Source organism: Salmo salar, chromosome ssa24, assembly GCF_905237065.1.
Source record: "Salmo salar chromosome ssa24, Ssal_v3.1, whole genome shotgun sequence".
Lineage (NCBI taxonomy): Eukaryota > Metazoa > Chordata > Actinopteri > Salmoniformes > Salmonidae > Salmo > Salmo salar.
This window is the reverse complement of record NC_059465.1, coordinates 47,510,294-47,654,472: the sequence shown is the minus strand read 5'-3', so window position 1 is coordinate 47,654,472 and position 144,179 is coordinate 47,510,294. Positions and strand designations below refer to the sequence as shown.

The following is a 144,179-nucleotide window of genomic DNA, read 5'->3' as shown; positions in this document are numbered from 1 at the left end:
AAATTAGTGTATGTACAGGTAACTGACTGACTAAATTAGTGTATGTACAGGTAACTGACTAAATAAATTAGTGTATGTACAGGTAACTGACTAAATAAATTAGTGTATGTACAGGTAACTGTTCAGGTAACTGACAAAATAAATTAGTGTATGTACAGGTAACTGACTAAATAAATTAGTGTATGTACAGTTAACTGACTAAATAAATTAGTGTATGTACAGGTAACTGTTCAGGTAACTGACTAAATAAATTAGTGTATGTACAGGTAACTGACTAAATAAATTAGTGTATGTACAGGTAACTGACTAAATAAATTAGTGTATGTACAGGTAACTGACTGAATAAATTAGTGTATGTACAGTTTACTGACTAAATAAATTAGTGTATGTACAGGTTACTGTTCAGGTAACTGACTAAATTAATTAGTGTATGTACAGGTAACTGTTCAGGTAACTGACTAAATAAATTAGTGTATGTACAGGTAACTGACTAAATAAATTAGTGTATGTACAGGTAACTGACTAATTAAATTAGTGTATGTACAGGTAACTTTTCAGGTAACTGACTAAATAAATTAGTGTATGTACAGGTAACTGACTAATTAAATTAGTGTATGTACAGGTAACTTTTCAGGTAACTGACTAAATAAATTAGTGTATGTACAGGTAACTGACTTATTAAATTAGTGTATGTACAGGTAACTGTTCAGGTTACTGACTAATTAAATTAGTGTATGTACAGGTAACTGTTCAGGTAACTGACTGAATAAATTAGTGTATTTACAGGTAACTGACTAAATAAATTAGTGTATGTACAGGTAACTGACTGACTAAATTAGTGTATGTACAGGTAACTGACTAAATAAATTAGTGTATGTACAGGTAACTGACTAAATAAATTAGTGTATGTACAGGTAACTGTTCAGGTAACTGACTAAATAAATTAGTGTATGTACAGGTAACTGACTAAATAAATTAGTGTATGTACAGTTTACTGACTAAATAAATTAGTGTATGTACAGGTAACTGTTCAGGTAACTGACTAAATAAATTAGTGTATGTACAGGTAACTGACTAAATAAATTAGTGTATGTACAGGTAACTGACTAAATAAATTAGTGTATGTACAGGTAACTGACTGAATAAATTAGTGTATGTACAGTTTACTGACTAAATAAATTAGTGTATGTACAGGTTACTGTTCGAGTAACTGACTAAATTAATTAGTGTATGTACAGGTAACTGTACAGGTAACTGACTAAATAAATTAGTGTATGTACAGGTAACTGACTAATTAAATTAGTGTATGTACAGGTAACTGACTAAATAAATTGTGTATGTACAGGTAACTGACTAATTAAATTAGTGTATGTACAGGTAACTGACTAAATAAATGTGTGTATGTACAGGTAACTGACTAAATAAATTTGTGTATGTACAGGTAACTGACTAAATAAATTAGTGTATGTACAGGTAACTGACTGACTAAATTAGTGTATGTACAGGTAACTGACTAAATAAATTAGTGTATGTACAGGTAACTGACTAAATAAATTAGTGTATGTACAGGTAACTGTTCAGGTAACTGACTAAATAAATTAGTGTATGTACAGGTAACTGACTAAATAAATTAGTGTATGTACAGTTTACTGACTAAATAAATTAGTGTATGTACAGGTAACTGTTCAGGTAACTCACTAAATAAATTAGTGTATGTACAGGTAACTGACTAAATAAATTAGTGTATGTACAGGTAACTGACTAAATAAATTAGTGTATGTACAGGTAACTGACTGAATAAATTAGTGTATGTACAGTTTACTGACTAAATAAATTAGTGTATGTACAGGTTACTGTTCAGGTAACTGACTAAATTAATTAGTGTATGTACAGGTAACTGTACAGGTAACTGACTAAATAAATTAGTGTATGTACAGGTAACTGTTCAGGTAACTGACTAAATAAATTAGTGTATGTACAGGTAACTGACTAAATAAATTAGTGTATGTACAGGTAACTGACTAATTAAATTAGTGTATGTACAAGGTAACTGACTAAATAAATTAGTGTATGTACAGGTAACTGACTAAATAAATTTGTGTATGTACAGGTAACTGACTAAATAAATTAGTGTATGTACAGGTAACTGACTGACTAAATTAGTGTATGTACAGGTAACTGACTAAATAAATTAGTGTATGTACAGGTAACTGACTAAATAAATTAGTGTATGTACAGGTAACTGTTCAGGTAACTGACTAAATAAATTAGTGTATGTACAGGTAACTGACTAAATAAATTAGTGTATGTACAGTTAACTGACTAAATTAATTAGTGTATGTACAGGTAACTGTTCAGGTAACTGACTAAATAAATTAGTGTATGTACAGGTAACTGATAAAAATTAGTGAACAGGTAACTGACTAAATAAATTAGTGTATGTACAGGTAACTGACTAAATAAATTAGTGTATGTACAAGGTAACTGACTAAATAAATTAGTGTATGTACAGGTAACTGACTAAATAAATTTGTGTATGTACAGGTAACTGACTAAATAAATTAGTGTATGTACAGGTAACTGACTAAATAAATTAGTGTATGTACAGGTAACTGACTAATTAAATTAGTGTATGTACAGGTAACTTTTCAGGTAACTGACTAAATAAATTAGTGTATGTACAGGTAACTGACTAATTAAATTAGTGTATGTACAGGTAACTTTTCAGGTAACTGACTAAATAAATTAGTGTATGTACAGGTAACTGACTTATTAAATTAGTGTATGTACAGGTAACTGTTCAGGTTACTGACTAATTAAATTAGTGTATGTACAGGTAACTGTTCAGGTAACTGACTGAATAAATTAGTGTATTTACAGGTAACTGACTAAATAAATTAGTGTATGTACAGGTAACTGACTGACTAAATTAGTGTATGTACAGGTAACTGACTAAATAAATTAGTGTATGTACAGGTAACTGACTAAATAAATTAGTGTATGTACAGGTAACTGTTCAGGTAACTGACTAAATAAATTAGTGTATGTACAGGTAACTGACTAAATAAATTAGTGTATGTACAGTTAACTGACTAAATAAATTAGTGTATGTACAGGTAACTGTTCAGGTAACTGACTAAATAAATGAGTGTATGTACAGGTAACTGACTAAATAAATTAGTGTATGTACAGGTAACTGACTAAATAAATTAGTGTATGTACAGGTAACTGACTGAATAAATTAGTGTATATACAGTTTACTGACTAAATAAATTAGTGTATGTACAGGTTACTGTTCAGGTAACTGACTAAATTAATTAGTGTATGTACAGGTAACTGTTCAGGTAACTGACTAAATAAATTAGTGTATGTACAGGTAACTGACTAAATAAATTAGTGTATGTACAGGTAACTGACTAATTAAATTAGTGTATGTACAGGTAACTGTTCCGGTAACTGACTAAATAAATTAGTGTATGTACAGGTAACTGACTTATTAAATTAGTGTATGTACAGGTAACTGTTCAGGTTACTGACTAATTAAATTAGTGTATGTACAGGTAACTGTTCAGGTAACTGACTGAATAAATTAGTGTATGTACAGGTAACTGACTGACTAAATTAGTGTATGTACAGGTAACTGACTAAATAAATGAGTGTATGTACAGGTAACTGACTAAATAAATTAGTGTATGTACAGGTAACTGTTCAGGTAACTGACTAAATAAATGAGTGTATGTACAGGTAACTGACTAAATAAATTAGTGTATGTACAGGTAACTGACTAAATAAATTAGTGTATGTACAGGTAACTGTTCAGGTAACTGACTAAATAAATTAGTGTATGTACAGGTAACTGACTAAATAAATTAGTGTATGTACAGGTAACTGACTAAATAAATTAGTGTATGTACAGGTAACTGACTGAATAAATTAGTGTATGTACAGTTTACTGACTAAATAAATTAGTGTATGTACAGGTAACTGACTAATTAAATTAGTGTATGTACAGGTAACAGTTCAGATTACTGACTAATTAAATTAGTGTATGTACAGGTAACTGTTCAGGTAACTGACTGAATAAATTAGTGTATGTACAGGTAACTGACTAAATAAATTAGTGTATGTACAGGTAACTGACTAATTAAATTAGTGTATGTACAGGTAACTGACTAAGTAAATTAGTGTATGTACAGGTAACTGTTCAGGTAACTGACTGAATAAATTAGTGTATGTACAGGTAACTGACTGAATAAATTAGTGTATGTACAGGTAACTGACTAAATAAATGAGTGTATGTACAGGTAATTGACTAAATAAATGAGTGTATGTACAGGTAACTGACTAAATAAATTAGTGTATGTACAGGTAACTGACTAAATAAATGAGTGTATGTACAGTTATCTGTACAGCTAACTGACTAAATAAAAGTGTGTATGTACAGGTAACTGTTCAGGTAACTGACTAAATAAATTAGTGTATGTACAGGTAACTGATAAATAAATTAGTGTATGTACAGGTAACTGTACAGGTAACTGACTAAATAAATTAGTGTATGTACAGGTAACTGTACAGGTAACTGACTAAATAAATTAGTGTATGTACATGTAACTGTTCAGGTAACTGACTAAATAAATTAGTGCATGTACAGGTAACTGACTAATTAAATTAGTGTATGTACAGGTAACTGACTAAATAAATGTGTGTATGTACAGGTAACTGACTAAATAAATTAGTGTATGTACAGGTAACTGACTGACTAAATTAGTGTATGTACAGGTAACTGACTAAATAAATTAGTGTATGTACAGGTAACTGACTCATTAAATTAGTGTATGTACAGGTAACTGTTCAGGTAACTGACTAAATAAATTAGTGTATGTACAGGTAACTGACTAAATAAATTAGTGTATGTACAGGTAACTGACTAATTAAATTAGTGTATGTACAGGTAACTGACTAAATAAATTAGCGTATGTACAGTTAACTGACTAAATAAATTAGTGTATGTACAGGTAACTGTTCAGGTAACTGACTGAATAAATTAGTGTATGTACAGGTAACTGTTCAGGTAACTGACTGAATAAATTACTGTATGTACAGATAACTGACTAAATAAATTAGTGTATGTACAGGTAACTGACTAAATAAATTAGTGTATGTACAGGTAACTGTTCAGGTAACTGACTGAATAAATTAGTGTATGTACAGGTAACTGTACAGGTAAGTGATTAAATACATTAGTGTATGTACAGGTAACTGACTAAATAAATTAGTGTATGTAAAGGTAACTGACTAAATAAATTAGTGTATGTACAGGTAACTGACTAAATAAATTAATGTATGTACAGGTAACTGTTCAGGTAACTGACTGAATAAATTAGTGTATGTACAGGTAACTGTACAGGTAACTGACTAAATAAATTAGTGTATGTACAGGTAACTGTACAGGTAACTGACTGAATAAATTAGTGTATGTACAGGTAACTGCACAGGTAACTGACTAATTAAATTAGTGTATGTACAGGTAACTGACTAGGGTATGTAAACATTATATACGGTGGAATTGTTTAAATTGACTAGTGATACATTTATTACATCCAATTTTTAAATATTAAAGTGGATAGAGATTGAGTCAGTATGTTTGCAGCAGCCTCTCTGTGTTAGTGATGGCTGTTTAACAGTCTGATGGCCTTGAGATAGAAGAATAGAAGAAATAGATAGAAGCTGTTTTTCAGTCTCTCGGTTCCAGCTTTGATGCACCTGTACTGACCTCGCCTTCTGGATGATAGCGGGGTGAACAGGCAGTGGCTCGGGTGGTTGATGTCCTTGATGATCTTGTTGGCCTTCCTGTGACATCAGGTGGTGTAGGTGTCCTGGAGGGCAGGTAGTTTGCACCCGGTGATGCGTTTTGCAGACCTCACTACCCTCTGGAGAGCCTTACGGTTATGGGCGGAGCAGTTGCCGTACCAGGTGGTGATACAGCCCGACAGGATGCTCTCGATTGTGCATCTGTAAAAGTTTGTGAGCGTTTTTGGTGACAAGCCAAATTTCTTCAGCCTCCTGAGGTTGAAGAGGCGCTGTTGCGCCTTCTTCACCACACTGTCTGTGTGGGTGGACCATTTCAGTTTGTCCATGATGTGTGCGCCAAGGAACTTATAACTTTCCACCCTCTCCACTACTGTCCCGTCAATGTAGATAGGGGGCTGCTCCCTCTGCTGTTTCCTGAAGTCCACGATCATCTCCTTTGTTTTGTTGACATTGAGTGTGAAGTTATTTTCCTGACACCACCCTCCGAGGGCCCTCACCTCCTTCCTGTAGGCCGTCTCGTCGTTGTTGGTAATCAAGACTACCACTGTAGTATCGTCTGCAAACTTGATGATTGAGTTGGAGGCGTGCATGGCCACACAGTCATTGGTGAACAGGGAGTACAGGAGAGGGCTGAGAACGCACCCTTGTGGGGCCCCAGTGTTGAGGATCAGTGAGGTGGAGATGTTGTTTCCTACCCTCACCACCTGGGGGCGGTCCGTCAGGACGTCCAGGACCCAGTTGCACAGGGCGGGGTTGAGACCCAGGGTCTCGAGCTTAATGACGAGTTTGGAGGGTACTATGGTGTTAAATGCTGAGCTGTAGTCGATGAACAGCATTCTTACATAGGTATTCCTCTTGTCAAAGGTGGGTTAGGGCAGTGTGATTGCGATTGCGTCGTCTGTGGACCTATTGGGTCATGTTACCGGTCGCCTTGCCCTGATTAAAAGCTGTGGTTCGCGCTTTCAGTTTTGCACGAATGCTGCCATCAATCCACGGTTTCTGGTTGGGGAAGGTTTTAATGCAACCGCTGTGTCAGATTTCAAAATAGCTTTTTACGGCGAAAGCACATTGTTCAATATTCTGAGAACAGAGCTCAGCCATCAAAGCAAGCTATACAGTTACCCGCCAAGTTCTGGAGTCAACAAAACTCAGAAATAGTATTATAAATCTTCACTTACCTTTGCTGATCTTCGTCGGAATGCACTCCCAGGCTTCCCACTTCCACAAGAAATGTTAGATAAACTCCATATTTATGTCCAAATACCTCCCTTTTGTTTGCGCGTTCAGATCACTATTCCAAAGGCACAATGCGCGAGCGCAAAACCCTAGACGAAAAGTCAAAGTTCCATTACCGTTTGTAGAAACATGTCAAACGATGTTTACAATCAATCCTTAGGGTTTTTTTAATCATAAATCTTCGATAATATTCCAACCGGACAATAGCGTATTCATTACAGAGGAAAAAGAAGGAACGGCACGCCTGTGTGACTGCGGAGTAAACAACTCATTGGCCTCAGGCAGTCCACTGCTCTTATTCTCTCCCCAGTAACAGTAGAAGCATGAAACAACGTTCTAAGACTGTTGACTTCTAGTGGAAGCCTTAACCTCTCTAGGGTATGTGGGACGAAATCGTCCCACCTACTCAACAGCCAGTGGAATCCCGTGGCGCGTTATTCAAATACCTTAGAAATGCTATTACTTCAATTTCTCAAACATATGACTATTTTACAGCATTTTAAAGACAAGACTCTCGTTAATCTAACCACACTGTCCGATTTCAAAAAGGCTTTACAGCGAAAGCAAAACATTAGATTATGTCAGCAGAGTACCCAGCCAGAAATAATCAGACACCCATTTTTCAAGCTAGCATATAATGTCACAAAAAACAAAACCACAGCTAAATGCAGTACTAACCTTTGATGATCTTCATCAGATGACACGCCTAGGACATTATGTTATACAATACATGCATGTTTTGTTCAATCAAGTTCATATTTATATCAAAAACCAGCTTTTTACATTAGCATGTGACGTTCAGAACTAGCATTCCCACCGAACACTTCCGGTGAATTTACTAAATTACTCACGATAAACGTTGACAAAAAACATAACAATTATTTTAAGAATTATAGATTCAGAACTCCTTTGTGCAATCGAGGTGTCCGATTTTAAAATAGCTTTTCGGTGAAAGCACATTTTGCAATATTCTGAGTAGATAGCCCAGCCATCACGGCTAGCTATTTTGACACCCACCAAGTTTAGCCCTGACCAAACTCCGATTTACTATTAGAAAAGTTTGATTACCTTTGGTGTTCTTCATCAGAATGCACTCCCAGGACTTCTACTTCAATAACAAATGTTGGTTTGGTTCAAAATAATCCATAGTTATATCCAAATAGCGGTGTTTTGTTTGTGCGTTCAAGACACTATCCAAGGGTGACGAAGGTTCACGCGCACGACGCATTTTGTGACAAGAAAATTCGAAATATTCCATTACCGTACTTCGAAGCATGTCAAATGCTGTTTAAAATAAATTTTTATGCAATTTTTCTCGTAAAAAAGCGATAAAATTCCGACCGGGAGTGGTGGTTTTTGTTCACAGACGAAAGAATAAAAACATGGAGTCGACTCGTGCATGAGCCTGAGTCTCATAGTTCTGTGACCGGCCACTATCCAAACGCGCTACTGTTTTTCAGCCAGAGCCTGCAAAGCCACGATTCAGCTTTTTGCCGCCGTCTGAGAGCCCATGGGAGCCGTAGGAAGTGTCACGTAACAGCAGAGATCCCCTGTATTGGATAGAGATAAGAAGGCCAAGAAATGGTCAGACAGGGCACTTCCTGCATGGAATCTTCTCAGGTTTTGGCCTGTTATACTCACAGACACCATTCAAACAGTTTTAGAAACTTGAGTGTTTTCTATCCAAAGCTAATAATTATATGCATATTCTAGTTTCTGGGCAGGAGTAATAATCAGATTAAATCGGGTACGTTTTTTATCCGGCCGTGAAAATACTGCCCCCTAGCCATAACAGGTTAACAAACTCCATCCCTCCTGGCTGATCTTCCATCAATCTTGTTAGGAATTTCACCAGGCGGGCCTGGGGTATTCTCTTTGACCACTGCTGCTCACCCAGCGTGGTGCCTTCCTTTTAAAGACCAAGAGCCTGGTCAATCATGACCTCCTCATCTTCATCTTCCATGACCAGCTCAGTGATAACATCTTCTTTTTGGCCCGTCTGGCTCATTATCCAGAACTTCCTCTTCAGATGCTCCCACTTTTCTTAGTGTATTTCCTAATCTCACCAAGCACTCGGCTGCGCTTTCTCCAATTCTCTTTTGCGGGGTAAGCATGTCTTCAAAAATGTAATTTTGCTCATACCAGTTCCCGTTACTGGCCAGTCCTGGGTTATTTTCTCCATTCGGCCCTGAAAAAGAGTGCCACCTACTGGTGGTGGACTCTGATAGAGGGGCTGGTTTAGATATAGGTGCAACTGTCCCGGCAAGAGGACGGAATTTACCGGTAGAAGACAGGGATACAATTCACACTTTATTGCCACACTCAAGACAGGCACACACACACACACACACAGCAAACAGGAAGTGGACTAGGTGGAAGTGTTGTAGTGATAATGATATTAGTTGTCCAGAACAGACAAGAGAGCAGCATTTATTAAATCATGGCATTACATAATGACAATGTAATAGCAATGAGAATGACAACAGTCTACTATAATGGTTAGGTATTAGCATAGGCTAATGTGGTGCACATTAGGACACAATAGTACACCTATGGACATAGCTACTAGCATGAATTAACAGCTAAGCTAACAGTACGGTTTACACAGAGAAGCTAGGAGCAACCAACTAATGTAGCACACAAAATGACAGCATATACAGTACGGCTAGCATAGCATAGGGTAATACACAGGATACAATTAGCGGCTAGCAAGATAAACAACATATACAAAAGAAGCTAGCATGCTACGCTAGCAAGGCACAGCCTGTGGGTAGTAGCACAAAGTATATACAGTGGAGGCTAGAGTTCTAGGCTAGTAGCTCTCAGGCTATAGGTAATAGCATACAGTATATGCAGTACAATAGTGACCAACAAACTAGGCTAGTAGGCCAGGGCTAGTAGGCCATAGGCTAGCAAAGAGAGCTGTGGAACCCCATGCGCAGTACAGATAGCAGTAGGTGGCTAGTGGGGCTAATGGTTAGCGGTAGCATGCTCGAATGCTAAGATGTAAACTGGCCAAAGTAAAGTGGCCATTTTGGATGTGGCTAGAAAGTGACTGGGATGTGATGACATCATAGGCTGGCCATTTTGGTTGAGTGTGTCCAATGACTGGCTGGCAGCCATCTTGACCCATAGTAACTAATGGGAAGAGATTTTACCTAATGACCTGAATAGCTATGAGGGCCAGATAAACAGGAGTAAATAAAATGACTAATACCCAGGCATGAATACCAACATGCTAACATCAATAAAGCATGCAGAAACATGCAGTTATAGTAATATGGAGCTTATAACGTACAGACAGATAAAATATACACATGAACCCTCACAACGTCCTCTTACATGTTCAGTGACGCACTAACACACAGGTAGGACATCCAGGGTGGAGGATTGTCAAGGAAGAAATGTCCAGCTGATTAGTTGGTGTAGAGCCAGGGGTTTACAGAGGCTGTGCTCAACCTAGGCTCCAAAATGCAACTGAAGATTTCAGAGATTGTGTTTGGGGCTTCTCCTGCCCACGGCTAGGCCACTGATTGACTGACCAGGTTACATGACACGGGTTAGGAGAGAGTTGCTACTAGCAACAGAGTTTCCAAGGGCCAGAGGTGTGAATCCAGGAGATAGTAGCCTCTGCTGGGCTGGATAGTTTCTTTTTAAAGTTTGTGCATCTGTGTCCCTGGGCCAGAGAGAGGGTTTTTAATACTGCCTTACTTGTGTAGTCCTGGATTGGTTAGAGCTGTCACAACTATCGCCAAAATTGGTCCCTCTCCTTGTTCGGGCGGTGTTCGGCAGTCGTCGTCACCGACCTTCTAGCCATCGCAGATCCACTTTTCATTTTCCATTTGTTTTGTCTTTGTTTTACACACCTGGTTTCAATTCCCCAATTACATGTTCATTATTTAACCCTCAATTACCACCCCATCGACGGGGGATTGTGGGATAAATCTCCTGGTAGACGCAGCACTTCCCAGGAGTCACGTGTATCCCCTGCCACAGGAGGAGACGGCGGCTATGGAAACATGTCTCCGAATCCCTGGGGCAGGGATACATTCGGCCCTCCACTTCACCTGCCTCTTCGAGTTTCTTTTTTGTGAAGAAGGATGGAGGTCTGTGTCTGTGCCTGTGCATTGACTATTGAGGTATCAACCAAATCACTGTGAGGTACAGCTACCAGCTGCCTCTCATAGCCAGTGCGACAGAGTCAATGCACGGGGCGCGCTTCTTCACAAAATTGGATCTCAGGAGCGCTTACAACCTGGTGCGCATCCGGGAGGGGGACGAGTGGAAGAAAGCATTTAGTACCACCTCAGGGCACTATGAATACCTCGTCATGCCGTACGGTTTGATGAATGCTCCATCAGTCTTCCAGGCCTTTGTAGATGATATTTTACGGGACCTGCACATGCAGGGTGTAGATGTGTATATCGACAACATTCTGATATACTCCGCTACACGCGACGAGCATGTGTCCCTGGTGCGCAGGGTGCGACTGTTTGAACATGACCTGTACATCAAGGCTGAGAAATGCCTGTTCTTCCTACAGTCCATCTCCTTCCTAGGGTACCGCATTTCCACCTCAGGGGTGGAGATGGAGAGTGACCGCATTTCAGCCGTGCGTAATTGGCCGACCTGTCACGTCCTGACCAGTTTAGGTATTATTTGTATTGTAGTTTGGTCAGGACGTGGCAGAGGGTATTTGTTTTGGTTGGTTTGGGGTGGTTGGTTGTGTTTAGGGTGTGTGATTTGTTAGTTCTGGGTGTTGGGTATGTTCTAGGTTTTATTTTCTATGTTCTGTTTAGTTTTTCTATGTTTAGGTTTGGGTGTGGACTCTCAATTGGAGGCAGGTGTTTCTATATATAGGTATGTGTTTGGGGTTGTTAATTGTGGGTAGTTGTATTTCGCACTGCTGTTATTATTGTAGCCTGTGAAACTGTCGGTCTGTCGTCCTTTGTTTTCTTGTTTTCCGTGTTCACGTTTATTTAATAAATTATAATGATGAGCACGCAACCAGCTGCGCCTTGGTCCTCTCTCTCCTACGACAGCCGTTACACGACTCCCACCACGGTAAAGGAAGTGCAGCGGTTTCTAGGGTTTGCCAACTACTACCGGAGGTTTATCCAGGGCTTTGGTCAGGTAGCGGCTCCCATTACCTCACTGCTGAAGGGGGGACCGGTGCGACTGCAGTGGTCGGCTGAGGCGGACAGGGCTTTTGGTCACCTGAAGGCTCTGTTTACCTCGGCTCACGTGCTGGCTCATCCGGATCCCTCTTTGGTGTTCATAGTGGAGGTGGACGTGTCCGAGGCTGGGATAGGAGCCGTGCTCTCTCAGCGCTCGGGTACGCCACCCAAACTCCGCCCCTGTGCTTTCTTTTTGAAGAAGCTCAGCCCGGTGGGGCAAAACTATGAAGTGCTCTCACCACTGGTGTCCCCCAGGGCTCTGTTCTTGGCCCACTCCTATTCTCGCTATACACCAAGTCACTTGGCTCTGTCATATCCTCACATGGTCTCTCATATCATTGCTATGCAGATGACACACAATTAATCTTCTCCTTTCCCCCTTCTGACAACCAGGTGGCGAATCGCATCTCTGCATGTCTGGCAGACATATCAGTGTGGATGACGGATCACCACCTCAAGCTGAACCTCGGCAAGACGGAGCTGCTCTTCCTCCCGGGGAAGGACTGCCCGTTCCATGATCTCGCCATCACGGTTGACAACTCCCTTGTGTCCTCCTCCCAGAGTGCTAAGAGCCTTGGCGTGACCCTGGACAACACCCTGTCGTTCTCCACCAACATCAAGGCGGTGACCCGATCCTGTAGCTTCATGCTCTACAACATTCGCAGAGTACGACCCTGCCTCACACAGGAAGCGGCGCAGGTCCTAATCCAGGCACTTGTCATCTCCCGTCTGGATTATTGCAACTCGCTGTTGGCTGGGCTCCCTGCCTGTGCCATTAAACCCCTACAACTCATCCAGAACGCCGCAGCCCGTCTGGTGTTCAACCTTCCCAAGTTCTCTCACATCACCCCGCTCCTCCGCTCTCTCCACTGGCTTCCAGTCGAAGCTCGCATCCGCTACAAGACCATGGTGCTTGCCTACGGAGCTGTGAGGGGAACGGCACCTCCGTACCTTCAGGCTCTGATCAGGCCCTACACCCAAACAAGGGCACTCTGTTCATCCACCTCTGGCCTCTGGCCTGCTCGCCTCCCTACCTCTGAGGAAGCACAGTTCCCGCTCAGCCCAGTCAAAACTGTTCGCTGCTCTGGCACCCCAATGGTGGAACAAGCTCCCTCACGACGCCAGGACAGCGGAGTCAATCACCACCTTCCGGAGACACCTGAAACCCCACCTCTTCAAGGAATACCTGGGATAGGATAAAGTAATCCTTCTAACCCCCCCCTTAAAAGATTTAGATGCACTATTGTAAAGTGGTTGTTCCACTGGATATTATAGGTGAATGCACCAATTTGTAAGTCGCTCTGGATAAGAGCGTCTGCTAAATGACTAAAATGTAAATGTAAAATGTAAGTGGGGGACCAGGAGCTGTTGGCTGTTGTCAAGGCTCTGAAGGCGTGGAGACATTGGCTTGAGGGGGCTAAACACCCTTTTCTCATCTGGACTGACCACCGAAATCTGGAGTACATCCGGGCGGCAAGGAGACTGAACCCTCACCAGGCAAGGTGGGCCATGTTCTTTACCCGTTTTGTTTTCACCCTGTCCTACAGACTAGGATCCCAGAACGCTAAGGCAGATGCACTGTCCTGGCTGTATGACACAGAGGAGCGGTCCATGGATCAGACTCCCATACTTCCGGCTTCTTGCCTGGTGGCACCGGTTGTGTGGGAGCTGGATGCGGACATGAGCTCCTCTCCAGTGTCCAGCTGGGCGTCTGTACGTTCCACGACCGTTTGATCTATTGGACCACAACACGTCACCCTTCTCTGGTCATCCAGGCATCGGTCGGACGGTGCGCTGTCTTAGTGGGAAGTACTGGTGGTCCACCTTGGCCAGGGACGTGAGGGTTTATGTCTCCTCCTGCTCGGTGTGCGCCCAGTGCAAGGCCCCTTAACCCTGACCTGTTGCACCCTCGATTACCACTGTGATTATTATTATTATTTGACCCTGCTGGTCACCTATGAACATCTTGGCCATGTTCTGTTATAATCTCCACCCGGCACAGCCAGAAGAGGACTGGCCACCCCTCATAGCCTGGTTCCTCTCTAGGTTTCTTCCTAGATTCTGGCCTTTCTAGGGAGTTTTTCCTTGCCACCGTGCTTCTACACCTGCATTGCTTGCTGTTTGGGGTTTTAGGCTGGGTTTCTGTACAGCACTTTGTGACATCAGCTGATGTAAGAAGGGCTTTATAAATACATTTGATTGATTGGTGAGACAAAACCGCGTCTCGTCAGTGAAGAACACTTTTTGCCCGTCCTGTCTGGTCCAGTGACGGTGGGTTTGTGCCAATAGGTGACGTTGTTGCCGGTGATGTCTGGTGAGGACCTGCCTTACAACAGGCCTACAAGCCCTCAGCCTATTGCGGACAGTCTGAGCACTGATGGAGGGATTGTGCCTTCCTGATGTAACACAGGCAGTTGTTGTTGCCATCCTGTACCTGTCCCGCCGGTGTGATGTTCGGATGTACCGATCCTGTGCAGGTGTTGTTACACGTGGTCTGCCACTGCGAGGACAATCAGCTGTCCGTCCTGTCTCCCTGTAGCGCTGTCTTAGGCGTCTCACAGTACGGACATTGCAATTTATTGCCCTGGCCACATCTGCAGTCCTCATGCCTCCTTGCAGCATGCCTATATTTAGATTTTTTTCAAGTCTGGTGAATCAGGAGAATCTTCTCTTTGTAATTATGTAAGGCTGGGCAGCGAGCTCATTTGTCATCGATCGCTAGACCAGAAATGTAAGTTTGACATAAGCACAGTTGACACCGTCGAAGTGCGGATGTTTACTTTCTACACAAGTAGTTTTTTTCCAGTTTCGTCCGACGAACAGATTGTAGTGGTAAAATAAAAACGGATACATTCTTTTGTGCCATTTAGGCGAAATGGAATTCTAAGCATCCCTCCAGTGAAAACAGGCTCTGCGAACGTTTGATTCCATTCATTTGCTATGGGCTCGCTTAGCCAATGCTCTTATTAAGCCGTTTTTCAGCCTTGGGTGAATTTTGACTCGTTCTATTGTCCTGCCTGCCTATAGATAGCCAGAGTGAATTTACGAAAGAACCCGAATGTCCATTGAGAAAGCACAACGACTATACCATTTAGCTAAGCTAAGAATGACTGGAATAATCAAGTCAATAAACGTTGGGTAGTTAGACAGCCTATAGTTAATATACTGGCAAGTTTGATGTATAACTACTAACGTTAGGTAGCTAGCTAGCATACCGGTCCATACAGCTGTAATGATATGCTATGTGGTTCATTAGGACAGCGTAGCTAGCTAACATACCGGTCCATACTGCTGTAATGATATGCTGTGTGGTTCATAAGGACAGCGTAGCTAGCTAACATACCAGTCCATACTGCTGTAATGATATGCTATGTGGTTCGTAAGGACAGCGTAGCTAACATACCGGTCCATACTGCTGTAATGATATGCTGTGTGGTTAGTAAGGACAGCGTAGCTAACATACCGGTCCATACTGCTGTAATGATATGCTATGTGGTTCGTAAGGATAGCGTAGCTAGCTAACATACCGGTCCATACTGCTGTAATGATATGCTATGTGGTTCGTAAGGACAGCGTAGCTAGCTAACATACCGGTCCATACTGCTGTAATGATATGCTGTGTGGTTCATAAGGACAGCGTAGCTAGCTAACATACCGGTCCATACTGCTGTAATGATATGCTATGTGGTTCGTAAGGATAGCGTAGCTAGCTAACATACCGGTCCATACTGCTGTAATGATATGCTATGTGGTTCATAAGGACAGCGTAGCTAGCTAACATACCGGTCCATACTGCTGTAATGATATGCTATGTGGTTAGTAAGGATAGCGTAGCTAGCTAACATACCGGTCCATACTGCTGTAATGATATGCTATGTGGTTCGTAAGGATAGCGTAGCTAGCTAACATACCGGTCCATACTGCTGTAATGATATGCTATGTGGTTCGTAAGGATAGCGTAGCTAGCTAACATACCGGTCCATACTGCTGTAATGATATGCTATGTGGTTCGTAAGGATAGCGTAGCTAGCTAACATACCGGTCCATACTGCTGTAATGATATGCTATGTGGTTCGTAAGGATAGCGTAGCTAGCTAACATACCGGTCCATACTGCTGTAATGATATGCTATGTGGTTCGTAAGGACAGCATAGCTAACAAATTATCAGCCAACATAACGTGTAAGGTAACTTATTTGAAAAGTCATTACTTTATTACATTGGGTAGGAAGCTACCCCTTGGTCATTAGGGTAAATCTGGTCTGTGATAGGAGGGAGGGCTTTCACACCTAGCTCTGCTAGTAGACTATTCTTTAGTAAAGGTTGAATAATCTATTGTTCAGCTATTAGCCCCCCTCTCCAACTTGCAACACATTGTTGTTGTTCCTTTCCCTCTTCCACGTGTCATCATTCTGCGCCTGAGTGGCTCGCTTGTGGGCGTGCTGGCAGGATATGGCAGCATCATGTTGTTGTTCCTTTCCCTCTTCCACATGTCATCATTCTGCGCCTGAGTGGCTCGCTTGTGGGCGTGCTGGCAGGATATGGCAGCATCATGTTGTTGTTCCTTTCCCTCTTCCACGTGTCATCATTCTGCGCCTGAGTGGCTTGCTTGTGGGAGATATGGCAGCATCTTCGGTTGTGCGTCTAGAATTCTGCATTCAGTAGCACGTTTGTATGAAGGTGTGGTTATTGACAGGCAAATTGTCATATGCTATGGAGATACATTTGTGTCTTTTTGTCGAGAGAAAAACGTTTTTGTTATTTTCAATCAAAAATAATTGTTCTGAAAGCAACTTTTTCCGACACAAAGGCAGTCATAGCGGACACCTACGAAGAAGGACTGTGTGATGATGGCATCTCAGGTAAGCAGCACTTTTCTGTCCAACTTTTACATAGCTAGTAGTTAGCGCCTACAATACAGTGTCGTTCATAACATTCTACTATATTACACCTGTTCTCGCCAGAGGAAGCCTAGCATGATTTTTAGCCGTTTACAAAGTTCGTCAATATGCATTTTAAAAGACAGTTTATCATCCAACCATATCCCTAAGTATTTATATGCAGAGAAAATGTGTTTTCTTTGCATTTAAAACAAGTTTCAGCTGTATAAAAGACCCTTGTAATATCTTAAAATCTGTCTCCTATAGTGATAATGCTTGGTCAGCCATTGAAACGAATGAGTACATGACAGTGTCATCAGCATATAAATGAATTTGACACTTTCTTATCTCATCACCGTTATTGTTTATGTAGAAAGTGAACAGTAATGGACCAAGTATAGAACCTTGCGGGACCCCTTTAACCAACTCCAATGGCTCCGACTGGATGCTGTCGACTCTAACAGCCTGACTTCTATCCTTTAGATAGTCATGAAACCAACGACAGGCATCCAATCCCAGTCCTACTGACGACAGCTTACCCAGAAGTATCGCATGGTCTACAGTGTCAAAAGCTTTAGATAAATCTATGAACAAGGCTGCACAGTACTTTCTATTATCTAGGGCATTAGTAATATCATTTACCACACGTACAGTGGCCGTAATAGTACTGTGTTTAGGTCTGAAGCCAGATTGATTACTAGAAAGAGTATTGTTAACAGTTAAAAAAGATTGTAGTTGCCTATTCACCAATGACTCTAGAATTTTAGCCAAACAGGAGAGCTTAGAGATGGGCCGATAATTATCCAATTCACTACTATCACCTCCCCTGAGGAGTGGTAAAACAAAAGCTGTTTTCCAGGATTTAGGAATCTTTTCTAAGACAAATGTTTGATTTAAAGATATTCGTCACTGCACCAGCAACAATAGGTGCCGCACACTTGAGTAAATATGGATCCAGATTGTCAGCGCCTAGTGATTTCTTAGAATCTATAGCAGATAGTGCAGATAAGACCTCAGCTTCTGTGACTTTTTGAAAATAAAAAACCGGTTTACTGTTTTCCACATCAGCTGAAGGCCGAGGGGCTGAAACAATATGTCATAATCCGTGTATGTAGGCGGCAGGGAAGTCAGGCGCAGGAGAAACCAGAGTGGTTAAAAAAATGGTGTATTTATTAACAAAACTAACTCCAAAACCAACGTAGAAAAATAATCCGGGTAAAACAATAACCCGTCGCACACGGATACATCAACAACACGTACATAACATAACAAACAATCGCCGACAAGGATATGAGGGGAAACAGAGGGTTAAATACACAACATGTAATTACTGGGATAAGAAACAGGTGTGTAAGGAGACCAGACAAAACCAATGGAAAAAGAAAAACTGATCAATGGTGGCTAGAAGACCGGTGACGTCGATCGCCGAGCACCACCCGAACAAGGAGGGGCATCGACTTCAGTAGAAGTCGTGACACAATAGACCGGTCAGGATCATGAGGGACTGAAACAATAGACCGGTCAGGATCATGAGGGGCTGAAACAATAGACCGGTCAGGATCATGAGGGGCTGAAACAATAGACCGGTCAGGATCATGAGGAACTGAAACAATAGACTGGTCAGGATCATGAGGGGCTGAAACAATAGACCGGTCAGGATCATGAGGGGCTGAAACAATAGACCGGTCAGGATCATGAGGGGCTGAAACAATAGACCGGTCAGGATCATGAGGGGCTGAAACAATAGACCGGTCAGGATCATGAGGGGCTGAAACAATAGACCGGTCAGGATCATGAGGGGCTGAAACAATAGACTGGTCAGGATCATGAGGGACTGAAACAATAGACCGGTCAGGGTCATGAGGGGCTGAAACAATAGACCGGTCAGGATCATGAGGGGCTGAAACAATAGACCGGTCAGGATCATGAGGGGCTGAAACAATAGACCGGTCAGGATCATGAGGGGCTGAAACAATAGACCGGTCAGGATCATGAGGGGCTGAAACAATAGACTGGTCAGGATCATGAGGGGCTGAAACAATAGACTGGTCAGGATCATGTTGGGCATTTTTTCTTTCAAAAAGAAAACCAGCAGAAATAAAATGCTTATTAAAAACATCACAAATTTCTGTTTGGTCAGTGATGATCCCAGATTAGGATGTAATTTGCTTCGGCAGGGAAGTCAAGGAGTTTCCTCGTTTAAGTGAGTTGACAGTCTTCCAGAATGTAGAGGGATCACCAGCAGACTCTGTCATAGCATCAAGAAAATACCTAGATTTTGCCTTTTTTATTCCTCCGGTCCATTTATTTCTCAATTGTCTAAAAAGCAGCCAATCAGCTGTTTCACCAGTTTTCCTCGCCAAGGCCCATGCTTGATTCTTTTGCAGAAAAAGGATTTTGAAATCACAGGAGAACCAAGGATTAGTTCGATTTTTTTTAACCCTAAGTCGCTTTAACGGGGCGTGTTTATCATCCATGAAGGTAAACATTTATGAAAAGAAAGGGAACGCTGAAACTGGGTCCATTATGCAGTTTACGGATAAAAGCTCGGAATAATAAAGGTCTTGGATAAAGGCTCTGAGAAGTGTTTCTAGTTTCTCTTTAGAATTATACGGGGGTCAGGGTGTTTTAGCCTAGTGTCTCTGATACATGCAATAGGGCAGTGGTTACTGATGTCATTAGCCAATAACCCACTAGCTATATATTTGAGAGGTGTATTTGTTAAGATAAGGTCTATTAATGTAGATTTTTTGGGGGGGTCTTTTAGATTAGGACGGGTAGGTATAGTTATTAGTTGAGTAAAATTTTGTTCGTTACAAATGTCTGTTAATTGAAACGATGATAGCATCAGCCAGTCCAGATTGAGATCTCCGATAATCAATCATTCAGAGTTCGCATAATTAGACATTAACTCAAACAATTTGCATAGAGCAGATACCAGAGCTGAGGGCGGGCGATAGAGCAGATACCGGAGCTGAGGGCGGGCGATAGAGCAGATACCGGAGCTGAGGGTGGGCGATAGAGCAGATACCGGAGCTGAGGGTGGGCGATAGAGCAGATACCGGAGCTGAGGGTGGGCGATAGAGCAGATACCGGAGCTGAGGGTGGGCGATAGAGCAGATACCGGAGCTGAGGGTGGGCGATAGAACAGATACCGGAGCTGAGGGTGGGCGATAGAGCAGATACCGGAGCTGAGGGTGGGCGATAGAGCAGATACCGGAGCTGAGGGTGGGCGATAGAGCAGATACCGGAGCTGAGGGTGGGCGATAGAGCAGATAAACTCCCACTAGCGTTAATACTGCATTATGACCAAGGACCACATTTAGAACTAAACATTCATACTGTTTAGGAACAGCAGTTGAAATGGACACAGTGACATCTAGGTTGCATTTAACATATATGGCAATACCTCCACCTCTAGCCACTCTGTCTGGTCTGTAGACATTATACCCAGCTAACAGATCATCTGAGTCTGGAACAGAGCCAGGATTCAGATATCCACCTCTAGCCACTCTGTCTGCTCTGTAGACATTATACCCAGATAACAGAACATCTGAGTCTGGAACAGAGACACAGAGCCAGGATTCAGATATGCACCTCTAGCCACTCTGTCTGCTCTGTAGACATTATACCCAGCTAACAGATCATCTGAGTCTGGAACAGAGCCAGGATTCACATATAATCAGTATGTCAGCATGTGATTGTAAGACCAGTATTTCAATCAAATCTAGCTTTTGGATCAAGCTTCTAGCATTCAAATGAATAATTCCAAGGCCACTATTTCGAGAGCTCATATCAGATGGAGCATTAAAGGTAATATTAGATGAGTGATGCTTCCTCGTGTAGCTACTGTGTCACGATTCCCACCGATGGTGGCGCCCCCTCCTGCTCAGGTGGCGCTCGGCGGTCGTCGTCACCGGCCTATTAGCTGCCACCGATTCCCTTTTGCTTTTCCCTTTTTTGTGGTTTTGGACACCTGTGGTCAATTAGCCATTAGAGGGGCTATTTAGTTTAGCTGGCCCGCTCCTTGTTGTGCGGGATTGATTATTGTATGTCGACTTCTTGTTCGTGTCGGCTTTGCATTGTCGCTCATTGTGTTTATTCCCGTGTGCTTGGGAACTTTGTTTTTGCTTCAGTGTTATTAAAAACACCACTCCCTGTGTTCGTTGCTTCCTGCGCCTCATTCCTGCAACGCGACTACCAAAGCCCTTACATACTGACAGGCCTGAGTTGGACGGAGACGAGATTACTTCTAACAATACCCCTCTGCCTGTACGAGGAAGTGGCAACACGGGTACCTTGACAGTAGTGTAACAATAAAATAAAGTCCATCAAAAGTTTCATCCATGTTAGCAGAACCTGTAGAGAAATTTAAAGCTGTGGGGGGAGCAGTGAGTATAGTCTGATGGGGAAATCAACCAATCCCGAGTATCAACCCCCATGGCTATATATTGTCAGTTCTGACATGCCCTGTATGAGCTATAGTGAGAACCAGGTTTGAGGAGAGAAGGCTTGTACCATACCTGTTCAGATGCAATCCATCCCGGAGAAATACATTTGGTCGATGAAGTAAAGCAGGAAAATTGTCCACATATATTGTATGCTTATTGAACAACAATAACCTTTAAGCCAGATGTGTAGCTGGCGTATACGACTGAAATGATTATCCGTAGAGCGTAGAGACGGGAATGGACCTGAAATAATGCATTGTTTAACCTGATTTAAGTACAGTGAATTTAAAGTCCTTTTTTAAGTTGCTCAGATTCCTGTAGTTTAATATCGTTTGATCCTACATGGACAGTGATAGCTAAAGCAGTCGGGTGTTTACTAATAAATAGCAGGATCATACAGTCAAAGTCCTGGATCCGGGCGCACCCGGGAAACAGATGGTCTCTGCTTTCCTAATAGAAACATTTTTGGATCATAGATGAGCCCACAATAAGGACAGTGGGACTACTGCTTGGTAAACATTTTTTAAAGTTGCGTCTCTCTTGAGTTATCTTCCTCCTAGAAAGTTGTTTGGGGTTATAGAGCTGTTTCGTTTGTTTAGATGGCAGGGGTTCACTTGCTTCCGGGTAAAGTTGTTTGTTCCTTTGGGGCCAGCGGAAGAAATCTTCAACTCTTCCAAGACACGGAATCTGTTTCCCAGTTCCAAGGCATCAATTTGCTTTGGCGTTTTCCTGCCAAGGTTTTTTGGTTTCCGTTCCATGGCTCCTGAGGTAGAGCAGAGGGAGTGGAGCAGACCGGGTGCTCGAGCACAGCTCCTGGTAATGGCCAAGGCTCTTCCTGCGGGACCAAAGCACATCTCACAGCCTCCTCCGAGGCCGCGGTGACAAGCCAAGGGCAAGTGGCTTCGTTCACCACATTTTCGGCGGACTCAAGCAAAAAGTCAATCAGCTGTTCATCTTTTTTAATCTGATTAATCCAATTAAGCGATTTTTCTGGGTCAGTTGTTGACAATTGACATATGCAGGGGTGAGTTTGGTCATTATTCTGAGTTGTTAGCTAGCAACGCTAACTAGCTTTGGTGTGGGGGTAGGCCCAAAGTCGAGCTAACACGCTAGCAAGCGTTATGACGCTACCGCGAATCCAATGCGATTTTCTTTGCAGATAGTCTGTTTGTAACTCCACTCACTACTTGTTATAGCTAATACTTATGAAAATGTTGAGATTTTTGGTTCCAATCGCCGTGTCTTTGTGAGATGCAGAGTAGGTGACTATACATCTAACTATAGACCATTAGCATGTAGGGATGAGCACATAGATCTCATAGAGATTAGTCTGGGTATCTACCAGCTTTTTACATTAGCATGTGATGTTCAGAACTAGCATACCCACCGCAAACTTCCGGTGAATTTACTAAATTACTCACGATTAACGTTCACAAAATACATAACAATTATTTTAAGAATTATAGATACAGAACTCCTTTATGCAATCGCGGTGTCAGATTTTAAAATAGCTTTTCGGCGAAAGCACATTTTGCAATATTCTGAGTACATAGCCCGGCCATCATGGCTAGCTAATTTGACACCCACCAAGTTTGGCCCTCACCAAACTCAGATTTACCATAAGAAAAATTGGATTACTTTTGCTGTTCTTCGTCAGAATGCACTCCCAGGACTTCTACTTCAACAACAAATGTTGTTTTGGTTCCAAATAATCCATAGTTATATCCAAATAGCTCCGTTTTGTTCGTGCGTTCAGGTCAGTATCCGAAGGGTGACGCGCGAGCGCATTTCGTGACAAAAAATTTCAAAATATTCCATTACCGTAATTCGAAGCATGTCAAACGCTGTTTAAAATCAATTTTTATGCTATTTTTCTAAAATAGCGATAATATTCCAACCAGGCGACGTTGTATTCATTCAAAGGATGCAAGAAAAAAATTGAGAATTCACATGAACGCGCATCTCCACTGTTCTCAGCCTGACCACTCACAAAATCTCCTGCTGTTTTTTGCCCAGAGACTGGAGAGACGTCATTCCACTTTCTGGCACCTTCTGAGAGCCAATGGAAGCCTTAGAAAATGTCACGTTACAGCAGAGATGCTGTATTTTCGATAGAGATGCCACAGAAGGAGAACAAATTGTCAAACAGGGCACTTCCTGTATGGAATCTTCTCAGGTTTTGGCCTGCCATATGAGTTATGTTATACTCACAGACACCATTCAAATAGTTTTAGAAACTTTAGAGTGTTTTCTATCCAAATCTACTAATTATATGCATATTCTCATTTCTGGGCAAGAGTATTAACCAGTTTAAATCAGGTACGTTTTTTATCCGGCAGTGCAAATACTGCCCCCTAGCCCCAACAGGTTTTAAAGAGATGCTTTACATTGAAATACAGACAGAGATGTAGTTAGTCCCAGAGTTAATGATCCCAGGTCAGTTTATATTATACAGGAAGTATTATTAAAGAGATGCTTTACATTGAAATACAGATAGAGATGTAGTTAGTCCCAGAGTTAATGATCCAAGGTCAGTTTATATTACACAGGAAGTATTATTAAAGAGATGCTTTACATTCAAATACAGATAGAGATGTAGTTAGTCCCAGAGTTAATGATCCCAGGTCAGTTTATATTATACAGGAAGTATTATTAAAGAGATGCTTTACATTGAAATACAGATAGAGATGTAGTTAGTCCCAGAGTTAATGATCCCAGGTCAGTTTTGCATTTCACCTCCTGATGATTATGATGACTGACCGTGTTAGAATAAAAAACAAGGCTTAATCATGCTCTCTCTCTATCCATCTGTCTCTCGTCTGCAGATATGTTTTGATGTGAGAGAGGAAGCCAGTCTCATCATCGCCACCTCAACCGCTCTTAAGATAACCTTCGGTCCAACTGGGGGCTCAAGGCTGGTTTGAAGACACCGCTAGTGTAGGGCCATGCTACTCCCTCTCTCTCTCTCTGTCTCTCAATTCAATTCAATTTTCTTTATTGGCATGACGTAACAATGTACATATTGCCAAAGCTTACTTTGGATGTTTACAATATTAATATAATAAGAATCTAAATTATCAACGGGACAACAGTAACAACAGTAACCAAGGGTCAAAATAACCATACATTCAACAATAACAATAAGCATACTGTAACGGCGGTCGTCTGGAATGGAACAAGGCGCAGCGGGTTGAGTGCTCATAATTAACTTTAATGAAAACACTTACACAAACAAAACAAAACGATGGACGACGAATACAGTCTTGAAGGCAAACGACAGCAATTCAAGAGACAACCTCCCACAATTTACAAACACACCCTAATATATAGGACTCTCAATCAAAGGCAACTAGACAACACCTGCCTTCAATTGAGAGTCCACACCCCAATAAACTAAACATAGAAACAGACTAACTAGAAAGAACATAGAAATAGACTAACATAGAGACATAGAGCAAAAAAATACATAAATCAACTACCCTCTACATAATACACACACCCCGAACCACATAAACCAAATACCCTCTGCCACGTCCTGACCAGCCTACACTAACAAAATAACCCTCATGCTGGTCAGAACGTGACACATACACTAGAGGAACCTTGAATAAGGGTGTCAAATTTGGGGAAATGACACTCTCTAATTGTTTTCTATTTTTGACATTTTGTCAGGAAATGCAGCTCAGTCTCAGGTTCTGCTGTTGTGCAGTGGTTGCACAGCCTTTCCTCTACAGGGAGCCAGGTTTTCCTGTGTCTACCCTTCTCAATGGCAAGGCTGTGCTCACTGAGCCTGTACTTTGTCAAGGTTTTTCTAAGGTTTTGATCAGTAACCATGGTCAAATATTTAGCCATAGTGTACTGTCGATTTAGGGCCAGATAGCACTGCATTTTGCTTTGTGTTTGTGTTTCCCAAAACATAATGTAGTTTTGTTTTGACTGTGTTGTAATTTGGTTTATTCTGATTGATTGGATGTTCTGGTCCTGAGGCTTCAGTGTGTTAGTAGAACAGGTTAGTGAACTCAGCCCCAGGACCAGCTGGATGAGAGGACCAGCTGGATGAGGGGACGAGCTGGATGAGAGGACCAGCTGGATGAGGGGACTCTTTTCTTTGTTCAGCTCTTGGCATTGCAGGGGTACGGGCCTTGTAATCACTGCAAATCAGATTGTCTCAGGGTTCACACACCAAATAACCTCGTAACATCCCATCTGGGTTCACACACACACCAAATAACCTCGTAACATCCCATCTGGGTTCACACACACACCAAATAACCTCGTAACATCCCATCTGGGTTCACACACACACCAAATAACCTCGTAACAGCCCATCTGGGTTCACACACACACCAAATAACCTCGTAACAGCCCATCTGGGTTCACACACACACACCAAATAACCTCGTAACATCCCATCTGGGTTCACACACACACCAAATAACCTCGTAACAGCCCATCTGGGTTCACACACACACCAAATAACCTCGTAACATCCCATCTGGGTTCACACACACACCAAATAACCTCGTAACAGCTCATCTGGGTTCACACACACACCAAATAACCTCGTAACAGCTCATCTGGGTTGTCTATCATCTCCCACTGACTACTGCACTCTGCTGTTGTTTCCTGTGTTAGCCTGCTGAGCTAAAGCCTGGGACTAGGCATGCAAACCCTCGGGTCTCAGACAAACATCGGAGTCTGCGTTGAGTGAAAGCACGGAGGAGGAAAACTAAGCTTCGGACTTGAAAGATAATGTTGTTCGAGGTGTATGTGTGCGTACTGGCCTTGTGAGAGATGTGTGCCTTTTTTAATAATAATAAAATACATTTGAGATGGGATCCAGGCGTTGGGGATGAAGATGAGATGAAATTTGAAATATGTAGTGATGCAGTCTGGGTGAAACGGAGTGTGTGGGGGCATGAGGTGATGTGTGTGTGGCTGGCTGGCTGAGATTAGGAGATATGTGTAAAGGTGTCGATAGCTGAGATTAGGAGACATGTTAACACACAAATGTAATCAAAATGTATTTGTCACCTGCTTCATTAACAACAGGTGTAGACGGACAGTGAAATGCTTCATGAACAACAGGTGTAGACGGACAGTGAAATGCTTCATGAACAACAGGTGTAGACGGACAGTGAAATGCTTCATTAACAACAGGTGTAGACGAACAGTGAAATGCTTCATGAACAACAGGTGTAGACGGACAGTGAAATGCTTCATTAACAACAGGTGTAGACTAACAGTGAAATGCTTCATGAACAACAGGTGTAGACGGACAGTGAAATGCTTCATGAACAACAGGTGTAGACGGACAGTGAAATGATTCATGAACAACAGGTGTAGACGAACAGTGAAATGCTTCATGAACAACAGGTGTAGACGGACAGTGAAATGCTTCATGAACAACAGGTGTAGACGGACAGTGAAATGATTCATGAACAACAGGTGTAGACGAACAGTGAAATGCTTCATGAACAACAGGTGTAGACGAACAGTGAAATGCTTCATGAACAACAGGTGTAGACTAACAGTGAAATGCTTCATGAACAACAGGTGTAGACGGACAGTGAAATGCTTCATTAACAACAAGTGTAGACTAACAGTGAAATGCTTCATTAACAACAGGTGGAGACTAGCAGTGAAATGCTTCATGAACAACAGGTGTAGACTAACAGTGAAATGCTTCATGAACAACAGGTGTAGACGGACAGTGAAATGCTTCATGAACAACAGGTGTAGACAGACAGTGAAATGCTTCATTAACAACAGGTGGAGACTAGCAGTGAAATGCTTCATGAACAACAGGTGTAGACGGACAGTGAAATGCTTCATTAACAACAGGTGTAGACGAACAGTGAAATGCTTCATGAACAACAGGTGTAGACGGACAGTGAAATGCTTCATTAACAACAAGTGTAGACTAACAGTGAAATGCTTACTTACAGGCCCTTCCCAACAATGTAGAGAGAAATATTGGTTTTTTAAATAATAGAAAATGTAAACATTACAACCCCCTTCCCACCCTACTGTCCTAATCCCTCCTAGAAAGCTCATCTCCATCCTCAATCTCCCTGACATCACACAACAAACCAAATTCCTCCATTGAACCTGCCGGGAACTGGTGGAGGGAGACAACGTGGAGAAGCTGTGTGTCTCTCTGTGTGTGTCTCTGTGTGTCTTGCTCTCTGTGTGTGTGTGTGTGTGTGTGTGTGTGTGTGTGTGTGTGTGTGTGCTCGCTCTCTGTGTGTCTCACTCTCTGTGTGTCTCTGTGTGTTTCTCTCTCTGTGTGTCTCTGTGTGTCTCGCTCTCTGTGTGTCTCTGTGTGTCTCGCTCTCTGTGTGTGTCTCGCTCTCTGTGTGTGTGTCTCTGTGTGTGTGTGTGTGTCTCACGCTCTGTGTGTGTGTGTGTGTGTGTCTCTCTGTGTGTGTGTGTGTGTGTCTCTGTGTGTGTGTGTGTCTTGCTCTCTGTGTGTGTGTCTCTGTGTGTGTGTGTGTCTCACGCTCTGTGTGTGTGTGTGTGTGTGTGTGTGTCTCTCTGTGTGTGTGTCTCTCTGTGTGTGTGTGTCTCTGTGTGCGTGTGTGTCTCTGTGTGCGTGTGTCTCTGTGTGCGTGTGTGTCTCTGTGTGCGTGTGTCTCTGTGTGTGTGTGTCTCTGTGTGTGTGTGTGTGTCTCTGTGTGTGTGTGTGTGTGTTTGGCTCTGTGTGTGTGTCTCTCTCGCTCTGTGTGTGTGTGTGTCTCTCTGTGTGTATCTCTCTGTCTGTGTGTGTCTTTCTATGTGTGTGTGTGTGTGTCTCTCTGTGTGTCTCTGTGTGTGTAGCCCTCATCTACTCCATCTTGTCGTAGAGAGAAGCCAATAATCCGTGGTCAAGGCTTGAGCGGCGAGCGCAGCAGAGAGAGGTTGATTGACAGCTGGTGATATGGCGCTTCGCCTCACTTGACATTTCATCTTCATAAAGACCAGGAACAAGGAAGAAGGGATGAACTAATCACAGAGTGGAGCAGATCTGTGTATTCCTCCCTCTTTCACAAACCCCCCTCTCCATTCCTCCATTCCTCCCTTCCGCTCCGTACACCTCGTCGAAGCCTTGGGGGTCCCGGGCTGCGATATTACCTCGGAATGAAATCATAGAACGACACACGGAGACAGAGGGTCACTGAAGTCCCAACGTCTGCATGCCTCTGGCTTTACCAATATTAACCCGAGAGGGGAGGGGGAGGGAGGGGGAGGAGGGGGGGAGGTGGGGTGAGGGGGAGGTGGGAGAGGGAGGGGGAGGTGGGGGGGACTTCTGCAGAGGCCATATCCCTGTCAATGATGCACTGCCAATGCAGACGTCGGATTGGCCGTGCAACATCTTTTACCCCAATAGTTGTACTTCACCTCTTCAGGCAGACAGCTCCTAACAAGCGAGAGAGACAGAGAGAGACTCCACCGTGCTTGAACCTAACATCATCCTCTGTGCCCAGTGTACCAGTCTACCAGTGTACCAGTCTACCAGTGTACCAGTGTACCAGTGTGCAGTGTACCAGTCTACCAGTGTGCAGTGTACCAGTCTACCAGTGTGCAGTGTACCAGTCTACCAGTGTGCATTGTACCAGTCTACCAGTCTACAAGTCCATCAGTCTACCAGTGTACCAGTGCACTAGTGTACCAGTCTACCAGTCTCCCTGTCTACCAGTGTACCAGTCTACCTGTGTACCAGTGTACCAGTGTACCAGTCTACCTGTGTACCAGTGTACCAGTGTACCAGTCTACCAGTCTCCCTGTCTACCAGTGTACCAGTCTACCTGTCTACCAGTGTACCAGTCTTCCAGTCTAGCAGTGTACCAGTCTACCAGTGTATCAGTCTACCAGTGTACCGATCTACTAGTGTAGCAGTCTATAAGTCCAGTAGTCTACCAGTGTACCAGTCTACCAGTGTGCCAGTCACCAGTCTACCAGTGTGCCAGTCACCAGTCTACCAGTCTGCCAGTGTACCAGTCCACCAGTCTGCCAGTGTACCAGTCCACCAGTCTGCCAGTGTACCAGTCTACCAGTGTGCCAGTCACCTGTCTACCAGTGTGCCAGTCACCAGTCTACCAGTGTGCCAGTCACCAGTCTACCAGTGTGCCAGTCACCAGTCTACCAGTCACCAGTCTACCAGTGTGCCAGTCACCAGTCTACCAGTGTGCCAGTCACCAGTCTACCAGTGTGCCAGTCACCAGTCTACCAGTGTGCCAGTCACCAGTTTACCAGTCTGCCAGTGTACCAGTCCACCGGTCTACCAGTGTACCAGTCTACCAGTGTACTAGTGTACCAGTCTACCAGTCATTTCCCCCTGTGGACTGATTGACAGATTGATATGATGACAGGATGTTCTGCACTTTCACTCTCTGTCTCTCGGCCAAGGGATAGGACAGTGCCTAGAGGGATAGGACAGGACAGTGCCTAGAGGGACAGGACAGGACAGTGCCTAGAGGGATAGGGACAGGACAGTGCCTAGAGGGACAGGACAGTGCCTAGAGGGACAGGGATAGGACAGTGCCTAGAGGGACAGGGATAGGACAGTGCCTAGAGGGATAGGGACAGGACAGTGCCTAGAGGGACAGGACAGGACAGTGCCTAGAGGGATAGGGACAGGACAGTGCCTAGAGGGACAGGACAGTGCCTAGAGGGACAGGGATAGGACAGTGCCTAGAGGGATAGGGACAGGACAGTGCCTAGAGGGACAGGACAGGACAGTGCCTAGAGGGACAGGGATAGGACAGTGCGTAGAGGGACAGGACAGTGCCTAGAGGGACAGGGACAGGACAGTGCCTAGAGGGATAGGACAGTGCCTAGAGGGATAGGGACAGGACAGTGCCTAGAGGGATAGGGACAGGACAGTGCCTAGAGGGATAGGACAGTGCCTAGAGGGATAGGACAGGACAGTGACTAGAGGGATAGGGACAGGACAGTGCCTAGAGGGATAGGGACAGGACAGTGCCTAGAGGGATAGGACAGTGCCTAGAGGGATAGGACAGGACAGTGCCTAGAGGGATAGGGATAGGACAGTGCCTAGAGGGACAGGACAGGACAGTGCCTAGAGGGATAGGGATAGGACAGTGCCTAGAGGGATAGGGACAGGACAGTGCCTAGAGGGACAGGACAGGACAGTGCCTAGAGGGATAGGGATAGGACAGTGACTAGAGGGATAGGACAGTGCGTAGAGGGATAGGGACAGGACAGTGCCTAGAGGGATAGGGACAGGACAGTGCCTAGAGGGATAGGGATAGGACAGTGACTAGAGGGATAGGACAGTGCCTAGAGGGATAGGGACAGGACAGTGCCTAGAGGGATAGGGATAGGACAGTGCCTAGAGGGACAGGGCAGTGCCTAGAGGGATAGGGATAGGACAGTGCCTAGAGGGACAGGACAGTGCCTAGAGGGACAGGACAGTGCATAGAGGGATAGGGATAGGACAGTGCCTAGAGGGATAGGACAGGACAGTGCCTAGAGGGATAGGACAGTGCCTAGAGGGACAGGACAGTGCCTAGTGGGACAGGGATAGGACAGTGCCTAGAGGGATAGGGACAGGACAGTGCCTAGTGGGACAGGACAGGACAGTGCCTAGAGGGATAGGACAGGACAGTGCCTAGAGGGACAGGACAGAGCCTAGAGGGACAGGACAGTGCCTAGAGGGACAGGGATAGGACAGTGCCTAGAGGGACAGGACAGTGCCTAGTGGGACAGGACAGTGCCTAGAGGGATAGGACAGGACAGTGCCTAGAGGGATAGGACAGGACAGTGCCTAGAGGGACAGGGACAGGACAGTGCCTAGAGGGACAGGGACAGGACAGTGCCTAGAGGGATAGGGATAGGACAGTGCCTAGAGGGACAGGACAGTGCCTAGAGGGACAGGACAGGACAGTGGCTAGAGGGACAGGACAGGACAGTGTCTAGAGGGATAGGACAGGACAGTGTCTAGAGGGACAGGACAGTGCCTAGAGGGATAGGAAAGGACAGTGGCTAGAGGGACAGGACAGGACAGTGTCTAGAGGGACAGGACAGTGCCTAGAGGGACAGGGACAGGACAGTGTCTAGAGGGATAGGACAGGACAGTGTCTAGAGGGATAGGACAGTGCCTAGAGGGATAGGACAGTGCCTAGAGGGATAGGACAGTGCCTAGAGGGACAGGGATAGGACAGTGCCTAGAGGGACAGGACAGGACAGTGCCTAGAGGGACAGGGACAGGACAGTGCCTAGAGGGATAGGACAGTGCGTAGAGGGATAGGGACAGGAGAGTGCCTAGAGGGACAGGGTTAGGACAGTGCATAGAGGGACAGGGACAGGACAGTGCCTAGAGGGATAGGGACAGGACAGTGTGTAGAGGGACAGGGACAGGACAGTGCCTAGAGGGACAGGACAGGACAGTGCCTAGAGGGATAGGACAGTGCCTAGAGGGATAGGACAGGACAGTGCCTAGAGGGATAGGACAGGACAGTGCCTAGAGGGACAGGGATAGGACAGTGCCTAGAGGGATAGGACAGGACAGTGCCTAGAGGGACAGGACAGTGCCTAGAGGGATAGGACAGGACAGTGCCTAGAGGGACAGGACAGGACAGTGCCTAGAGGGATAGGGAAAGGACAGTGCCTAGAGGGATAGGGATAGGACAGTGCCTAGAGGGATAGGGACAGGACAGTGCCTACAGGGACAGGACAGTGCCTAGAGGGATAGGGAAAGGACAGTGGCTAGAGGGATAGGGACAGGACAGTGCCTAGAGGGATAGGGACAGGACAGTGCCTAGAGGGATAGGGACAGGACAGTGCCTAGAGGGACAGGGATAGGACAGTGCCTAGAGGGATAGGACAGGACAGTACCTAGAGGGACAGGACAGTGCCTAGAGGGATAGGGACAGGACAGTGCCTAGAGGGATAGGACAGTGCCTAGAGGGACAGGACAGGACAGTACCTAGAGGGACAGGACAGTGCCTAGAGGGACAGGACAGTGCCTAGAGGGACAGGACAGTGCCTAGAGGGACAGGACAGGACAGTGCCTAGAGGGACAGGACAGTGCCTAGAGGGATAGGGATAGGACAGTGCCTAGAGGGATAGGGATAGGACAGTGCCTAGAGGGATAGGACAGGACAGTGCCTAGAGGGATAGGACAGGACAGTGCCTAGAGGGACAGGGACAGGACAGTGCCTAGAGGGATAGGACAGTGCCTAGAGGGACAGGGACAAGACAGTGCCTAGAGGGACAGGACAGTGCCTAGCGAGACAGGACAGTGCCTAGAGGGATAGGGATAGGACAGTGCCTAGAGGGACAGGGCCAGGACAGTGCCTAGAGGGATAGGGATAGGACAGTGCCTAGAGGGACAGGGACAGGACAGTGCCTAGAGGGATAGGACAGGACAGTGCCTAGAGGGATAGGGATAGGACAGTAACTAGAGGGATAGGGACAGGACAGTGCCTAGAGGGATAGGGACAGGACAGTGCCTAGAGGGATAGGGATAGGACAGTGCCTAGAGGGATAGGACAGGACAGTGCCTAGAGGGACAGGACAGTGCCTAGAGGGACAGGACAGGACAGTGCCTAGAGGGACAGGACAGTGCCTAGAGGGACAGGGATAGGACAGTGCCTAGAGGGACAGGGACAGGACAGTGCCTAGAGGGATAGGGATAGGACAGTGCCTAGAGGGATAGGACAGGACAGTGCCTAGAGGGATAGGGACAGGACAGTGCCTAGAGGGACAGGACAGTGCCTAGAGGGACAGGGATAGGACAGTGCCTAGAGGGACAGGGATAGGACAGTGCCTAGAGGGATAGGGATAGGACAGTGCCTAGAGGGACAGGGACAGGACAGTGCCTAGAGGGATAGGGACAGGACAGTGCCTAGAGGGACAGGACAGGACAGTGCCTAGAGGGATAGGGATAGGACAGTGCCTAGAGGGACAGCGATAGGACAGTGCCTAGAGGGATAGGACAGGACAGTGCCTAGAGGGACAGGGACAGGACAGTGCCTAGAGGGATAGGACAGTGCCTAGAGGGATAGGGACAGGACAGTGCCTAGAGGGATAGGACAGTGCCTAGAGGGATAGGACAGTGCCTAGAGGGACAGGGACAGGACAGTGCCTAGAGGGACAGGGATAGGACAGTGCCTAGAGGGACAGGGACAGGACAGTGCCTAGAGGGATAGGGATAGGACAGTGCCTAGAGGGACAGGACAGGACAGTGCCTAGAGGGACAGGACAGGACAGTGCCTAGAGGGACAGGACAGTGCCTAGAGGGATAGGACAGTGCCTAGAGGGACAGGGACAGGACAGTGCCTAGAGGGACAGGGATAGGACAGTGCCTAGAGGGATAGGACAGGACAGTGCCTAGAGGGATAGGGATAGGACAGTGCCTAGAGGGACAGGACAGGACAGTGCCTAGAGGGACAGGACAGGACAGTGCCTAGAGGGACAGGACAGGACAGTGCCTAGAGGGATAGGGATAGGACAGTGCCTAGAGGGACAGGACAGTGCCTAGAGGGACAGGACAGGACAGTGCCTAGAGGGACAGGACAGTGCCTAGAGGGACAGGACAGTGCCTAGTGGGACAGGACAGTGCCTAGAGGGATAGGACAGGACAGTGCCTAGAGGGACAGGACAGTGCCTAGAGGGACAGGACAGTGCCTAGAGGGATAGGGACAGGACAGTGCCTAGAGGGACAGGACAGGACAGTGCCTAGAGGGACAGGACAGTGCCTAGAGGGACAGGACAGTGCCTAGAGGGATAGGGACAGGACAGTGCCTAGAGGGACAGGGACAGGACAGTGCCTAGAGGGATAGGGACAGGACAGTGCCTAGAGGGACAGGACAGTGCCTAGAGGGATAGGGATAGGACAGTGCCTAGAGGGACAGGGATAGGACAGTGCCTAGAGGGACAGGACAGTGCCTAGAGGGATAGGGATAGGACAGTGCCTAGAGGGACAGGACAGAGCCTAGAGGGACAGGACAGTGCATAGAGGGATAGGGATAGGACAGTGCCTAGAGGGATAGGGACAGGACAGTGCCTAGAGGGACAGGACAGTGCCTAGTGGGACAGGACAGTGCCTAGAGGGATAGGACAGTGCCTAGAGGGATAGGACAGTGCCTAGAGGGACAGGACAGTGCCTAGTGGGACAGGACAGTGCCTAGAGGGATAGGACAGGACAGTGCCTAGAGGGACAGGGATAGGACAGTGCCTAGAGGGACAGGACAGGACAGTGCCTAGAGGGACAGGGATAGGACAGTGCCTAGCGGGATAGGACAGTGCCTAGAGGGATAGGGAAAGGACAGTGCCTAGAGGGACAGGACAGTGCCTAGTGGGACAGGACAGTGACTAGAGGGATAGGACAGTGCCTAGAGGGACAGGACAGGACAGTGCCTAGAGGGACAGGGATAGGACAGTGCCTAGAGGGACAGGGTTAGGACAGTGCATAGAGGGACAGGGGTAGGACAGTGCGTAGAGGGACAGGGATAGGACAGTGCCTAGAGGGACAGGGACAGGACAGTGCCTAGAGGGACAGGGATAGGACAGTGCCTAGAGGGACAGGGATAGGACAGTGCCTAGAGGGACAGGGACAGGACAGTGTGTAGAGGGATAGGACAGGACAGTGCCTAGAGGGACAGGACAGTGCCTAGAGGGATAGGGACAGGACAGTGCCTAGAGGGATAGGACAGGACAGTGCCTAGAGGGACAGGACAGGACAGTGCCTAGAGGGACAGGGACAGGACAGTGCCTAGAGGGATAGGACAGTGCCTAGAGGGACAGGACAGGACAGTGCCTAGAGGGACAGGACAGGACAGTGCCTAGAGGGACAGGACAGGACAGTGCCTAGAGGGATAGGACAGGACAGTGCCTAGAGGGACAGGACAGGACAGTGCCTAGAGGGATAGGACAGGACAGTGCCTAGAGGGATAGGACAGTGCCTAGAGGGATAGGACAGGACAGTGCCTAGAGGGACAGGACAGTGCCTAGAGGGACAGGACAGTGCCTAGAGGGATAGGACAGTGCCTAGAGGGACAGGGATAGGACAGTGCCTAGAGGGATAGGGATAGGACAGTGCCTAGAGGGATAGGGATAAGACAGTGCCTAGAGGGATAGGGATAGGACAGTGCCTAGAGGGATAGGGATAGGACAGTGCCTAGAGGGACAGGACAGGACAGTGCCTAGAGGGACAGGGACAGGACAGTGTCTAGAGGGATAGGGATAGGACAGTGCCTAGAGGGATAGGGATAGGACAGTGCCTAGAGGGATAGGACAGTGCCTAGAGGGACAGGACAGTGCCTAGAGGGACAGGGACAGGACAGTGCCTAGAGGGATAGGACAGTGCCTAGAGGGATAGGGATAGGACAGTGCCTAGAGGGATAGGGATAGGACAGTGCCTAGAGGGACAGGGACAGGACAGTGTCTAGAGGGATAGGACAGGACAGTGCCTAGAGGGACAGGACAGTGCCTAGAGGGATAGGGACAGGACAGTGCCTAGAGGGACAGGGACAGGACAGTGCCTAGAGGGATAGGGACAGGACAGTGCCTAGAGGGACAGGACAGTGCCTAGAGGGATAGGGATAGGACAGTGCCTAGAGGGACAGGGATAGGACAGTGCCTAGAGGGACAGGACAGTGCCTAGAGGGATAGGGATAGGACAGTGCCTAGAGGGACAGGACAGAGCCTAGAGGGACAGGACAGTGCATAGAGGGATAGGGATAGGACAGTGCCTAGAGGGATAGGGACAGGACAGTGCCTAGAGGGACAGGACAGTGCCTAGTGGGACAGGACAGTGCCTAGAGGGATAGGACAGTGCCTAGAGGGATAGGACAGTGCCTAGAGGGACAGGACAGTGCCTAGTGGGACAGGACAGTGCCTAGAGGGATAGGACAGGACAGTGCCTAGAGGGACAGGGATAGGACAGTGCCTAGAGGGACAGGACAGGACAGTGCCTAGAGGGACAGGGATAGGACAGTGCCTAGCGGGATAGGACAGTGCCTAGAGGGATAGGGAAAGGACAGTGCCTAGAGGGACAGGACAGTGCCTAGTGGGACAGGACAGTGCCTAGAGGGATAGGACAGTGCCTAGAGGGACAGGACAGGACAGTGCCTAGAGGGACAGGGATAGGACAGTGCCTAGAGGGACAGGGTTAGGACAGTGCATAGAGGGACAGGGGTAGGACAGTGCGTAGAGGGACAGGGATAGGACAGTGCCTAGAGGGACAGGGACAGGACAGTGCCTAGAGGGACAGGGATAGGACAGTGCCTAGAGGGACAGGGATAGGACAGTGCCTAGAGGGACAGGGACAGGACAGTGTGTAGAGGGATAGGACAGGACAGTGCCTAGAGGGACAGGACAGTGCCTAGAGGGATAGGGACAGGACAGTGCCTAGAGGGATAGGACAGGACAGTGCCTAGAGGGACAGGACAGGACAGTGCCTAGAGGGCCAGGGACAGGACAGTGCCTAGAGGGATAGGACAGTGCCTAGAGGGACAGGACAGGACAGTGCCTAGAGGGACAGGACAGGACAGTGCCTAGAGGGACAGGACAGGACAGTGCCTAGAGGGATAGGACAGGACAGTGCCTAGAGGGACAGGACAGGACAGTGCCTAGAGGGATAGGACAGGACAGTGCCTAGAGGGATAGGACAGTGCCTAGAGGGATAGGACAGGACAGTGCCTAGAGGGACAGGACAGTGCCTAGAGGGACAGGACAGTGCCTAGAGGGATAGGACAGTGCCTAGAGGGACAGGGATAGGACAGTGCCTAGAGGGATAGGGATAGGACAGTGCCTAGAGGGATAGGGATAAGACAGTGCCTAGAGGGATAGGGACAGGACACTGCCTAGAGGGACAGGACAGGACAGTGCCTAGAGGGACAGGGACAGGACAGTGTCTAGAGGGATAGGGATAGGACAGTGCCTAGAGGGATAGGGATAGGACAGTGCCTAGAGGGATAGGACAGTGCCTAGAGGGACAGGACAGTGCCTAGAGGGACAGGGACAGGACAGTGCCTAGAGGGATAGGACAGTGCCTAGAGGGATAGGGATAGGACAGTGCCTAGAGGGATAGGGATAGGACAGTGCCTAGAGGGACAGGGACAGGACAGTGTCTAGAGGGATAGGACAGGACAGTGCCTAGAGGGACAGGACAGTGCCTAGAGGGACAGGACAGGACAGTGCCTAGAGGGATAGGGATAGGACAGTGACTAGAGGGATAGGACAGTGCGTAGAGGGATAGGGACAGGACAGTGCCTAGAGGGATAGGGACAGGACAGTGCCTAGAGGGATAGGACAGTGCCTAGAGGGATAGGACAGTGCCTAGAGGGATAGGGACAGGACAGTGCCTAGAGGGATAGGGATAGGACAGTGCCTAGAGGGACAGGGCAGTGCCTAGAGGGATAGGGATAGGACAGTGCCTAGAGGGACAGGACAGTGCCTAGAGGGACAGGACAGTGCATAGAGGGATAGGGATAGGACAGTGCCTAGAGGGATAGGACAGGACAGTGCCTAGAGGGATAGGACAGTGCCTAGAGGGACAGGACAGTGCCTAGTGGGACAGGGATAGGACAGTGCCTAGAGGGATAGGGACAGGACAGTGCCTAGTGGGACAGGACAGGACAGTGCCTAGAGGGATAGGACAGTGCCTAGAGGGATAGGGATAGGACAGTGCCTAGAGGGATAGGGGTAGGACAGTGCCTAGAGGGACAGGGACAGGACAGTGTCTAGAGGGATAGGACAGGACAGTGCCTAGAGGGACAGGACAGTGCCTAGAGGGACAGGACAGTGCCTAGAGGGACAGGGACAGGACAGTGCCTAGAGGGACAGGGACAGGACAGTGCCTAGAGTGACAGGGATAGGACAGTGCCTAGAGGGACAGGACAGGACAGTGCCTAGAGGGATAGGACAGTGCCTAGAGGGATAGGGATAGGAAAGTGCCTAGAGGGATAGGGATAGGACAGTGCCTAGAGGGACAGGGACAGGACAGTGCCTAGAGGGATAGGGATAGGACAGTGTGTAGAGGGATAGGACAGGACAGTGCCTAGAGGGACAGGGACAGGACAGTGTCTAGAGGGATAGGACAGGACAGTGCCTAGAGGGACAGGACAGTGCCTAGAGGGACAGGACAGTGCCTAGAGGGACAGGGACAGGACAGTGCCTAGAGGGACAGGGACAGGACAGTGCCTAGAGGGACAGGGATAGGACAGTGCCTAGAGGGACAGGACAGGACAGTGCCTAAAGGGATAGGGATAGGACAGTGCCTAGAGGGACAGGGACAGGACAGTGTCTAGAGGGATAGGACAGGACAGTGCCTAGAGGGACAGGACAGTGCCTAGAGGGACAGGACAGTGCCTAGAGGGACAGGGACAGGACAGTGCCTAGAGGGACAGGGACAGGACAGTGCCTAGAGGGACAGGGATAGGACAGTGCCTAGAGGGACAGGACAGGACAGTGCCTAGAGGGACAGGGACAGGACAGTGCCTAGAGGGACAGGGACAGGACAGTGCCTAGAGGGACAGGACAGTGCCTAGAGGGACAGGGACAGGACAGTACCTAGAGGGATAGGACAGTGCCTAGAGGGACAGGGACAGGACAGTACCTAGAGGGATAGGGACAGTGCCTAGAGGGATAGGGATAGGACAGTGCCTAGAGGGATAGGACAGGACAGTGACTAGAGGGATAGGGACAGGACAGTGCCTAGAGGGATAGGGATAGGACAGTGTCTAGAGGGATAGGACAGGACAGTGCCTAGAGGGACAGGACAGTGCCTAGAGGGACAGGGACAGGACAGTGCCTAGAGGGATAGGACAGGACAGTGCCTAGAGGGACAGGACAGGACAGTGCCTAGAGGGACAGGACAGTGACTAGAGGGATAGGGACAGGACAGTGCCTAGAGGGATAGGGATAGGACAGTGCCTAGAGGGATAGGACAGTGCCTAGAGGGATAGGACAGGACAGTGCCTAGAGGGACAGGACAGGACAGTGCCTAAAGGGATAGGGATAGGACAGTGCCTAGAGGGACAGGGACAGGACAGTGTCTAGAGGGATAGGACAGGACAGTGCCTAGAGGGACAGGACAGTGCCTAGAGGGACAGGGACAGGACAGTGCCTAGAGGGACAGGGACAGGACAGTGCCTAGAGGGATAGGACAGGACAGTGCCTAGAGGGACAGGGACAGGACAGTGCCTAGAGGGACAGGGACAGGACAGTGCCTAGAGGGACAGGACAGTGCCTAGAGGGATAGGGATAGGACAGTGCCTACAGGGACAGGGACAGGACAGTGCCTAGAGGGATAGGACAGGACAGTGCCTAGAGGGACAGGACAGTGCCTAGAGGGACAGGACAGTGCCTAGAGGGACAGGACAGTGCCTACAGGGACAGGACAGTGCCTAGAGAGAGTTTGTGATAATTGCTGAATAGAGCCCAAGCATCAGAATTCAATACTTACCCACTGTACCTCCCTAACTACCATGTTAATAACCAGGTATAACACTGTACCTGCCTAACTACCATGTTAATAACCAGGTATAACACTGTACCTCCCTAACTACCATGTTAATAACCAGGTATAACACTGTACCTCCCTAACTACCATGTTAATAACCAGGTATAACACTGTACCTCCCTAACTACCATGTTAATAACCAGGTATAACACTGTACCTCCCTAACTACCATGTTAATAACCAGGTATAACACTGTAGCTCCCTAACTACCATGTTAATAACCAGGTATAAAACTGTAGCTCCCTAACTACCATGTTAATAACCAGGTATAACACTGTACCTCCCTAACTACCATGTTAATAACCAGGTATAACACTGTACCTGCCTAACTACCATGTTAATAACCAGGTATAACACTGTACCTGCCTAACTACCATGTTAATAACCAGGTATAACACTGTAGCTCCCTAACTACCATGTTAATAACCAGGTATAACACTGTACCTCCCTAACTACCATGTTAATAACCAGGTATAACACTGTACCTCCCTAACTACCATGTTAATAACCAGGTATAACACTGTACCTGCCTAACTACCATGTTAATAACCAGGTATAACACTGTACCTCCCTAACTACCATGTTAATAACCAGGTATAACACTGTACCTGCCTAACTACCAGGTATAACACTGTACCTGCCTAACTACCATGTTAATAACCAGGTATAACACTGTACCTGCCTAACTACCATGTTAATAACCAGGTATAACACTGTACCTCCCTAACTACCATGTTAATAACCAGGTATAACACTGTACCTCCCTAACTACCATGTTAATAACCAGGTATAACACTGTACCTCCCTAACTACCATGTTAATAACCAGGTATAACACTGTACCTCCCTAACTACCATGTTAATAACCAGGTATAACACTGTACCTGCCTAACTACCATGTTAATAACCAGGTATAACACTGTACCTCCCTAACTACCATGTTAATAACCAGGTATAACACTGTACCTCCCTAACTACCATGTTAATAACCAGGTATAACACTGTACCTCCCTAACTACCATGTTAATAACCAGGTATAACACTGTACCTGCCTAACTACCATGTTATTAACCAGGTATAACACTGTACCTCCCTAACTACCATGTTAATAACCAGGTATAACACTGTACCTCCCTAACTACCATGTTAATAACCAGGTATAACACTGTACCTCCCTAACTACCATGTTAATAACCAGGTATAACACTGTACCTCCCTAACTACCATGTTAATAACCAGGTATAACACTGTACCTGCCTAACTACCATGTTAATAACCAGGTATAACACTGTACCTCCCTAACTACCATGTTAATAACCAGGTATAACACTGTACCTCCCTAACTACCATGTTAATAACCAGGTATAACACTGTACCTCCCTAACTACCATGTTAATAACCAGGTATAACACTGTACCTGCCTAACTACCATGTTAATAACCAGGTATAACACTGTACCTCCCTAACTACCATGTTATTAACCAGGTATAACACTGTACCTCCCTAACTACCATGTTAATAACCAGGTATAACACTGTACCTCCCTAACTACCATGTTAATAACCAGGTATAACACTGTACCTCCCTAACTACCATGTTAATAACCAGGTATAACACTGTACCTCCCTAACTACCATGTTAATAACCAGGTATAACACTGTACCTCCCTAACTACCATGTTAATAACCAGGTATAACACTGTACCTCCCTAACTACCATGTTAATAACCAGGTATAACACTGTACCTGCCTAACTACCATGTTAATAACCAGGTATAACACTGTACCTCCCTAACTACCATGTTAATAACCAGGTATAACACTGTACCTCCCTAACTACCATGTTATTAACCAGGTATAACACTGTACCTCCCTAACTACCATGTTAATAACCAGGTATAACACTGTACCTCCCTAACTACCATGTTATTAACCAGGTATAACACTGTACCTGCCTAACTACCATGTTAATAACCAGGTATAACACTGTACCTCCCTAACTACCATGTTAATAACCAGGTATAACACTGTACCTGCCTAACAACCATGTTAATAACCAGGTATAACACTGTAGCTCCCTAACTACCATGTTAATAACCAGGTATAACACTGTACCTCCCTAACTACCATGTTAATAACCAGGTATAACACTGTACCTCCCTAACTACCATGTTAATAACCAGGTATAACACTGTACCTCCCTAACTACCATGTTAATAACCAGGTATAACACTGTAGCTCCCTAACTACCATGTTAATAACCAGGTATAACACTGTACCTGCCTAATTACCATGTTAATAACCAGGTATAACGGACAAGAATCCATCAATCATATCCGTCCGTCACTAGCCGTCATTCAGCACTGCAATTATTCTGCAATTACTGTGTCCAAAATACTACAGTCTTCTGCAGTTACTGCACTTTCACTGCAATTTCAAAACTTCTATCTTATTTTTGCAAGGGCCCAGCTGCTCAGTCAGAAAGTCATTATCACAGCGGCTAGTTGGAGCAAAACAACAGGCATCTCTGTCATCATTACGCACAGGTGTGTCTCTCTCTGTGTGCGTGTGTGTATGCGTGTGTGCGTGTGTGTGTGTGTGTATGCGTGTGTGTGTGCGTGTATGGTGTGTGTGTGTGTGTGTGTGTGTGTGTGTGTGTGTGTATGTGTGTGTGCGTGTGTGTGTGTGTGTGTGTGTCAAAGAGGGTGAAGTCATCTAAAGCAGACATCTAGCAGTAATTAGCGGTGATTCTGCAGCACGCAGACAAGCAGAACAAAGCGGAAGATAATCCACTTAACGTGTTCACCAGCAGCCTGCAACACACCACCACGTTATTTTGATTGACAACTAAACTAACCTTTCCCTTGTCTCCTCGTTCCTCCGCAACACGTCAGACGGGAAGGGCGTTTCTTCTCCGGGAGGGGCGTGCCCATCGAGAGATCATTGGATGCGTCTTGACGTCAAGCTACGTTACCCACGTGGGGCGCAAGACGTAAAACTCATTCTTCTAGATGGCGATTGGATAAGATGATGCTGATTGACATCATAATGGGACGCGCTCAGTGCTCTTCAATAATCTTATTGGTTGCTTATAACGGCTACTGCTGCTTGTGACCATCTACTCCTTCCTCGGGTCTGAGGTGCGCCGAGACGCATCAAGAAACTGTAGTTTTTTTTTTTATACATAACCTAAAGTATTCATCACTGGGTTGCTGTGTATTTTGGAACTACATATCCCAGACACACGAGATATCGCTTTTCCTTGTTCTGAATATATAATAAGAGTTCTTACGACTGGTTGTTTCTGAATGTGTTATCCGAAGGTGGTACCAAGACAGGGCTGGTCAGCGGGACTTGGAGCGGATGTACGGAAGGGATTTAAACTAAACGGACATAACGTTTCTGACAGGATGCGCTCATAACCACATCTTCTGCAGCTGTATTCAAAGAAAGACGGAGCATCCTCCCAAGACATGCAGTATAGGAAACTGCAAATGAATTAAGCTGCGTGATTGAACAGGATGTAGGATCCAGGATATAAGGTAGAGAAAGTGATTATGGAAACCTGATGAAGGTGAAAGAAAATACATCTTAAAAGAAAGCAGAGAGAGAATAGGCTACATTAATCCGAAACAAAATATATTCTTAGGACAGGAGAAGAGCCAACGTTATTGTTGCCTATCCAAGCTTCAGCATCTGAACACATTCTACGTTGGTTGCTCATCTTCTACACATGGAAGAGAGGCGAGAAACCCCGGAGCTTGTCACTTGAAGGGAGGAGTTGTATCCTATTTGACTGGTTAATTAATAGAATGTCTTTTTTTTTTTTGGTTTCAGCGGAGGTTTCCCGGCGGTTGTCTGCAGAGATAGTGGCTCTCACCCCCCCTCTACCTGCCCGCAGGTAGCTCCTAAAGCCGGGGTGGATCTGTCCGTGTTCCCCGTTTGTTGGTGGATGAACTTCAACATCTATTATTAAATGATTCGGGACCTGAGCAAGATGTATCCGCAGTCACGGCACCCGGTGAGTCTCTCTGTCAGAACAACAACACCAACAACAGACCCGCAGCCAAAGACAGGGGGCTGTGCGGGGCGTGATGCCGCCCTACCCGGGCCAAGTATAATCACTTTGGATACGTTTCCGTGCCATCGCGCGGAAACTGGACAAATCGCTGGCATTGTCAAATTGTCAAGCCGCTGAAAATGAGAGAAGCAATGTGGGTGAATGTCTTGTGTGTATTTGAGAGTGACAGAGGGGGGCAGAGAGAGAGAGAGAAAGAGGAGAGCGAAATATAGAACATATTTCTTCATCCCGCTTCCCACCTGCAGCTTTTCATACCACACCTGTCCGCCCGCCAACTTCTTGTCCGACTTTTGGCAATATCAAAATGGGCATAAATAACCTTAGAGATAGGTTCAATAACCAGATATTCTCACTTGGCCGGTTATATTAAAATATCGGTATTACTGTGCTATATCAGCCAATAGGATAGACGGAGTTTGAAAATAGCAGAATTAGAGAGAGAGAGAGAGAGCGGAACCTTGCGCTTTCTCTTGAGCTACGTTTTTCATATAGCCCATCTTTTAGGAGCGGGACGATTTTCAGACGGGAGAGAAATATGGGTGATCAATATTTATTTCCAGGCAAAGTAGTAGAAGCATTTACAGTGACATGGCCTCTGCAGAAGTCAGGGCGTTCAAACGTCTTGCGCGTTGCAGAGCAGCGTAGACCTGTGGTGAAGGAAGTTTTTGGAGCGCTCCGCATTGTTGCAAAATTTGGGAGGCACACGGCGATGCAATACAGAGCTCAATTTGGCCTCCATATGGTGTCTCCGACCACATGTCGGATCAAGTATAAATTGTCTTTAAAGCTTACCCTACGCTTCCCAGTCAAAACAGTTGGTGCATATATTATGACAGAATTTACACTGTTTGGCAGAATTGTTTTCGGCTGTTCTAGTCGAAGTTCTGTAGCTGAAGTCTGTGATTGGTCAACAGTAGGGATTCTTTAATGAAGTGTTTGTTGTTATTAAACGAGAGAGGAATTGTTTCCATTCCCACGTTTTTTCACTTGAGAAATACGGCACCAAACATTTTAATTAGATGTGAAATTGCGGGAATATGACATCCTCAGCAAAATGTTTTAAATTGATTACAGATTTCTTAATTTATCTTAGATTAATTCAGACTATATGAGGCTATTTGTTGCTGCAGATAATAATTTATTTAAATAGATAATATTTGTTACAAACAGTAAGGGGGCTGCTTTTTTTTCTTGTTTTTCAACCGAAAGTCTTTTAAGATATTCACTTCACCAAGCGAGTTCTGCTAGGAGAAAACCGAACCTTGCATACAGACGCCATAAAGTTTGGTTTGCTCCTAGTACAGTCGTGGTCAAACGTTTTAAGAATGACACAAATGTTAATTTCCACAAAGTTTGCTGTTTCAGTGTCTTTAGATATTTTTGTCAGATGTTACTATGGAATACTGAAGTAGAATTATAAGCATTTCATTGTATTTCCAATGTCCTGTCGTGTCCCTTATATATATCTTTTTACATCTTTTTCTTCGCATATCTTTTAAAAATATTTTCCTAAACCTTAACCTCTAAATACTCTCCTGCAACCAGCTTCACCCAATGTGGCATGGATCTTTTTTTGTTTGTTTCTAAAGTATTTCTATTTACTTCGGATCTGGAATCCCTCAGCTGAAGCTAGCCAGCTAACTAGCTACCAGCTATCAGTCAGCAAACCATTGCTAGCGGTCATCAGCTAACCTTTAGCTCGGAAAGCTCTCGCCAGTTTGAATAACGTGACTCAAACCAGAACATAACGGACCTATTATTATTTTATATATTTTTTCCCCCCCATATCCCCGGATTCCTATCGTAAACTCTGAACATTTTCATCTGGATCGCAACTAGCTAACCGCAATCCCGGGTGACTACACCTGGCTAGCGTTTCCATCCCGGAGCAAGCACCAATTAGCCTGAAGCTAGCCCGGCCAGGGCTCCTGTGCTACCCACTACTGGGCTACAATATCCGGACCCCTTCTACTGCCGGTACAGGGCACGGAACCCCGCCGATCCTCTACGACTGAAATACCGACATAATCTGCCCGAAGATTCTAACAGGCCCCTCAGGCGCGACGTCTGCTGAAGGCCCATTCTGCTAACCGGCCTTCTAGCTATCTAGAGCTACTTGGAACCCTACTAATTCCACGACTGGTCTATCGACGACACCGCACGAAGAGGCAAAAACAGACTTACCCCCATCGCGACGTCCCCCGAAAGCTAACTTGCTAGCCCAGGTCTGTTAACTTGCTAGCCCCTGTCTGTTAACTTGCTAGCCCCGGTCTGCTAACTGCTATCTTGCCTGCCCCGGTCTGCTAACTGCTAGCCCCGGTCTGCCAACTGCTTGCTTGCTAACCCGGTCTGCTAATTGCTAGCTTGTTTAGTTAACTTGTTTAGCCCCGGCCTACTAACTGTTAGCTTGTTAGCATCGGCCTGCTAACTGTCTGAATCGCCGTGTCCCCAGTCAGCCCAACCAATCACTGGACCCATATGTTCACTTGGCTACGCATGCCTCTCTCTAATATCAATATGCCTCGTCCATTACTGTCCTGGTTAGTCATTACTGTCTTATTTCACTGTAGAGCCTCTAGCCCTGCTCAATATGCCTTAACAAACCATGTTGTTCCTACATATGCGATGACATCACCTGGTTTAAATGTCTCTAGAGACTAAATCTCTCTCATCATTACTCAATGCCTAGATTTACCTCCAATGTACTCACATCCTACCTTACCTTTGTCTGTACACTATGCCTTGAATCTATGCTATCGTGCCCAGAAACCTGCTCCTTTTCCTCTCTGTTCTGAACGTGCTAGACGGCCAGTTCGTATAGCATTTAGCCGTACCCTTATCCTACTTCTCCTTTGTTCCTCTGGTGATGTGGAGGTTAATCCAGGTCCTGCAGTGCCTAGCTCCACTCCCACTCCCCAGGTGCTCTCATTTGTTGACTTCTGTAACCGTAAAAGCCTTGGTTTCATGCATGTTAACATTAGAAGCCTACTCCCTAAGTTTGTTTTACTCACTGCTTTAGCACACTCTGCCAACCCGGATGTCTTAGCCATGTCTGAATCCTGGCTTAGGAAAACCACCAAAAACCCTGAAATTGTTAACTATAACATTTTCCGCCAAGATAGAACTGCCAAAGGGGGCGGTGTTGCAATCTACTGCAAAGATAGCCTGCAGAGTTCTGTATTACTATTCAAGTCTGTACCCAAACAATTCGAGCTTTTACTTCTAAAAATTCACCTTTCCAGAAACAAGTCTCTCACTGTTGCCGCTTGCTATAGACCTCCCTCTGCCCCCAGCTGTGCCCTCGATACATATGTGAATTGATTGCCCCCCACCTATCTTCAGAGCTCGTGCTACTAGGTGACCTAAACTGGGACATATTTAACACCCCGGCCATCCTACAATCTAAGCTTGATGCCCTCAAACTCACACAAATTATCAATGAACCTACCAGGTACAACCCCAAATCCGTAAACATGGGCACCCTCATAGATGTCATCCTAACTAACCCGCCCTCCAAATACACCTCTACTGTTTTCAATCAGGATCTCAGCGATCACTGCCTCATTGCCTGCATCCGTAATGGGTCTGCGACCAAACGACCACCCTTCATCACTGTCAAACACTCCCTAAAACACTTCTGCGAGCAGGCCTTTCTAATCGACCTGGCCAGGGTATCCTGGAATGACATTGACCTCATCCCGTCAGTAGATGATTCTTGGCTATTCTTTAAAAGTGCCTTCCTCACCATCTTAAATAAGCATGCCCCACTCAAAAAATGTAGAACTAGGAATAGATATAGTCCTTGGTTCACTCCAGACCTGTCTGCCCTTGACCAGCACAAAAACATCCTGTGGCGTTCTGCATTAGCATCGAATACCCCTGTGATATGCAACTTTTCATGGAAGTTAGGAACGAATATAGACAGGCAGTTAGAAGAGCTAAGGCTAGCTTTTTCAAACAGAAATTTGCATCCTGTAGTACTAACTCAAAAAAGTTCTGGGACACTGTAAAGTCCATGGAGAATAAGAGAATAATAACCTCCTCCCAGCTGCCCACTGCTCTGAGGCAAGGAAACACTGTTACCACCGATAAATCCACTATAATTGAGAATTTCAATAAGCATTTCTCTACGGCTGGCCATGCTTTCCACCTGGCTACTCCTACCCCGGTCAACTCCCTGGCACCCTCCACAGCAACCCGCCAAAGCCCCCACCATTTCTCCTTCACCCAAATCCAGATAGCTGATGTTCTGAAATAGCTGCAAAATCTGAACCCATACAAATCAGCCGGGCTAGACAATCTGGACCCTCTCTTTCTAAAATTATCTGCCGAAATTGTTGCAACCCCTATTACTAGCCTGTTCAACCTCTCTTTCGTATCGTCTAAGAGTTCCAAAGACTGGAAAGCTGCCGCGGTCATCCCCCCTCTTCAAAGGGGGTGACACTCTAGACCCAAACTGCTACAGACCTATATCTATCCTACCCTGTCTTTGTAAGGTCTTCGAAAGGCAAGTTAACAATCAGATTACCGACCATTTCGAATCCCACCGTACCTTCTCCGCTATGCAATCTGGTTTCTGAGCTGGTCATGGGTGCACCTCAGCCACGCTCAAGATCCTAAACGACATCATAACCGCCATCGATAAGAGACATTACTGTGCAGCCGTATTCATCGACCTGGCCAAGGCTTTCGACTCTGTCAATCACCACATTCTTATTGGCAGACTCAACAGCCTTGGTTTCTCAAATGATTGCCTCGCCTGGTTTACCAACTACTTCTCTGACAGAGTTCAGTGTGTCAAATCGGAGGGCCTGTTGTCCGGACCTCTGGCAGTCTCTATGGGTGTGCCACAGGGTTCAATTCTCGGGCCGACTCTCTTCTCTGTATACATCAATGATGTTGCTCTTGCTGCTGGTGATTCTCTGATCCACCTCTACGCTGACGACACCATTCTGTATACTTCTGGCCCCTCTTTGGACACTGTGTTAACTAACCTCCAGACATGCTTCAATGCCATACAACTCTCCTTCTGTGGCCTCCAACTGCTCTTAAACGCAGGTAAAACTAAATGCATGCTATTCAATCGATCACTGCCCGCACCTGCTCGCCCGTCCAGCATCACTACTCTGGACGGCTCTGACAACTACAAATACCTGGGTGTCTGGTTAGACTGTAAACTCTCCTTCCAGACTCACATTAAGCATCTCCAATCCAAAATGAAATCTAAAATTGGCTTCCTATATCGCAACAAAGCATCCTTCACTCATGTTGCCAAACACACGCTCGTAAAACTGACCATCCTACCGATCCTCGACTTCGGTGATGTCATCTATAACATAGCCTCCAACACTCTACTCAACAAACTGGATGCAGTCTATCACAGTGCCATCTGTTTTGTCACCAAAGCCCCATACACTACCCACCATTGCGACCTGTACGCTCTCGTTGGTTGGCCCTCGCTTCCTACTCGTCGCCAAACCCACTGGCTACAGGTTATCTACAAGTCTCTGCTAGGTAAAGCCCCGCCTTATCTCAGCTCACTGGTCACCATAGCACCACCCACTCGTAGCATGCGCTCCAGCAGGTATATCTCACTGTTCACCCCCAAAGCCAATTCCTCCTTTGGCCGCCTCTCCTTCCAGTTCTCTGGTGCCAATGACTGGAACGAACTGCAAAAATCTCTGAAGCTGGATACTCATATCTCCCTCACTAGCTTTAAGCACCAGTTGTCAGAGCAGCTCACAGATCACTGCACCTGTACATAGCCCATCTATCTACCTACCTCATCCCCATACCGTATTTATTTATTTATTTATCTTGCTCCTTTGCACCCCAGTATCTCTACTTGCACATTCATCTTCTGGACATCTACCATTCCAGTGTTTAATTGCTATGTTGTAATTATTTCGCCACCATGGCCTATTTATTGCCTTAACTTACCTCATTTGCACTCACTGTATATAGACTTTTTGTTTTCTTTTGTTCTACTGTATTATTGACTGTATGTTTTGTTTATTCCATGTGTAACTCTGTGTTGTTGTATGTGTCGAATTGCTACACTTTATCTTGGCCAGGTCGCAGTTGCAAATGAGAACTTGTTCTCAACTAGTCTACCTGGCTAAATAAAGGTGAAATAAATAAAAAATAAGTGTCAAAGGCTTTTATTGACAATTACATGAAGTTGATGCAAAGAGTCAATATTTGCAGTGTTGACCTCTGCAATCCGCCCTGGCATGCTGTCAATTAACTTCTGGGCCACATCCTGACTGATGGCAGCCCATTCTTGCATAATCAATGCTTGGAGTTTGTCAGAATTTGTGGGGTTTTGTTTGTCCACCCGCCTCTTGAGGGTTGACCACAAGTTCTCAATGGGATTAAGGTCTGGGGAGTTTCCTGGCCATGGACGCAAAATATCGATGTTTTGTTCTCCGAGCCACTTAGTTATCACTTTTGCCTTATGGCAAGGTGCTCCATCATGCTGGAAAAGGCATTGTTCGTTACCAAACTGTTCCTGGATGGTTGGGAGAAGTTGCTCTCGGAGGATGTGTTGGTACCATTCTTTATTCATGGCTGTGTTCTTAGGCAAAATTGTGAGTGAGCCCACTCCCCTGGCTGAGAAGCAACCCCACACATGAATTGTCTCAGGATGCTTTACTGTTGGCATGACACAGGACTGATGGTAGCGCTCACCTTGTCTTCTCCGGACAAGCTTTTTTCCAGATGCCCCAAACAATCGGAAAGGGGATTCATCAGAGAAAATGTCTTTACCCCAGTACTCAGCAGTCCAATCCCTATATCTTTTGCAGAATATCAGTCTGTCCCCAATGTTTTTCCTGGAGAGAAGTGGCTTCTTTGCTGCCCTTCTTGACACCAGGCCATTCTCCAAAAGTCTTTGCCTCACTGTGCATGCAGATGCACTCACACCTGCCTGCTGCCATTCCTGAGCAAGCTCTGTACTGGTGGTGCCCTGATCCCGCAGCTGAATCAACTTTAGGAGACGGTCCTGGCGCTTGCTGGACTTTCTTGGGCGCCCTGAAGCCTTCTTCACAAGAATTGAACCGCTCTCCTTGAAGTTCTTGATGATCCGATAAATGGTTGATTTAGGTGCAATCTTACTGGCAGCAATATCCTTGCCTGTGAAGCCATTTTTGTGCAAAGCAATGATGACGGCACGTGTTTCCTTGCAGGTAACCATGTTTGACAGAGGAAGAACAATGATTCCAAGCACCACCCTCTTTTTGAAGCTTCCAGTCTGTTATTCAAACTCAATCAGCATGACAGAGTGATCTCAAGCCTTGTCCTCGTCAGCACTCACACCTGTGTTAACGAGAGAATCACTGACATGATGTCAGCTGGTCCTTTTGTGGCAGGGCTGAAATACAGTGGAAATGTTTTGGGGGGGATTCAGTTCATTTGCATGGCAAAGAGGGACTTTACAATTAATTGCAATTCATCTGACCACTCTTCATAACATTCTGGAGTATATGCAACTTGCCATCATACAAACTGAGGCAGCAGACTTTGTGAAAATGTATATTTGTGTCATTCTCAAAACTTTTGGCCACGACTGTAAAACTCGGCTAGGCGAAGTGAAAATCTGTGCTTGCATACCCCCTTAAAAAAACTTTGCTGAAAAATGCTACTGTCCCACCTGGCCAACATCCAGTAAAATTGCAGAGCGCCAAATTCAAAAACAGAAATACTAATTATAAAAATTCTGAATACATACAATTGTTATACATAGGTTTAATTAAAGATTAACTTCTTGTGAATCCAACCACGGTGTCAGATTTCAAAAACGCTTTACGGCGAAAGCATACCATGCGATTATTTGAGAACATTGCCCAGCAGACAAATCATTACAAACAGTAACCAGCCAAGTGGAAGAGTTACACAAGTCAGAAATAGAGATAAAATTAATCATTTACCTTTGATGATCTTCATATGGTTGCACTCAGAAGACATTCATTTACTCAATAAATGTTTGTTTTGTTCGATAAAGTCCCTCTTTATATCCAAAAACCTCCGTTTTGTTCTTCAGTAATCCACAGGCTCAAACGCATTCACAACAGGCAGGCAAAAAAATCCAAATTGTATCTGTAAAGTTTATAGAAACATGTCAAACGATGTTTATATTCAAGCCTCAGGTTGTTTTTAGCCTAAATAATCGATAATATATCAACCGGACAATAACATTGTCAATATAAAAGGTAAACAAGAAAGGTGCGCTCTCGGGATTGCTCTGTGACACTTTAGGGTCCAGTCATTCAGACTGGTCTTACTCCCTAATTTTTCAGAATACAAGCCTGAAACAATTTCTAAAGACTGTTGACATCGAGTGGAATGCATAGGAACTGCAATTTGAGTCTTAAGTAAATGGACACTGTGTGATGGCATTGAATAGAAAACTACAAACATAAAAAAATCCCACTTCCTGGATGGATTTTTCTCAGGTTTTCGCCTGCCATATCAGTTCTGTTATACTCACAGACATTATTTTAACAGTTTTGGAAACTTTAGAGTGTTTTCAATCCAAATCTACCAATTATATGCATATCCTAGCTTCTGGGCCTGAGTAACAGGCAGTTTAATTTGGGCACGCTTTTCATCCAAAATTCAGAACGCTACCCCTACCCTAGTGAAGTTAAGTCGCGCAATTTTACATCTAACTAAAATGTTTGGTGCAGTATTTTTCAAGTGAAAAAATTTGGATGTCTGTCATCTGTCATTGAATGACAACACTAACTTCGTTGAAGAATCAATACTGTTGACCAATCACCAACAAAGAGGCGTAGACTCTTTCAAACTTTGCCTAGCCTCAAGAGCACATAGGATAAAGCCTACCTTTTTAGGAGGAAAAATTAGCATATATAATCAAGCCTATCTATTAGGAGGACGATTTGCATATAGGATACAGTCTACCTTTTAGGAGTGGGACAATTTGCATAGAGGTTAAAGCCTTCCTTTTAGGAGTGAGGCGATTTGCATATAGGATAAATCCAACCTTTTTTTTTTTTTTTTAGGTGTGGGATGATTTGCATATAGGATAAAGCCTCCCTTTTAGTTGCTGGACAATTTGCATATAGGATAATGCCTATTTTTTAGGAGTGGGATGATTTGCATAGAGGATAAACTCTACTTTTAAAGAGCTTGACGATTTGCATGTAGGATAAAGCCTGGCTTGTAGGAGTGGTATGATTTCCATAGAGGATAAAGCCTACCTTTTAGGTGCTGGACAATTTGCATAGAGGTTATTTTAGCCTTCCTATAGGATTGGGGCGATTTCCATAGATGATAAAGGCTGGCTTTTAGGAGTGGGATGATTTTCATATAGGATAAAGCCTTCCATTTAGGAGTGGGACTATTTGCATATAGGATAAAGCCTACCTTTAAGAGCTGGATGATTTGCATAGAGTATAAAGCCTACCTTTTAGGAGTGGTACGATTTGCAGGCAGACAAAACATTTGTCATCAATATTTATGGGAAATATAAAGGCTCTTCCACTGACATTCTGTTATATTCAGCTCATAGTGTTGCCTGTTAATCCCTTCCACTGACATTCTGTTATATTCAGCTCATAGTGTTGCCTGTTAATCCCTTCCACTGACATTCTGTTATATTCAGCTCATAGTGTTGCCTGTTAATCCCTTCCACTGACATTCTGTTATATTCAGCTCATAGTGTTGCCTGTTAATCCCTTCCACTGACATTCTGTTATATTCAGCTCATAGTGTTGCCTGTTAATCCCTTCCACTGACATTCTGTTATATTCAGCTCATAGTGTTGCCTGTTAATCCCTTCCACTGACATTCTGTTATATTCAGCTCATAGTGTTGCCTGTTAATCCCTTCCACTGACATTCTGTTATATTCAGCTCATAGTGTTGCCTGTTAATCCCTTCCACTGACATTCTGTTATATTCAGCTCATAGTGTTGCCTGTTAATCCCTTCCACTGACATTCTGTTATATTCAGCTCATAGTGTTGCCTGTTAATCCCTTCCACTGACATTCTGTTATATTCAGCTCATAGTGTTGCCTGTTAATCCCTTCCACTGACATTCTGTTATATTCAGCTCATAGTGTTGCCTGTTAATCCCTTCCACTGACATTCTGTTATATTCAGCTCATAGTGTTGCCTGTTAATCCCTTCCACTGACATTCTGTTATATTCAGCTCATAGTGTTGCCTGTTAATCCCTTCCACTGACATTCTGTTATATTCAGCTCATAGTGTTGCCTGTTAATCCCTTCCACTGACATTCTGTTATATTCAGCTCATAGTGTTGCCTGTTAATCCCTTCCACTGACATTCTGTTATATTCAGCTCATAGTGTTGCCTGTTAATCCCTTCCACTGACATTCTGTTATATTCAGCTCATTGTGTTGCCTGTTAATCCCTTCCACTGACATTCTGTTATATTCAGCTCATAGTGTTGCCTGTTAATCCCTTCCACTGACATTCTGTTATATTCAGCTCATTGTGTTGCCTGTTAATCCCTTCCACTGACATTCTGTTATATTCAGCTCATAGTGTTGCCTGTTAATCCCTTCCACTGACATTCTGTTATATTCAGCTCATAGTGTTGCCTGTTAATCCCTTCCACTGACATTCTGTTATATTCAGCTCATTGTGTTTTCGACCCTTTCACTTTTCCCACATTTTGTTACGTTACAGCCTTGTTCTTAATTCCCCCAAAAATATTCTCATCAATCTACACACAATTTCCAATAATGACACGGAGAAAACAGCTTTTTACACATTTTTTGAAATGTGCTCAAAAAAATAAAGGGAACACTTAAACAACACAATGTAACTGCAAGTCAATCACACTTCTGTGAAATTAAACTGTCCACTTAGGAAGCAACACTGATTGACAATAAATTTCACATGCTGTTGTGCAAATGGAATAGACAACAGGTGGAAATTATAGGCAATTAGCAAGACACCCCCAATAAAGGAGTGGTTCTGTAGGTGGTGACCTTCAGACCACTTCTCAGTTCCTATGCTTCCTGGCTGATGTTTTGGTCACTTTTGAATGCTGGCGGTGCTTTCACTCTAGTGGTAGCATGAGACGGAGTCTACAACCCACACAAGTGGCTCAGGTAGTGCAGCTCATCCAGGATGGCACATCAATGCGAGCTGTGGCAAGAAGGTTTGCTGTGTCTGTCAGCGTAGTGTCCAGAGCATGGAGGCACTACCAGGAGACAGGCCAGTACATCAGGAGACGTGGAGGAGGCCGTAGGAGGGCAAAAACCCAGCAGCAGGACCACTACCTCTGCCTTTGTGCAAGGAGGAGCAGGAGAAGCACTGCCAGAGCCCTGCAAAATGACCTCCAGCAGGCCACAAATGTGCATGTGTCTGCTCAAACGGTCAGAAACAGACTCCATGAGGGTGGTATGAAGGCCCGACGTCCACAGGTGGGGGTTGTGCTTATAGCCCAACACCGTGCAAGACGTTTGGCATTTGCCAGAGAACACCAAGATTGGCATATTCGCTACTGGCGCCCTGTGCTCTTCACAGATGAAAGCAGGTTCACACTGAGCACGTGACAGAAAGAGCTGAACGTTCTGCTGCCTGCAACACTCCAGCATGACCAGTTTGGCGGTGGGTCAGTCATTGTGGGGTGGCATTTCTTTGGGGGCCGCACAGCCCTCCATGTGCTCGCCAGAGGTAGCCTGACTGCCATTAGGTATCGAGATGAGATCATCAGACCCCTTGTGAGACCATATGCTGGTGCGGTTGGCCCTGGGTTCCTCCTAATGCAAGACAATGCTAGACCTCATGTGGCTGGAGTGTGTCAGCAGTTCCTGCAAGAGGAAGGCATTGATGCTATGGACCGCCCGTTTCCCAGACCTGAATCCAATTGAGCACATCTGGGACATCATGTCTCGCTCCATCCACCAACGCCACGTTGCACCACAGACTGGCCAGGAGTTGGCGGATGCTTTAGTCCAGGTCTGGGAGGAGATCCCTCAGGAGACCATCCGCCACCTCATCAGGAGCATGCCCAGGCATTGTAGGGAGGTCATACAGGCACGTGGAGGCCACACACACTACTGAGCCTCATTTTGACTTGTTTTAAGGACATTACATCAAAGTTGGATCAGCCTGTAGTGTGGTTTTCCACTTTAATTTTGAGTGTGACTCCAAATCCAGACCTCCATGGGTTGATCAATTGGATTTCCATTGATTATTTTTGTGTGATTTTGTTGTCAGCACATTCAGCTATGTAAAGAAAAAAGTATTTAATAAGGTGATTTTTTCATTCAGATCTAGGATGTGTTGTTTAAGTGTTCCCTTTATTTTTTTGAGCAGTGTATTTCACAGTGGTTCAGATGGTACAATGATTCTCTACACCAGGGTTTCCCAAACTCGGTCCTGGGGCACCCCATTGGATGCACGTTTTGGGTTTTTCCCCCATAGCACTACACAGCTGATTCACATAACCAACTCATCATCAAGCTTTGGACAAAAACCAAAACGTGCACCCTGGGGGGCGAGGGGCCCAGCACTCGCTTTGGGAAACCCTGCTCTACACTATACTTGCTTGTTTTGTCACAAACTTAAATTACGCAAACTATTAGAATTTTAGTAACTAGAAAATGGTGGAGCGATTTCTGCGTAGTGCAACTTTACGTTAATTTCCTTGGAAAGAAAACTGCCATGTGATTCTCTGTCCATTGTATAGGCAGCCTAGTCTATTTCAATGAGACTAGAGATATTGGTACAGTTGATCTCACACGCCCAACTAGGAGAGGAGAGGTAGGCTACTGAACGTGAAGCAGCGAATGCTGAGAGTGTGAATAATGAACCAAAGAGTTTTAAAAACCCCTAGAGATGCTGTCCCCCCTCGTTCAAATCCTAGTAGCATAATACAAATTCCCCAGATAAATCTGTCTGTTTAAGCCAGTTTTTTTTGGCATGGGCTGTCTCTCAATCCACCGTAACCCGCCTATGTCGGCCTTCAGCATCTGCGGTAAAAGGTGGCAGAGCTACAGCGCTGTTTTGTCAGACCAGGAAACATCCTGAAAATCGGACTTCTCTGTAGTGGAAAGATGAGACTCTCACAAACGCGGTGGTTTTCTACGTTTTGCGTCAAGCGTCATGGGACTCGTTCTGAAGTCGGCACCGCCGAGTCCGATTATGATCCCTCCGTGGAAAGATGAGACTCTCATTTGGTGTTCTGTGTGATGTACTCTTATCAGGAGGGGCCTGTTGACATGTTGTTATTGTTGTTGACCCCCCCCCAGGTACCTCACCAGCCGGGCCAGCCCTTCAAGTTCACTGTGTCAGAGTCATGTGACCGCATCAAGGAGGAGTTTCAGTTCCTACAGGCTCAGTTTCACAGGTAACACACACCCCCCAGGGGGGGCTATATAGAGCAATACACACACACCCCAGGGGGGGCTATATAGAGCAATACACACACCCCAGAGGGGGCTTTATAGAGCAATACACACACCCCAGGGGGGGCTATATAGAGCAATACACACACCCCAGGGGGGGCTATATAGAGCAATACACACACCCCAGGGGGGCTATATAGAGCAATACACACACCCCAGGGGGGCTATATAGAGCAATACACACACCCCAGGGGGGCTATATAGAGCAATACACACACACCCCAGGGGGGCTATATAGAGCAATACACACCCCCCCAGGGGGGGCTATATAGAGCAATACACACCCCCCAGGGGGGCCTATATAGAGCAATACACACCCCCAGGGGGGGCTATATAGAGCAATACACACCCCCAGGGGGGGCTATATAGAGCAATACACACACCCCGGGGGGCCTATATAGAGCAATACACACACACCCCAGGGGGGCTATATAGAGCAATACACACACCCCCAGGGGGGCTATATAGAGCAATACACACACCCCAGGGGGGCTATATAGAGCAATACACACACACCCCAGGGGGGCTATATAGAGCAATACACACACACCCCAGGGGGGGCTATATAGAGCAATACACACACCCCCCAGGGGGGGGCTATATAGATCAATACACACACACCCCAGGGGGGGCTATATAGAGCAATACACACACCCCAGGGGGGGCTATAGAGCAATACACACACCCCAGGGGGGGCTATATAGAGCAATACACACACACCCCAGGGGGGGCTATAGAGCAATACACACAAACCCCAGGGAGGGCTATATAGAGCAATACACACACCCCAGGGGGGGCTATATAGAGCAATACACACCCCCCAGCGGGGGCTATAGAGCAATACACACACCCCAGGGGGGCTATATAGAGCAATACACACACCCCCAGGGGGGCTATATAGAGCAATACACACACCCCAGGGGCTATATAGAGCAATACACACACCCCCAGGGGGGCTATATAGAGCAATACACACCCCCGGGGGGCTATATAGAGCAATACACACACCTCAGGGGGGGCTATATAGAGCAATACACACACCCCAAGGGGGGCTATATAGAGCAATACACACACACACCAGGGGGGGCTATATAGAGCAATACACACCCCCCCCAGGGGGGGGTATATAGAGCAATACACACACACCCCAGGGGGGGCTATATAGAGCAATACACAGACACCCCAGGGGGGGCTATATAGAGCAATACACACACACCCCAGGGGGGGCTATATAGCGCAATACACACACACCCCAGGGGGGCTATATAGAGCAATACACACACACCCCAGGGGGGCTATATAGAGCAATACACACACACCCCAGGGGGGCTATAGAGCAATACACACACACCCCAGGGGGGCTATATAGAGCAATACACACACACCCCAGGGGGGGCTATATAGAGCAATACACATACCCCAGGGGGGGCTATAGAGCAATACACACACCCCAGGGGGGCTATATAGAGCAATACACACACCCCCAGGGGGCTATATAGAGCAATACACACACCCCAGGGGCTATATAGAGCAATACACACACCCCAGGGGGGGGCTATATAGAGCAATACACACACACACCAGGGGGGCTATATAGAGCAATACACACACACCCCAGGGGGGGCTATATAGAGCAATACACACACACCCCAGGGGGGGCTATATAGAGCAATACACACACACCCAAGGGGGGCTATATAGAGCAATACACACACACCCCAGGGGGCTATATAGAGCAACAGACATACCCCAGGGGGGCTATATAGAGCAATACACACACCCCCAGGGGGGGCTATATAGAGCAATACACACACCCCAGGGGGGCTATATAGAGCAATACACACACCCCAGGGGGGCTATATAGAGCAATCACACACACACACCAGGGGGGCTATATAGAGCAATACACACACCCCCAGGGGGGCTATATAGAGCAATACACACACACCCCAGGGGGGCTATATAGAGCAATACACACACACCCCAGGGGGGCTATATAGAGCAACAGACATACCCCAGGGGGGCTATATAGAGCAATACACACACACCCCAGGGGGGCTATATAGAGCAATACACACACACCCCAGGGGGGCTATATAGAGCAACACACACACACCCCAGGGGGGCTATATAGAGCAATACACACACACCCCAGGGGGGCTATATAGAGCAATACACACACCCCAGGGGGGCTATATAGAGCAATACACACACACCCCAGGGGGGCTATATAGAGCAATACACACACCCCAGGGGGGCTATATAGAGCAATACACACACACCCCAGGGGGGGCTATATCGAGCAATACACACACACCCCAGGGGGGGCTATATAGAGCAATACACACACACCCCAGGGGGGTCTATATAGAGCAATAGACACACACCCCAGGGGGGCTATATAGAGCAATACACACACCCCAGGGGGGGCTATATGGAGCAATACACACACACCCCAGGGGGGCTATAGAGCAATACACACACACCCCAGGGGGGCTATATAGAGCAATACACACACACCCCAGGGGGGCTATATAGAGCAATACACACACACCCCAGGGAGGGCTATATAGAGCAATACACACTCACCCCAGGGGGGGCTATATAGAGCAATACACACACACCCCAGGGGGCTATATAGAGCAATACACACACACCCCAGGGGGGCTATATAGAGCAATACACACACCCCGGGGGCTATATAGAGCAATACACACACCCCAGGGGGGGCTATAGAGCAATACACACACACCCCAGGGGGGGCTATATAGAGCAATACACACACCCCAGGGGGGCTATATAGAGCAATACACACACCCCAGGGGGGCTATATAGAGCAATACACACACCCCAGGGGGGGCAATATGGAGCAATACACACACCCCAGGGGGTGGCTATATAGAGCAATACACACACCCCAGGGGGCTATATAGAGCAATACACACACACCCCAAAGGGGGGCTATATAGAGCAACACACACACCCCAGGGGGGGCTATATAGAGCAATAAACACACACCCCAGGGGGGCTATATAGAGCAATACACACACACCCCAGGGGGGGCTATATAGAGCAATACACACACCCCAGGTGGGGCTATATAGAGCAATACACACACACCCCAGGGGGGGCTATATAGAGCAATACACACACACCCCAGGGGGGCTATATAGAGCAATTCACACACCCCAGGGGGGGCTATATAGAGCAAAACACACACACCACAGGGGGGCTATATAGAGCAATACACACACACCCCAGGGGGGGCTATATAGAGCAATACACACACACCCCAGGGGGGGCTATATAGAGCAATACACACACCCCAGGGGGGGCTATACAGAGCACTACACACACACCCCAGGGGGGGCTATATAGAGCAATACACACACCCCAGGGGGGGGCTATATAGAGCAATACACACACACCCCAGGGGGGCTATATAGAGCAATACACACACACCCCAGGGGGGCTATATAGAGCAATACACACACCCCAGGGGGGCTATATAGAGCAATACACACACACCCCAGGGGGGGCTATATAGAGCAATACACACACACCCCAGGGGGAGTCTATATAGAGCAATACACACACACCCCAGGGGTGTCTATACAGAGCAATACACACACCCCAGGGGGGGCTATATAGAGCAATACACACACCCCAGGGGGGCTATATAGAGCAATACACACACACCCCGGGGGGGGCTATATAGAGCAATACACACACACCCCAAGGGGGGCTATATAGAGCAATACACACACCCCAGGGGGGCTATATAGAGCAATACACACACCCCAGGGGGGGCTATATAGAGCAATACACACACCCCAGGGGGGGCTATATAGAGCAATACACACACCCCAGCGGGGGCTATATAGAGCAATACACACACACACGAGGGAGGGCTATATAGAGCAATACACACTCACCCCAGGGGGGGCTATATAGAGCAATACACACACACCCCAGGGGGGGCTATATAGAGCAATACACACACACCCCAGGGGGGCTATATAGAGCAATACACACACACCCCAGGGGGGCTATATAGAGCAATACAAACACACCCCAGGGGGGGCTATATAGAGCAATACACACACACCAGGGGGGGCTATATAGAGCAATACACACACCCCAGGGGGGGCTATATAGAGCAATACACACACCCCAGGGGGGCTATATAGAGCAATACACACACCCCCCCGGGGGGGCTATATAGAGCAATACACACACACCCCAGGGGGGGCTATATAGAGCAATACACACACACCCCAGGGGGGGCTATATAGAGCAACAGACATACCCCAGGGGGGGCTATATAGAGCAATACACACACACCCCAGGGGGGGCTATATAGAGCAATACACCCCCCCCAGGGGGGCTATATAGAGCAATACACACACCCAGGGGGCCTATATAGAGCAATACACATACCCCAGGGGGGCTATATAGAGCAATACACACACCCCAGGGGGGCTATATAGAGCAATACACACACCCCAGGGGGGCTATATAGAGCAATACACACACACCCCAGGGGGGCTATATAGAGCAATACACACACCCCCAGGGGGGGCTATATAGAGCAATACACACACACCCAGGGGGGCTATATAGATCAATACACACACACCCCAGGGGGGCTATATAGAGCAATACACACACCCCAGGGGGGGCTATAGAGCAATACACACACCCCAGGGGGGCTATATAGAGCAATACACACACACCCCAGGGGGGGCTATAGAGCAATACACACAAACCCCAGGGAGGGCTATATAGAGCAATACACACACCCCAGGGGGGGCTATATAGAGCAATACACACACCCCAGCGGGGGCTATAGAGCAATACACACACCCCAGGGGGGGCTATATAGAGCAATACACACACACCCCAGGGGGGCTATATAGAGCAATACACACACACCCCAGGGGGGCTATATAGAGCAATACACACACCCCAGGGGGGTCTATACAGAGCAATACACACACCCCAGGGGGGCTATATAGAGCAATACACACACCCCAGGGGGGCTATATAGAGCAATACACACACACCCCGGGGGGGCTATATAGAGCAATACACACACACCCCAGGGGGGCTATATAGAGCAATACACACACACCCCAGGGGGGCTATATAGAGCAATACACACACCCCAGGGGGGCTATATAGAGCAATACACACACACCCCAGGGGGGCTATATAGAGCAATACACACCCCCCAGGGGGGGCTATATAGAGCAATACACACACACCCAGGGGGGCTATATAGAGCAATACACACACACCCCAGGGGGGGCTATATAGAGCAATACACACACACCCCAGGGGGGCTATATAGAGCAATACACACACCCCAGGGGGGCTATATAGAGCAATACACACACACCCCAGGGGGGCTATATAGAGCAATACACACACACCCCAGGGGGGCTATATAGAGCAATACACACACCCCAGGGGGGGCTATATAGAGCAATACACACACCCCAGGGGGGGCTATATAGAGCAATACACACACACCCCAGGGGGGCTATATAGAGCAACACACACACCCCAGGGGGGCTATATAGAGCAATACACACACCCCAGGGGGGCTATATAGAGCAATACACACACACCCCAGGGGGGCTATATAGAGCAATACACACACCCCAGGGGGGCTATATAGAGCAATACACACACACCCCAGGGGGGCTATATAGAGCAATACACACACACCCCAGGGGGGCTATATAGAGCAATACACACACACCCCAGGGGGGGCTATATAGAGCAATACACACACCCCAGGGGGGCTATATAGAGCAATACACACACACCCCAGGGGGGCTATATAGAGCAATACACACACCCCAGGGGGGGCTATATAGAGCAATACACACACACCCCAGGGGGGCTATATAGAGCAATACACACACACCCCAGGGGGGCTATATAGAGCAATACACACACACCCCAGGGGGGCTATATAGAGCAATACACACACCCCAGGGGGGGCTATATAGAGCAATACACACACACCCCAGGGGGGCTATATAGAGCAATACACACACACCCCAGGGGGGGCTATATAGAGCAATACACACACACCCCAGGGGGGCTATATAGAGCAATACACACACACCCCAGGGGGGCTATATAGAGCAATACACACACCCCAGGGGGGCTATATAGAGCAATACACACACCCCAGGGGGGCTATATAGAGCAATACACACACACCCAGGGGGGCTATATAGAGCAATACACACACACCCCAGGGGGGCTCTATAGAGCAATACACACACCCCAGGGGGGGCTATATAGAGCAATACACACACACCCCAGGGGGGGCTATATAGAGCAATACACACACACCCCAGGGGGGCTATATAGAGCAATACACACACACCCCAGGGGGGGCTATATAGAGCAATACACACACCCCAGGGGGGGCTATATAGAGCAATACACACACACCCCAGGGGGGGCTATATAGAGCAATACACACACCCCAGGGGGGCTATATAGAGCAATACACACACACCCAGGGGGGGCTATATAGAGCAATACACACACACCCCAGGGGGGGCTATATAGAGCAATACACACACACCCCAGGGGGGGCTATATAGAGCAATACACACACACCCCAGGGGGGCTATATAGAGCAATACACACACACCCCAGGGGGGCTATATAGAGCAATACACACACACCCCAGGGGGGGCTATATAGAGCAATACACACACACCCCAGGGGGGCTATATAGAGCAATACACACACACCCCCAGGGGGGCTATATAGAGCAATACACACACACCCCAGGGGGCTATATAGAGCAATACACACACACCCCAGGGGGGCTATATAGAGCAATACACACACACCCCAGGGGGGGCTATATAGAGCAATACACACACACCCCAGGGGGGCTATATAGAGCAATACACACACACCCCAGGGGGGGCTATATAGAGCAATACACACACACCCCAGGGGGGGCTATATAGAGCAATACACACACACCCCAGGGGGGCTATATAGAGCAATACACACACACCCCAGGGGGGGCTATATAGAGCAATACACACACACCCCAGGGGGGCTATATAGAGCAATACACACACACCCCAGGGGGGCTATATAGAGCAATACACACACACCCCAGGGGGGCTATATAGAGCAATACACACACACCCCAGGGGGGCTATATAGAGCAATACACACACACCCCAGGGGGGGCTATATAGAGCAATACACACACACCCCAGGGGGGCTATATAGAGCAATACACACACACCCCAGGGGGGGCTATATAGAGCAATACACACACACCCCAGGGGGCTATATAGAGCAATACACACACCCCAGGGGGGCTATATAGAGCAATACACACACACCCCAGGGGGGCTATATAGAGCAATACACACACACCCCAGGGGGGCTATATAGAGCAATACACACACACCCCAGGGGGGGCTATATAGAGCAATACACACACACCCCAGGGGGGCTATATAGAGCAATACACACACACCCCAGGGGGGCTATATAGAGCAATACACACACACCCCAGGGGGGCTATATAGAGCAATACACACACACCCCAGGGGGGCTATATAGAGCAATACACACACACCCCAGGGGGGCTATATAGAGCAATACACACACACCCCAGGGGGGCTATATAGAGCAATACACACACACCCCAGGGGGGCTATATAGAGCAATACACACACACCCCAGGGGGGCTATATAGAGCAATACACACACCCCAGGGGGGCTATATAGAGCAATACACACACACCCCAGGGGGGCTATATAGAGCAATACACACACACCCCAGGGGGGGCTATATAGAGCAATACACACACACCCCAGGGGGGCTATATAGAGCAATACACACACACCCCAGGGGGGCTATATAGAGCAATACACACACACCCCAGGGGGCTATATAGAGCAATACACACACACCCCAGGGGGGCTATATAGAGCAATACACACACACCCCAGGGGGGCTATATAGAGCAATACACACACACCCCAGGGGGGCTATATAGAGCAATACACACACACCCCAGGGGGGCTATATAGAGCAATACACACACACCCCAGGGGGGCTATATAGAGCACAAACACACACCCCAGGGGGGCTATATAGAGCAATAACACACACCCCAGGGGGGGCTATATAGAGCAATACACACACACCCCAGGGGGGCTATATAGAGCAATACACACACACCCCAGGGGGGCTATATAGAGCAATACACACACCCCAGGGGGGCTATATAGAGCAATACACACACACCCCAGGGGGGCTATATAGAGCAATACACACACACCCCAGGGGGGGCTATATAGAGCAATACACACACCCCAGGGGGGCTATATAGAGCAATACACACACACCCCAGGGGGGCTATATAGAGCAATACACACACACCCCAGGGGGGCTATATAGAGCAATACACACACACCCCAGGGGGGCTATATAGAGCAATACACACACACCCCAGGGGGGCTATATAGAGCAATACACACACACCCCAGGGGGGCTATATAGAGCAATACACACACACCCCAGGGGGGCTATATAGAGCAATACACACACACCCCAGGGGGGCTATATAGAGCAATACACACACCCCAGGGGGGCTATATAGAGCAATACACACACACCCCAGGGGGGCTATATAGAGCAATACACACACCCCAGGGGGGGCTATATAGAGCAATACACACACACCCCAGGGGGGCTATATAGAGCAATACACACACACCCCAGGGGGGCTATATAGAGCAATACACACACACCCCAGGGGGGCTATATAGAGCAATACACACACACCCCAGGGGGGCTATATAGAGCAATACACACACCCCAGGGGGGGCTATATAGAGCAATACACACACACCCCAGGGGGGCTATATAGAGCAATACACACACACCCCAGGGGGGCTATATAGAGCAATACACACACACCCCAGGGGGGCTATATAGAGCAATACACACACACCCCAGGGGGGCTATATAGAGCAATACACACACACCCCAGGGGGGGCTATATAGAGCAATCACACACACCCCAGGGGGGGCTATATAGAGCAATACACACACCCCAGGGGGGGCTATATAGAGCAATACACACACACCCCAGGGGGGCTATATAGAGCAATACACACACACCCCAGGGGGGCTATATAGAGCAATACACACACACCCCAGGGGGGGCTATATAGAGCAATACACACACACCCAGGGGGGCTATATAGAGCAATACACACACACCCCAGGGGGGCTATATAGAGCAATACACACACACCCCAGGGGGCTATATAGAGCAATACACACACACCCCAGGGGGGCTATATAGAGCAATACACACACACCCCAGGGGGGCTATATAGAGCAATACACACACCCCAGGGGGGCTATATAGAGCAATACACACACACCCCAGGGGGGCTATATAGAGCAATACACACACCCCAGGGGGGGCTATATAGAGCAATACACACACACCCCAGGGGGGCTATATAGAGCAATACACACACACCCCAGGGGGGCTATATAGAGCAATACACACACACCCCAGGGGGGCTATATAGAGCAATACACACACACCCCAGGGGGGCTATATAGAGCAATACACACACACCCCAGGGGGGGCTATATAGAGCAATACACACACACCCCAGGGGGGGCTATATAGAGCAATACACACACACCCCAGGGGGGCTATATAGAGCAATACACACACCCCAGGGGGGCTATATAGAGCAATACACACACCCCAGGGGGGCTATATAGAGCAATACACACACACCCCAGGGGGGCTATATAGAGCAATACACACACACCCCAGGGGGGGCTATATAGAGCAATACACACACACCCCAGGGGGGCTATATAGAGCAATACACACACACCCCAGGGGGGCTATATAGAGCAATACACACACACCCCAGGGGGGCTATATAGAGCAATACACACACACCCCAGGGGGGCTATATAGAGCAATACACACACACCCCAGGGGGGGCTATATAGAGCAATACACACACACCCCAGGGGGGGCTATATAGAGCAATACACACACCCCAGGGGGGGCTATATAGAGCAATACACACACACCCCAGGGGGGCTATATAGAGCAATACACACACACCCCAGGGGGGCTATATAGAGCAATAACACACACCCCAGGGGGGGGCTATAGAGCAATACACACACCCCAGGGGGGGCTATATAGAGCAATACACACACCCCCCAGGGGGGGCTATATAGAGCAATACACACACCCCAGGGGGGCTATATAGAGCAATACACACACACCCCAGGGGGGGCTATATAGAGCAATACACACACCCCCCAAGGGGGGCTATATAGAGCAATACACACACACCCCAGGGGGGCTATATAGAGCAATACACACACACCCCAGGGGGGCTATATAGAGCAATACACACACACCCCAGGGGGGCTATATAGAGCAATACACACACCCCAGGGGGGCTATATAGAGCAATACACACACACCCCAGGGGGGCTATATAGAGCAATACACACACCCCAGGGGGGCTATATAGAGCAATACACACACCCCAGGGGGGCTATATAGAGCAATACACACACACCCCAGGGGGGCTATATAGAGCAATACACACACACCCCAGGGGGGCTATATAGAGCAATACACACACACCCCAGGGGGGCTATATAGAGCAATACACACACACCCCAGGGGGGGCTATATAGAGCAATACACACACCCCAGGGGGGCTATATAGAGCAATACACACACACCCCAGGGGGGGCTATATAGAGCAATACACACACCCCAGGGGGGCTATATAGAGCAATCACACACACCCCAGGGGGGCTATATAGAGCAATACACACACACCCCAGGGGGGGCTATATAGAGCAATACACACACCCCAGGGGGGCTATATAGAGCAATACACACACCCCAGGGGGGGCTATATAGAGCAATACACACACACCCCAGGGGGGCTATATAGAGCAATACACACACACCCCAGGGGGGGCTATATAGAGCAATACACACACACCCCAGGGGGGCTATATAGAGCAATACACACACCCCAGGGGGGCTATATAGAGCAATACACACACACCCCAGGGGGGCTATATAGAGCAATACACACACACCCCAGGGGGGGCTATATAGAGCAATACACACACACCCCAGGGGGGCTATATAGAGCAATACACACACCCCAGGGGGGCTATATAGAGCAATACACACACACCCCAGGGGGGCTATATAGAGCAATACACACACCCCAGGGGGGCTATATAGAGCAATACACACACACCCCAGGGGGGGCTATATAGAGCAATACACACACACCCCAGGGGGGCTATATAGAGCAATACACACACACCCCAGGGGGGGCTATATAGAGCAATACACACACCCCAGGGGGGCTATATAGAGCAATACACACACACCCCAGGGGGGCTATATAGAGCAATACACACACACCCCAGGGGGGCTATATAGAGCAATACACACACACCCCAGGGGGGGCTATATAGAGCAATACACACACACCCCAGGGGGGCTATATAGAGCAATACACACACCCCAGGGGGGCTATATAGAGCAATACACACACACCCCAGGGGGGCTATATAGAGCAATACACACACCCCAGGGGGGCTATATAGAGCAATACACACACCCCAGGGGGGCTATATAGAGCAATACACACACCCCAGGGGGGCTATATAGAGCAATACACACACACCCCAGGGGGGCTATATAGAGCAATACACACACACCCCAGGGGGGCTATATAGAGCAATACACACACACCCCAGGGGGGCTATATAGAGCAATACACACACACCCCAGGGGGGCTATATAGAGCAATACACACACACCCCAGGGGGGGCTATATAGAGCAATACACACACCCCAGGGGGGGCTATATAGAGCAATACACACACACCCCAGGGGGGGCTATATAGAGCAATACACACACACCCCAGGGGGGGCTATATAGAGCAATACACACACACCCCAGGGGGGCTATATAGAGCAATACACACACACCCCAGGGGGGGCTATATAGAGCAATACACACACACCCCAGGGGGGCTATATAGAGCAATACACACACACCCCAGGGGGGGCTATATAGAGCAATACACACACACCCCAGGGGGGCTATATAGAGCAATACACACACACCCCAGGGGGGGCTATATAGAGCAATACACACACACCCCAGGGGGGCTATATAGAGCAATACACACACACCCCAGGGGGGCTATATAGAGCAATACACACACACCCCAGGGGGGGCTATATAGAGCAATACACACACACCCCAGGGGGGGCTATATAGAGCAATACACACACACCCCAGGGGGGCTATATAGAGCAATACACACACACCCCAGGGGGGCTATATAGAGCAATACACACACACCCCAGGGGGGCTATATAGAGCAATACACACACACCCCAGGGGGGCTATATAGAGCAATACACACACACCCCAGGGGGGCTATATAGAGCAATACACACACACCCCAGGGGGGGCTATATAGAGCAATACACACACACCCCAGGGGGGCTATATAGAGCAATACACACACACCCCAGGGGGGCTATATAGAGCAATACACACACACCCCAGGGGGGCTATATAGAGCAATACACACACCCCAGGGGGGGCTATATAGAGCAATACACACACCCCAGGGGGGCTATATAGAGCAATACACACACCCCAGGGGGGCTATATAGAGCAATACACACACACCCCAGGGGGGCTATATAGAGCAATACACACACACCCCAGGGGGGCTATATAGAGCAATCACACACACCCCAGGGGGGCTATATAGAGCAATACACACACACCCCAGGGGGGCTATATAGAGCAATACACACACACCCCAGGGGGGCTATATAGAGCAATACACACACCCCCAGGGGGGGCTATATAGAGCAATACACACACCCCAGGGGGGGCTATATAGAGCAATACACACACCCCAGGGGGGCTATATAGAGCAATACACACACACCCCAGGGGGGGCTATATAGAGCAATACACACACACCCCAGGGGGGGCTATATAGAGCAATACACACACACCCCAGGGGGGCTATATAGAGCAATACACACACACCCCAGGGGGGGCTATATAGAGCAATACACACACACCCCAGGGGGGCTATATAGAGCAATACACACACACCCCAGGGGGGGCTATATAGAGCAATACACACACACCCCAGGGGGGGCTATATAGAGCAATACACACACACCCCAGGGGGGGCTATATAGAGCAATACACACACACCCCAGGGGGGCTATATAGAGCAATACACACACCCCAGGGGGGCTATATAGAGCAATACACACACACCCCAGGGGGGCTATATAGAGCAATACACACACACCCCAGGGGGGGCTATATAGAGCAATACACACACACCCCAGGGGGGCTATATAGAGCAATACACACACCCCAGGGGGGCTATAGAGCAATACACACACCCCAGGGGGGGCTATATAGAGCAATACACACACCCCAGGGGGGCTATATAGAGCAATACACACACCCCAGGGGGGGCTATATAGAGCAATCACACACACCCCAGGGGGGCTATATAGAGCAATACACACACACCCCAGGGGGGCTATATAGAGCAATACACACACCCCAGGGGGGCTATATAGAGCAATACACACACCCCCCAGGGGGGCTATATAGAGCAATACACACACCCCAGGGGGGGCTATATAGAGCAATACACACACACCCCAGGGGGGGCTATATAGAGCAATACACACACCCCAGGGGGGGCTATATAGAGCAATACACACACCCCAGGGGGGCTATATAGAGCAATACACACACCCCAGGGGGGCTATATAGAGCAATACACACACCCCAGGGGGGGCTATATAGAGCAATACACACACACCCCAGGGGGGCTATATAGAGCAATACACACACACACCAGGGGGGCTATATAGAGCAATACACACACACCCCAGGGGGGCTATATAGAGCAATACACACACACCCCAGGGGGGCTATATAGAGCAATACACACACACCCCAGGGGGGGCTATATAGAGCAATACACACACACCCCAGGGGGGGCTATATAGAGCAATACACACACACCCCAGGGGGGGCTATATAGAGCAATACACACACACCCCAGGGGGGGCTATATAGAGCAATACACACACCCCAGGGGGGGCTATATAGAGCAATACACACACCCCAGAGGGGGCTATATAGAGCAGTCCAGTCCAGGCCAGATCAGACCTAACCAGTCCAGTCCAGAGCTAACCAGTCCTAACCAGTCCAGTCCAGTCCTAACCAGTCCAGTCCAGAGCTAACCAGACCAGTCCAGAGCTAACCAGTCCTAACCAGTCCAGTCCAGACCTAACCAGTCCAGTCCAGAGCTAACCAGTCCTAACCAGTCCAGTCCAGACCTAACCAGTCCTAACCAGTCCAGTCCAGACCTAACTGGATAGTTTGTGATGATGTCTCTCTCTGTCCTCAGTCTGAAACTGGAGTGTGAGAAACTGTCCAGTGAGAAGACAGAGATGCAGAGACACTATGTTATGGTGAGCTTCGTGTGTGTGTGTGTGTGTGTGTGTGTGTGTGTGTGTGTGTGTGTGTGTGTGTGTGTGTGTGTGTGTGTGTGTGTGTGTGTGTGTGTGTGTACGACCAATTTTATTCAATAATCCCTATTTCTACTATGATAACATATTGTATTTGGATTTTTAACATTGTAGAAGGAATTTTATTTTTGTCAACCTAAAATCCAATGACAAGGTGTGGTGACCAGAAGTTAAGTTGGTTCTATTGTCTGTGTGGTTCTACTGTGTGGTTCTACTGTCTGTGTGGTTCTACTGTCTGTGAGATTCAACTGTCTGTGAGATTCAACTGTGTGTGAGATTCTACTGCGTGGTTCTATTGTCTGTGTGGTTCTACTGTGAGATTCTACTGTCTGTGAAATTCTACTGTGTGTTCTACTGTCTGTGTGGTTCTACTGTCTGTGAGATTCTACTGTCTGTGAGATTCTACTGTCTGTGAGATTCAACTGTGTGGTTCTACTGTCTGAGATTCTGCTCTCTGTGTGATTCTACTGTCTGAGATTCTACTGTGTGGTTCTACTGTCTGTGAGATTATACTGTGTGGTTCTACTGTCTGTGAGATTCTACTGTGTGTTCTACTGTCTGTGAGATTCTACTGTCTGTGAGATTCTACTGTCTGTGAGATTCAACTGTGTGGTTCTACTGTCTGAGATTCTGCTCTCTGTGTGATTCTACTGTCTGAGATTCTACTGTGTGGTTCTACTGTCTGTGAGATTCTACTGTGTGGTTCTACTGTCTGTGTGGTTCTACTGTCTGTGTGGTTCTACTGTCTGTGTGGTTCTACTGTCTGTGAGATTCTACAGTGTGGTTCTACTGTCTGTGAGATTCTGCTGTGTGGTTCTATTGTCTGTGAGATTCTACTGTGTGGTTCTACTGTCTGTGAGATTCTACAGTGTGGTTCTACTGTCTGTGAGATTCTACTGTCTGTGAGATTCTACTGTGTGTTTCTACTGTCTGTGAGATTCTACAGTGTGGTTCTATTGTCTGTGAGATTCTATTGTCTGTGAGATTCTATTGTCTGTGAGATTCTACTGTCTGTGAGATTCTACAGTGTGGTTCTACTATCTGTGAGATTCTACTGTGTGGTTCTACTGTCTGTGAGATTCTACAGTGTGGTTCTACTGTCTGTGAGATTCTACTGTCTGTGAGAATCTACTGTGTGGTTCTACTGTCTGTGTGGTTCTACTGTGTGGTTCTACTGTCTGTGAGATTCTACAGTGTGGTTCTACTGTCTGAGATTCTACTGTCTGTGAGATTCTACTGTGTGGTTCTACTGTCTGTGAGATTCTACAGTGTGGTTCTACTGTCTGAGATTCTACTGTGTGGTTCTACTGTTTGTGAGATTCTACTGTGTGGTTCTACTGTCTGTGAGATTCTACTGTGTGGTTCTACTGTCTGTGAGATTCTACTGTCTGTGTGGTTCTACTGTCTGTGTGGTTTTACTGTGTGGTTCTACTGTCTGTGAGATTCTACTGTGTGGTTCTGCTATCTGTGAGATTCTACTGTGTGGTTCTACTGTCTGTGAGATTCTACTGTCTGTGAGATTCTACTGTCTGTGAGATTCTACTGTGTGGTTCTACTGTCTGTGTGGTTCTACTGTGTGGTTCTACTGTCTGTGAGATTCTACAGTGTGGTTCTACTGTCTGAGATTCTACTGTCTGTGAGATTCTACTGTGTGGTTCTACTCTCTGTGAGATTCTACAGTGTGGTTCTACTGTCTGTGAGATTCTACTGTGTGGTTCTACTGTCTGTGATATTCTACTGTCTGTGAGATTCTACTGTGTGGTTCTACTGTCTGTGAGATTCTACTGTCTGTGTGGTTCTACTGTCTGTGTGGTTCTACTGTGTGGTTCTACTGTCTGTGTGGTTCTACTGTGTGGTTCTACTGTCTGTGAGATTCTACAGTGGGGTTCTACTGTGTGGTTCTACTGTCTGTGAGATTCTACTGTGTGGTTCTACTGTCTGTGAGATTCTACTGTCTGAGATTCTACTGTCTGTGAGATTCTCCTGTCTGTGTGGTTCTACTGTCTGTGTGGTTCTACTGTCTGTGAGATTCTACAGTGTGGTTCTACTGTCTGTGAGATTCTGCTGTGTGGTTCTATTGTCTGTGAGATTCTACTGTGTGGTTCTACTGTCTGTGAGATTCTACAGTGTGGTTCTACTGTCTGTGAGATTCTACTGTCTGTGAGATTCTACTGTGTGTTTCTACTGTCTGTGAGATTCTACAGTGTGGTTCTATTGTCTGTGAGATTCTATTGTCTGTGAGATTCTATTGTCTGTGAGATTCTACTGTCTGTGAGATTCTACAGTGTGGTTCTACTGTCTGTGAGATTCTACAGTGTGGTTCTACTGTCTGTGAGATTCTACAATGTGGTTCTACTGTGTGGTTCTACTGTCTGTGAGAATCTACTGTGTGGTTCTACTGTCTGTGAGATTCTACTCTGTGGTTCTACTGTCTGTGAGATTCTACTGTCTGAGATTCTACTGTCTGTGAGATTCTACTATTTGTGAGATTCTACTGTGTGGTTCTACTGTCTGTGAGATTCTACTGTGTGGTTCTACTGTCTGAGATTCTACTGTTTGAGATTCTACTGTGTGGTTCTACTGTCTGTGAGATTCTACTGTCTGTGTGGTTCTACTGTGTGGTTCTACTGTCTGTGTGATTCTACTGTGTGTTTCTACTGTCTGTGAGATTCTACAGTGTGGTTCTATTGTCTGTGAGATTCTATTGTCTGTGAGATTCTATTGTCTGTGAGATTCTACTGTCTGTGAGATTCTACAGTGTGGTTCTACTGTCTGTGAGATTCTACAGTGTGGTTCTACTGTCTGTGAGATTCTACAATGTGGTTCTACTGTGTGGTTCTACTGTCTGTGAGAATCTACTGTGTGGTTCTACTGTCTGTGAGATTCTACTCTGTGGTTCTACTGTCTGTGAGATTCTACTGTCTGAGATTCTACTGTCTGTGAGATTCTACTATTTGTGAGATTCTACTGTGTGGTTCTACTGTCTGTGAGATTCTACTGTGTGGTTCTACTGTCTGAGATTCTACTGTTTGAGATTCTACTGTGTGGTATTACTGTCTGTGAGATTCTACAGTGAGATTCTACTGTCTGTGAGATTCTACTGTGTGTGAGATTCTACTGTGTTGTTCTAGTGTCTGTGAGATTCTACTGTGTGGTTCTACTGTCTGAGATTCTACAGTGTGGTTCTACTGTCTGAGATTCTACAGTGTGGTTCTACTGTCTGTGAGATTCTATTGTGTGGTTCTACTGTGTGAGATTCTACTGTGTGGTTCTACTGTCTGTGAGATTCTACTGTGTGGTTCTACTGTCTGTGAGATTCTACTGTGTGGTTCTACTGTCTGTGAGATTCTACTGTCTGAGATTCTACTGTCTCTGAGATTCTACTGTGTGGTTCTACTGTTTGTGAGATTCTACTGTGTGGTTCTACTGTCTGTGAGATTCTATTGTCTGAGATTGTACTGTGTGGTTCTACTGTCTGTGAGATTCTACTGTCTGTGTGGTTCTACTGTCTGTGTAGTTCTGCTGTGTGGTTCTACTGTCTGTGAGATTCTTCTGTGTGGTTCTACTGTCTGAGATTCTACTGTGTGGTTCTACTGTCTGTGAGATTCTACTGTCTGTGAGATTCTACTGTGTGGTTCTACTGTCTGTGAGATTCTACTGTCTGAGATTCTACTGTCTCTGAGATTCTACTGTGTGGTTCTACTGTCTGTGAGATTCTACTGTGTGGTTCTACTGTCTGTGAGATTCTACTGTGTGGTTCTACTGTCTGTGAGATTCTACTGTGTGGTTCTACTGTCTGTGAGATTCTACTGTCTGTGTGGTTCTACTGTCTGTGTGGTTCTACTGTGTGGTTCTACTGTCTGAGATTCTACTGTGTGGTTCTGCTATCTGTGAGATTCTACTGTGTGGTTCTACTGTCTGTGAGATTCTACTGTCTGTGAGATTCTACTGTCTGTGAGATTCTACTGTGTGGTTCTACTGTCTGTGTGGTTCTACTGTGTGGTTCTACTGTCTGTGAGATTCTACAGTGTGGTTCTACTGTCTGAGATTCTACTGTCTGTGAGATTCTACTGTGTGGTTCTACTCTCTGTGAGATTCTACAGTGTGGTTCTACTGTCTGTGAGATTCTACTGTGTGGTTCTACTGTCTGTGATATTCTACTGTCTGTGAGATTCTACTGTGTGGTTCTACTGTCTGTGAGATTCTACTGTCTGTGTGGTTCTACTGTCTGTGTGGTTCTACTGTGTGGTTCTACTGTCTGTGTGGTTCTACTGTGTGGTTCTACTATCTGTGAGATTCTACAGTGGGGTTCTACTGTGTGGTTCTACTGTCTGTGTGGTTCTACTATGTGGTTCTACTGTCTGTGAGATTCTACAGTGTGGTTCTACTGTGTGTGAGATTCTTCAGTGGGGTTCTACTGTGTGGTTATACTGTCTGTGAGATTCTACTGTGTGGTTCTACTGTCTGTGAGATTCTACTGTGTGGTTCTACTGTCTGAGATTCTACTGTCTGAGATTCTACTGTCTGTGAGATTCTCCTGTCTGTGAGATTCTACTGACTGAGATTCTACTGTGTGGTTCTACTGTCTGTGAGATTCTACTGTGTGGTTCTACTGTCTGTGAGATTCTACTGTGTGAGAAAAAGAAAGTAGAAAATGATAGACACTGAAGATAAATGTTTGTCTTTGTCTTTCAGTACTATGAGATGTCTTATGGACTCAACATTGAGATGCACAAACAGGTAGGAAATTAGACTGAGTGAGTCTTAAAATGAATGTGTGTGTGTGTGTGTGTGTGTGTGTGTGTGTGTGTGTGTGTGTGTGTGTGTGTGTGTGTGTGTGTGTGTGTGTGTGTGTGTCTGTGTCTCGGCTGCAGTGTTTAAAATGTAAGTGTATGGAGATAGATTAGATAGATAGATAGATAGATAGATAGATAGATAGATAGATAGATAGATAGATAGATAGATAGATAGATAGATAGATAGATAGATAGATAGATAGATAGATAGATAGGGAGGTTAGATAGGGAGGTTAGATAGGGAGGTTAGATTAGATGGGGAGATTAGATTATATAGTGAGGTTAGATAGGGAGGTTAGATTGGATAGGGAGATTAGATTATATAGAGAGGTTAGATAGGGAGATAGATTAGATAGGGAGAGAGATAGATTTTCATCATGTTTAAAACATAGAAGCAGTGAGTCCTAAACAAAAGATGTGTTGTGCACATATAGAACAAAACTTTTAATAAAAAATAACAGTCTGTAAATATGCCCTTATCATTTACACCAACATACAGTATGGCAAGATCCAAAAGCAAATGAGTCATCATTAACCAAAACAAATGACTACCAAAGAAATGCAAGGCAGGTTTTTTCTGGTTACCACGGCACATTTTACAAACATATTATTTACTTTGCAAACACAGCAGTGGTCAGATGGCGGGGTTTGTGAATGTGACAACATGTGGCTCCACAGATTACGTTTTTTTACATGCATTTGACATGTTTGTGACTGCTCTCCTGTTGTTGTGAGTCGGCTCGTATATTGTTGTGAGTCGGCTCGTATATTGTTGTGAGTCGGCTCGTATATTGTTGTGAGTCGGCTCGTATATTGTTGTGAGTCGGCTCGTATGTTTGTGAGTCGGCTCGTATGTTGTCGTGAGTCGGCTCGTATGTTGTCGTGAGTCGGCTCGTATGTTTGTGAGTTGGCTCGTATATTGTCGTGAGTCGGCTCGTATGTTTGTGAGTCGGCTCGTATGTTGTCGTGAGTCGGCTCGTATGTTGTCGTGAGTCGGCTCGTATGTTGTCGTGAGTCGGCTCGTATATTGTCGTGAGTCGGCTCGTATATTGTCGTGAGTCGGCTCGTATATTGTCGTGAGTCGGCTCGTATATTGTCGTGAGTCGGCTCGTATATTGTCGTGAGTCGGCTCGTATATTGTCGTGAGTCGGCTCGTATATTGTCGTGAGCCGGCTCGTATATTGTCGTGAGCCGGCTCGTATATTGTCGTGAGCCGGCTCGTATATTGTCGTGAGTCGGCTCGTATACTGTCGTGAGCCGGCTCGTATATTGTCGTGAGCCGGCTCGTATATTGTCGTGAGTCGCGTTTTACAGATCAGTACGCAAATCTTAATCATGGCATCCATATTAGGACTTCCTCAGTTCTCATGTTCCCATTTAGGCTGAATTATTATGTATAAAAACAAATATATGACATAGTTAGTTTTAGGAATGCGCGTGTTTGATCACCCATATAAAAATGTGTTCCATTTTTATGATATCCGACGATTGTTATGATAATATTAATTTACACAGTTTACAGAAAAGTACTTTTATTTTGAAGGATTCATGACTTCCTGATCTTGCTGGTATCTATCAGTCGTTTTTTTAGACTAGTAGCTTGTTCTTTCTGCATGGGATTGAGCATGGAGGAGTAAAACGATCAAGGGTGACTCTCAAGTAAATTTGATTAACATAAAGTTTGGATTGACTGAACAAACTGTCCAATCAAACAAAATTAGCTGATGCTAGCTAGTTAGCATCGGCCTGCTAAGCTTCTGTAATTTCGGCTAGCTAAACTAGCATAGCTAAGTTATCTTGCCTAGTTACAACAAGGTTGATATGAACGTTCAGTAAGTGTTAATCTTATTATTATTTTTCTCAGCCAGGGAGAATATGCTACCGTCATTGAGTCATGTTAACTAGCTAATATTAGCTAAATAGCTAGCTAGCTAGCTCACTTGCAGATAAATTTATTTAGCTAGCTAGCTTGCTTGCTAATGCGTTGCTTGCTAGGGAGTACCAGAGATCATTTTTAAGCCTATTCATCTTCTAGCTAGCTAGCTAACTAGCTAGGCTTCATCTAGCTAGCTAGCCATGCTGCTTACAAAACAGTTCAAATCTAACATTGGCTGACATTGCACACATACATTGCACACATACAGCAACCCCACATACACAACGCTCCAAAAGCGTTCTCTACCGAGGGATAGGATTCTACCAAGAACAATTTTCATCACATTTTGGATGATGAGGGTTCTTTATAAGGCAAATGGTTCAACCTAAAACCCTTTTTCATCCTAAGAACAGTTTCTGGAAGATAGGGTTCTTGATGATTCTTTGGAAGGCCAGAAGGTTCTAACTAGGTTCTAAATTGAACCTTTCTGATTCTGAATCAGATTTTTATTGTATTTTCTGTTCTTTCTTTTAATTAGTGCCTTAAATGTTAGTGTTTACATCAGTGTTTAAACTTTAACCCTCTAGAGTTAAAAAATATAGGTGTGAGAATGTTTTAAACTGTACCTGTATGAGAATATTTGTATCCAGCAAATTGTTACCTAGTGTTGATTTTTCATTGTAATATTTTAGTGTAACAAAGAGGTAAATGTGACACTCTTTGGTGGTGTAAAAGAACCCCAGTGTTGGAGTGTGTCATTTTTACTCTGTGTAGAGTAAAATACTCAAAACCACACCCATCAATGTCATATTTCCCAGCATGCTCTATAGCAGGTTGATTTTCTTAATTGTTTCAATATCTGTGTTTTTGCATGTGCATTGATTGATTGATCAGATGCGACATCAGATCTAGGGGCTGTAGGTAGCCTAGTGGTTAATAAGGTTAATAATACTGCCCAAATGTGCCTAATTGGTTTATTAATACATTTTCAAGTTCATAACTGCATTCTCCTCAAACAATAGCATGGTATTATTTCACTGTAATAGCTACTGTAAATTGGAAAGTGCAGTTAGATTAACAAGAATTTAAGCTTTCTGACCATATCAGATATGTCTATGTCCTGGGAAATGTTCTTGTTACTTACAACCTCATGCTAATCACATTAGCCTACCTTAGCTCAACCGGGACACCGATCCTGTAGAGGTTTTAATTCAACGTTTTAAAGTAGGGGCTGCGGGGTAGGGTTGTTATACTGCTCTAATCACCATACTGTAGGGACGGCCAACTACAACCATTTCCTGATGTTGATTAGTAGGATCAGGAGGAGGGTTGGCCCTGCTGTAAGTCAATCTGCCATAACACTAAACAGGAGGAGGGTTGGCCCTGCTGTAAGTCAATCTGCCATAACATTAAACAGGAGGAGGGTTGGCCCTGCTGTAAGTCAATCTGCCACAACACTAAACAGGAGGAGGGTTGGCCCTGCTGTAAGTCAATCTGCCATAACACTAAACAGGAGGAGGGTTGGCCCTGCTGTAAGTCAATCTGCCATAACACTAAACAGGAGGAGGGTTGGCCCTGCTGTAAGTCAATCTGCCATAACACTAAACAGGAGGAGGGTTGGCCCTGCTGTAAGTCAATCTGCCATAACACTAAACAGGAGGAGGGTTGGCCCTGCTGTAAGTCAATCTGCCATAACACTAAACAGGAGGAGGGTTGGCCCTGCTGTAAGTCAATCTGCCATAACACTAAACAGGAGGAGGGTTGGCCCTGCTGTAAGTCAATCTGCCATAACATTAAACAGGAGGAGGGTTGGCCCTGCTGTAAGTCAATCTGCCATAACACTAAACAGGAGGAGGGTTGGCCCTGCTGTAAGTCAATCTGCCATAACACTAAACAGGAGGAGGGTTGGCCCTGCTGTAAGTCAATCTGCCATAACATTAAACAGGAGGAGGATTGGCCCTGCTGTAAGTCAATCTGCCATAACACTAAACAGGAGGAGGGTTGGCCCTGCTGTAAGTCAATCTGCCACAACACTAGTTTGACAGGTGCTTAGAAGACTACACGGGTTGGGACTTGGAGAAGACTATATGGGGTGGGACTTGGAGAAGACTACACGGGTTGGGACTTGGAGAAGACTACACGGGTTGGGACTTGGAGAAGACTATATGGGGTGGGACTTGGAGAAGACTACACGGGTTGGGACTTGGAGAAGACTATATGGGTTGGGACTTGGAGAAGACTACATGGGTTAGGACTTGGAGAAGACTACATGGGTTGGGACTTGGAGAAGACTACATGGGTTGGGACTTGGAGAAGACTACACGGGTTGGGACTTGGAGAAGACTACATGGGTTGGGACTTGGAGAAGACTACATGGGTTGGGACTTGGAGAAGACTACACGGGTTGGGATTTGGAGAAGATTACAATCATTTAGGACTCATGGGACAATCACACCATCTTTGCATTATCATTTGCAGATTGTGCTTATTTTAGTCTTTAAAAAAAATATTTTATTATGCAGCTTATTGATCTCAAATTCATTGTTCTCCTAAAATGCATGTCTTCCATGTTTCCGACAGCTTTGGTATTTTATATGACTTTGGCTTCATATGAACTGTGACAGAGATTAATTTCCCTTCCTGTTATTATAAAATGTTTTCAAGACTGTTCCTGTGCTTCCTGTATAGGCTATTCATATTAGTATTTTGACATTTTAATTTACATTTCTGATGTCGGTAATTCGTACTCGTATGAGCCAGTATCAAGCCAGCTATGAATTCAATGGAGGTGTGAGCATAGCATACAGCTACCAGATTCTAAATGGTTGGTAAGCCATTGGATCACCCACATTGTACTGCCAGACAAAATGGCATCGACCCATTTATAACTGATGCTACACTGAGATGCCAATGCCCAACAACTGAGCATTTTTTATTGCAACTGTGAATAGAGAGAGGAATCAGTCAGCCCTCAAGCGCAGAGCCAGACTCCAGTATCGGCGTCAAATTCAAAATCAGACGCACAATCAATATACCTGTTTCTATAGTCGCTGCTGCTGCTACTGTTATAAGTAGGTAGGTAAATAAGGCTTAAAAATAAATAACAAGTTAGCCTAGTCCGATCCAGAATGGCCCGTAGGGGCAGGAGCCCATCTCCTGATTCTGTAGTGCGAGGCATGTACAAGTACACCGTCTGGACAGGACACTAGTCTGTTGACCTGGCCAAGGCTTTCGACTCTGTCAATCACCACATTCTTATCGGCAGACTCAACAGCCTTGGTTTCTCAAATGACTGCCTCGCCTTGTTCACCAACTACTTCTCAGAGTTCAGTGTGTCAAATCGGAGGGCCTACAGTCCGGACCTCTGGCAGTCTCTATGGGGGTGCCACAGGGTTCAATTCTCGGGCCGACTCTCATCTCTGAATACATCAATGATGTCGCTCTTGCTCCTGGTGATTCTCTGATCCACCTCTACGCAGATGACACCATTCTGTATACTTCTGGCCCTTCTTTGGACACTGTGTTAACTAACCTCCAGACGAGCTTCAATGCCATACAACTCTCCTTCCGTGGCCTCCAACGGCTCTTAAATGCAAGTAAAACTAAATGCATGCTCTTCAACCGATCACTGCCCGCACCTGCCCGCCTGTCCAGCATCACTTCTCTGGATGGTTCTGACTTAGAATATGTGGACAACTACAAATACCTGGGTGTCTGGTTAGACTGTAAACTCTCCTTCCAGACTCACATTAAGCATCTCCTATCCAAAATTAAATCTAGAATCGGCTTCCTATTTCGCAACAAAGCATCATTCACTCATGCTGCCAAACATACCCTAGTAAAACTGACTATCCTACCAATCCTTGACTTCAGCGATGTCATTTACAAAATAGCCTCCAACACTCTACTCAACAAATTGGATGCAGTCTATCACAGTGCCATCCGTTTTGACACTAAAGCCCCATATACTACCCACCACTGCGACCTCTACGCTCTCGTTGACCGGCCTTCGCTTCATATTCGTCGCCAGACCCACTGGCTTCAGGTTATCTATAAGTCTTTGCTTGGTAAAGCCCCGCCTTATCTCAGCTCGCTGGTCACCATAGCAGCACCCACATGTAGCCCGCGCTCCAGCAGGTATATCTCTCTGGTCACCCCCAAATCCAATTCCTTCTTTGGCCGCCTTTCCTTCCAGTTATCTGCTGCCAATGACTGGAACGAATTGCAAAAATCTCTGAAGCTGGAGACTCATATCTCCCTCACTAACTTTAAGCACCAGCTGTCAGAGCAGCTCACAGATCACTGCACCTGTACATAGCCCATCTGTAAATAGCCCATCCAATCTACCTCATCCCCATATTGTATTTATTTATTTTTGCTCCTTTGCACCACAGTATCTCTACTTACACATTCATTTTCTGCACATCTATCACCCCAGTGTTTAATTGCTATATTGGAATTATTTTGCCAATATGGCCTATTTATTGCCTTACCTCCATTATCCTACCTCATTTGCATACACTGTATAGACTTTTTCTATTGTATTATTGACTGTATGTTTGTTTATTCCATGTGTAACTCTGTGTTGTTGTATGTTGTCGAACTGCTTTGCTTTATCTTGGCCAGGTCGCAGTTGTAAATGAGAATTTGTTCTCAACTAGCCTACCTGGTTAAATAAAGGACTTGTTCTCAACTAGCCTAACCTGGTTAAATAAAGGACTTGTTCTCAACTAGCCTACCTGGTTAAATAAAGGACTTGTTCTCAACTGGCCTACCTGGTTAAATAAAGGACTTGTTCTCAACTAGCCTAACCTGGTTAAATAAAGGACTTGTTCTCAACTAGCCTACCTGGTTAAATAAAGGACTTGTTCTCAACTAGCCTACCTGGTTAAATAAAGGACTTGTTCTCAACTAGCCTACCTGGTTAAATAAAGGACTTGTTCTCAACTAGCCTACCTGGTTAAATAAAGGACTTGTTCTCAACTAGCCTAACCTGGTTAAATAAAGGACTTGTTCTCAACTAGCCTACCTGGTTAAATAAAGGACTGGTTCTCAACTAGCCTACCTGGTTAAATAAAGGACTTGTTCTCAACTAGCCTACCTGGTTAAATAAAGGACTGGTTCTCAACTAGCCTACCTGGTTAAATAAAGGACTTGTTCTCAACTAGCCTACCTGGTTAAATAAAGGACTTGTTCTCAACTAACCTAACCTGGTTAAATAAAGGACTTGTTCTCAACTAGCCTACCTGGTTAAATAAAGGACTTGTTCTCAACTAGCCTAACCTGGTTAAATAAAGGACTTGTTCTCAACTAGCCTAACCTGGTTAAATAAAGGACTTGTTCTCAACTAGCCTAACCTGGTTAAATAAAGGACTTGTTCTCAACTGGCCTACCTGGTTAAATAAAGGACTTGTTCTCAACTGGCCTACCTGGTTAAATAAAGGGGAAATAAAATACATTTTAATAAAGTAAGGCCTTACCCCCAATCCATCTCCTTAATGCTGAGTGCCAAGCAAAGCGGAATCAAGTCATATTTTTTGGAGTCTGGTTTGAACCAGGGATCTAACCCTTCCGATCTCGATCCCGAACCATCCTGATCTCGCAAGCTTACATTCTGTTTTGCTTCACGGATACAGCACAGAGTTTCTAAACCCAGAGGCGCAACATTGCGAGACTTCTGGGAAGACTTGTGAAACAGACCAGAAAGACCAGGCAGACCAAGCAGACAGACAGAGTTTACTGAAGAACGGTGTGTGGAAGGACAACAGTGTTGTAATTGTGGTGGGAATCATTATCCCGAGTTCCTGGAGTGCCCTGTAAGGGTGTAAGGGGGAAGGAGATTGAGGTGGCAAAAGTTTGAAAGGTAAATCAAAGTCTCCTATGCGGAGGCCGTTAAAATCATTGAGAAACAAGTGATGCTAGTGAAGATATGATAGTGGACGCACCACAGCCTGTAATGAATGTTTGCTGCCAGGCAAAAGATACCCTGTGTGTTAAAAAGGTGGATTTTGTTTTGTTCATTACCACAGTTATAAACTGTACAGCACAAGTCTCAAAGAAATCTAAGAAACTGGACATTATTGTGGCTGCAGCAGACATGTTTTTGAGACTGAAGTGGTACTGTCACCGGAAGACCTATCCTCCCAGGTTCCCCTGTTTTTTTTAACCTTTATTTAACCAGGCAAGTCAGTTAAAAACAAATTCTTATTTTCAATGACAGCCTAGGAACAGTGGATTAACTGCCTTGTTCAGGGGCAGAACGACAGACTTTTACCTTGTCAGCTCAGGGATCCGATCTTGCCGACCTTTCGGTTACTACTCCAACGCTCTAACCACTAGGCTACGTGAGCCTGTGTAGGGATCAGATCTGTTTTATTAGATATTTTACAGAATAGTCATTTTGATTTAGTTTAGTTTTGGTATTTTGTATTCCATTTTCGGGAATCCTGTTTCCCATCCCCCACAGTAGGGGGAGAAGCACAAGCATTTTGCTACACTCGCATTAACATCTGCTAACCATCTGTATATGACCATGTGTATGTGAGAAATAACATTTGATTTGATTTGCACATTAAATATACCATAGAAGAAGAAGAATCATAAAAAATGGCTGCTCTCTCGAGAAAGTTGGTACTGCTGTAGCAGCAGCTATATCAGAACTGGAGGGCAGAACTTCACTGAAAGAACAGCAAATAATAAATAAATAAATAAATAAACAAATAACTGCATTGAACGCTTTTCTCTGTGGAGAAGATGTTTTCGCTTTTCTCCCGACTGGGTTCGGCAAGAGATTTACCAGCTAGCTTCGCTCGTAGTCAAGAAAATGGGATCAAGAACCCAATTCTTATTTTTCTGTCGCCATTGGTCACCCTCCTGGAGGTTCACGTCACATACAAATGGTAAATATAAGTAAATAAATTGATATCAAACTGAATACAACAGGTGTAGTAGACCTTACAGTGAAATGCTGAATACAACAGGTGTAGTAGACCTCACAGTGAAATGCTGAATACAACAGGTGTAGTAGACCTCACAGTGAAATGCTGAATACAACAGGTGTAGTAGACCTCACAGTGAAATGCTGAATACAACAGGTGTAGTAGACCTCACAGTGAAATGCTGAATACAACAGGTGTAGTAGACCTCACAGTGAAATGCTGAATACAACAGGTGTAGTAGACCTCACAGTGAAATGCTGAATACAACAGGTGTAGTAGACCTCACAGTGAAATGCTGAATACAACAGGTGTAGTAGACCTCACAGTGAAATGCTGAATACAACAGGTGTAGTAGACCTCACAGTGAAATGCTGAATACAACAGGTGTAGTAGACCTCACAGTGAAATGCTGAATACAACAGGTGTAGTAGACCTCACAGTGAAATGCTGAATACAACAGGTGTAGTAGACCTCACAGTGAAATGCTGAATACAACAGGTGTAGTAGACCTCACAGTGAAATGCTGAATACAACAGGTGTAGTAGACCTTACAGTGAAATGCTGAATACAACAGGTGTAGGACCTTACAGTGAAATGCTAACTTAAAGGCTCTATCCAATAGTGCAAAAAAGGTATTGGGTGAACAATAGGTAGGTAAAGAAATAAAACAACAGTAAAAAGACAGTAGAGAGGCTATATACAGTAGAGAGGCTATATACAGTAGAGAGGTTATATACAGTAGAGAGGCTATATACAGTAGAGGCTATATACAGTAGAGAGGCTATATACAGTAGAGAGGCTATATACAGTAGAGAGGCTATATACAGTAGAGAGGTTATATACAGTAGAGAGGTTATATACAGTAGAGAGGTTATATACAGTAGAGGGGCTATATACAGTAGAGAGGCTATATACAGTAGAGAGGCTATATACAGTAGAGAGGCTATATACAGTAGAGAGGCTATATACAGTAGAGGCTATATACAGTAGAGAGGCTATATACAGTAGAGAGGCTATATACAGTAGAGAGGCTATAAACAGTAGAGAGGCTATATACAGTAGAGAGGCTATATACAGTAGAGAGGCTATATACAGTAGAGGCTATGTACAGTAGAGAGGCTATATACAGTAGAAAGGCTATATACAGTAGAGAGGCTATATACAGTAGAGAGGCTATATACAGTAGAGGCTATGTACAGTAGAGAGGCTATATACAGTAGAAAGGCTATATACAGTAGAGAGGCTATATACAGTAGAGAGGCTATAAACAGTAGAGAGGCTATATACAGTAGAGAGGCTATATACAGTAGAGGGGCTACATACAGGCACCGGTTAGTCAGGCTTATTGAGGTAGTATGTTCATGTAGATATGGTTAAAGTGACTATTCATATATAGTAAACAGAGAAGCAGCAGCGTAAAAGAGGGGTTGGGGGGGCACACAATGCAAATATTCCAGGTAGCCATTTGATTACCTGTTCAGGAGTCTTATGGCTTGGGGGTAAAAACTGTTGAGAAGCCTTTTTGTCCTAGACTTGGCACTCTGGTACCGCTTGCCGTGCGGTAGTAGAGAGAACAGTCTATGACTGGGGTGGCTGGGGTCTTTGACAATTTTTAGGGCCTTCCTCTGACACCGCCTGGTGTAGAGGTCCTGGATGGCAGGAAGCTTGGCCCCAGTGATGTACTGGGCCGTACGCACTACCCTCTGTAGTGCCTTGCGGTCGGAGACTAAGCAGTTGCCGTACCAGGCAGTGATGCAACCAGTCAGGATGCTCTCGATGGTGCAGCTGTAGAACCTTTTGAGGATCGCAGGACCCATGACAAATCTTTTTAGTCTCCTGAGGGGGAATAGGCTTTGTCGTGCCCTCTTCAAGACTGTCTTGGTGTGTTTGGACCATTCTAGTTTGTTGGTGATGTGGACACCAAGGAACTTGAAGCTCTCAACCTGCTCCACTACAGCCCCGTCGATGAGAATGGGGGCGCGCTCGGTCCTCCTTTTCCTGCAGTCCACAGTCATCTCCTTAGTCTTGGTTACGTTGAGGGAGAGGTTGTTATCCTGGCAGCCATCTCTCTCTCTGTCTCGCTAGCCAGCCATCTTGACACAACTGTGGGAAGCATTGGAGTCAACGTGGGCCAGCATTCCTGTGTTATGCTTTAGCCCCCTTGTAGAGTCCATTACCCTAGCGAATTGAGGCTTTTCTGTGGGCATAAAGGGGGTGCAACTCAATACTGTTCTCAGTGTTGCTTTGTTAGCCATCAGCGAAGTGCTCTTTCAGAGGAGGTGGTGTTTCACTGTGTTAAGGTTGGATGTTTTAATTTATATGTTAAAGTATGTCTCTCAATTCAATTTGCTTTATTGGCATGACGTAACAATGTACATATTGCCCAAAGCTTACTTTGGATGTTTACAATATGAAAATAATGAGAATCAAAATTGTCAACTGGACAACAGTCTCTCTCTCTCTCTCTCTCTCTCTCTCTCTCTCTCTCTGCATGCTGGGAGTGTTTGGTGCATGCTGGGAAATGTGTGAGTGAGTGGTGTGTAGCGTTAGATATCTTGGTTTTTCTTTTATGTTTCCCTTTCCACCTTTCTTGGTGATATCTCTTTTTTTTCTCTTCCTATGAATGATTAAGGTTATCGTTATTTTTATTTATTTGTTGTGGTAGAATAAAGTATATAGTTGTTTTTTGTTGTGTTGAAATCACCCTGTTTTTGGCGGGGATGGCAGCCCGAATGGGGATGCCGTCCCTGTCACTTCGGCACGGCTTTAGGTGTGTTACTGAATCTACTGTCACCGTGGAGGAGTTTCTGGTCGCCGTGGGAGAGAAGGTAGGATATGAGAATGTTGCTTATGCGTCACGGATGAATAAAGCGGTGGTGTTTTTTCTTAAAGAAGAGAAGAAGAGCGTCTTGTTGATTGTATGGTTGAGCAAGGCGTACTTCTTAAAGAAGAGCGTCTTGTTGATCGTATGGTTGAGCACGGCGTACTTCTTAAAGGAATGTTTATTCAAGTTACGCCGCTTTTTTCTCCGTCAACAAGGGTAACGATTTCAAATGTACCGCCGTTTATTCCCAATGAGCTATTGGAGAGCGAGTTATTGCGGTTTGGGAAGTTTGCAAGTTCAATTAAGGTTGTCCCGTTGGGTTGCAAACACCCGGGCTCTGAAACAGGTTATGTCGTTTCAAACACCCGGGCTCTGAAACAGGTCATGTCGTTTCAAACACCCGGGCTCTGAAACAGGTCATGTCGTTTCAAACACCCGGCTCTGAAACAGGTTATGTCGTTTCAAACACCCGGGCTCTGAAACAGGTCATGTCGTTTCAAACACCCGGCTCTGAAACAGGTTATGTCGTTTCAAACACCCGGCTCTGAAACAGGTCATGTCGTTTCAAACACCCGGGCTCTGAAACAGGTCATGTCGTTTCAAACACCCGGCTCTGAAACAGGTCATGTCGTTTCAAACACCCGGCTCTGAAACAGGTCATGTCGTTTCAAACACCCGGGCTCTGAAACAGGTCATGTCGTTTCAAACACCCGGCTCTGAAACAGGTCATGTCGTTTCAAACACCCGGCTCTGAAACAGGTCATGTCGTTTCAAACACCCGGGCTCTGAAACAGGTTATGTCGTTTCAAACACCCGGCTCTGAAACAGGTCATGTCGTTTCAAACACCCGGCTCTGAAACAGGTCATGTCGTTTCAAACACCCGGCTCTGAAACAGGTCATGTCGTTTCGGCGACAGGTGTTTATGTTTTTGGATTCACCGGAACAGACTTTGGAGTTATCGTTTAAAGTCAAAGTATGACGACAGACTGTATATAGATTATGATAGTACGGGTAGTCAACTGTGTTTTGGGTGTGGGGATGTTGGTCATAAGCGACATGCTGCCTGAAAAGGGTAAGGCGGAGGGAGGAGCGCAGGTGGTCCTCGTAATGCCTGGGCCCACTGATGTAGGGAGAGGTGGTCCTCGTAAAGCCTGGGCCCACTGATGTAGGGAGAGGTGGTCCTCATAATGCCTGGGCCCACTGATGTAGGGAGAGGTGGTCCTCGTAAAGCCTGGGCCCACTGATGTAGGGAGAGGTGGTCCTGTAACGCCTCACTGATGTAGGGAGAGGTGGTCCTCGTAGCTCCTCACTGATGTAGGGAGAGGTGGTCCTCGTAATGCCTGGGCCCACTGATGTAGGGAGAGGTGGTCCTCGTAGCTCCTCACTGATGTAGGGAGAGGTGGTCCTCGTAGCTCCTCACTGATGTAGGGAAAGGTGGGCCTCGTAACGCCTGGGCCCACTGATGTAGGGAGAGGTGGTCCTGTAAAGCCTGGGCCCACTGATGTAGGGAGAGGTGGTCCTCAACGCCTGGGCCCACTGATGTAGGGAGAGGTGGTCCTGTAAAGCCTGGGCCCACTGATGTAGGGAGAGGTGGTCCTGTAAAGCCTGGGCCCACTGATGTAGGGAGAGGTGGTCCTCAACGCCTGGGCCCACTGATGTAGGGAGAGGTGGGCTCTGTCGCTCTCTCTCTCTCTCTCTGTCTCTCTGTCTCTCTCTGTTTCTGTCTGTCTCTCTCTCTCTCTGTCTCTCTCTCTCTCTCTCTCTCTCTCTCTCTCTCTCTCTCTCTCTCTCTCTCGCTCTGTCTCGCTCTCTCTCTCTCTGTTTTTCCCTCTGTCTCTCTCGCTCTGTCTCGCTCTCTCTCTCTCTGCCTCTCTTCTCTCTCTCTCTCTGTTTCTCTCTCTGTCTTTCTATCATATTATGTCTATATACAGTGTTGTTGTCACAGTATCTAACGAAGGTGGCGCCCCTCCTCGGTCGGGCGGCGCTCGGCGGTCGTCGTCGCCGGCCTATTAGCTGCCACCGATCGTTGTTTCTGTGTCTTTTGGTTTTGTCTGTCTATCCCGCACCTGTTTTGTGTTTGTCATTAGTGGGGGGTTATTTTGTGTGTATTTTCAGTTGGGGTTCTCGTGCGGGATTGTTTATTGTCCACTCAGGACAGTTGCGAGTGTAAGCTGTTATTATCCATTATATTGCCGGGCTGCGCCCCTTGCGCTTTTTTTTTCAGTGCGCTTATTTTGGGAATGTGTTTTTCCCCTGGCGGACTTCGCCACGCGCCCTGTGCCCTACGGCTATTGCGTTTGCAATTATTATTATTAAAACACAGTTGCTCCGGCCCTCTGCCTCCTGCTCCTGATTCCACATCTCCACTGGTCCTAGACAGCCGTGACAGTTGTAATGATGTGCAGATAGTTAAAGTACAAAAGGGAAAATAAATAAACATAAATATGGGTTGTATTTACAATGGTGTTTGTTCTTCACTGGTTGACCTTTTCTTGTGGCAACAGGTCACACATCTTGCTGCTGTGATGGAACACTGTGGTATTTCACCCAGTAGATATGGGAGTTTATCACAATTGGATTTGTTTTTGAATTCTTTGTGGATCTGTGTAATCTGAGGGAAATATGTCTCTCTAATATGGTCATACATTTGGCAGGAGGTTAGGAAGTGCAGCTCAGTTTCCACCTCATTTTGTGGGCAGTGTTGCACATAGCCTGTCTTCTCTTGAGAGCCAGGTCTGCCTTTCCGTGGCCTTTCTCAATAGCAAGGCTATGCTCACTGAGTCTGTACATAGTCAAAGATTTCCTTTAAAATTCTTTCCAAAGTGTCAAGTAATTATCTTTTAGTTTTCTAATGATTTGGTTGGGTCTAATTGTGTTGCTGTCCTGGGGCTCTGTGGGGTCTGAGTGTTTGTGAACAGAGCCCCAGGACCAGCTTGCTTAGGGGACTGTTCTCCAGGTTCATCTCTCTGTGGGTGATGGCTTTGTTATGGAAGGTTTGGGAGTCGCTTTCTTTTAATGGGTTCTATAACCGATTCAAGTATTTTTAGCCAGATCCTAATTGGTATGTCAAATTTTATGTTCCTTTTGATGGCATAGAAGGCCCTTCTTGCCTTGTCTCTCAGATCGTTCACAGCTTTGTGGAAGTTACCTGTGGTGCTGATGTTTAAGCCGAGGTTTGTATAGTTGTCAACTGGACCTTTTTTGGAACAGCATTATTTTTGTCTTACTGAGATTTACTGTCAGGGCCCAGGTCTGTCAGGGCCCAGGTCTGTCAGGGCCCGCCCAGGTCTGACAGAATCTGTGCAGAAGATCTAGGTGCTGCTGTAGGCCCTCCTTGGTTGGGGACAGAAGCACCAAATCATCAGCAAACAGTAGACATCTGACTTCAGATTCTAGTCGGGTGAGGCCGGGTGCTGCAGACTGTTCTAGTGTCCTCGCCAATTCATTGATATATATGTTGAAGAGGGTGGGGCTTAAGCTGCATCCCTGTCTCACCCCACGGCCTTGTGGGAAGAAATGTGTTTTTTTTGCCAATTTTAACCGCACACTTGTTGTTTGTGTACATGGATTTTATAATGTCGTATGTTTTTCCCCCAACACCACTTTCCATCAATTTGTATAGCAGACCCTCAGGCCAAATTCAATGAAATTTTTTGGGGGAAATCAACAAAGTATGAGAAGACTTTGCCTTTGTTTTGGTTTGTTTATTTTTCATTTAGTGTTGTTTCTATCTCCCTCCCTCCCTCTCTCTGTCTCTCTCTCTCTCAATTCAATTTAAGGGCTTTATTGTCATGGGAAACATATTTTTACATTGCCAAAGCAAGTGAAATAGATAATAAACAAAAGTGAAATAAACAATACAAAATTAACAGTAAACATTGCACTTAACAAAAGTTTGAAAAGAATAAAGACATTTCAAATGTCATTATGTATATATACAGTATTGTAATGATGTGCAAGTAGATAAAGTACAAAAGGGAAAATAAATAAACATAAATATAGGTTGTATTTACAATGTTCTTTTCTTGTGGCAACAGGTCGCATCTTGCTGCTGTGATGGAACATTGGTATTCACCCAATATGGGATTTGTTCTCTCTCTCTGTCTCTCTCTCACTCTCTCTGTCTCTGTCTCTCTCTGTCTCTCTCTGTCTCGCTCTCTCACTCTCTGGCTCTCGCTCTCTCTGTCTCTCGCTCTCTCTGTCTCTCGCTCTCGCTCTCTCTGTCACTCTCTCTCACTCTCTGTCTCTCACTCTCTTTCTCTCACTCTCTGGCTCTCGCTCTCTCTGGCTCTCGCTCTCTCTGGCTCTCGCTCTCACTCTCTGTCTCTCGCTCTCACTCACTCTCTGTCTCTCGCTCTCACTCTCTGTCTCTCGCTCTCTGTCTCTCTCTCTGTGTCTCTCTCTCTCTCAGGTGGAGATGGTGAAGCGACTGAATGCTATCTGTGCCCAAGTCATCCCCTTCCTTTCACTAGAGGTTAGTGTTGATCTCCAGTCTGTCTCCTGTTCTCTCAGATACTCAGACAACTGTCTTCTGATCCATTCCAAAGAAAGGGTTGAGGAGAGGGAGGAGGGGTGAGGAGAGGGAGGACGGGTGAGGAGAGGGAGGACGGGTGAGGAGAGGGAGGAGGGTGAGGAGAGGGAGGAGGGTGAGGAGAGGGAGGAGGGTGAAGAGAGGGAGGAGGGGTGAGGAGAGGGAGGAGGGGTGAGGAGAGGGAGGAGGGGTGAGGAGAGGGAGGAGGGGTGAGGAGAAGGAGGAGGGGTGAGGAGAAGGAGGAGGGGTAAGGAGGAGGGGTGAGGAGAAGGAGGAGGGGGTAAGGAGGAGGGGTGAGGAGAGGGAGGAAGGTGGGGAGAGGGAGGACGGTGAGGAGAGGAAGGAGGGGTGAGGAGAGGAAGGAGGGGTGAGGAGAGGAAGGAGGGGTGAGGAGAGGGAGGAGGGGTGAGGAGAGGGAGGAGGGGTGAGGAGAGGGAGGAGGGGTGAGGAGAGGGAGGAGGGGTGAGGAGGGGTGAGGAGAGGGAGGAGGGGTGAGGAGGGGTGAGGAGAGGGAGGAGGGGTGAGGAGAGGGAGGAGGGGTGAGGAGAGGGAGAGAGCTACATGTTTTATTGTTTATTGTATAGTGTAAAGTTTACTGTTAATTTTTATTATTCATTTCACTTTTGTTTATTATCTATTTCACTTGCTTTGGCAACATTAACATATGTTTCCCATGACAATAAAACCCATGAATTGAAGAGAGAGAGAGCCCAGCTGGTCCCCTCATCCAGCTGGTCCCCTCATCCAGCTGGTCCCCTCATCCAGCTGGTCCCCTCATCCAGCTGGTCCCCTCATCCAGCTGGTCCCCTCATCCAGCTGGTCCACTTATCCAGCTGGTCCCCTCATCCAGCTGGTCCCCTCATCCAGCTGGTCCCCTCATCCAGCTGGTCCCCTCATCCAGCTGGTCCCCTCATCCAGCTGGTCCCCTCATCCAGCTCGTCCCCTCATCCAGCTCGTCCCCTCATCCAGCTGGAACCCTCATCCAGCTGGTCCCCTCATCCAGCTGGTCCCCTCATCCAGCTGGTCCGGGGGCTGAGTTCACTAACCTGTTCTACTAACACACTGAATCCTCAGGACCCTCATCCAGCTGGTCCCCTTATCCAGCTGGTCCTCTCATCCAGCTGGTCCTCTCATCCAGCTGGTCCGGGGGCTGAGTTCACAAACCTGTTCTACTAACACACTGAAGCCTCAGGACCAGAACATCCAATCAATCAGAATAAACCAAATTACAACACAGTCAAAACAAAACTACATTTCGTTTTGGGAAACACAAACACAAAGCAAAATGCAGTGCTATCTGGCCCTAAATCGACAGTACACCCTGGCTAACTATTTGACCATGGTTACTGATCAAAACCTTAGAACAGGCTCAGTGAGCACAGCCTTGCTATTGAGAAGGGTAGACACAGGAAAACCTGGCTCCCTGTAGAGGAAAGGCTGTGCAACCACTGCACCACAGCAGAACGTGAGACGGAGCTGCATTTCCTGACAAAAATGTTTAAAATATTTAACAATTAGAGAGTGTCATATCCCTGAAACCCTTATTGTTAAATGTGTGGTTGTTTTTAGCCTTGATTATTGTTGTTGCTGATTGTCCTGTTGACAATATTGATTATTATTATTATTTTAATTAAATTGATCACTTCATCTCCAGAGTAAGCTTTGGCAATATATTGTTACAAAGCAAATTGAAGTGAATTGAGAGGGAGATGGAGAGAGCTTTGTCTCTCCCAGGGTGTTGTATTTCCTGTCACAACTACATTACCCACAATCCTCTGGGCTCTCTCCACTCAAGGTTATTAAAGTGTTAAGCAGGAACCTGTCTGTTTAATCTGGAGGAAGTGATAGTGTCTCTGCTGGGTGGGAGTGAAGGCAAGGCTCCAAACCTCTCCTCAGATTACACCTGGATTAGAAATGGACGAGCTGGATAATGGGATGGATTAGCTGAGATTAGACGACTGCAGTCAGACAGAGGTACTGCTGCAGGAGAACTGAGGATGCATGGATTTGCATAATATTTGCTTTTCTGTATACATATTATTCATATACTACGCTGTCTCTCTCTCCCTGTCTCTCTCTCTCCCTGTCTCTCTCTCCCGTGTCTCTCTCTCTCTCCCGTGTCTCTCTCTCTCCCGTGTCTCTCTCTCTCCCTGTCTCTCTCTCTCCCTGTCTCTCTCTCTCCCTGTCTCTCTCTCCCCCTGTCTCTCTCTCTCCCTGTCTCTCTCTCTCCCTGTGTCTCTCTCTCTCCCCCTGTCTCTCTCTCTCCCTCTGTCTCCCTGTCTCTCTCTCTGTCTCCCTGTCTCTCTCTCTGTCTCCCTGTCTCTCTGTTTCTGTGTGTATCAGCACCAGCAGCAGGTAGTCCAGGCGGTGGAAAGAGCTAAACAGGTCTCCATGGCTGAACTCAACTCTATCATCGGGGTACATCTACACACACACACACACACACACACACACACACACACACACACACACACACACACACACACACACACACACACACACACACACACACACACACACACACACACACACACACACACACACACACACACACACACACACACACACACACACACCACAACACACACACAAAACACACACACACACACGTTTGTTTTACTAACCTTGTTGGGACCAAACTATTGATTCCCATTCAAACCCTTAACGGCAACCTTACCACCAAACCCATAACCCAAATTGTTACCACTAAGCCTAAAATAGCATTTTTCCATGTGGGGACCGGTGCAATGTCCCCACCTTGTCCAAATGTTCCTTGTTTTACTACGATACAGTATTATATATGGTGCTGTAGATTACATACACTACATGATCAAAAGTATGTGGACACCTGCTTGTCGAACATCTAATGCTAAAATCATGGGTATTAATATTTACATTTACATAGCAGACGCTCTTATCCAGAGCGACTTACAGATTGGTGCATTCACCTTATAATATCCAGTGGAACAACCACTTTACAATAGTGCATCTAAATCTTTTAGGGGGGGGGTGGTTAGAAGGATTACTTTATCCTATCCCAGGTATTCCTTAAAGAGGTGGGGTTTCAGGTGTCTCCGGAAGGTGGTGATTGACTCCGCTGTCCTGGCGTCGTGAGGGAGCTTGTTCCACCATTGGGGTGCCAGAGCAGCGAACAGTTTTGACTGGGCTGAGCGGGAACTGTGCTTCCTCAGAGGTAGGGAGGCGAGCAGGCCAGAGGTGGATGAACGCAGTGCCCTTGTTTGGGTGTAGGGCCTGATCAGAGCCTGAAGGTACGGAGGTGCCGTTCCCCTCACAGCTCCGTAGGCAAGCACCATGGTCTTGTAGCGGATGCGAGCTTCAACTGGAAGCCAGTGGAGAGAGCGGAGGAGCGGGGTGACGTGAGAGAACTTGGGAAGGTTGAACACCAGACGGGCTGCGGCGTTCTGGAAGAGTTGTAGGGGTTTAATGGCACAGGCAGGGAGCCCAGCCAACAGCGAGTTGCAGTAATCCAGACGGGAGATGACAAGTGCCTGGATTAGGAAGAGCAGCTCCGTCTTGCCGAGGTTCAGCTTGAGGTGGTGATCCGTCATGCACACTGATATGTCTGCCAGACATGCAGAGATGCGATTCGCCACCTGGTTGTCAGAAGGGGGAAAGGAGAAGATGAATTGTGTGTCGTCTGCATAGCAATGATATGAGAGACCATGTGAGGATATGACAGAGCCAAGTGACTTGGTGTATAGCGAGAATAGGAGAGGGCCTAGAACAGAGCCCTGGGGGACACCAGTGGTGAGAGCACGTGGTGCGGAGACAGATTCTCGCCACGCCACCTGGTAGGAGCGACCTGTCAGGTAGGACGCAATCCAAGCGTGGGCCGCGCCGGAGATGCCCAGCTCGGAGAGGGTGGAGAGGAGGATCTGATGGTTCACAGTATCAAAGGCAGAAGATAGGTCTAGAAGGATGAGAGCAGAGGAGAGAGAGTTAGCTTTAGCAGTGCGGAGAGCCTCCGTGACACAGAGAAGAGCAGTCTCAGTTGAATGCCCAGTCTTGAAACCTGACTGATTAGGATCAAGAAGGTCATTCTGAGAGAGATAGCAAGAGAGCTGGCCAAGGACGGCACGTTCAAGAGTTTTGGAGAGAAAAGAAAGAAGGGATACTGGTCTGTAGTTGTTGACATCGGAGGGATCGAGTGTAGGTTTTTTCAGAAGGGGTGCAACTCTCGCTCTCTTGAAGATGGAAGGGACGTAGCCAGCGGTCAAGGATGAGTTGATGAGCGAGGTGAAGTAGGGGAGAAGGTCTCCGGAAATGGTCTGGAGAAGAGAGGAGGGGATAGGGTCAAGTGGGCAGGTTGTTGGGCGGCCGGCCGTCACAAGACACGAGATTTCATCTGGAGAGAGAGGGGAGAAAGAGGTCAAAGCACAGGGTAGGGCAGTGTGAGCAGGACCAGCGGTGTCGATTGACTTAGCAAACGAGGATCGGATGTCGTCAACCTTCTTTTCAAAATGGTTGACGAAGTCATCCGCAGAGAGGGAGGAGGGGGAGGAGGATTCAGGAGGGAGGAGAAGGTAGCAAAGAGCTTCCTAGGGTTAGAGGCAGATGCTTGGAATTTAGAGTGTTAGAAAGTGGCTTTAGCAGCAGAGACAGAAGAGGAAAATGTAGAGAGGAGGGAGTGAAAGGATGCCAGGTCCGCAGGGAGGCGAGTTTTCCTCAATTTCCGCTCGGCTGCCCGGAGCCCTGTTCTGTGAGCTCGCAGTGAGTCGTCGAGCCACGGAGCAGGAGGGGAGGACCGAGCCGGCCTGGAGGATAGGGGACAGAGGAAATCAAAGGATGCAGAGAGGGAGGAGAGGAGGGTTGAGGAGGCAGAATCAGGAGATAGGTTGGAGAAGGTTTGAGCAGAGGGAAGAGATGATAGGATGGAAGAGGAGAGAGTAGCGGGAGAGAGAGAGCGAAGGTTGGGACGGCGCAATACCATCCGAGTAGGGGCAGAGTGAGAAGTGTTGGATGAGAGCGAGAGGGAAAAGGATACAAGGTAGTGGTCGGAGACTTGGAGGGGAGTTGCAATGAGATTAGTGGAAGAACAGCATCTAGTAAAGATGAGGTCAAGCGTATTGCCTGCCTTGTGAGTAGGGGGGAAGGTGAGAGGGTGAGGTCAAACGAGGAGAGGAGTGGAAAGAAGGAGGCAGAGAGGAATGAGTCAAAGGTAGACGTGGGGAGGTTAAAGTCACCCAGAACTGTGAGAGGTGAGCCATCCTCAGGAAAGGAACTTATCAAGGCGTCAAGCTCATTGATGAACTCTCCAAGGGAACCTGGAGGGCGATAAATGATAAGGATGTTAAGCTTGAAAGGGCTGGTAACTGTGACAGCATGGAATTCAAATGAGGAGATAGACAGATGGGTCAGGGGAGAAAGAGAGAATGTCCACTTGGGAGAGATGAGGATTCCAGTGCCACCACCCCGCTGGCTCGATGCTCTAGGGGTATGCGAGAACACGTGGGCAGACGAGGAGAGAGCAGTAGGAGTAGCAGTGTTATCTGTGGTAATCCATGTTTCCGTCAGCGCCAGGAAGTCTAGGGACTGGAGGGTAGCATAGGCTGAGATGAACTCAGCCTTGTTGGCCGCAGACCGGCAGTTCCAGAGGCTGCCGGAGACCTGGAACTCCACGTGGGTCGTGCGCGCTGGGACCACCAGGTTAGAGTGGCAGCGGCCACGCGGTGTGGAGCGTTTGTATGGCCTGTGCAGAGGGGAGAGAACAGGGATAGACAGACACATAGTTGACAGGCTACAGAAGAGGCTACGCTAATGCAAAGGAGATTGGAATGACAAGTGGACTACACGTCTCGAATGTTCAGAAAGTTAACCTCCCTGGGCTAGGCGGGACGAATTCGTCCCACCTACGTAACAGCCACTTTCAGCCTGTGGCGCGATTTTCAAAACCTTAAAAATCCTATTACTTCAATTTCTCAAACATATGACTATTTTACAGCTATTTAAAGACAAGACTCTCGTTAATCTAACCACACTGTCCGATTTCAAAAAGGCTTTACAACGAAAGCAAAACATTAGATTATGTCAGCAGAGTACCAAGCCAGAAATAATCAGACACCCATTTTTCAAGCCAGCATATAATGTCACCAAAACCCAGAAGACAGCTAAATGCAGCACTCACCTTTGATGATCTTCATCAGATGACAACCCTAGGACATTATGTTATACAATACATGCATGTTTTGTTCAATCAAGTTCATATTTATATCAAAAACAGCTTTTTACATTAGCATGTGACGTTCAGAACTAGCATACCCCCCGCAAACTTCCGGGGAATTCGCTAACATTTTACTAAATTACTCACGATAAACGTTCACAAAAGGCATAACAATTATTTTAAGAATTATAGATACAGACCTCCTCTATGCACTCGATATGTCCGATTTTAAAATAGCTTTTTGGTGAAAGCACATTTTGCAATATTCTAAGTACATAGCCCAGGCATCACGGGCTCGCTATTTAGACACCCGGCAAGTTTAGCACTCACCATAATCATATTTACTATTATAAAAGTTTGATTACCTTTTGTTGTCTTCGTCAGAATGCACACCCAGGACTGCTACTTCAATAACAAATGTTGGTTTGGTCCAAAATAATCCATCGTTATATCCGAATAGCGGCGTTTTGTTCGATGCGTTCAAGACACTATCCGAAATAGTAAAGAAGTGTCGCGCGCATGGCGCAATTCGTGACAATAAAATTCTAAATATTCCATTACCGTACTTCGAAGCATGTCAACCGCTGTTTAAAATCAATTTTTACGCCATTTTTCTCGTAGAAAAGCGATAATATTCCGACAGGGAATCTCCTTTTCGGCAAACAGAGGAAAAAATCCCAAAGGCGGGGGCGGTCGGGTCACGCGCATAAGCCCAGTGTCCCTTGATCGGCCACTTGAGAAAGGCGATAATGTGTTTCAGCCTGGGGCTGGAATGACGACATTCTGTTTTTTCCCGGGCTCTGAGCGCCTATGGACGACGTGGGAAGTGTCACGTTAGAGCAGAGATCCTTAGTAAATGATAGAGATGGAAAAGAAGTTCAAGAAATGGTCAGACAGGCCACTTCCTGTAAAGGAATCTCTCAGGTTTTGACCTGCCATTTGAGTTCTGTTATACTCACAGACACCATTCAAACAGTTTTAGAAAATTTAGGGTGTTTTCTATCCATATGTAATAAGTATATGCATATTCTAGTTACTGGGTAGGAGTGGTAACCAGATTAAATCGGGTATGTTTTTTATCCAGCCGTGTCAATACTGCCCCCTAGCCCTAACAGGTTAAGCTTACGTTGCAAAAAATCTTATTGACTAAAATGACACAGTACTGCTGGCTGGTGGAGTAGGCTAGCTAGCAGTTCCTGCGTTGTTGACTTTGAACGTGTAGCTGGCTAGGTAACCTCGATAGTTTCAGTACTACACCTTATCATGATACAAAGCAACTTTGTAGCTAGCTAGCTAACATAACACTAATCAAGACATTCCTTTGTAATGTATTTAGTTTCTACAATGCTGCTCGTCGGTAATAGTTGGCTGGGTTTGGAAAAAATGGCGTCGCGGGGGACGGAAATAGCTGGCTAGCTAACCTCGATAATTACTAAACTACACAATTAACAAGCTATGACAAAGACAACTATGTAGCTAGCTAGCTAACGCTGCACTAGTCAAATCGTTCCGTTGTAAAGTATTAGTATCTACAGCGCTGCTAGTCGGTAACGGTTGGCTAGCTAGCAGTGGGTTAATGATGACTAGGTGTGTTGACTAAGTCTGGCGTCGCGTCGCGGCTGGCTAGCTCACCTCGATAATTACTCTAAAACTACACAATTATCTTAGATACAGAGACAGCAATGACAACTATGTAGCTGGTTCACTAGCACTACACTAATCAAGTCGTTACGTTGTAATGTAATAGTTTCTACAGTGCTGCTAGTCGGTAGAAGTTGGCTAGCTAGCAGTGTTGACTAGCTAGCTAGCAGTGTTGACTACGTTAGGAGGACGAAGATAGCTAGCCTCGATAATTACTCTAATTACTCTAAACTACACAATTATCTTTGATACAAAGACAGCTATGTAGCTAGCTAAGAAGAATTGCTCAGATCAAACAAATCAAACCGTTGTAATGTAGTGAAGTGTAACATTACCTGTGGAGCAAAGCGTAGTGCGACTGCTCGCTCCAAACCGGAAGTACTGTACTGGAGTTGGTCCCCCCCTTTGCTGCTATAACAGCCTCCACTCTACTGGGAAGGCATTAATATGGAGTTGGTCCCCCCTTTGCTGCTATAACAGCCTCCACTCTACTGGGAAGTCATTAATATGGAGTTGGTCCCCCCCTTTGCTGGCTCACAGTCTGCGTTCCAATTCATCCTAAAGGTGTTTGATGGGGTTGAGGTCAGGGCTCTGTGCAGGCCAGTCAAGTTCCTCCACACCGATCTTGACAAACCATTTCTTTATGGACCTCGCTTTGTGGCATTGTCATGCTGAAACAGGAAAGGGCCTTCCCCAAACTGTTACCATAAAGTTGTAACTACAGAATTGTATGATGTAGTGTTAAGATTTCCCTTCACTGGAACTAAAGGGCCTGAGCTATGAAAAACAGCCCCAGACCATAATTCCTCCTCCACCAAACTTTACAGTTGGCACTATGTAGAGTGTCTCTCATTCTTAGTGTCTCTCTCTCTCTCTCTTAGTGTCTCTCTCCCTCTTGGTGTCTCTCGCTCTCTCTCTTATTGTCTCTCTCTCTCTCTTAGTGTCTCTCTCTCTTTCTTAGTGTCTCTCTCTCTCTGTCTTTCTCTTTCCCTCCCTCTCCTATTTCTCTCCTCTGTCTCTCTCTGCCTGTGTCTAGTGTAGAGTGGTAATGACAATGTTATGTGTGTGTGTGTATTTAGCAGCAGCTCCATGTCCAGCACCTGTGTCATGGCCCTGCTCTCCCGGTGCCCCTCACCACCCAACCTTCTGGGCACCAACTCCCTCAACCGCCTCTGCCCACCGCAGGCAGCGCCAGCCTCGTGGCACTCTCCTCTGCCCTCCTGCCCACCGCAGGCGGCAGCAGCCTCCTGGCCCTCTCCTCCGCCCTCGCTGTGCATCAGATGCCCCTAAAGGAGGACAAAAAACACAAGGACAACAACACCGACACCGACAGAGGTAAACACTGAAACTCTACTTGCTTCATTATCAAATCAAATGTATTTATAAAGCCCTTCTTACATCAGCTGATATCTCAATGTGCTGTACAGAAACCCAGCCTAAAACCCCAAACAGCAAGCAATGCAGGTGTAGAAGCACGGTGGCTAGGAAAAACTCCCTAGAAAGGCCAAAACCTAGGAAGAAACCTAGAGAGGAACCAGGCTCTGAGGGGTGGCCAGTCCTCTTCTGGCTGTGCCGGGTGGAGATTATAACAGAACATGGCCAAGATGTTCAAATGTTCATAAATGACCAGCAGGGTCAAATAATAATAATCATAGTGGTTGTCGAGGGTGCAACAAGTCAGTAACACAAGAGTAAGTGTCAGTTGGCTTTTTCACAGACGATCTTTGAGAGTATCTCTACCGCTCCTGCTGTCTCTAGAGAGTTGAAAACAGCAGGTCTGGGACAGGTAAGCACGTCCGGTGAATAGGTCAGGGTTCCAGCAGGTCTGGGACAGGTAGCACGTCCGGTGAACAGGTCATGGTTCCATAGCTGCAGGCAGAACAGTTGGAACTGGAGCAGCAGCACGGCCAGGTGAACTGGGGACAGCAAAGAGTCATCAAGCCAGGTTGTCCTGAGGCATGGTCCTACGGCTCAGGTCCTCCGAGAGAGAGAAAGAAAGAAAGAGAGAATTAGAGAGAGCATATTTAAATTCACACAGGACACCGGAAAAGACAAGAGAAATACCCCAGATGTGATGGACTGACCCAAGCCCCCCCGACACATAAACTACTGCAGCATAAATACTGGAGGCTGAGACAGGAGGGGTCAGGAGACACTGTGGCCCCATCCGATGAAACCCCCGGACAGGGCCAAACAGGTAGGATATAACAGGTTTACAGAGACAGGTTTCAGTAGTACTCTCTAGTACAGTCTATAACAGGTTTCAGTAGTACTCTCTAGTCTAGCCAGATGGTCTATATACAGGTTTCAGTAGTACTCTCTAGTACAGTCTAGTACAGTCTATAACAGGTTTCAGCAGTACTCTCTAGTCTCTAGTACAGTCAGATGGTCTATAACAGGTTTCAGTAGTACTCACTAGTCGCTCCAATGCCTTTCCGTTCACCTGGGCCAGACTACACTCAATCATAGGACCTACTGAAGAGATGAGTCTTCAATTAAGACTTAGAAGTTGAGACTGAGTCTGCGTCTCTCACGTGGATCGGCAGATCGTTCCATAAAATTGAAAATCTACCGGTAGAAAGCCCTGCCTTCAGCTGTTTGCTTAGAAATTCTAGGGACAGTAAGGAGGCCTGCGTCTTGTGACCGTAGCGTACGTGTAGGTATGTACGGCAGGACCAAATCGGAAAGATAGGTAGGAGCAAGCCCATGTAATGCTTTGTAGGTTAGCAGTAAAACCTTGAAATCACTCCTAGCCTTAACAGGAAGCCAGTGTAGGGAGGCTAGCACTGGAGTAATATGATCAAAGTTGTTGGTTCTAGTCAAGATTCTAGCAGCCGTGTTTAGCACTAACTGAAGTTTATTTAGTGCTTTATCTGGGTAGCCCGGAAAGTAGAGCATTGCAGTAGTCTAACCTAGAAGTGACAAAATAATGGAAACATTTTTTCAGAATTTTTTAACAATGTTACGTATTTTACGTAGATGGAAAAAAGCTGTCCTTGAGACAGTCTTGATATGTTCGTCAAAAGAGAGATCAGGGTCCAGAGTAACGCCGAGGTCCTTCACAGTTTTATTTGAGACGACTGTACAACCATCAAGATTAATTGTCAGATTTAACAGAAGATCTCTTTGTTTCTTGAGACCTAGAACAAGCATCTCTGTTTTGTCGGAGTTAAAAACTAGAAAGTTTGCGGCCATCCACTTCCTTATGTCTGAAACACAGGCTTCTAGCGAGGGCAATTATGGGGCTTCACCATGTTTCATTGAAATGTACAGCTGTGTGTCATCCGCATAGCAGTGAAATTTAACATTATGTTTTCGAATGACATCACCAAGAGGTAAAATATATAGTGAAAACAATAGTGGTCCTAAAACGGAACCTTGAGGATCACTGAAATTTACAGTTGATTTGTCAGAGGACAAACCATTCACAGAGACAAACTGATATCTTTCCGACAGATAAGATCTAAACCAGGCCAGAACTTGCCCGTGTAGACCAATTTGGGTTTCCAATCTCTCCAAGAGAATGTGGTGATCAATGATGTCAAAAGCAGCACTAAGGTCTAGGAGCATGAGGACAGATGCAGAGCCTCGGTCTGCCATGACTACAAGGTCCGATAGGAATTCAGGGAACTCAGTGAGGAACGCTGTATATGGCCCAGGAGGCCTGTAAACAGTAGCTATAAAAAGTGATTTAGTAGGCTGCATAGATTTCATGACTAAAAGCTCAAAATTCAAAAATGCAGTCCATTTTTTTTGTAAAGTGAAATTTGCTAACGTAAATGTTAGCAACACCTCCGTCTTTGCGGGATGCACGGGGGATATGGTCACTAGTGTAACCAGGGGGTGAGGCCTCATTTAACACAGTAAATTCATCAGGCTTAAGCCATGTTTCAGTCAGGCCAATCACATCAAGATTATGATCAGTGATTAGTTCATTGACTATAACTGCCTAGGAAGTGAGGGATCTAACATTAAGTAGCCCTATTTTGAGATGTGAGGTATCACAATCTCTTTCAATAATGGCAGGAATGGAGGAGGTCTTTATTCCAGTGAGATTGCTAAGGCGAACACCGCCATGTTTAGTTTTGCCCAACCTGGGTCGAGGCACAGACACAGTCTCAATGGGGACAGCTGAGCTGACTACACTGACTGTGCTAGTGGCAGACTCCACTAAGCTGGCAGGCTGGCTAACAGCCTGCTGCCTGGCCTGCACCCTATTTCATTGTGGAGCTAGGGGAGTTAGAGCCCTGTCTATGTTCGTAGATAAGATGAGAGCACCCCTCCAGCTAGGATGGAGTCCGTCACTCCTCAGCAGGCCAGGCTTGGTCCTGTTTGTGGGTGAGTCCCAGAAAGAGGGCCAATTATCTACAAATTCTATCTTTTGGGAGGGGCAGAAAACAGTTTTCAACCAGCGATTGAGTTGTGAGACTCTGCTGTAGAACTCATCACTCCCCCTAACTAGGAGGGGGCCAGAGACAATTACTCGATGCCGACACATCTTTCTAGCTGATTTACACGCTGAAGCTATGTTGCGCTTGGTGACCTCTGACTGTTTCATCCTAACATCGTTGGTGCCGACGTGGATAACAATATCCCTATACTCTCTACACTCGCCAGTTTTAGCTTTAGCCAGCACCGTCTTCAGATTAGCCTTAACGTCGGTAGCCCTGCACTCCTCAGCAGGCCAGGCTTGGTTCTGTTTGTGGGGGAGTCCCATCTGTTGGGAGGCAGAAAACAGTTTTCAACCAGCGATTTAGCTGTGAGACTTTTTTTTTTTTACCGGAAGCCAACTAGTCAACTATCTAGTAAACACTTCAAATATGAGGTTGGTGTCTCTTTTTTGAACAGAATTAAACGGATATATCTTGTAATTCAACAAAATAGTAAGGTGGCCAATAACTGGGGACCGTATGCCGATAATACGGGACATATTTATTATGCTAAAAAAGCTGATCGTAGTAGTATTTCCACTGAAATGTCAAACATGCTAATTGCTAACCCGTTAGCTAACATTTTTATGACACCAATAATCACAAAACATTGATGGCTTGATCACAAGATGACACTGTTGAAGGTAATATATATAAGTTTGGTGAATTTTGGCCCATTCCTCCTGACAGAGCTCGTGTAACTGGGTCAGGTTTGTAGGCCTCCTTGCTCGCACATGCTTTTTCAGTTCTGCCCACAAATCTTCAGTAGGATTGAGGTCATGGCTTTGTGATGGCCACTCCAATACCTTGACTTTGTTGTCCTTAAGCCATTTTGCCACAACTTTGCTTGGGGTCATTGTCCATTTGGAAGACCCATTTGCGACCAAGCTTTAACCTCTCTAGGGGGTGTGGGACGCTACTGTCCCACCTGGCCAACATCCGGTGAAATTGCAGAGCGCCAAATTCAAATTAAATTACTATAAATATTTAACTTTCATGAAATCACAAGTGTAATACATCAACATAAAGCTTAACGTGTTGTTAATCCAGCCGCAGTGTCAGATTTCAAAAAGGCTTTACGGAGAAAGCACACCATGCGATTATCTGAGGACAGCGCTCAGCACACAAAACATTACATACATGTACCAGCCAAGTGGATTAGTCACAAAAGTCAGAAATAGCAATAAAATGAATCACTTACCTTTGATGATCTTCGTATGGTTGCACTCACAAGACTCCCAGTTACACAATAAATGTTTGTTTTGTTTGATAAAGTCCCTCTTTATATCTAAAAACCTCCATTTTGTTGGCGCGTTTTGTTCAGTAATCCAATGGCTTAAATGCGGTCACAAGAGGCAGACGAAAATTCCAAATAGCATCCGTAAAGTTCATAGAAACATGTCAAACGATGTTTATAATCAATCAGGTTGTTTTTAGCCTAAATAATCGATAATATTTCAAACGGACAAAAGCGTCGTCAACATAAAATAAAAACAAGAAAGGCGTGCTCTCGGTGAAACAGCTCTGGGGACATCCCACTATCCACTGACTCAAAGTTGTCGTTCTCCCTCATTTTTCAGAATAAAAGCCTGAAACGATGTCTAATGACTGTTCACAACTAGTGGAAGCCATAGGGAACGGAATCTGGGTCCTATCCCTTTAAATGGTGGATAGGCTTTCATTGTTAAAACAGCCATTTCAAAATAATGGCACTTCCTGGATGGATTTTCCTCAGGGGTTCCCCTGCTATATCAGTTCTGTTATACTCACAGATTATTATCACATTATTCTAACAGTTTTAGAAACTTTAGAGTGTTTTCTATCCAAATCTACTAATTATATGCCTATCCTAGCTTCTGGGCCTGAGTAGCAGGCAGTTTACTTTGGGCACGCTGTTCATCTGGAGGTGAAAATTCTGCCCCCTACCCTAGTGAGGTTAACTTCCTGACTGATGTCTTCAGATGTTGCTTCAATATATCCACATAATTTTCCCTCCTCGTGATGCCATCTATTTTGTGAAGTACACCAGTTCGTCCTGCAGCAAAGCATCCCACAACATGATGCTGCCACCACCGTGCTTCACAGTTGGGATGGTGTTCTTCGGCTTGCAAGCATCCCCCTTTTTCCTCCAAACATAACGATGGTTATTATGGCCAAACAGTTATATTTTTGTTTCATCAGACCAGAGGATATTTCTCCAAAAAGTACGATCTTTGTTCCCATGTGCAGTTGTAAACCGTTGTCTGGCTTTTTTATGGCGGTTTTGGAGCAGTGGCTTCTTCCTTGCTGAGCGGCTTTTCAGGTTATGACAATATAGGACTCGTTTTACTGTGGATATAGATACTTTTGTACCTGTTTCCTCCAGCATCTTCACAAGGTCCTTTTGCTGTTGTACTGGGATTGATTTGCACTTTTCGCACACCAAAGTACGTTAATCTCTAGGAGACAGAACGCGTCTCCTTCCTGAGCGGTATGACGGCTGCGTGGTCCCATGGTGTTTATACTTGCGTACTATTGTTTGTACAGATGAACGTGGTACCTTCAGGCATTTGGAAATTGCTCCCAAGGATGAACCAGACCTGTGGAGGTCTACAATTTTGGCTGATTTCTTTTGATTTTCCCATGATGTCAAGCATAGAATTTGATGGTAGGCCTTGAAGTATATTAACCTCTCTGGGACATGTGGGACGCTAGCATTCCATCCGCTGGACACACTATTCAACAGCCAGTGAAATAGCAGGGTGCCAAATTCAAAACAACAAAAATCTCATCATTCAAATTTCTCAAACATACAACTATTATATCCCATTTTAAAGATACACTTCTCGTTAATCCAACCACATTGTCCGATTTAAAAAAGGCTTTACCCCGCGAAAACATAACATTAGATTATGTTAGGACAGTGCCGTGACAAGAAAAACCACACAGCCATTTTCCAAGCAAGGAGAGGCGTCACAAAAACCAGAAATACAGCTAAAATGAATTACTAACCTTTGATCTTCATCAGATGACACTCCCAGGACTCAATGTTACACAATACATGTATGTTTTGTTCGATAAAGTTCATATTTATATCCAAAAACCCCATTTTACATTGGCGCGTGATGTTCAGAAAATATTTAGCCTCCCAAAACCTCCGGTGAATGAGCACATCAATTTACAAAAATACTCATCATAAACGTTGATAAAATTGATATTTACAACAGTTATTGAAAGAATTATAGATACACTTCTCCTTAATGCTGTGTCAGATTTCAAAATAGCGTTACGGCGAAAGCACATTGTTCAATATTCTGAGAGCTCAGCCATCAAAGCAAGCTATACAGTTACCCGCCAAGTTCAACAAAACTCAGAAAGAGTATTATAAATCTTAATTTACCTTTGCTGATCTTTGTCGGAATGCACTCCCAGGACTCCCACTTCCACAAGAAATGTTCATTTTGTTCGATAAACTCCATATTGTGTTCAGATCACTATTGCAAAGGCATAATGCATGAGCGCAAAACCCGAGACGAAAAGTCAAAAAGTTCCATTACCGTTCGTAGAAACATGTCAAACGATGTTTACAATCAATCCTTAAGGTCTTTTTATCATAAATATTCGATAATATTCCAACCGGACAATAGCGTATTCATTACAGAGGAAAAAGAAGAAACGGCGCGCCTGTGTGACAGCGCAGAGAACAACTCATTGGCCTCAGGCAGTCCACAGCTCTTATTCTCTCCCCAGTAACAGTAGAAGCATGAAACAAGGTTCTAAAGACTGTTGACATCTAGTGGAAGCCTTAGGAAGTGCAAAATGACCCCACAGACATTGTAGTTTGGATAGGCAATCACTTGAAAAACTACAAACCACTTCCTGGTTGGATTCTTTCTCAGGTTTTTGCCTGCCATATGAGTTCTGTTATATTCACAGACATCGTTCAAACAGTTTTAGAAACGTCAGAGTGTTTTCTATCCAAATCTACTAATAATATGCATATCCTACCTTCTGGGCCCGAGTAGCAGGCAGTTTCATTTGGGCACGTTATTCATCTGAATTTCCGAATACTGCACCCTGTCACCAAGAAGTTTTAACAGGTACACCTCCAATTGACTCATATGATGTCAATTAGCCTATCAGAAGCTTCTAAAGCCATGACATCATTTTATGGAATTTTCCAAGCTGTTTAAAGGCACAGTCAACTTAGTGTATGGAAACTTCTGACCCACTGGAATTGTGATACAGTGAATTATAAGTGAAATAATCTGTCTGTAAACAATTGTTGGAAAAATTACTTGTGTCATGCACAAAGTAGATGTCCTAACCGACTTGCCAAAACTATAGTTTGTTAACAAGCTCTATCTCTCTCCTTAAACCCCAATGGTGGAACCAGCTTCCCCCTGAATCTAGGACAGCAGAGTCTCTGCCTATCTTCAGAAAACATCTGAAACCCTACCTCCTCAAAAAGTATTTTAAATAATCCCATAGCACACCCCTCGCACCACCACCTCAACCCCCCCGCCCCAGAAAAAGCCTTTAATGAACTAACACTAACATTCGCACTTGACTTCCCTCTACTAGCTTTGACCTTTCTACTTTGAGGAAAATTGACTTACTATGACTGTGATATGTGGTTGTCCCACCTAGCTATCTTAAGATGAATGCAAGTCGCTCTGTATAAGACCATCTGATAAATGACTATAATGGAAAATGAAGTAGTGCTATGCTAAGCGCTAGTCTAACTCTAGAGTAGCAATGCTATGCTAATCACTAGTCTAATGCAGAGTAGCAGTGCTATGCTAATCACTAGTCTAACTGTGGGGTAGCAGTGCTATGCTAATCACTAGTCTAACTCTAGAGTAGCAGTGCTATGCTAATCACTAGTCTAACTGTGGAGTAGCAGTGCTATGCTAATCACTAGTCTAACTCAGAGATACGTATGTAATATAGATGAGAGTAGCAGTGCTATGCTAATCACTAGTCTAACTGTGGGGTAGCAGTGCTATGCTAATCACTAGTCTAACTCTAGAGTAGCAGTGCTATGCTAATCACTAGTCTAACTGTGGAGTAGCAGTGCTATGCTAATCACTAGTCTAACTCTAGAGTAGCAGTGCTATGCTAATCACTAGTCTAACTCCAGAGTAGCAGTGCAATGCTAATCACTAGTCTAACTCTAGAGTAGCAGTGCTATGCTAATCACTAGTCTAACTCTAGATTAGCAGCCCCAGTATCATAGCTAATCCATTGTTAGCCTGTCAGAGTTTAACAGCTCTCCCTGCACTAATTTGAGTGAGCAAGCCCAATAAACACATTTTTGCAGCATATGTGTTTTACAGTGACCTGTATGTAAGACTGTGTGCAGTTATTTGTCTGTATGTGAAATGTTATGGCTTTGGTTTTCTCTCTCTTTCTCACCCATTTTTTCTCTCTCTCTCGCTCTCTCTCTCTCTCGACAATCCTTCAGAAAGAGACTCAGTCAAGGTAAGACGTATTTTCCTTCTAATTATTCTGGTGTCTTGTTAGCAAGAGCGAGGGAACGAAGGGAGAGAGAGAGAGTTCAGTGTTTAGGTTAATTTGTCTCTAAGCGGTCTGCTCTGTTCCTGCAGTCGAAGATTTGGTTTGTTGAATACGCAATGAGATGATTAGCATGGCTTTCTTCACAGACTGAGCACTGTGGGCGTACGCACACACACACACAGACACAAACACACACACACACAGACACACAGACACAAACACACACACACACACACACACACACACACACACACACACACACACACACACACACACACACACAGACACACACACACACACACACACACACACAGACACACAGACACAAACACACACACAGACACAGACACAGACACACACACACACACACACACAAACACAAACACACACACAGAGACACAAACACAAACACACACACAGAGACACAAACACACACACACACACACAGACACAAACACACACACACACACACAGACACAAACACAAACACAAACACACACACACACACACACACACAGAGACACAAACACACACACACACACACAGAGACACAAACACACACACACACACACACACAGAGACACAAACACACACACACACACACACACAGAGACACACACACACACACAGACACAGACACACAGATAGAGATAGAGACACAAACACACAGATAGACACAAACACACACACAGACACAAACACACAGAGACACACTTTTTCTCTCTCACACACGCAGTGTAGTCACTAGTCACTTTAATAATGTTTACATTCTGCTTTACTCATTTCATATGTTAATACTGTATTCTATTCTACTGTATTTTAGTCAACGACACTCCGACATTGCTCGTCCTAATATTTATATATTTCTTTGTTTCGTTATTTTACTTTAGATTTGTGTGTATAACATATGTTAAATATGTGTATGGACCAATAACATCTGTTAAATATGGACCAATAACATGTGTTAAATATGGACCAATAACATGTGTTAAATATGGACCAATAACATATGTTAAATATGGACCAATAACATATGTTAAATATGGACCAATAACATGTGTTAAATATGGACCAATAACATATGTTAAATATGTGTATGGACCAATAACATCTGTTAAATATGTGTATGGACCAATAACATCTGTTAAATATGGACCAATAACATCTGTTAAATATGGACCAATAACATCTGTTAAATATGGACCAATAACATCTGTTAAATATGTGTATGGACCAATAACATCTGTTAAATATGTGTATGGACCAATAACATCTGTTAAATATGGACCAATAACATCTGTTAAATATGGACCAATAACATCTGTTAAATATGGACCAATAACATCTGTTAAATATGGACCAATAACGTCTGTTAAATATGGACCAATAACATCTGTTAAATATGGACCAATAACGTCTGTTAAATATGGACCAATAACATCTGTTAAATATGTGTATGGACCAATAACATCTGTTAAGTTTGTGACCAATAACATCTGTTAAATATGTGTATGGACCAATAACATCTGTTAAATTTGTGACCAATAACATCTGTTAAATATGTGTATGGACCAATAACATCTGTTAAATATGTGTATGGACCAATAACATCTGTTAAATATGGACCAATAACGTCTGTTAAATATGTGTATGGACCAATAACATCTGTTAAATTTGTGACCAATAACATCTGTTAAATATGTGTATGGACCAATAACATCTGTTAAATTTGTGACCAATAACATCTGTTAAATATGTGTATGGACCAATAACATCTGTGAAATATGGACCAATAACATCTGTTAAATTTGTGACCAATAATATCTGTTAAATATGTGTATGGACCAATAACATCTGTGAAATATGGACCAATAACGTCTGTTAAATATGTGTATGGACCAATAACATCTGTTAAATATGGACCAATAACGTCTGTTAAATATGTGTATGGACCAATAACATCTGTTAAATTTGTGACCAATAACATCTGTTAAATATGTGTATGGACCAATAACATCTGTTAAATTTGTGACCAATAACATCTGTTAAATGGTATGGACCAATAACATCTGTTAAATATGTGTATGGACCAATAACATCTGTTAAATATGTGTATGGACCAATAACATCTGTTAAATATGGACCAATAACATCTGTTAAATATGTGACCAATAACATCTGTTAAATATGTGACCAATAACATCTGTTAAATATGGACCAATAACATGTGTTAAAAATGGACCAATAACATGTGTTAAATATGGACCAATAACATGTGTTAAATATGGACCAATAACATCTTTTAAATATGGACCAATAACATCTGTTAAATATGGACCAATAACATCTGTTAAATATGTGTATGGACCAATAACATCTGTTAAATATGTGTATGGACCAATAACATCTGTTAAATATGGACCAATAACATTTGATTTGAATTAGATTAGGACAGGACAGAGAGGTGTGTTTAATATGTTACCTCAGATACCGTTACCTCAGATACCGCTACCTCGGATACCGCTACCTCGGATACCGCTACCTCGGATACCGCTACCTCAGATACCGCTACCTCAGATACCGCTACCTCAGATACTGTGTGTGCGTGTGTGTGTGTGCGCTGTTTTGAAATGTTTGAATCTTGTTTGTGGTGCTGGTTTGATTGAACGGTTGTTACAATGTTGTTGACTTTTGTAGTGATGTAGTGTTTGTTGTCAGGTCTTTGTAGTTTTGGCAGGTCTGTAGTTCTTTGTCAGCTCTTTGTCGGGTCTTTGTAGTTGTTTGTCAGGTCTTTGTAGGTCTTTGTCAGGTCTTTGTAGGTCTTTGTCAGGTCTTTGTCAGGTCTTTGTCAGGTCTTTGTCAGGTCTTTGTAGGTCTTTGTCATTTCTTTGTAGGTCTTTGTCAGGTCTTTGTCAGGTCTTTGTAGGTCTTTGTCATTTCTTTGTAGGTCTTTGTCAGGTCTTTGTCAGGTCTTTGTAGGTCTTTGTCAGGTCTTTGTAGGTCTTTGTCAGGTCTTTGTCAGGTCTTTGTAGGTCTTTGTCATTTCTTTGTAGGTCTTTGTCATTTCTTTGTAGGTCTTTGTCAGGTCTTTGTAGGTCTTTGTCATTTCTTTGTAGGTCTTTGTCATTTCTTTGTAGGTCTTTGTCAGGTCTTTGTAGGTCTTTGTCAGGTCTTTGTAGGTCTTTGTCAGGTCTTTGTAGGTCTTTGTCAGGTCTTTGTAGGTCTTTGTCAGGTCTTTGTAGGTCTTTGTCAGGTCTTTGTAGGTCTTTGTCAGGTCTTTGTAGGTCTTTGTCAGGTCTTTGTAGGTCTTTGTCAGGTCTTTGTAGGTCTTTGTCAGGTCTTTGTCAGGTCTTGTAGTTGTTTGTCAGGTCTTGTAGTGGTCTTGTAGTGGTCTTGTAGTGGTCTTGTAGTGGTCTTATCAGTGGTGTGTTATACAGTAGCTAGTCTAAATATTTAGAAAAAACATTGAATGTGTGTGAAAGCACAGTTTGCAGTATGTGCTGTCATCTGTACTGTCTAATACTGCTCTGATCTGTCATCTATACTGTCTAATACTGCTCTAATCTGTCATCCTTACTGTCTAATACTGCTATGATCTGTCATCTGTACTGTCTAATACTGCTCTGATCTGTCATCTGTACTGTCTAATACTGCTCTGATCTGTCATCTATACTGTCTAATACTGCTCTGATCTGTCATCTGTACTGTCTAATATTGCTCTGATCTGTCATCTGTACTGTCTAATACTGCTCTTATCTGTCATCTATATTGTCTAATACTGCTCTGATCTGTCATCCTTACTGTCTAATACTGCTATGATCTGTCTAATACTGCTTTGATCAGTCATCCTTACTGTCTAATACTGCTCTGATCTGTCATCTGTACTGTCTAATACTGCTATGATCTGTCTAATACTGCTCTGATCTGTCATCTGTACTGTCTGATACTGCTCTGATCTGTTATCTGTACTGTCTGATACTGCTCCGATCTGTCATCTGTACTGTGTAATACTGCTCTGATCTGTCATCTGTACTGTCTAATACTGCTCTGATCTGTCATCTGTACTGTCTGATACTGCTCTGATCTGTCATCTGTACTGTCTAATACTGCTCTGATCTGTCATCTGTACTGTCTAATACTGCTCTTATCTGTCATCTATACTGTCTAATACTGCTCTGATCTGTCATCCTTACTGTCTAATACTGCTATGATCTGTCTAATACTGCTTTGATCAGTCATCCTTACTGTCTAATACTGCTCTGATCTGTCATCTGTACTGTCTAATACTGCTATGATCTGTCTAATACTGCTCTGATCTGTCATCTGTACTGTCTGATACTGCTCTGATCTGTTATCTGTACTGTCTGATACTGCTCCGATCTGTCATCTGTACTGTCTAATACTGCTCTGATCTGTCATCTGTACTGTCTAATACTGCTCTGATCTGTCATCTGTACTGTCTGATACTGCTCTGATCTGTCATCTGTACTGTCTAATACTGCTCTGATCTGTCATCTGTACTGTCTAATACTGCTCTGATCTGTCATCTGTACTGTCTAATACTGCTCTGATCTGTCATCTGTACTGTCTAATACTGCTCTTATCTGTCATCTATACTGTCTAATGCTGCTCTGATCTGTCATCTGTACTGTCTAATACTGCTCTGATCTGTCATCTGTACTGTCTAATACTGCTCTGATCTGTCATCTGTACTGTCTAATACTGCTCTTATCTGTCATCTATACTGTCTAATACTGCTCTGATCTGTCATCCTTACTGTCTAATACTGCTATGATCTGTCTAATACTGCTTTGATCAGTCATCCTTACTGTCTAATACTGCTCTGATCTGTCATCTGTACTGTCTAATACTGCTATGATCTGTCTAATACTGCTCTGATCTGTCATCTGTACTGTCTGATACTGCTCTGATCTGTTATCTGTACTGTCTGATACTGCTCCGATCTGTCATCTGTACTGTCTAATACTGCTCTGATCTGTCATCTGTACTGTCTAATACTGCTCTGATCTGTCATCTGTACTGTCTGATACTGCTCTGATCTGTCATCTGTACTGTCTAATACTGCTCTGATCTGTCATCTGTACTGTCTAATACTGCTCTGATCTGTCATCTGTACTGTCTAATACTGCTCTGATCTGTCATCTGTACTGTCTAATACTGCTCTTATCTGTCATCTATACTGTCTAATGCTGCTCTGATCTGTCATCTATGCTGTCTAATACTGCTCTGATCTGTCATCTGTACTGTCTAATGCTGCTCTGATCTGTCATCTATACTGTCTAATACTGCTCTGATCTGTCATCTATGCTGTCTAATGCTGCTCTGATCTGTCATCTATGCTGTCTAATGCTGCTCTGATCTGTCATCTATGCTGTCTAATGCTGCTCTGATCTGTCATCTATGCTGTCTAATGCTGCTCTGATCTGTCATCTATACTGTCTAATACTGCTCTGATCTGTCATCTATACTGTCTAATGCTGCTCTGATCTGTCATCTGTACTGTCTAATACTGCTCTGATCTGTCATCTGTACTGTCTAATACTGCTCTTATCTGTCATCTATACTGTCTAATACTGCTCTGATCTGTCATCCTTACTGTCTAATACTGCTATGATCTGTCTAATACTGCTTTGATCAGTCATCCTTACTGTCTAATACTGCTCTGATCTGTCATCTGTACTGTCTAATACTGCTATGATCTGTCTAATACTGCTCTGATCTGTCATCTGTACTGTCTGATACTGCTCTGATCTGTTATCTGTACTGTCTGATACTGCTCCGATCTGTCATCTGTACTGTCTAATACTGCTCTGATCTGTCATCTGTACTGTCTAATACTGCTCTGATCTGTCATCTGTACTGTCTGATACTGCTCTGATCTGTCATCTGTACTGTCTAATACTGCTCTGATCTGTCATCTGTACTGTCTAATACTGCTCTGATCTGTCATCTGTACTGTCTAATACTGCTCTGATCTGTCATCTGTACTGTCTAATGCTGCTCTGATCTGTCATCTATGCTGTCTAATGCTGCTCTGATCTGTCATCTATGCTGTCTAATGCTGCTCTGATCTGTCATCTGTACTGTCTAATACTGCTCTTATCTGTCATCTATGCTGTCTAATGCTGCTCTGATCTGTCATCTATGCTGTCTAATGCTGCTCTGATCTGTCATCTGTACTGTCTAATGCTGCTCTGATCTGTCATCTGTACTGTCTGATACTGCTCTGATCTGTCATCTATACTGTCTAATGCTGCTCTGATCTGTCATCTATACTGTCTAATACTGCTCTGATCTGTCATCTGTACTGTCTGATACTGCTCTGATCTGTCATCTGTACTGTCTAATGCTGCTCTGATCTGTCATCTATGCTGTCTAATACTGCTCTGATCTGTCATCTATGCTGTCTAATGCTGCTCTGATCTGTCATCTATGCTGTCTAATGCTGCTCTGATCTGTCATCTATGCTGTCTAATGCTGCTATGATCTGTCTAATACTGCTCTGATCTGTCATCTGTACTGTCTAATACTGCTCTGATCTGTCATCTATGCTGTCTAATGCTGCTATGATCTGTCTAATGCTGCTCTGATCTGTCATCTATGCTGTCTGGCTGTAGAAAATGCTAAACATTGAAGGGTTAGTGCCAAGGGGAAGGAAGCAAATTGGGACTGTTTTCATCTAGTCACTGACACACACACGCACACACACACACACGCACGCACACACACACACACACACACACACACACACACACACACACACACACACACACACACACACACACACACACACTGTTTGCCAGTCATCAACGCTAGCAGCACGGTAAAGGGCAGGATGAGTTAGTGGAAAGGCCAAGGCCATGCTGCATTCTCCTCTCATCCTTTTTCTCTCTCCCTTCTTCACCTCTTCCTCCTCTCCTCTTCCTCTTCTCCTCTCCTTTGTCTCCTCTTCCTCCTCTCCTCTTCCTCGTCTCCTCTCCTCTTCTCCTTTGTCTCCTCTTCTTTCCCTCCTCTCCTCTTCCTCTTCCTCTTCTCCTTTCCTTTGTCTCCTCTCCTTTCCTTTATCTCCTCTCCTCTTCTACTCTTCATCCTCTCCTCTCCTACTCTTCATCCTCTCCTCTCCTCTCCTCTCCATTCCTTTTTATCCTGTGCTCACCTCTAAGAGGAGGGGTAGTTGAGCTCTTACAAAATCAGACTTGTAAACTAACATTAACACTCACACCCCCTCTCTCTCTCTCTCTCGCTCAGAGTCCGTCTGTGTCCCCCTCCTCCAGTTTACGAGCAGTAGAGAAGCACAGGAGTTCAGGTGACTCCTCAGACAGCAAGAAACCGAAAATGTCTGAAAAGGAGCTGAGCGCCACACGTTACGTGAGTGAGGCAACTTTCAAACCAAAAAACCCAGAGGATGCACTTTTCAAAAGCACAGCGCTAACACAGCTGATTCAACTAACCAAACTCTTGCTGATTAGTCGATGAGGTCAGTCAGGATGTTCTGATGATGCCCTGGTATGGGGAATCTAACTATGGTAAATTGTTGAGGAGGTCCAATGTGTTGTTGTGTTCGTTCTCGGGACAATAAAGTTGTATTATATTGTATCTGTTTCAGGACAGCGACGGGGAGAAGAGTGATGACAGCCTAGTGGTGGATGTCTCTAATGAGGTTATATTCTCTCTCTCTCTCTCTCTCTCTCTCTCTCTCTCTCTCTCTCTCTCTCTCTCTCTCTCTCTCTCTCTCTCTCTCTCTCTCTCTCTCTCTCTCTCTCTCTCTCTCTCTCTCTCTCTCTCTCTCTCTCTCTCTCTCTCTCTCTCTCTCTCTCTCTCTCTCTCTCTCTCTCTCTCTCTCTCTCTCTCTCTCTCTCTCTCTCTCTCTCTCTCTCTCTCTCTCTCTCTCTCTCTCTCTCTCTCTCTCTCTCTCTCTCTCTCTCTCTCTCTCTCATATAAACACTGAATAAATGTAACAATTTCAAATATGTTACAGTTTATATAATGAAATCAGTCAATTGAAATAAATTAATTTGGCCTTAATCTATGGATTTCACATTACTAGGAATACAGATATGCATCTGTTGGTCACAGATAGCTTTAAAAACAAGTTAAGGGTGTGGATCAGAAAACCAGTCAGTATCTGGTGTGACCATTTGCCTCACGCAGCGCGACACGTCTCCTTCACATAGAGTTGATCAGGCTGTTGATTGTGGCCTGTGGAATGTTGTCCCACTCCTCTTCAATGGCTGTGTGAAGTTTCTGGATATTGGTGGGAACTGGAACACGCTGTCAGGTTGATCCAGAGCATCCCAAACATGCTCAATGGGTGACATGTCTGTTGAGTATGCAGGCCATGGAGGAACTGGGACATTTTCAGCATCCAGGAATTGTGTACAGATCCTTGCAACATGGGTCGGTGCATTATCATGCTGAACCATGAGGTGATGGTGGCGGATGAATGGCACGACAACGGGCCTCAGGATCTCGTCACGGTATCTCTGTGCATTCAAGTAGCCATTGATACAATGCAATGGTGTTCGTTGTCCGTAGCTTATGCCTATAACCCCACCTCCACCATGGGGCCCATACCATAACCCCACCTCCACCATGGGGCCCATACCATAACCCCACCTCCACCATGGGGCCCATACCATAACCCCACCTCCACCATGGGGCCCATACCATAACCCCACCTCCACCATGGGGCCCTCTGTTCACAACGTTGACATCAGCAAACCACTCCCCCACACGACGCCATACACGCCATCTACCATCTGCCCGGTACAGTTGAAACCAGGATTCATCCGTGAAGAGCAGACATCTCCCAGAGTGCCAGTGTTCATCGTGTTAAAGCATTCGCCCACTGAAGTCCGGTTACGACGCCGAACTGCAGTCAGGTCAAGACCCTGGTGAGGACGACGAGCACGCAGATGAGATTCCCTGAGACGGTTTCTGACAGTTTGTGCAGAAATTCTTTGGTTGTGCAAACCCACATTTTCATCAGCTGTCTGGGTGTCTGGTCTCAGACGATCCCGCAGGTGAAGAAGCCGGATGTGGAGGTCCTGGGTTGGCGTGGTTACACGTGGTCTGCGGTTGTGAGGCCGGTTGGACGTATTGCCAAGTTCTCTAAAACGATGTTGGAGGCGGCTTATGGTAGAGAAATTAACATTACATTTTCCGTCAACAGCTCTAGTGGACATTCCTGCAGTCAGAATGCCAATTCCACTCTCCCTCAAAACTTAAGACATCTGTGGCATTGTGTTGTGTGACAAAACTGCAAATTTTTTTAAAAATGACCTTATGTCCCCAGCACAAGGTGCACCTGTGTAGTGATCATGCTGTTTAATCATATTCTTGATATGCCACACCTGTCAGGTGGATGGATTATCTTGGCAAAGGAGAAATGCTCACTAACAGGGATGTAAACAAATTGGTGAACAACATTTGAGAGAAATAAGCTTTTAGTGAGTATAGAACAATATTTATTTTTTATTTTAGTTCATGAATCATGGAACCAATACTTTACCAATAGAAATGGAACGAAACCATACTCTTTTCTATTGTTCTCTTTCGCCGTTATTTTAGGATCCTGCCTCTCCTAGAGGAAGCCCAACTCAGTCCCCTCGTGAGAACCGATTGGATAAGAGCCGTCTGCTGAAGAAGGAAGTCCCTCCCCTCAGCCCCGCCTCTATGGCCTCGTCTAGTAGTACGCCCTCCAACAAGTCCAAAGACGTCATCACGGTCTGATCTCTCATGGCTTTCCCCCCACCCCCCCTTTAATCTTTATTGACAACATATTTCTACCTTTACCCCAAGTCTGGAAAATTTGGATTTAATCATCTCTCATATACCAGAGCTCAGTGGTTAAAATATGTATTGTTATAAGTGGATTATGAGCCTCTTTTTATCTCCAGAATGAGAAGTCCAGCACCTCCACCCCCGGCCTGAGAGGGAAAACATCAGGACTAGAGGGTGAGACACACAACTTTAAACGTGTTTACATTCTTTACATTTCATTCAACCTTTTTAACCAGGCAGGTCAGTTGAACCTTCCTTTAACCTTTTTAACCAGGCAGGTCAGATGAACCTTCCTTTAACCTTTTTAACCAGGCAGGTCAGTTGAACCTTCCTTTAACCTTTTTAACCAGGCAGGTCAGATGAACCTTCCTTTAACCTTTTTAACCAGGCAGGTCAGTTGAACCTTGCTTTAACCTTTTTAACCAGGCAGGTCAGTTGAACCTTGCTTTAACCTTTTTAACCAGGCAGGTCAGATGAACCTTCCTTTAACCTTTTTAACCAGACAGGTCAGTTGATTCTTATTCAGCAGAGATCTAATAAACGTAACAGAAAAATCCCGAAATCGAAAAGGTGTCTGTCTAAGAGATATCTGCTTTTCCATCCTCCTATGTCACGAACCTCATAAGCATCACAGGACTAGTCTGATTGGTACACACCGATGTGGCAACTTCGGTCTGCAGCGCCCAACCAGTTTGGGCTACACACTAATATGACCCCGCCATCGAATTCTCTACGACGCCCACAAGACTCTTCTGAGCACTTTAAAATATATTTAAGTGTGCACTGAGTGTACAAAACGTCCTTTGACCTCAGAACAGCCTCAATTCGTAGGCTTGCATTCTACTGGGGTTGAATATTTTACAAAAGGTTGAATAAATTACATTTTTCCAAGGTAACCTAATATTTCCCACAAAAACCGGAAGCGTCATTGAAAAGCATTATAAAGCATATAAATGGGCCTATATCTGGATTTGATTAGAGCTTTGATAGAATATTCAAGCCTGATAACACACACATTAAATACATTTTATTTAAAAAATATATACAATTCCAAGCCCCAAAAAGCTCAAATGTGCAGTTATGATATAATCTACTGCACCTTTTTACATGACAGAAAAACATGAAAGCCCATAGACGTAGTTAGCTACAGTTGAAGTCGGACGTTTACATACACCTCAGCCAAATACATTTAAACTCAGTTTTTCACAATTCCTGACATTTAATCCTAGTAAAAATTCCCTGTTACAGGTCGATTAGGATCATTCATATATATATATATATATATATATATGCACATCACTTTCCTTCCTCATGATGCCATCTATTTTGTGAAGAGCACCAGTCCCTCCTGCAGCAAAGCACCACCACAACATGATGCTGCCGCCCCCGTGCTTCACGGTTGGGATGGTGTTCTTCGGCTTGCAAGCATCCCCCGTTTTCCTCCAAACATAACGATGGTTATTATGGCCAAACAGTTATATTTTTGTTTCATCAGACCAGAGGACATTTCTCCAAAAAGTACGATCTTTGTCCCCATGTGCAGTTGCAAACCGTTGTCTGACTTTTTTATGGCGGTTTTGGAGCAGTGGCTTCTTCCTTGCTGAGCGGCCTTTCAGGCATATGTCGATATAGGACTCGTTTTACTGTGGATATAGATACTTTTCTACTTGTTTCCTCCAGCATCTTCACAAGGTCCTTTGCTGTTGTTCTGGTATTGATTTGCACTTTTCGCACCAAAGTATGTTCATCTCTAGGAGACAGAACGCATCTCCTTCCTGAGCGGTATGATGGCTGCGTGGTCCCATGGTGTTTATACTTGCGTACTATTGTTTGTACAGATGAACGTGGTACCTTCAGGCGTTTGGAAATTGCTCCCAAGGATGAACCAGACTTGTTCTACAATTTTTTTCCTGAGGTCTTGGCTGATTTCTTTAGATTTTCCCATGATGTCAAGCAAAGAGGCACTGAGTTTGAAGGTAGGCCTTGAAATACATCCACAGGTACACCTCCAATTGACTCAAATCATGTCAATTAGCCTATCAGTAGCTTCTAAAGCCATGACATAATTTTCTGGAATTTTCCAAGCTGTTTAAAGGCACAGTCAACTTAGTGTATGTAAACTTCTGATCCACTGGAATTGTGATACAGTGAATTATAAGTGAAATAATCTGTCTCTAAACAATTGTTGGAAAAATGACTTGTGTCATGCACAAAGTAGATGTCCTAACCGACTTGCCAAAACTATAGTTTGTTAACAAGACATTTGTGGAGTGGTTGAAAAACGAGTTTTAATGACTCCAACCTAAGTGTATGTAAACTTCAGACTTCAACTGTATGTAAATGCTCTCTTGGGTAAATAAATGAAACTAGCTCCAGTAGGCTAATCTGTTTGAGTGTGAACTGTATTACTGTACTGTATTGTATTACATGGACTGGAATTACCCATTAACCAGCTCGGGGCGGCAGGTAGCCTAGTGGTTAGAGTGTTGGACTTGTAACCGAAAGGTTGCAAGATTGAATACAAAATACAAAACCTCCAACCCAAAAAGGCCTGTGGTGTTGATGGTATCCTATATGAAATGATAAAATATACAGACCACACATTCCACTTGGCTATACTTATTAAACTCTTAAACATCATACAGGAAACTGAAAGACCCAGTAGCGTTGCAGTTCTTGACTCAAACCGGTGCTCCTGGTACCTACTACCATACCCCGTTCAATGCCCGTTCACCCTCTGAATGGCACACATACACAATCCATGTCTCAATTGTCTCAAGGCTTAAAAATCCTTCTTTAAACTGTCTCCTCACCTTCAATCAAATGTATTTATAAAGCCCTTCTTACATCAGCTGATGTCACAAAGTGCTGTACAGAAACCCAGCCTAAAACCCCAAACAGCAAGCAATGCAGGTGTAGAAGCAAAGTGGCTAGGAAAAACTCCCTAGAAAGGCAGGAACATAGGAAGAAACCTAGAGAGGAACCAGGCTATGAGGGGTGGCCAGTCCTCTTCTGGCTGTGCCGGGTGGAGATTATAACAGAACATGGCCAAGATGTTCAAATGTTCATAAATGACCAGTAGGGTCAAATAATAATAATCACAGTAGTTGTCGAGGGTGCAACAAGACAGCACCTCAAGAGTAAATGTCAGTTGGCTTTTCATAGCCGATCATTGAGAGTATCTCTACCGCTCCTGCTGTCTCTAGAGAGTTGAAAACAGCAGGTCTGGATTCATCTATACTGATTGAAGTGGATTTAACTAGTGACATCATTAAGGGATCATAGCTTTTACCTGGATTCACCAGGTCAATCTGTCATGGAAAGAGCAGGTGTTCATAATGTTTTGTACACTCAGTGTATATGGAAGTACTTTAGTGCCCCCCCAAAAAAGTGGTAAACATTTTTTTTAATGTAATTTCCTGAGCTTTCTCATATTTTATCTGTTGGATAGGACAGACACTTGAAAATATATTTCCTTTTTCATGAATTCTTTGACTACCTGTTTTGTATGAATGTTATTCAATGCGTTTCTATGGGCAGTAAGGCCAAATTCAATGTTTCCTCAAAAAGTCAGTCATCAAAAATATTTTTCATACTTACAGGGGTCATAAAATGCAAAATCAAATAGCTAAATTATCCTTGGAATGACCATCTGAAAGCAATCCCATATGTTAGCTTAGTAGAAACCCTTAGACCTTAGAGGGTTGGTTTGTAGCTTAGTAGAACCCAGGCCCTTAGACCTTAGAGGGTTGGTTTGTAGTTTAGTAGAACCCAGGCCCTTAGACCTTAGAGGGTTGGTTTGTAGTTTAGTAGAACCCAGGCCCTTAGACCTTAGAGGGTTGGTTTGTAGCTTAGTAGAACCCAGGCCCTTAGACCTTAGAGGGTTGGTTTGTAGTTTAGTTGAACCCAGGCCCTTAGACCTTAGAGGGTTGGTTTGTAGTTTAGTAGAACCCAGGCCCTTAGACCTTAGAGGGTTGGTTTGTAGCTTAGTAGAACCCAGGCCCTTAGACCTTAGAGGGTTGGTTTGTAGCTTAGTAGAACCCAGGCCCTTAGACCTTAGAGGGTTGGTTTGTAGCTTAGTAGAACCCAGGCCCTTAGACCTTAGAGGGTTGGTTTGTAGCTTAGTAGAACCCAGGCCCTTAGACCTTAGAGGGTTGACTTATGTTGTTTGTTCCAGGCCCTGGTCTGCGTCCCCTGGGGTTGCCGTGTCCTTACCCGGGTGCGTTTGGCATGATGCCTCACCCAAGTCTCAACGGGCTGAACGGCGACCTGGGCGGAGCCAGCGCCTACGCCTCCCTTCACAACCTGTCTCCTCAGATAAGTGCGGCTGCTGCGGCTGCAGTTGCGGCCTACGGACGATCACAAGTGGTACGCTATTCTCCTAAACTCGACTCACAACAAATCATTCACATATCCACCGTCTCATTCATGTCACTCAATCTTCTTTCACTGACACAAATTATAAAAGGGGTTTTGGGGCAGTGTTTGAGCGATAACAAAATCAAATCACATGTTATTTTTGTCACGTGCTCCGTAAACAACAGGTGTAGAGTAACAGTGAAATGCTGACTTGCAGATCCTTCCCAACAACGCAGAGAGAATTTTATAGAAAAGTAAAGATAACGAGGTATAAATACACAGTGAGTAACTTGGCTGTATACACTGGTTACTGTGGTGGAAATTCAACACCAAGGACACCTGAGGTCAATATTAAATGAATCACTTTTTATTCTCAGTTAAATGGAGAGGTTACAACAAACACTGCACACTCAGAACAGGTCGGTCAAAAGACACTCATGGGGGGGGGGGGGGTCCACTGAAAGATGACTAGCACCAACAACTGGGACCTAAATGACACCCACCATGAGAGCCCAAGAAGAGGCAAAGGAAACCCCAAACCAAACTTAAAGACAGGAAGCAAACCAAAAAGGTAGAGCAAAACCAAATCAGATAAAGGACTGTTGGTCTAGAAATCTAAATAGGGAGCGCCAACTAAAGGTGTTAACCCTCCACATCTATCAAGACAACTAAAGGAGTTACCCTCCACATCTATCCAGACAACTAAAGGAGTTAAACCCTCCACATCTATCAACACAACTAAAGGAGTTACCCTCCACATCTATCCAGACAACTAAAGGAGTTAAACCCTCCACATCTATCAACACAACTAAAGGAGTTACCCTCCACATCTATCCAGACAACTAAAGGAGTTAAACCCTCCACATCTATCCAGACAACTAAAGGAGTTAAACCCTCCACATCTATCAAGACAACTAAAGGAGTTAAACCCTCCACATCTATCAAGACAACTAAAGGAGTTAAACCCTCCACATCTATCCAGACAACTAAAGGAGTTAAACCCTCCACATCTATCCAGACAACTAAAGGTGTTAAACCCTCCACATCTATCCAGACAACTAAAGGAGTTAAACCCTCCACATCTATCAAGACAACTAAAGGAGTTAAACCCTCCACATCTATCAAGACAACTAAAGGAGTTAAACCCTCCACATCTATCAAGACAACTAAAGGAGTTAACCCTCCACATCTATCAAGACAACTAAATGTGTTAAACTCTCCACATCTATCAAAACAAATGGATCACTGGGCCAGCCACTCTTAAATATCACCTGGGCCAGCACAGGTGAAACACCAGTCGGTGCCCCCTACGTGCTAAAGTCCAACCTCAAAACGTGTGTGGACACCCCTTCAAATGAGTGGATTCGGCTAATTGCTGACTGGTGTACAGCACTCGCCCCAGTCAGCTGTTAGTGCTGTTATTGTGAAGTGGAAACGTCTAGGAGCAACAACGGCTCAGCCGCGAAATACGTAGCGTTTAAAAATCATCTGTCTCCGGTTACATCACCTACTACTGAGTTCCAAACTTCATCACCAGAACTGTTCGTCTGGGGCTTCATGAAATGGGTTTCCATGGCCGAGCAGCCTCACACAAGCCTAAGATCACTATGCGCAATGCCAAGCGTCGGCTGGAGTGGTGTAAAGCTCGCAGTCAATGGACTCTGGAGAAGAGGAAATGCGTTCTCTGGAGAGATGAATCACGCTTCAACATCTGGCTAGTCCAACAGATTAATCTGGGTTTGGCGGATGCCAGGAGAACGCTACCTGCCCCAATGCATAGTGCCAACTGTAAAGTTTGGTGGAGGAGGAATAATGGTATGGGGCTGTTTTTCATGGTTTCGGCTATGCCCCTTAGTTCCAGTGAAGGGCAATCTTAACACAGCATGCAATTCTGTTTTTCCAACTTTATGGCAACAGTTTGGGAAAGGCCCTTTCCTGTTTCAGCATGACAGTGCCCCCGTGCAAAAAGCGAGGTCCATACAGAAAGGGTTTGTAAAGATCGATTCTGGAAGAACTTGACTGGCCTACACAGAGCCCTGACCTCAACCCAGACTAAGAGAAACATAGGATATTACGAGATTAGCATTTAGCTTTTCTGATGTCCAGAAGCCGTTTTTCATCATAGGAAACGATGAGCGAGACGTTATGTACAAAAAAAGGTTAAGATCAGCAACAACAACAAAAATATTCAAAAAATAGCAGAATAAGTCAGGGGTACATTTTTGATCATTTAGCAGACGCTCTTCCCTAGAGCGACTTACAGGAGCAATAAGGGTTAAGTGCCTTGCTCAAGGGGCGCATCGGCAGATTTTTCACCTAGTCTGCTCTAGGATTCGAACCAGCGACCATTCGGTTACTAGCCCAACATTCGTAACCGCTAGGCTACAGCCGCTATCTCATCACATCAATGGGCAATGTTTGAACAATATCAATTGTAAGTCACATAAAAGTGCAGCATTTAAACTTCATTTTGGTTTGAATGGTACAAGATGTTTTGAATGATTTCTTCAAAGAGATAATAAATGAATCTCTCTTCTGTTCTTCATCCTCCAGGTTGGTTTTGACCCCCACCACCACATGAGGGTCCCTGGTCTTCCTCCCAACCTCTCTGGCATTCCTGGAGGAAAACCGTACGTGTCCCTTTTTCATTTGGATGCTTTTGAAAAATAGATTCTCTAGATCAGAATATAAAATAAACCCTCCTCTTCATCACCTCTCCTCCTCCTCCTCCTCTAAGAGCCTATTCCTTCCACGTGAGTACTGAGGGCCAGATGCAGCCGGTGCCGTTCCCTCCGGACGCCCTGATAGGCCCGGGGATCCCACGTCACGCCCGTCAGATCAACACGCTGAGCCACGGCGAGGTGGTGTGTGCCGTCACTATCTCCAATCCAACCAGACACGTCTACACAGGAGGGAAGGGCTGTGTCAAGATCTGGGATATCAGCCAGCCCGGCAGCAAGAGTCCTGTCTCTCAACTAGACTGTCTGGTGAGGACAATATTATACAATATAATACTATATAATACTATGGAATATCTGGGACATCAGCCAGCCGGGCATCAAGAGCCCTGTGTCACAACTAGACTGCCTGGTGAGAATACTATACAGGAAATTCTTCTGCCATTTCAATCTTGGTTCTGTCACGTCCTGACCAGTAAAAGATGTTATTTGTTATTGTAGTTTGGTCAGGGTGTGGCAGGGGGTGTTTGTTTAGAGTGTTTCGGGGTTTGTTGGGCTATGTTCTATGTTAGTTTATTTCTATGTTAGTTCTAGTATGTCTATTTCTATGTGGTGTTTTATTGGGTTGGACCTTCAATTGGAAGCAGCTGCTCCTCGTTGCTTCTAATTGAAGGTCCTATTTAAGAGGGGTGTTTTTTCTATGGGGTTTGTGGGTAGTTATTTCCTGTTTTGTGTTCGTGCAGCAGGAATGTTTAGTGCCGTTTGTTGTTTTATATACGTGTTTCTTTTGTTTTTCCTTTTTTAATAAAATAAGAAGATGAGTTTACACGTCCCGCTGCGTTTTGGTCCAATCCCGTGGCAAGTTTGGGCTGCCTGGGGGGCCTGGGGGGGGCTGCCTGGGGGGCCTGGGGGGGCTGCCTGGGGGGGGCTGCCTGGGGGGGCCTGGGGGGCTGCCCTGGGGGCCTGGGGGGGGGCTGCCTGGGGGGCCTGGGGGGGGGCTGCCTGGGGGGGCCTGGGGGGGCTGCCTGGGGGGGATCCATTATCTTTTCCAATCTATATACTTTTAAATATAATCTTTGACAACGAGATAGTCGAGAATAATTGAAAATTAAACAATGAATTTATTACTATTGATTTTGTTATGTTTGAACATAAGACCACCGCATTAGGACTGCAAATTAATCGAACTAAGCTTTAAAACTAAAGAGAGGGAGGGAGGGAGGGAGGGAGGGAGGGAGGGAGGGATGGAGGGAGGGAGAGATGGAGGGAGAGATGGAGGTAGAGATGGAGGTAGAGATGGAGGTAGAGAGGGAGGTAGAGAGGGAGGTAGAGAGGGAGGGAGGGAGGTAGAGATGGATGTAGAGATGGATGTAGAGATGGAGGGAGAGAGGGAGGTAGAGAGGGAGGTAGAGATGGAGGTAGAGAGGGAGGTAGAGAGGGAGGTAGAGATGGAGGTAGAGAGGGAGGTAGAGAGGGAGGTAGGGAGGGAGGTAGGGAGGGAGGGAGGGAGAGATGGAGGTAGAGAGGGAGGTAGAGAGGGAGGTAGAGAGGGAGGTAGAGAGGGAGGTAGAGAGGGAGGGAGAGAGGGAGGGAGGGAGGTAGAGAAGGAGGGAGAGAAGGAGGGAGAGAAGGAGGGAGGGAGGGAGGGAGGGAGGGAGGAGAGAGAGAGGTAGAGAAGGAGGTAGAGAAGGAGGTAGAGAGGGAGGTAGAGAGGGAGGTAGAGAGGGAGGTAGAGAGGGAGGTAGAGAGGGAGGTAGAGAGGGAGGTAGAGAAGGAGGTAGAGAAGGAGGTAGAGAAGGAGGTAGAGAAGGAGGTAGAGAGGGAGGGAGAGATGGATGTAGGGAGGGAGAGAGGGAGGTAGAGAGGGAGGTAGAGAAGGAGGTAGAGAGGGAGGTAGAGAGGGAGGTAGAGAGGGAGGTAGAGAGGGAGGTAGAGAGGGAGGGAGAGAGAGAGAGGGAGGGAGAGAGAGAGAGGGAGGGAGAGAGAGAGGGAGGGAGAGAGAGAGGGAGGGAGGGAGAGAGAGAGGGAGGGAGAGAGAGAGGGAGGGAGAGAGAGAGGGAGGGAGGGAGAGAGAGAGGGAGAGAGAGGGAGAGAGGGAGAGAGGGAGGGAGAGAGGGAGGGAGAGAAGGATGTAGGAAGGGAGGTAGAGAGGGAGGGAGAGAAGGAGGGAGAGAGGGAGGGAGAGAGGGAGGGAGAGAGGGAGGGAGAGAGGGAGGTAGAGAGGTAGGTAGAGAAGGAGGTAGAGAGGGAGGTAGAGAGGGAGGTAGAGAGGGAGGGAGAGAGGGAGGGAGAGAGGAGGAGAGAGGGAGGGAGAGAAGGAGGGAGAGAAGGAGGTAGAGAGGGAGGTAGAGAGGGAGGTAGAGAAGGAGGTAGAGAAGGAGGGAGAGAAGGAGGTAGAGAAGGAGGTAGAGAGGGAGGTAGAGAGGGAGGTAGAGAGGGAGGGAGAGATGGAGGGAGAGAAGGATGTAGGGAGGGAGAGAGGGAGGTAGAGAGGGAGGTAGAGAGGGAGGTAGAGAAGGAGGTAGAGAAGGAGGTAGAGAAGGAGGGAGAGATGGATGTAGGAAGGGAGGTAGAGAGGGAGGCAGAGAGGGAGGGAGAGAAGGAGGGAGAGATGGATGTAGGAAGGGATGTAGGAAGGGAGGTAGAGAGGGAGGGAGAGATGGATGTAGGAAGGGAGGCAGAGAGGGAGGCAGAGAGGGAGGGAGAGAAGGAGGGAGAGATGGATGTAGGAAGGGATGTAGGAAGGGAGGTAGAGAAGGAGGGAGAGAGATAGGGAGGACTGTCTGATGATTGAGTGTGTTTGTGTGTGTTGCATTACATCTTAGATAAGTGCTTCCTCTAAATGATTTGTCCAGGGTGTGTGTTGGCCCACCAAATAACTAATGTCTCCTGTTGTGTTTATAATAGTATATATATATATATATATATATATATATATATATATATATATATATATATATATATTAAAATACTGCTCAAAAAATAAAGGGAACACTTAAACAACACAATGTAACTCCAAGTCAATCACACTTCTGTGAAATCAAACTGTCCACTTAGGAAGCAACACTGATTGACAATAAATGTCACATGCTGTTGTGCAAATGGAATAGACAACAGGTGGAAGTTATAGGCAATTAGCAAGACACCCCCAATAAAGGAGTGGTTCTGCAGGTGGGGACCACAGACCACTTCTCAGTTCCTATGCTTCCTGGCTGATGTTTTGGTCACTTTTGAATGCTGGCGGTGGTTTCACTCTAGTGGTAGCATGAGACGTGAGGGTGGTATGAGGGCCCGACGTCCACAGGTGGGGGTTGTGCTTACAGCCCAACACCGTGCAGGACGTTTGGCATTTGCCAGAGAACACCAAGATTAGCAAATTCGCCACTGGCGCCCTGTGCTCTTCACAGATGAAAGCAGGTTCACACTGAGCACGTGACAGACGTGACAGTCTGGAGACGCCGTGGAGAATGTTCTGCTGCCTGCAACATCCTCCAGCATGACCGGTTTGGCGGTGGGTCAGTCATGGTGTGGGGTGGCATTTCTTTGGGGGGCCGCACAGCCCTCCATGTGCTCGCCAGAGGTAGCCTGACTGCCATTAGGTACCGAGATGAGATCCTCAGACCCCTTGTGAGACCGTATGCTGGTGCGGTTGGCCCTGGGTTCCTCCTAATGCAAGACAATGCTAGACCTCATGTGGCTGGAGTGTGTCAGCAGTTCCTGCAAGAGGAAGGCATTGATGCTATGGACTGGCCCGCCCGTTCCCCAGACCTGAATCCAATTGAGCACATCTGGGACATCATGTCTCGCTCCATCCACCAACGCCACGTTGCACCACAGACTGTCCAGGAGTTGGCGGATGCTTTAGTCCAGGTCTGGGAGGAGATCCCTCAGGAGACCATCCGCCACCTCATCAGGAGCATGCCCAGGCGTTGTAGGGGAGGTCATACAGGCACGTGGAGGCCACACACACTACTGAGCCTCATTTTGACTTGTTTTAAGGACATTACATCAAAGTTGGATCAGCCTGTAGTGTGGTTTTCCACTTTAATTTTGAGTGTGACTCCAAATCCAGACCTCCATGGGTTGATAAATTGGATTTCCATTGATTATTTTTGTGTGATTTTGTTGTCAGCACATTCAACTATGTAAAGAAAAAAGTATTTAATAAGATTATTTCTTTCATTCAGATCTAGGATGTGTTATTTTAGTGTTACCTTTATTTTTTTGAGCAGTATATATATCGACATATAGACATCCTGTTGTGTTTATAATAGTATATATATATATATAGGACATCCTGTTGTGTTTATGATAGTATATATATATATATATATATATATATAGGACATCCTGTTGTGTTTATGATAGTAGCTGTATATAGTATATACTTGTGTGTATCTGAACACAAATAACAATAACTCTGCGGGCGTGTGTGCGTGTGCGTGTGCGTGTGTGTGTGTGTGTGCGTGTGTGTGCGTGCGTCTATCAGAACAGAGACAGCTACATCCGTTCATGCCGGCTGCTGCATGATGGGAGGACTCTGATCATAGGGGGCGAGGCCTCCACACTTTCAATCTGGGACCTAGCCTCACCCACCCCGCGTATCAAGGCAGAGCTAACGTCTTCCGCCCCGGCCTGCTACGCCCTCGCCATCTCCCCCGACGCCAAAGTCTGCTTCTCCTGCTGCAGCGACGGGAACATCGCCGTCTGGGACCTCCACAACCAGACACTGGTCAGGTAGGTTCTGGTGTTGACGGACCTCCACACCCAGACACTGGTCAGGTAGGTTCTGGTGTTGACGGACCTCCACACCCAGACACTGGTCAGGTAGGTTCTGGTGTTGACGGACCTAAACACCCAGACACTGGTCAGGTAGGTTCTGGTGTTGACGGACCTCCACACCCAGACACTGGTCAGGTAGGTTCTGGTGTTGACGGACCTAAACACCCAGACACTGGTCAGGTAGGTTCTGGTGTTGACGGACCTCCACACCCAGACACTGGTCAGGTAGGTTCTGGTGTTGACGGACCTCCACACCCAGACACTGGTCAGGTAGGTTCTGGTGTTGACGGACCTAAACACCCAGACACTGGTCAGGTAGGTTCTGGTGTTGACGGACCTCCACAACCAGACACTGGTCAGGTAGGTTCTGGTGTTGACGGACCTAAACACCCAGACACTGGTCAGGTAGGTTCTGGTGTTGACGGACCTAAACACCCAGACACTGGTCAGGTAGGTTCTGGTGTTGACGGACCTCCACACCCAGACACTGGTCAGGTAGGTTCTGGTGTTGACGGACCTAAACACCCAGACACTGGTCAGGTAGGTTCTGGTGTTGACGGACCTCCACACCCAGACACTGGTCAGGTAGGTTCTGGTGTTGACGGACCTCCACAACCAGACACTGGTCAGGTAGGTTCTGGTGTTGACGGACCTAAACACCCAGACACTGGTCAGGTAGGTTCTGGTGTTGACGGACCTCCACACCCAGACACTGGTCAGGTAGGTTCTGGTGTTGACGGACCTCCACACCCAGACACTGGTCAGGTAGGTTCTGGTGTTGACGGACCTCCACAACCAGACACTGGTCAGGTAGGTTCTGGTGTTGACGGACCTAAACACCCAGACACTGGTCAGGTAGGTTCTGGTGTTGACGGACCTCCACACCCAGACACTGGTCAGGTAGGTTCTGGTGTTGACGGACCTCCACACCCAGACACTGGTCAGGTAGGTTCTGGTGTTGACGGACCTAAACACCCAGACACTGGTCAGGTAGGTTCTGGTGTTGACGGACCTCCACACCCAGACACTGGTCAGGTAGGTTCTGGTGTTGACGGACCTAAACACCCAGACACTGGTCAGGTAGGTTCTGGTGTTGACGGACCTCCACACCCAGACACTGGTCAGGTAGGTTCTGGTGTTGACGGACCTCCACACCCAGACACTGGTCAGGTAGGTGTGTATGTTATGTTACTTCCATATTGTGTGTTTTTTCAGTACTGATGTGTTGCTGTGTGTTGTGTTATTGTGTGTTGTGTTATTATTGTGTGTTGCTGTGTGTTGCTGTGTGTTGTGTTATTATTGTGTGTTGCTGTGTGTTGCTGTGTGTTGTGTTATTATTGTGTGTTGCTGTGTGTTGCTGTGTGTTGTGTTATTATTGTGTGTTGCTGTGTGTTGTGTTATTGTGTGTTGTTATTATTGTGTGTTATTGTGTGTTGTTATTATTGTGTGTTATTGTGTTGTTATTGTGTGTTATTGTGTGTTGTGTTATTATTGTGTGTTGCGGTGTGTTGTGTTATTATTGTGTTATTATTGTGTGTTGCGGTGTGTTGTGTTATTATTGTGTTATTATTGTGTGTTGCGGTGTGTTGTGTTATTATTGTGTTATTATTGTGTGTTGCGGTGTGTTGTGTTATTATTGTGTTATTATTGTGTGTTGCGGTGTGTTGTGTTATTATTGTGTTATTATTGTGTGTTGCGGTGTGTTGTGTTATTATTGTGTTATTATTGTGTGTTGCGGTGTGTTGTGTTATTATTGTGTGTTGCGGTGTGTTGTGTTATTATTGTGTTATTATTGTGTGTTGCGGTGTGTTGTGTTATTATTGTGTTATTATTGTGTGTTGCGGTGTGTGTAGGCAGTTCCAGGGCCATACAGACGGGGCTAGCTGTATAGATATCTCTCACGACGGAACCAAGCTGTGGACCGGAGGTCTGGACAACACCGTCCGCTCCTGGGACCTGAGAGAGGGACGGCAACTACGTCAACACGACTTCACCTCACAGGTACACACACACACACACACACACACACACACACACACACACACACACACACACATTACACACACACAGTTCCCCTGACTCCCCAACACTTTCACACACACACACACACTACCTGTTTTGTAATGTGTGTCCTCCAGATCTTCTCTCTAGGGTACTGTCCTACAGGGGAGTGGTTAGCTGTAGGGATGGAGAACAGTAATGTAGAAGTCCTCCACGTCACCAAGCCAGAGAAATACCAGCTACATCTCCACGAGAGCTGTGTCCTCTCCCTCAGGTTCGCTCACTGTGGTACGTAACAGGCCTGGCTGCCTGCTGTCTGACTGGCTGGCTGGCTGTCTGACTGCTTTCTGACTGTCTGGCTGCCTGCTGTCTGACTGGCTGGCTGTCTGCTGTTTGTTTGGCTGCCTGGCTGACTGGCTGTCTGGCTGTCTGACTGGCTGTCTGCCTGGCTGTCTGACTGTCTGCCTGGCTGACTGGCTGTCTGACTGTCTGCCTGGCTGACTGGCTGTCTGTCTGCCTGCCTGGCTGGCTGTCTATCTAGCTGTCTGCATATCTGTCTATCCATTCGTCTGTTTAGTCTCTATTCAATAGTGTGTTTCTGGCCAGAAACATATTGTATTTGACCTATTGCCATAGAAGCGTATTGTGTTTGATGTATTGCCATAGAAAAGTGTTGTGTTTGATGTGTTGCCATAGAAACGTGTTGTGTTTGATGTGTTGCCATAGAAACGTATTGTGTTTGATGTATTGCCATAGAAACGAATTGTGTTTGATCTGTTGCCTTAGAAATGTATTGTGTTTGGCCTATTGCCATAGAAACATATTGTGTTTGGCCTATTGCCATAGAAACGTATTGTGTTTGATGTATTACCATAGAAACATATTGTGTTTGACGTATTGCTGATTCCTGATTGGTCTCATCTCTCTCTGTAGGTAAATGGTTTGTGAGTACCGGGAAAGACAACCTGCTGAACGCTTGGAGAACACCTTACGGAGCCAGCATATTCCAGGTGAATAGTTCACACTGGTTGTAATGAGGACTGACATCAGTTCTGATACTGGTTGTAATGAGGACTGACATCAGTTCTGATACTGGTTGTAATGAGGACTGACATCAGTTCTGATACTGGTTGTAATGAGGACTGACATCAGTTCTGATACTGGTTGTAATGAGGACTGACATCAGTTCTGATACTGGTTGTAATGAGGACTGACATGAGTTCTGATACTGGTTGTAATGAGGACTGACATGAGTTCTGATACTGGTTGTAATGAGGACTGACATGAGTTCTGATACTGGTTGTAATGAGGACTGACATCAGTTCTGATACTGGTTGTAATGAGGACTGACATCAGTTCTGATACTGGTTGTATTGAGGACTGACATCAGTTCTGATACTGGTTGTAATGAGGACTGACATCAGTTCTGATACTGGTTGTAATGAGGACTGACATCAGTTCTGATACTGGTTGTAATGAGGACTGACATCAGTTCTGATACTGGTTGTAATGAGGACTGACATCAGTTCTGATACTGGTTGTAATGAGGACTGACATCAGTTCTGATACTGGTTGTAATGAGGACTGACATCAGTTCTGATACTGGTTGTAATGAGGACTGACATCAGTTCTGAAACTGGTTGTAATGAGGACTGACATCAGTTCTGATACTGGTTGTAATGAGGACTGACATCAGTTCTGATACTGGTTGTAATGAGGACTGACATCAGTTCTGATACTGGTTGTAATGAGGACCGACATCAGTTCTGATACTGGTTGTAATGAGGACCGACATCAGTTCTGATACTGGTTGTAATGAGGACTGACATCAGTTCTGATACTGGTTGTAATGAGGACTGACATCAGTTCTGCTACTGGTTGTAATGAGGACTGACATCAGTTCTGATACTGGTTGTAATGAGGGCTGACATCAGTTCTGATACTGGTTGTAATGAGGACTGACATCAGTTCTGATACTGGTTGTAATGAGGACTGACATCAGTTCTGATACTGGTTGTAATGAGGACTGACATCAGTTCTGACACTGGTTGTAATGAGGACTGACATCAGTTCTGATACTGGTTGTAATGAGGACTGACATCAGTTCTGATACAAAGGAGTTTTTTTGGCATTTTCTTTTTGACAATCATTGTGTGGTTTTGCTTCTATCCCTCCTACCCCTCTCTCTCTCCCTCTATCCTCACCCTCTCTCTCCCTTTATCCTCCCTCTCTCTCTATCCCACCTCTCCCTCTATCCTCCCATTCTCTCTCTCTCTCCCTCCTCCCCCTCTCTCTCCCTCCCTCCTCCCCCCTCTCTCTCCCTCTATCCTCCCATTCTCTCTCTCTCCCTCCTTCCTCCCCCTCCCTCCCCTCTCTTTCTCCCCCTCTCCCTCTCTCTGTCCCTCTCCTCCCCATCTCTCTCCATCCCCTTCTCCCCCCTCTGTCTCTCTCCTCCCCATCTCTCTCCATCCCCTTCTCCCCCCTCTCCCTCTCTCCCTCTCCTCCTCCCCATCTCTCTCCTCCCCCTCCCCCCTCCCTCCCTCTCTCTGTCCCTCTCCTCCCCATCTCTCTCCATCCCCTTCTCTCTCCTCCCCCTCTCCCCCTCTCCCTCTCTCTCTCCCTCTCCTCCTCCCCATCTCTCTCCATCCCCTTCTCCCCCTCTCCCCCTCTCCCTCTCTCTGTCCTCTCTCTCCTCCCCATCTCTCTCCATCCCCTCCTCCCCCCTCTCCCTCCAGTCTAAGGAGTCATCCTCAGTGCTAAGCTGTGATATCTCTGGGGATGACAAGTACATTGTGACTGGTTCTGGAGACAAGAAGGCGACCGTCTATGAGGTCATCTACTAGACCCCTGACATTGACTGGTCACCCGACCAAAAAAACGACCCTGTCCGAGGGTATTTTGTCTGTCCTGTGATGTAGTTTTACCTGATAACGGACAACTTCCTAATATGGATTCCGTACACCATCCCCCCCCCACCCCAGGACTGATATGGATTCCGTACACCACCACCACCCCCCACCCCAGGACTAATATTGATTCCCTACACCATCCCCCCCCAGGACTAATATGGATTCCCTACACCATCCCCCCCCCAGGACTAATATGGATTCCCTACACCACCCCCCCCCCAGGACTAATATGGATTCCGTACACCATCCCCCCCACCCCAGGACTAATATGGATTCCCTACACCATCCCCCCCCAGGACTAATATGGATTCCGTACACCATCCCCCCCCCAGGACTGATATGGATTCTGTACTGCACCCCTCACCTCTAACCCCTGCCCTGGCTGTGGACCAATCAAAATGCCTGAACAGAACAGAACCAAAGACCTGGAGACTTCTCTTCTTCTTCTGACTGTTTTGTTTTCTATCGAACCGATTCTAACACTTGTTTCCATGAAGACGAATGAAGCCTCATCTAGGAGTCCAGATAGAGGGGAACATTCTGGAATGATTAAATATTACGAAACGCCAAAATATCGTCCCTTGTATCACACCAGGAAATTATATATTTTTTCCTGATTCCTTTCTCGACATCCGAAAGAAAATGCCGGTTGTCATCCGAAATTGTAAACAAGGCTGCATGATATTTCTCTTAATGTGACTTCATGCAGCCACTGGCAATGTCCGGTATACCTGGAACCGCTTGTGGATTTGACCTGGAACCGCTTGTGGATTTGACCTGGAACCGCTTGTGGATTAGACCTGGAACCGCTTGTGGATTTGACCTGGAACCGCTTGTGGATTTGACCTGGAACCGCTTGTGGATTTGACCTGGAACCGCTTGTGGATTTGACCTGGAACCGCTTGTGGATTTGACCTGGAACCGCTTGTGGATTAGACCTGGAACCGCTTGTGGATTAGACCTGGAACCGCTTGTGGATTAGATAGCTCTAACGCAGAACCTCCTGACACGGCTGATTTGAATCGGGGCCCTAAAATGCTTTTTCAAATGAGCGGTTGGACAAGTAGTGTCATACTACCTAAAGCCAGGACCATTGAGGCAGCTTATAAACGTTCAGAAATGCCTTGAAATAACTTGTTCTGTATTCCTCAGTTCACACTGAAAGACTCTTTTTTTTTTTAAGGCTTTGGTGTTCAATCACATTCTCAACTCCATGTCGAGAGTCCTATCTGAATGTTAAACACTAGTTCGCTGATGAACTTATTGACCTGAGAAAGATATTATGATCTTACTTCTGCTGATCCGGTTGAGCGTCTGCCTGATTGACATCTGTCAGTCGTTAGAGAGAGAGTCCATGGCGATGTCAGTGTAACATAGAAGTCCTGCAGTGGAACGAAACTACCTGTTATTAGTTAAGCTAATTTATTTAATACAAAAAATGCCTTTTGTCAGTTTTTCTAGTCCACGTCTGAATTTATTAAAATGTTCTGTGGTAAAGATGTTTTGTGTGGCTGTTTTTTTTCTCCACACCTTTCGCTCAGTGGTCTCCACATTCCTCGATCCTAAATCTTATCCCCCTAAAGATTAGATAAATCAGGGGTGGCCAAGCGAGCTAATGGCTGTGCAGGTTTTTGCTTCAGCCTGCTTTAACAAAACAAATGAATTTAATCAGGTTTGTATGATTAGGCCTGGGTCGAAGAAAAAGCTTGCGATGAGCTGTCGAAATCTGCTTTGTCTCAATATAGTTACATACCAACCTACCGATCTCTGTCCATGTCAAAGTGAAGGTTTAACTACCTACCGATCTCTGTCCATGTCAAAGTGAAGGTTTAACTACCTACCGATCTCTGTCCATGTCAAAGTGAAGGTTTAACTACCTACCGATCTCTGTCCATGTCAAAGTGAAGCTTTAACTACCTACCGATCTCTGTCCATGTCAAAGTGAAGCTTTAACTACCTACCGATCTCTGTCCATGTCAAAGAGAAGCTTTAACTACCTACCGATCTCTGTCCATGTCAAAGAGAAGCTTTAACTACCTACCGATCTCTGTCCATGTCAAAGTGAAGGTTTAACTACCTACCGATCTCTTTTCCATGTCAAAGTGAAGGTTTAACTACCTACCGATCTCTGTCCATGTCAAAGTGAAGGTTTAACTACCTACCGATCTCTGTCCATGTCAAAGTGAAGCTTTAACTACCTACCGATCTCTGTCCATGTCAAAGTGAAGCTTTAACTACCTACCGATCTCTGTCCATGTCAAAGTGAAGCTTTAACTACCTACCGATCTCTGTCCATGTCAAAGTGAAGCTTTAACTACCTACCGATCTCTGTCCATGTCAAAGAGAAGCTTTAACTACCTACCGATCTCTGTCCATGTCAAAGTGAAGCTTTAACTACCTACCGATCTCTGTCCATGTCAAAGTGAAGCTTTAACTACCTACCGATCTCTGTCCATGTCAAAGTGAAGCTTTAACTACCTACCGATCTCTGTCCATGTCAAAGTGAAGGTTTAACTACCTACCGATCTCTGTCCATGTCAAAGTGAAGGTTTAACTACCTACCGATCTCTGTCCATGTCAAAGTGAAGGTTTAACTACCTACCGATCTCTGTCCATGTCAAAGTGAAGGTTTAACTACCTACCGATCTCTGTCCATGTCAAAGAGAAGCTTTAACTACCTACCGATCTCTGTCCATGTCAAAGAGAAGCTTTAACTACCTACCGATCTCTGTCCATGTCAAAGAGAAGCTTTAACTACCTACCGATCTCTGTCCATGTCAAAGTGAAGGTTTAACTACCTACCGATCTCTGTTCCATGTCAAAGTGAAGGTTTAACTACCTACCGATCTCTGTCCATGTCAAAGTGAAGGTTTAACTACCTACCGATCTCTGTCCATGTCAAAGTGAAGGCTTAACTACCTGGTATAGGGATATTGTTATCCACGTCGGCACTAACGATGTTAGGATGAAACAGTCAGAGGTCACCAAGCGCAACATAGCTTCAGCGTGTAAATCAGCTAGAAAGATGTGTCAGCATCGAGTAATTGTCTCTGGCCCCCTCCCAGTTAGGGGGAGTGATGAGCTCTACAGCAGAGTCTCACAACTCAATCGCTGGTTGAAAACTGTTTTCTGCCGCTCCCAAAAGATAGAATTTGTAGATAATTGGCCCTCTTTCTGGGACTCACCCACAAACAGGACCAAGCCTGGCCTGCTGAGGAGTGACGGACTCCATCCTAGCTGGAGGGGTGCTCTCATCTTATCTATGAACATAGACAGGGCTCTAACTCCTCTAGCTCCACAATGAGATAGGGTGCAGGCCAGGCAGCAGGCTGTTAGCCAGCCTGCCAGCTTAGTGGAGTCTGCCACTAGCACAGTCAGCGTAGTCAGCTCAGCTATCCCCATTGAGACCGTGTCTGTGCCTCGACCTAGGTTGGGCAAAACTAAACATGGCGGTGTTCGCCTTAGCAATCTCACTAGTATAAAGACCTCCTCCATTCCTGTCATTATTGAAAGAGATTGTGATACCTCACATCTCAAAACTGGGCTACTTAATGTTAGATCCCTCACTTCCAAGGCAGTTATAGTCAATGAACTAATCACTGATCATAATCGTGATGTGATTGGCCTGACTGAAACATGGCTTAAGCCTGATGAATTTACTGTGTTAAATGAGGCCTCACCTCCTGGTTACACTAGTGACCATATCCCCCGCGCATCCGGCAAAGGCGGAGGTGTTGCTAACATTTACGATAGCAAATTTCACTTTACAAAAAAATTTACTGCGTTTTTGTCTTTTGAGCTTCTAGTCATGAAATCTATGCAGCCTACTAAATCACTTTTTATAGCTACTGTTTACAGGCCTCCTGGGCCATATAGAGCGTTCCTCACTGAGTTCCCTGAATTCCTATCGGACCTTGTAGTCGTGGCAGATAATATTCAAATTTTTGGTGACTTCAATATTCACATGGAAAGTTCCACAGACCCACTCCAAAAGGCTTTCAGAGCCATCATCGACTCAATGGGTATTGTCCAACATGTCTCTGGACCTACTCACTGCCACAGTCATACCCTGGATCTAGTTTTATCCTGTGGAATAAATATTGTGGGCCTATTTTTCCAACCTAATTGAGGAGAATAAGAGCAATCCAGCATTTATTTTTGATACTGTCGCAAAGCTAACTAAAAAGCAGCATTCCCCAAGAGAAAATGGCTTTCACTTCAGCAGTGATAAATTCATGAACTTCTTAGATGAAAAGATCATGATCATTAGAAAGCAAATTACGGACTCCTCTTTGAATCTGCATATTTCTCCAAAGCTCAGTTGTCCTGAGTCTACACAACACTGCCAGGACCTAGGATCAATAGAGACTCAAGTTTTTTCAGCCTATATCGAATCTCCCATCCCTCTCAATTTTATTTGAAAAAGCTGTTACGCCGCAACTTGCTCCCTTCCTGAAGACAAATAATGTATACGAAATGATTCAGTCTGGTTTTAGACCCCATCATAGCACTGAGACTGCAATTCTGAAGGTGGTAAATTACCTTTTAATGGCGTCAGACCGAGGCTCTGCATCTGTCCTCGTGCTCCTAGACCTTAGTGTTGCTTTTGACACCACATTATTTTGGAGAGATTGGAAACCCTGATTGGTCTACATCAGGCCTGGGCAATTATTTTCCATGGAGGGCCACATTAGAATCTATTTTTGCCTGCGCAGGCCAGAATCATATTATAGGATTATACATCATGTGTATGACTTGTGTTGACAGATATTTGTTCTTAACCAAGATGGCACCGACAGAGAGGGCTGCCTCGTTTCTAGTCCTTAGGAAACTTTGCAGTATTTTGTTTTTTTTATGTATTATTTCTTACATTGTTAGCCCAGAAAATCTTAAGTGTTATTACATACAGCATGGAAGAACTATTGGATATCAGAGCGACGTCAACTTACCAGCACTACAACTTTCCTGAAGTGGATCCTTTGTCCGAACCACCCAGAGCATTTGAACTGATTCCAAAGGCTGACCCAAAACAACATCACTGGAGAAGAGGCAGACGGAGCGGTCTTCTGGTCAGAATTCGGAGGCACACACAGCACCCACCGCTTCCGAGTATATTACTCGCTAATGTCCAGTCTCTAGATAACAAGGTAGACTTTATTAGGGCAAGGGTTGCTTTCCAGAGAGACATCAGGGATTGTAACATACTCTGTTTCACGGAAACATGGCTCTCTCAGGATATGCTGTCGGAGTCGGTACAGCAACCTGGATTCTTTGTGCATCGCGCCGACAGGGATAACTTCTTAGGGATGAAATCCCGTTAACGGGATCAATTTGACAACAGCCAGTGAAAGTGCAGGGCACCAAATTCAAACAGAAATCTCATAATTAAAATTCCTCAAACATACAAGTATTATACACCATTTTAAAGATACGAACTTCTTGTTAATCCAACCACAGTATCCAATTTCAAAAAGGCTTTACTGCGAAAGCACACCATGCGATTATGTTAGGTCAGCGCCTAGTCACAAAAAAACATATACCATTTTCCAGCCAAAGAGAGTAGTCACAAAAAGCAGAAATAGAGAAAATGAATCACTAACCTTTGATGATCTTCATCAGATGGCACTCATAGGACTTCATGTTACACAATACATGTATGTTTTGTTCGATAAAGTTCATATTTATATCCAAAAATCTCAGTTTACATTGGTGCGTTATGTTCAGTAATGTTTGGCTTCCAAAACATCCGGTGATTTTGCAGAGAGCCACATCAATTTACAGAAATTCTCATCATAAACGTTGATGAAAGATACAAGGGTTATGCATAGAATTAAAGATTAACTTCTCCTTAATGCAACCGCTGTGTCAGATTTCAAAAAAGCTTTACGGTGAAAGCACGCCATGCAATAATCTGAGTACAGCGTTCAGCCACCAAAACAAGCCATACAGATACCCGCCATGTTGTGGAGTCAACAAGTCAAAAATAGTGAAATAGTGTTATAAATATTCGTTGATGATCTTCATCGGAATGCACTCCCAGGAATCCCAGTTCCACAATAAATGTTTGTTTTGTTCGATAAAGTTAGATTCTTTATGTCTCCTTTTTGTTCGCACGTTTAGTTCACTATCCCAAATGCACAAGGCACGGGCATTAAGTCCAGACGAAAAGTCCAAAAAGTTCCAATATAGTTTGTAGAAACATGTCAAACGATGTATAGAATCAACCTTTAGGATGTTTCTATCATAAATCTTCAATAATATTCCAACCGGACAATTCCTTTGTCTTTAGAAATGAAAGGGAACGGAGCTCGCTTTCATGGCCGCGCGCGTGACTAAACTAAAGGCTTTCAGCCAGACAACTGGTTCAAACGGCTCTTATTCGCTCCCCTTTTACAATAGAAGCCGGAAACAACATTCTAAAGACTGTTGACATCTAGTGGAGGCCTTAGGAAGTGCAATCTGATCCCACAAACACTGTATATTGGATAGGCAATCACTTGAAAAACTACAAACCTCAGATTTCCCACTTCCTGGTTGGATTTTTCTCAGTTTCTTGCCTGCAATATGAGTTCTGTTATACTCACAGACATCATTCAAACAGTTTTAGAAACTTCAGCGTGTTTTCTATCCAAATCTACTAATAATTTGCATATCTTAGCTTCTGGGCCTGAGTAGCAGGCAGTTTACTCTGGGAACGCTTTTCATCCGAAAGTGAAAATACTG

The 144,179-nt window shown here is 45.8% G+C and overlaps 1 protein-coding gene across 6 annotated transcripts; it reads left to right on the top strand.

Annotated features, from left to right (window-relative positions):
• The first annotated feature begins 43,335 nt into the window (after positions 1–43,335).
• On the top strand, positions 43,336–137,556 carry LOC106593032 (transducin-like enhancer protein 4). Of its 6 annotated transcripts, none has more exons than XM_045707022.1 (21): positions 43,336–43,566; positions 43,862–44,045; positions 57,358–57,455; positions 72,086–72,149; positions 76,902–76,946; positions 93,053–93,115; positions 95,516–95,590; positions 102,077–102,329; positions 110,871–110,887; positions 118,193–118,312; positions 118,551–118,604; positions 120,515–120,670; positions 120,844–120,901; positions 124,905–125,095; positions 127,640–127,716; positions 127,824–128,073; positions 132,254–132,501; positions 134,400–134,547; positions 134,685–134,835; positions 135,481–135,557; positions 137,283–137,556. In XM_045707022.1, exons 2-21 carry the CDS (start codon positions 44,001–44,003, stop codon positions 137,388–137,390), a joined length of 2,298 nt encoding a protein of 765 aa, XP_045562978.1. In that variant the 5' UTR covers positions 43,336–43,566; positions 43,862–44,000; the 3' UTR covers positions 137,391–137,556. The 6 variants fall into 6 exon arrangements, with proteins under 6 accessions (XP_045562978.1, XP_045562977.1, XP_045562981.1 ...); XM_045707021.1 differs by having other exon boundaries at positions 102,074–102,329; XM_045707025.1 differs by lacking the exons at positions 43,336–43,566; positions 43,862–44,045; positions 57,358–57,455; positions 72,086–72,149; positions 76,902–76,946 and adding an exon at positions 88,338–88,644.
• The last annotated feature ends 6,623 nt before the right edge of the window (positions 137,557–144,179 follow it).

Coding starts and splice junctions, on each gene's coding strand:
- LOC106593032 (XM_045707021.1), top strand. CDS start 44,001: ATGATTCGGGACCTGAGCAAGATGTATCCGCAGTCACGGCACCCG. Junction 95,591..102,073: donor AACTCAACTCTATCATCGGG/GTACATCTACAC, acceptor GTGTGTATTTAG/CAGCAGCTCCATGTCCAGCA. Junction 127,717..127,823: donor GGCATTCCTGGAGGAAAACC/GTACGTGTCCCT, acceptor TCCTCCTCTAAG/AGCCTATTCCTTCCACGTGA.